The following is a 128,845-nucleotide window of genomic DNA, read 5'->3' as shown; positions in this document are numbered from 1 at the left end:
AGCCATTTTGTGGTCTTTACAGATGTAAACAGGAAATGAAACGTACGGTGATATCCGCGCGTTTTTTCTTCTTCTTCCGGGGGCGGGTGAAGCGCTTCCTGTTCTATGGGGGCGGGTGAAGCGCTTCCTGTTCTATGGGGGCGGGTGCTTTCCTTGGCGGTTGCTTGCGTAGAAGAAGAAGCGCTTCCTGTTCTACCGGGAAAAAAGATGGCGGCTGTTTACCGAAGTTGCGAGACCGAAACTTTATGAAAATGAATCGTAATAAAGCGCACCGGGTTATTAGGCGCACTGTCAGCTTTTGAGAAAAATTGTGGTTTTTAGGTGCGCCTTATAGTGCGGAAAATACGGTAATCAATGTCGGGTTCTGACATTGATTTGACCGTTGAAATTTTGGTAATTTCCCAACCAATATTCTACAACACAAATACAACGTTGAAACAACATGCTTTTTGACAACGTTTAATCAATGTTGGGTTCTGACCTTGCTTTGACCATTGAAATTTTGGTACATTCCCAACCAATATTCTACAACACAAATACAATGTTGAAACAACATGCTTTTTGACAACGTTTATTTAATGTCGGCTTGTGACGTTGATTTGACCATTGAAATTTGGTCATTCACCAACCAATATTCTACAACACAAATAAAACGTTGAAACTGCATGCTTTTTGACAATGTTTAATCAATGTTGGGTTGTGACGTTGATTTGACCATTGAGTTTTGGTCATTTACCAACCAAACTTCTACAACACAAATACAACGTTGAAACAACCTTGCTTTTTGACAACATTTAATCTATGTTCGATTGTAACGTTGATTTGACCATTGAAATTTGGTCATTTCCCAACTAATATTCTTTAACACAAATACAACGTTGAAACAACATGTTTTTTGACGACGTTTAATCAATGTTGGGTTGTGACGTTGTTTTGACCATTGAATTTTGGTCATTTCCCAACCAAAATTCTACAACACAAATACAACATTGAAACAACATACTTTTTGACAACGTTTATTCAATGTCAGGTTTTGACGTTGATTTGACCATTGAATTTTGATAATTTCCCAACAAACAACGTGGATCCAACATTAGACATCAATGTTGTCTCAATTTACAAATACAACTATTTCGCAACTTTATTTCAAAGTCAGTTTTAAAGCACATGTATGTATAATCAACGTTGTATCAATGTCTTGTGCCTGCTGGGTTACCTTTTAAGAATGATAATTGTTTTCAGTGTTTCCACAAAAGTATTTTTGGCAATTGAAAATACTTTTTTTTTTATGTTTACAAAAAAAGACATTGGTTTAATAAAGACAAGTCAGTCTTGTGTGTATACTGCCTGCAGTGAAGTCTAAAAGATTACAATAATAATAACACAAAATCATTCTTAGTATATGTACATTTAAGTTTGCTTTAAATGGATTTCCTGTGTGTTTGTAATAATTTCCAACATTTTCCAAGTACAAATTGCTGAACTTGAAAGAAAGAAACTTGAGAAGAGGCTGCGACAAGCCGAGTCTACCCTCTGATTGAATTCTTCATGAATTGCGTCTCTGTTTGTCAGCATGTTTAATTGTCTGAATATTTGCCATCGTTAGTCTTGCTGATCGGACAATAAACTGCGAAGAAATGTCTAGAGTGAGGCGCACGGTACTCTGGCTCACTGTGAAACTGCTGCCATCGTTCTACAGAGAGGTAAAAAGCAACTTAAAGAAAAACACCACAGTAACAGAGCTTTTCATGAAGAAGGATAGTGTCGTGTTCGTAATACATAGACTGCATCAGTCCAACTGTGTTTTTTTTTTCACAACAAATCATTCCCTTCGCCCCTCAGTGAAGTCATCACGTTTCCTGTCGTTCTTCCTTAAGTTACACAGTTTAACACAGACTTTGTATAGTATGCAGACAGACACTTTGTTCTCTTTACCCTCACAAAAGGTACCAAAAAAGAAGCAAAACCATGGCCCTAAAACCAGGTATGGACCGTAGCGTGGGTTACATGTACTGTTGCACCTCTAGTAAATACAAATATAGATATGATCAAAATGACAGTTGTTAGCTGTTAGCATGTCAAATATGGTGGAAATGTCTGTTTCAAGATACTGCAGTAGTAAAGTAGGGATGCAACGGTACTCGCTATAATCCTGCACAAGACAATCCGACTTTTATTTAAAAAATAAATGGTGATATTAATCAAGATCGGATGATATGAAAAAATGAATCGTGATCATTTGTTTTTCCATATCGCGCAGCCCTACTTTGTATACAGGTAAGGTTAAAACCATTGATTGTTTTCACTGCATGTCACTGAGATAGGCTCCAGCAACAGATGAACAGATGATAGAAAAGGATTCAATGAATGATGCCAATAGAAAATGTGTTAAAGACCCCAGGATGTCAGTAGGTCTGCATTCATCTAGGATATGCTGCAGCTCCCCCATGATGCTAAACAAAAACAAAAAGTCCAACTCATTTGCTTGTCTCCATGCCCTTGCCCCCATTATTTATCCATCCTGTTATTTCTGCTGTCTCCGGGTGAAGGTTGCCCGATATACTTCCAATCCCAAGATGTGTAAGCTGACAGATGGAGGCGATCACAGACAGCCAGAAAGTTGTCACGACGGCGGTTGGTGGAAAGTGTGAAGAATAACTCAGCAGGGATGCTGAGGAAGGTTATTTAAAGCTGGGACTAGTGCTGTCGAGTCTTACTTGAGTGGGCCTCAGGCTGTCAACATGACTTGTCTTTAATTACATAGGCTAAGATGTATGCCAGTCCCAGTTTGCGGTTGCTTTGAGCTGGCAAGGAGACGTCATGTTTGGAAAAGAGCTGGGAATAACTACAAAGTGGGAATAGCGAGGTAACAGCAGCGAGTGGGCTGGTGAGAACAGACGGGCAAGCATGTGTGCACCAGGACGCTATGTCTGTGTGGGCTCCTACATCACGGCCATCCCTCCCTATACGCAGCTACTGTGCATTTCGTGTGAAAATAAAATGTTAATTAATGAAAAGGCGCTACATGTGAAATGTCACCGCAATTGCATTCCCAGCCCCTTCCTGCTTGTCACTGATAGGAATAGATGGCAAATTTGCCCAGCGCTGTTATTTGTTCACACACTAAAATGTTGGGTTATTTTGGTAACCCAATTTATGGGTTGAGTTAAATTTTGGAGTTATTTTTATGAAGAGCAACCCATTGTTTGGGTTATAAGAGTATTATTTTAACTAATTTTCTGTTTTTTCTAAATTATGAACCATTTTTGGGTTGTTTCACAACGATTTTTAGATAAAGGCTTTTTTTAATTAAAAAAGTAATTTTTTTCTTGAAGGGAATTTTCCATCCATCCATTTTCTACCGCTCGTCCCTTTTGGGGTCGCGGGGGGGGGTGCTAGAGCCTATCTCAGCTGCATTCGGGCGGAAGGCGGGGTACACCCTGAATTTTATTATGGATTAATCTCATTTACATTATTTACACATCCTATGTACATGAAATGCGTCCTTTACCTTTTAAAGAGGTACTAAATATTTGAGCATGCTGTATAGCACTGGTCCCCGACCTTTTTTGCACTACGGACCGGTTTAATGTAGACATTATTTTCCGGGACCGGCTTACCACTTGTGCCAGATAAATACAGCAAAAGTAAGTGCATGAAAAATACAAGTCACTGTAACGCTGAATTAGTGGGATCTTGTTTCTTTGCAATGAGATGCAGATGGAAATCAGTTTTTGGCTACAGTCTGTAACATTTGATATGTTCATGAATGTGCATTGTACCATGTTACACAGTTATAACAACTATAACAACTTCCTATGAAGAGTTGTATTGTACATCCATAAACCAGATTATTGGCGTGTCTAGTGGGACAGGCCAAAGTTAAGTTGGAGAACACACACACACATATACACACACCTTGTAGCGTGTGCATGTCTAAGCCGTACATATTATGTAACTAACCCAGCACTTATTGGATTGGGCGTAAAGGAGACGTTACAATTCTCGAGAAGGGCACTGAAATTTGCGAGTCTCCTGGGAGATTTGGCAAGTATGAGAATTAGCGGGGTACCGTTAATTTTATATTACCTCACAGGCCAAGTGACGTTACACGGCAGGCCAAATTTGGCCCGCGGGCCAGAGTTTGACACCCATGCCATAGGTGTTGAAAAGAAAGAAAGGAAAAGAAAGGAAACAAACGTAGTCAGAAAGAGCTTCGCCAGTCTCTTTATAAATGGACGGGAGCTAAAAGAAGGAAAAAAAGTTCACCGATTTACATGTGCAGTTCATGATTATTGATTTGATCAAATCTGATCCAGGATTCTATTCCATTCACGTTGACAGCATCTGGAACCTCAAACACTCTCACGCTCACTTAGAGCTGACCTCAGTTCAATCAGTGAGTGTTTAGGTCTTGAGTCTTTAGGGTGTGGATTGGAATTGGGCTTTTGATTTTTATTGGTTGTTTGTTTTCTGAATTTGGCAAATGAATAGAGTTAAAAAACAACAGGCTTTAATAATTTACAAGTAAAGTCCTGGTATATGTGACATTATTGATACGGAAAAGGTTTAACACTGTTATGCCTTGGCGAGAATGAGGACTCAGGTGCAGATGGGGGACGATTGACACAGGATTTATTTTAGCAGTTTTTAGAACTCTCTTTAGACAGAGTGATTAGACAAATGGCTACAAACTCTATACTTGATACACTAGAGTAAAAAAAGAAACGTAGCACAGGGCATAAAACAATAAACGGAAAATCACTGCAGAGGGAGGAAAAAGGCAATAGCAAAATTCTACACTGATCTAATAACAAAAAACTATCTACAATTAGCTATACAAAAGGAAAATCGCTCATGAAGAGGAGGAGACAAGAAGCTATAAATGATTTCCGGGTGCAGCCACCGCTGCTAGCCACTGCTCCTCTCACCTCCCAGGGGGTAAACAAGGGGATGGGTCAAATGCAGAGGACAAATTTCACCACACCTAGCGTTTGTGTGACAATCATTGGTACTTTAACTTTAAACAGAAAGTACGCTATAAAGAGCTAAGAAAACTACAAATTAAAGCGCTCCAAGAGGAGGGAAAAAAGGAAGGCAAAGCAGTATGAAATTAGCTAAAAGAAACTGACCAAAAAACTTTAGCAAATCAAAGTCACTCTTCTTCAGAGGGTACAAACAAAGAAATCAAGGAATAAGGCGAGGCAATACTTAACAACTTGGGATAAGACTGTGGAAGACAGCTGGCGGTACACGACGAGATAATGTACTCTGGCAACAAGACAGGGGAATACGAGGGCTATATACACACATGAGGGAGGGTGACACAGTTGGGCACAATCAGGCAATCAGGAAAGACATCAGACCAGTGACACAGGAGGAAGAGCAAGTGGCCTGAAACGAGAGGAAGATTAGACTTTCAACATAAAACAGGAAGTTCGCCAGACAACCCCAAAACAGGACTTCCCTCACCGCAGTGTGACAAACACCATCGTTCCAACTGGATACGGGAAAATAACTCAAAGAATGTCTATGAGGTACTTGCAGGGTACCCTCACCTCATCAGTCTAGGCATGGCATGGGCCCACTGGAACATGTTGCACACAATGCTCTGAGAGAGCGTTTTTTGTTTTTCAAATTGCGCAGGCGAGGCTTGACCAAAAAGGACAGAAAACTGCCTTCATTTGCTGATAACATGACACCGGGTAAGTTCAAACCAACGTGTTTGTTGTATTGCAAGAACCTGTGTTTCCTTTTCTTTTGATCAGATGTGTATGTCAAGACATAAATGATATCTGTCAATTTACTATACAGTAATTGTATGTTTCTGTTTTCCAGGTGTCGAAAAGGTCTGAAGTTATTAGGCAAGTCAAGCTTATATAGTCTATTTTCTTTACTACAAACTAAAACCAAACCAAAGGGCTATTCATAGCATCATAACAACATTTTCTTCCCATAGACTGGAGGGGCAAACATACAATTGCAGTTGCTTGCAGATAAGAACACATCAATTGTTTGCAACATGGAAAATGGAAGAAATAATGTTTCAATTAAAGAACAACTGATTGAGACAGCTTCTGATGGGTGAGCTGGGAGTAATACAGGGAAGAGTTGGAGAGTAATGGGAGTACTGGTGGACAGACTTGTAGGGTTAGTGGTAGAGGGATAGAGCTCTGGAGAAGTCTGTGAAGAATACAGAGTTCATTTTGGGATGAGTCTTTATTTTAAATACATGAAATACCACCCACACAATATTGATACCCTAAACATTGCTGCCCTCCAGATGCCAAAGGGGAACTATCCCAGAGACTCTTGCTTGATATGGTGCCATGGAGCAGTGTTTTTCAACCTTTTTTGAGCCGAGGCACATTTTTTGCGTTGAAAAAATGCGGAGGCACACCACCAGCAGAAATCATTAAAAAACGAAACTCAGTTGACAGTAAAAAGTCGTTGTCGCAATTGTTGGATATGACTTTAAAGCATAACCAAGCATGCATCAATATAGCTCTTGTCTCAAAGTAGGTGTACTGTCACCACTTGTCACATCACACCCTGACTTATTTGGACTTTTTTGCTGTTTTCCTGTGTGTATTGTTTTAGTTCTTGTCTTGCGCTCTTATTTTGGGGACTTTTTCTCTTTTTTTGGTATTTTCCTGTAGCAGTTTCATGTCTTCTTTTGAGTGATATTTCCCGCATCTACTTTGTTTTAGTAGTCAACAATATTTCAGTTGTTTTTATCTTTCTTTGTGGGGACATTGTCGATTGTCATGTCATGTTTGGATGTACTTTGTGGACACCGTCTTTGCTCCTTACTTACTTACTTATTTTGTAGCCAGTTCAGTTTTAGTTTCGTTCTGCATAGCCTTCCCTAAGCTTCCCTAAGCTGTTGCCATACTACAATTTTTATTATTTATTTTTTTAACGGTATTTAAAAGGTTAATTTTCTAAATTAGTGGTTCTGAACTGGTCTATCCTTGGGACTTTTTTCTGTCATGCACACACCTACGCCACACTCAAAATGTGGCCACCAGTCAAGAACTGCTCAAACTACATTTATTTTTACTTTGTCATATAGTTTACCACTGTTAACTTGCTGAGGATTCACTTTCACTTCATTTTTTCTATCTTTATTTGTGTTTGTCTTAGGTTGGAACAAATATGGTGGAGTATCTCCAGCAGGCCAAGCTCTACCCGCCTGTCCTAGCCCTGGGAGAGCCTTTGTGTATAGCACCCCAACAGATATTTGACTGTTTTTTTGTAAAATAAATACATATTATTGTAAAAAAATTGTATTATCATATCTTGCTTTTGAGTATATTTTAATGGAATAAAAATAGTTCTGATCAGTATTTGGGAAGGAGTAGGACAAACTAGCAGTAAAATGTATAATTTTTACCCAACTATTGGGTCAAGGAGTGCTGAATTGCGCAACCCAATAGTTGGGGTTGGAATAACCCAACATTGTAGTGAGCATAACTCAACTTTTGTGTTAAATAAATTAAACCCAATAGTTGGGTTATGTATAACCAACATTAAGATACCAGTACTCAACGTTTGGGTTAAATAATTCAACCCAATAGTTTGTTTGGGAATAATCCAACATTGAGTTATCATAACTCAACTTTTTGCTTAATAATTCAACCCAAAAGTTGGGTTGAAAAAAATAACTCAAAATGTTGAGTTAAAATACTTCAAATAATGGTTATTTTCTGAACGAGCAGTTGGGGTAACATTGGGTTATTTTTTAACCCAACATTTTTTTGTGTGTGGCGGGCATGTAGTGCATGTAAATAATCGTGCTCAGTTCAAATTATGTCCCGAGATTGATCAGGAATTAAAGCAAATATATGGTGCCCACCCACGGCTATTCCAAAAAAATCGAAATTGAAATTAAATGCACACCTTTGTTATCAGATTTTTTTACTTAACATTTTAAACTCTTTTAATGTTCTTAATTTGTATTCTGTTAATTTATATTGTATTTATTTATATTATTGTTACTATTATTCTTACAATTCAAGTGTTTAATAATATGTTAGTTATATTTTATTTCATTTATATATATATATATATATATATATTTGTAAAATATTTTGAAAGTATTTTATATTTTTTTAAATATACTTTTTTTAAATTTGCGTAAAAAACTAACTATCAAACAATTTATTTATCATTTTGTTTTAATACAAAACATGCATCCAATAAAATTGAAAGTTTGATTAAAAAAGTACAAAAATCCTTGCAGGTGGAAAAAAAGTGTGAAAATGTTTTGAAATGGCTGGGGCCTGAAAATAAAATTCTGCTTAGGTCCCAAATTTAGACAGAGGCCCTGCAACAAAAACCCTGCTGCAAAAAGAGACGGTGATATTTGTTGGTTTTATCAGATGTCCTCCGCGCTCTGGCTGAGCTGTCACTCCGCGCAAGAAAAATGTCATTGTTATCCTCCCTCAGCTTTAGAACGCAATCTAATCATGGCCGCTCCAGCTTGTCCTGTATTGTCCAGGTGGCCTCCGTCTGAGAGAAGGACCGGAGAGACTCTCACTAATAGCAGGTGATGTAACCCAGATCCACACACACACACACACACACACACACTTGCTTGAATGATTACACTAAGTGCAAACCACATCCATTTCCTTTTATAAAAACACTGATCAGGTTTTTTTTGTTGTCCTCCGCAGAGTCTGTACAGTTGAGATTAAGCCTGGAGTGCAGGCCTGCAAATTGGATCAGGTCTGTCACAAATGCAGTGCGTGGACTTTGCTAACAGGCTTATATACGTTTTGCACAAAACCAAATCAAATGAGCTGCACCACACACGGCCTGAAAATAGGTGAGCTCACCATACGAGGATGGCATGGATTTTGTTAACCTCTTAAAACCCGGACTGACGAGAGGCTGTTCAACTTTTTACACCACTCCAAAAATATTTAGTGCCACAGTACTGCTTGCCTTCACAGCTTAGCTTCAAACATGTGGCTTGTGCTCATGGGTGATGTGTCAAGTGAGCAACATATTCCGTATTTCCTCCATACATCCGTTTACTAGAGTCACAAGTTGAGCTGGAGCCTATCCCCCAGGGCAAGAGGCGAGTTACACCTCTGTAAACCACAGGACCGACACTGAAGTCCGCCCCAGACAATTACAGTAGGAAGGGGATTCATATGGCCCCATTTGTCACGGTTTACCTGACACATGAAATGTGACCAGTTGGGGGGTGAAGGGTGCACTATCCACTGTAGCCACCAGATGGCAGTAGAGTGTTGAATATCTTAAAATGTGTTTTGTGGCAATTCCAACTTTGACCGCACCGTCAGTTGCTGTGTAAAGTGGGGCTTTCCATCATTTTCAGCAGACTGCATCGCAAAATGATTAACCCCCAACTAGGGTTGTCCCGATACCAATACTTTGGTGCCGGTACAAAAATAGAGTTTGATACTTTTCAAAATAAAGGGTACCAAAAAACGTCATATTGTTATCAATCTAAGTCAAAGACTAGATCTGACCAGTCTAAGACTAAATCTGACCAATCTAAGTCTAAGACTAGATCTGACCAATCTAAATCTAAGCTAAATCTGACCAATCTAAGTCTAAGACTGGATGTGACCAATCTAAGTCTAAGATTAGATCTGACCAATCTAAGTGTAAGACTAGATCTGACCAATCAAATTTTAAGACTAGATCTGACCAATCGATGTCTAAGACTAGATGTGACCAATCTAAGTCTAAGACTAGATGTGACCAATCTAAGTCTAAGACTGGATGTGACCAATCTAAGACTAGATGTGACCAATCTAAGTCCAAGACGAGATCTGACCAATCTAAGTCTATGATCATGAACTGATGAAGTCTACTCAGATGAGAGGTGAAACGTCTTCTCAGACAATCCAAACAGTCCAGTTGTGATGATTGAACGCCTTGAGATGACAATGACCTGATGAATGACAACATTCATAGACATGTAATAATCAGTTATGTTGGTGAAGGAAAAAGTGAACGTTGTGATGTGAGTGAAATTAATGTGCCGCTACATGCTACAAATGAGCAAAAATAGGTCAATATGACATGTTATAATAAATGTGCATGTCACTAGATGACATACACTATTTACTTACAGCATGTGTAAAACCTTGATCGAAGTGTTCGGATGTTATTTAAGCGTTTTAATATACCAACTCTCTTAGGCTCGATTGTAAGCGGACTTTTGCTGGCATTTATTTACTAGTTAGAATGCATAGAAAAAGTGCCCTAGACTGATCACTTGTCTAACACTGAAGGAAATCACCAGTCAGGACATACATCACAGTAATCCTAACATGGATGTTTTTGGTATGGACTATCAGCATCTTTTAAGGGCAAACATGCAAACCTCCATTTTTGCTTCCTCTGCTTGCATCACTGTTTGGCTTGGGATACATGACTTGTACTCATAGGAAGTGAGTGAAACATTAATATTCATGCATCCATCCATTTACTATGGTGAAATGGAGCCTATCCCAGCTGACTCTGTGTGAGAGGCAGGATGCACTAGTCAATTACACAAAAACATATTTTTTGACTCTGATTAAGTTCTTGCTAAAAGTTGTATAATGTGGCTCTGGTTTATTTTATTGTAGCTTAGTTTTTACTTGTCCAGTGTCAAAAATGCATGCACACTGTCACACACTGTACATCTCATTAATGTTTTCATACCTTGTTTTTTTTGGATGACTATATGATGTATATTCCTCATGTGGGGAAAAAACACAGAAAGTAGTTTTTTCCCCCGGGAGACGGTGAAACAGAGTCTGACAGTACTCATTTGAGATTACTCGGTGTAATCCCCTTATCTGCCTAACTACCTGTCCCAGAAAATGATCCAAGCATACCCCTACGAGCCTTGTTGTTTTTTTTTTGCCATTTTGACAGGAGAAAATCCTCAACGCCTATAATGTGGCAGCCCGGGCAGCTTTACGACTGGCAAGTCAATTTTTATCTGCTGAGCACCTTGCTTTATCCCCACTAAAGCGCCACAACAGGTGAAAAGGCCTCCAATATCCACACCTTGGCATTAACCGTTTATATATAAATGTGTATATATATATATATATATATATATATATATATATATATATATATATATATATATATATATATATATATATATATATATATACACATTGTCTTGTCCTCCTCTTGAACCCACAATTTTCCCTACTGTTTTTTTTAAATTTTCTATCGCCTCCTGCTCTGGTCTGGCTGGGCCAAACACTAGATGCATATAAACATTTTATAAAGTCAAACAAGGCAATAAGAGAAGTATTTCCCACCTCTCTTTTGTAAAGCAAATGCAGAAGCTATGAGTCTATAATATGATTTTCTTGAAAATAGCTGGACAGGTGAGATTTGAAGAAATGTTTATTTATTTATTTTTAACTTGAGCCTTTCCGCGGACCGAATTGTGGACGCCAGGGTACCAGGTTCGGCTCGTGTACTGTAGTTTGGGAACAGTTATAGTAATACAGGGTGTGTAAAGCACATATATAAACATGCATTATTGTTATTATTATTGATGTTAAAAGTAGTAATAATATATTAACTATTAATAAACCAAAAACAACAGCAATCTTAGACGCCACAACCAATTACTATAGTAAAATATATATGTCACGTTCACGTAACACATTTTTGAAGTACTATTTTTCTTGTATACATACATATACATATATATATATATATATATATATATATATATGTATATATATATATATATATATGTATGTACATATATATATATATATATATATATATATATATATATATATATATGTATGTACATGTGTATATATATATATATATATATATATATATATATATATATATATATATATATATATATATATATATATGTATGTACATGTATATATATATATATATATATATATATATATATATATATATATATATATATATATATATATATATATATATATATATATATACACATAAATTGCAAACATATTTATGTAATTTTGAATGTATTATTTTTTTACAGCATAGTGAAGTTGTAGCGGATGTGATGTAGAGTAATTTCCGGTTTTCTCTATCACAAGCTAACGAGCATAGATCTTGAACATGTATCCGCCATAAAATGAAGAAGAAGAAGAAGACGAATCTTGAACATGATTAGCGGGATTTTACGACAGGTAATTGGGCCAAACTCAACTTTTAAAAAGTTAAAACCACGATAGTACATTTTGATATTGATGTTTTTCTGTCTTGTGGAATACTTGGAAGGACGTCGAAGATGTTTTTGAACTACGTTATCTGCCAAACGTTCACAAGAGGAGAAGACAATTGAGATGAGGGAGGAGAGCCCCAAGCATCAAGACATTACACGTCTCTGCACTGCTCAGAATACTGTGCATGGTAAATTTAAAAAAAATATTTTAAACGCAGGGTTTTATTGCTTATTTGTTATTTTAGCGCGCAACAGTTGACCTGTACTAAAATATGTGAAGAAAAAGACGTGGGTTATGTGTACGACACAGCACTGACCTCTAGTGTTGTCTTGGTAGAATAGCATCTTTGATGTTAGTGGCAGAGCTAATCTGTGACGTCACCGCAATGATTTCACGCAAATAATTGCTTTTTGTTACTGTGAATGTGGGCGATTAGACAAATAAATGGCCAATAGTTAATTATTAATTACTATTACGTGTTTTACATGTTTGTAGCAGCATAGGGAGAACACGTTCGAGTTTAACCAACTGGGTTGTGGTTGCCAACCCACAATGCATGGCGGTTTGGTCACAAGATGAGGCGGAAGTGTAAATGTATCTACAGTATTACATGCCAACAATACATCTATGTAATAACATGCAAATGCTTTGTATCTTTGTGGTACGGTAGCCATCCAGATATGTATGCATGTCGATACAAATACAATTACATGCGTATAAAAGACGTGTTTGGCTTATAGACCTTAAGATAAGAATACACTGTATTGTTCGTGTCATTCTTTTGTCCATTTGGCTCAAAGTTGCAGTCATCATACTGGTAAATCATCCAGAATTCCCAAAAATAGTTTAACATGTTGTAAATGTAAACGTATGTAGAGCATGGAAGTTGAAACGGTCGTATGAAAGCTGCTTGAAACCCGCACGCATGCGTGGTGTTGACTGCCGGGTACAAGCTTTTTGTATTTAGCTGTTTTGTCACCTCTGTATTTTATGTATTTTAACACGGACACGGCGCTTTATGATTTATATTTTACAATAAGTAAACCCGATTGATATATCAATATTAAGCATTACATCAATCCTTAGTGGGTGAGTACTTTGTATGATGGGCTCCCATCATGCATTGCGGTGCTCAGTTGTTTTATAAATATATTTTAGCTTAATACGAGTGAAACACACATTTTTATATTAGACAGCGGTGGTGTAAGACGATTCGGAAAATTTTATATTTTGACTCATGAAATGATCTTACTGTGTACCGTCGCTGTGGACGTTGTGCTGGATAATGACCTCCCCGAAGTGAACTTTTTAACGGTAGCTTTGCGCAGTGGCAGTATCGTAGCCTATGAGGTTTATCCGAGGCGCGATTATTGCTAGTTGAAAACTTTACCCAATACCCCGCCTTGACGACCTGAAATATGGTCGGCTATGGCAATTTTTGACGGTCTCTACGGAGACTATTTAACGTGTTAAAAACAATATAATACAATCAAAACACTACGGACGGTTTCCGTGAAACTTTGGAAATTTAAGCATGTTATCTGAGAACGTTTCGTGGGCACAATTATTTCGATAGATTATTTGGAGGTCCGTTCTGAGCCCTTCTAAAAAAAATCTCAGATTTTACACACGTTAATTTTAAGTATATAGTCTACATCAAGTATGTAGTCACTCGTATCATTATAAAAAAAAAGTATGGACAATAAAAGCAACATGTACACACCACTAGTGATGGGATCGGCAGTTCTTTTGACTGTACTGAATCACTAGAATCAGTTCCTTAAATTGATTCGTTCAAAAGATTCGTTCACCGAATCACCCCCCCCCCCCAAAAAAAAGGAGGAGGGGGGGGGGGCGTGCGTAGTACAGCAGAGCCGGCCCAAGGTATAAGCCTACTAAGCGCTTGCTTAGGGCCCCGCGGCCACCAGGGGGCCCCCAAAAGCAATTAACAAAAAATTATTATTTTTTGCATGTACGAGTCTGACTGATGATTTCTAAATGATCAAAGATATATTATTGTACAAAAACACAATTTTAGGTCAACATTTTTGCACATTGCTGTTTCAGGTTTTTGTTACCAAAAATAATAAAGTGAATCAGAATCAGCTTTATTGTCCAGTTATGTTTAACACACATGGAATTTAACTTCAGTAGACTGCGCTCTCTTTGTACAAAGTAAACATTAAATATGAACAATTAACTAAAAATATAAACTAGTAATTAAAGACTAATATGTACAGAGGGGTTAGTGCATCTGCCTCACAATACGAAGGTCCTGAGTAGTCTTGGGTTCAATCCCGGGCTCGGGATCTTTCTGTGTGGAGTTTGCATGTCCTCCCCGTGACTGCGTGGGTTCCCTCCGGGTACTCCGGCTTCCTCCCACCTCCAAAGACATGCACCTGGGGATAAGTTGATTGGCAACACTAAATTGGCCCTAGTGTGTGGATGTGAGTGTGAATGTTGTCTGTCTATCTGTGTTGGCCCTGCGATGAGGTGGCGACTTGTCCAGGGTGTACCCCGCCTTCCGCCCGATTGTAGCTGAGATAGGCTCCAGCGCCCCCCGCGACCCCAAAGGGAATAAGCGGTAGAAAATGGATGGACTGATGAGACAAGATGACACTTTTACTGTAAATACAAAGCTTTATCACTCTTGTAGCTGAATGTTTTCTACATTTTAAGATTAGGAACCATATGTGGCACTCTGGACATCATTCGTTCATTCATTGGTATTATTTATGTTCTTAACTGGGCCACCCCCATATCTTTCTAAATGACATGTCATTTGTAAAGACATGCCAGGCTGACAATAGGATAATGTAAACAACACTGCCAGAGCCGCAATGAGTTTATATATTATTTATATATTATTGGCAGAAATAGAGGGCCCCAAAATCAAATTTTGCTTAGGGCCCCATGGAGGCTTGGGCCGGCACTGCAGTACAGTGTGCGCAGGTCGGCGAATCACCGAATCACTTCTGCAGCAGCAGTTCTGTGTGCAGGTCAGCGAATCACCGAATCACTTCTGCAGCAGCAGTTCTGTGCGCAGGTCGGCGAATCACCGAATCACTTCTGCAGCAGCAGTTCTGTGCGCAGGTCGGCGAATCACCGAATCACTTCTGCAGTTCCAGTTCTGTGCGCAGGTCGGCGAATCACCGAATCACTTCTGCAGTTCCAGTTCTGTGCGCAGGTCGGCGAATCACCGAATCACTTCTGCAGTTCCAGTTCTGTGCGCAGGTCGGCGAATCACCGAATCACTTCTGCAGTTCCAGTTCTGTGCGCAGGTCGGCGAATCACCGAATCACTTCTGCAGTTCCAGTTCTGTGCGCAGGTCGGCGAATCACTGAATCACTTCTGCAGTTCCAGTTCTGTGCGCAGGTCGGCGAATCACCGAATCACTTCTGCAGTTCCAGTTCTGTGCGCAGGTCGGCGAATCACCGAATCACTTCAGCAGCAGCAGTTCTGTGTGCAGGTCGGCGAATCATCGAATCACTTCTGCAGCAGCAGTTCTGTAAATATGCAAACAAAAAGAAAATAAATACCTTCAAAATAAAACAAATAAATTAAGAGCCAGAAATGCCAACATAAAAACTAAATGTTCTGTAGCCTATGTTTAAAAATATAACAAAGAAAATAAATAGATAAATGTGCAAACAAAAAGAAAAGAAATAGGCTACGTTAAATAAAACTAAACAAATATTAAACCAAGTGCCAGAAAAGCCAACATTAAAACTAAAATTTCTGTAGCTTACATTTAAAAATATAAAAATGGAAATATCAACTTAAATATGCAATAAAAAAGAAAATAAATAGCTTAAATAATATAAAAATCAAGATAAATAATAGCCTATGTATATGTACATACATTAGTTATTATTTTTTATTTTAAATCTTCTCAAACAGCCTGCCCTACACTTTACGCCCCGCCCCTCCCCCTCGCGTCGCTGCTGCTCAGCCTTGCCCTGCACTGACTTTATTTCTGTCTCCTCTACTCTCATAACTTTATGTGTTGAGATAATGTGTGTGTTTGTTTTCATGTCAACATTAGCCGTTAGCTTGGAGAATGAATGGAGAACGGATGCCAATGGCATGAAACATATCCCCGCGACGGGAGGAGAATCACTCGCGGCATTGGGGCAAGCAGAGCAGAGAGCGAGAGCGTTGTCGTTCACAGAGTGATTCATGTCGTTAATCCGCGGTGAACGAATCGTTCGCTCAGTCCCTCCCCCCGCCCCCATGATGAGTAGCTGGCTGCGTCGTTCGCCGACGTCACAGAATGCGCCAGTTCCACTCATACCGGCATGGTCGCGGCGGAGCTCAACTGAACTGAGAAAGGAACGAATCAGTTCATGAAGTGATTCGGTTCAGTACGTTCACTCAAAAGATTCGTTCGTTCGAACGAATCGTTCGCGAACGACACAACATTACACACCACACACACAACTGGTGAAAATTCATTAGAAAAATTTATAATAATCTGATTTGGTTTCTGTTATCTCAAACATTCCACAAGATGGTGCCATTTCCCCGTTCTTTATCTCTTTCTAATTCTAAACAGAGCGGTCAAAAAGCTCTGGTACTTCAATGCTTACTAACATGCAAATTAGTAACACATTGACTCTTAATTAGTCATTATTAAGTACTTATTAATGCCTTATTATACAACCAGTAAGCCGGTAACACTTTAGTATGGGGAACATATTCACCATTACTAACCCTAACCCTAACCCTAACCAAATAACTCTAAATTAAGTCTTTGTTACTAAGAATATGTTCCCCTAGTGTCCAAATTAGGGTTGTCCCGATCCGATATTTGGATTGGATCGGCCGCCGATATTTGCCAAACATGCGTATCGGCAAGGCATGGGAAAATACCGATCCAGATCCAGTTTAAAAAAAAAAATTGGACCGTGTTTTCCAATGCACCGATTTAAAGAATACATTCCACTTTTCTGCTGCTCCCTAATTTCCGTTCTGCATTTTCCAGCACACCTTCAACACATCCACAGGTCTGTGTCCTAACCGTTAAGACGGCCATGTGAATTAAAAGTTACAGGTAAAAATGTCAGCTGTCTCTGTGCGATATAGAAAATGACTATATGGTGATATCGGAGTATACGTTCTCACGCAGTTGCTTTTAGCTGCTGGCATTACACTACAGGCTCTTCTCACTCTTTCTAGTCTCTCCTTCTCAGACAGCAAGCACACCTTCTTACACACGTCACATACTGTCACGACATACGTCACATATGTTTACGCCCTCTCCCAGCAGAGAGGTAGCAGCATGGCTAACGTTAGCTGTGATGCTAGCGCAGCCGTGTGAGTGGTAATACGAATGAAGGAAGAATTACTTAATTCCCCCAAAAAACAGCTGCGGGTCCATTGTCTGGCGGTGGTTTGACTTCAAGTGGGAATATGTCGAACAGACAACCGTAATTTGTCAAGTGTGGAGCAAAAGCGTTGCTATAAAAAGTAACATTACTGCTAATATGTAGCATCATTTGAAAAGTCACCTGCTAGAGCAGTTTTCCCCTTACCACCGGGCCACGGCCCGGTACAGGTCCGTGGACCGATTGGTACCGGGCCGCACAAGAAATTAAAATTTAAAAAAATTAAAAATTAAATCAACATAAAAAACACAATATATACATTATATAGATCAATACAGTCTGCAGGGATACAGTCCGTAAGCACACATTATTGTATTTCTTTATGACAAAAAAAAATATTAAAAACACCATCTCTCGTTTTGAGCCCTTCAAAAAATCCCTTAATTTTACACACGTTATTTTTAACATCTAGTTTTCATCAAGTATGCATACATACTCGTGTCAGTATGAAAACAAAAGTATGGACAATAAAAGCAACATGTACACACCAATATAAACACAACTGGTGAGAATTATTTTGAAAAATTGATAATAATCCAATTTGGTTTTTGTTATCTCAAACATTCCACAAGATGGTCCCATTTATCTCTTTCTAATTCTAAACAGAGCGGGCAAAAAGCTCTGGTACTTCAATGCTTGTGTCGCCAGGCAGAATTCAAACTGTACAACCCCCCCCCCCCCCTCTCCTACTCCACTCTGCGCACATGCGCACCTCGCTGATAGTTTTTCCCAGTCCCCTCCTCCCTGGAAGTGCATGACGTTGCCGATGAGAGTTGTAGATGCACACTCTGAGGTTGTTGACCCCCGAGTCCAGATTTTGTGGCAGACTATCGTAACACACATAGCCACACAAAAGGATACACACAAAAAATAGGGGAATGGAACATTAAATGACCTGTCTAGAAGGAAAACAGCCACTTGCGTGTCCAATGTTAGTCCAACATTGCCCAACAACTGCCAGCCTAAATTATCATTTGATAAAATTTGATGTTAACATGAAGGTTACTCTCCGTGGAGCGTATCAAAAAGTACCATAGCTGACTATGTTTCAAGTCATTAAGGCGGAGTGCAGGGTAAAGTTTTCAATTAGCAATAATCAGGATTAAGTCAAACCCAGCCTACATTTCACAGTTACGGTACTACAGCACAGACTGACATCTGTTATTGTTTCTATCTTAATTGCACTGCAAATTGATGCTCCATTAAAAACTTAAATTGATTCAGACCAAGTTTAGCTGGCGGCTTTTGGCTAAAATAATAGTTCGATCTTTTTCACACAACTTGGTCTCACACTTGTTAGCTAAAAAGCTAACGATTTTACAGAGTTGAGACTGCATCCTCCAGATGTCCACCAACAAGACATCAAACCTGACTATTTAGAAGATGTAAAAGTTGAAACAAAGTTTCTGTACGTGACCCTGCAGAAAAAGTAATACCTCCACTAGTAAAACCAGCAATACCTTTGAGGTATGGTGGGGTGAGTGCCACCCTGTCCAATTTCCACTGAGGCTACTATCAAATCAGGCTGTTGGTTAAGATTATCTTGATGTTACCGGGAAAATCAGTCTCCGTAGAGCCAGGGTCTCTTAACTGGTAGCTCACGAACTACGGGTAACATGCCAGGTGATTTTGAGTAGCTCACCAAGGGGTCAAACTCACATTTGCTCAAACTGTCAGTACTTGTATGATAACTGTTCAATCCTAGAATAGTAATCACAAATGACCACAAAATAGCACAAGGACAATGACTGCACTGTTTTGAGTGGAGATCTGCTCCCTAATTAAAGAACATTTAAATGTTGGCAGTTATATAAATAAAACACAACATCCTTTATTTTGTCAATGTAGCTCTAATAGTTTATAAAAAAAAGTAACTAGTGAGAAATGCATAGTGAAATACAGGATGTACAAAATTGATGAACACATTTTCTGTTATTGATTTCCCTTTATACAAAATGAGTGAGTAAGGTTCGGATACAAGCATTGCGTTAATGTTCTGGCAAAAAAAGCTTATTTGTTTTGCTTGAATTGATATAAGCGTAGAAATAAATGTTAAAAACATTATTGATTTTAATTTTGTAGATCTTAGATGGAAAAACAAAGGGTGGAGATCACTGCTGTCGAGACTATCAAAATCTCATAGCTGATTATATTTCAAATTATCAAGGCAAAGTATTGGGTAAATTTTCAACTAGCATTGCTCATTCCTCAGATTAACCTCATGAGCTATGATACTGCCACCGCACAAAGATACCAAAAGAATGTTCAAGAGGATTAAGTCATTAGCAAGCCTACATTTCACAGTTATCGTACTTAGTACAGACCGCTCATTCATGAAAATTCTCGGGCTAGCACAAAAACGTTATCAATATCTATTAGTTTTATCCTTCTAACACGGATGCGCTGAACATTATATTTATTTGTTATCATTCGGTCAACATTTTCTTCTGACTAGTATAAAATTACTGTCTCGGGCACAGGTGTCAAACTCAAGGCCCTAGGGCCAGATCTGGCCCGCCACATCGTTTTAGAAGAAATATTGTGAGTCAGTCACTTAATTTTTCTTACTAAACATATTATTTTGACATAAACGTTGCATATAGGCATCAATTGCATGTATGTTGACTGTAATGATACCTGATCATGCAACAAACCTAATATTAACATGGATTGAAAAGTAAATGTTTTAAAATAAAATACTGTTTTAGCTTGTCACTCTGTTTTATCAATTTGCATCAAAAATATGACACATGTATAGGCAACTATAGGTTCAATCCCCACCTAGTACCAACCTCGTCATGTCCGTTGTGTCCTGAGCAAGACACTTCACCCTTGCTCCTGATGGGTGCTGGTTAGCGCCTTGCATGGCAGCTCCCTCCATCAGTGTGTGAATGTGTGTGTGAATGGGTAAATGTGGAAGTAGTGTCAAAGCGCTTTGAGTACCTTGAAGGTAGAAAAGCGCTATACAAGTACAACCCATTTATCATTTATTATAACTGTGTAATAATTAGCACTGTCAAATGTATTGTTTTTTTAAATCAAACTAAGCACAGATTTTAATTTGGTTTAATCTGGGTTAATTACAAATTTGAATTTGGATTAATCCTGATTAATCCCAGGTTATTACTAGATTGCATATTTTCAATTATGTTAAAAAAGCCCAATATTCCAACGTCCTGTATGACATTCTGACATCAAAGTTATTTACTTTGATGTCAGAATGTCATACAGGACATTTTTGGAAATGTTTTACTTGAAATGCCTGAGTTCATTTGCTCAAAACTTGGTAAGACTTTTATCTTGAGTCCAGTCAGGAGTCGCCTCACTCACTCATCTTTGCACTGCGTATACATTCACCTGATCACTGACCGTATCAGGTAACCATCCGTGGTTGAGGTAAAGCAGCATGTACGGTGTGATAAAGGTGTATTACCATGATTTATGCAAAATTTTTTGTGATTATTCACATGAGTTGACACATTATTTTAGGCAACCATAGAGTATAATTACTATTAGGGCTGGGTCGATGAAATGACATCAATATATATCGTGACAGACACATAATTGATTGATATGTTGGATAAAACATTCGACATATAGTTATATTTTTGGGTCGGAAGAAACCAGGAATTATGAAACAAGATTCGTTGCATGAAGTCACTCGCGCTCTGGGGACCCAGCTAAACAAAAAACAGGAAGTGTCACTGAGCAATGGGAGGGACATGCTAACAGCCAATCAGGTAACAGTATCCACCGAGTTTGGCTGCGCCGTCTGCATGGAGTAAGAAGAGAAAGTGTCATATTTTGATATATCAACTCAATAACATAAACTTGTCTTTAATTTCGTTGGTTTTAATGCAGACGGTGCGGCAACATCCTGACACTTCCAATGTGTCCGTTTAATGAGTAGCTTGTCAAATTATTTTGTGTAGTGTTCAATAGCTTATACACTACTGCCATCTAGTGTCTCAAATCTGCAACTACCTTCAAATTTACTGCATATATTTTACCACCTGGCTACCAGACACTAACCTGACTCTCGCCAGACCCTTGTAGTTCGCTGAGCTCCACACAAGGGTCTGGGCTCGAAGGCATTGCAAACTCCTTCCAGATAGCAAAAAATAATGAACCAATCAGGATCGCCGGGCGGGATTTCATAGATGTGATGTAGCGCCGAAGCGACTGTTTCATTTAAACAACAATGGCGGCACGCAGCTGCGTCGTGTGCTGACATTGATTCTGCTATTGCAACTGTTTTATCGAATCTATCGAATATTCGTTCTTTAAAAGATGAACAGAGAACAGTGAGGTGGGGGAGCAGTGAGCAGCAGGGGTGGCCGCACCCGGGAATCATTTTTGGTGATTTAACCCCCAATTCCAACCCTTGATGCCGAGTATCAAGCAGGGAGGTAATGGGTCCCATTTTTATAGTCTGTGGTCTGACTCGGCCAGGGGTTAGAACTCACGACCTACCGATCTCAGGGCGGACACTCTAACCACTAGGGGCCAATACAACTGTAGTATTGATATTTGTAATTAATTTGGCATTATTTAATGCTTGAACATTTTTAATTTAGGCCATCAAAGAGCCATATGTCCCAACAGACAAAGTGTATGCTGTTAGTGTTCTGATAGCTAATAGAGACGTGATGTTCACGAACGAGTCAAGTCTTTTGAACGGCTCTTTCAAGTTAACTGATTCGCAGTTGTAATTTGTTTGTTTGAGAGACATTTTTTATGCAAATTGCCCACGCTGCCCTCTCAGAATCAAAATCAGCTTTATTCGCTTTTGATATTGAAGGAGTAATGACGTCACAGAGTTGGAGTCATCCACATTTGTGTCTTAATCACGTGAAGTAGACGGTTAACTTAGTGGAGGAGTTTTACCTAAGTTATATTCTTTAACTAAATAAAAATCATATAAGCATCATAATGTATATTGTAACAGTAATCACTTCTGGAAAAAAACGTACGTGTGTGCTGTCTGTACCTTATAATTAGGTATTTTAGTAAATAAAACCCCGGAAGACAAAATACCCGTCAACCCCTCCAGATCCAACCACAGGATTTAGAAAAAGGAGGGGTGAGCAGAGCCCACGAAGGAGCCTCCTCATTGGTTTACGCCAATGTTTTTAGTAAAACACGGCTGCCAAACACCCACCTAGAAAGATCGCAATACCTGTGCTTGCTTAAAACACCCAAAAAGAGGAAATCAGAGGAAGAAAAGACGCTGAAAAAAACAAAGAAGAGCCAAAATTCAGATAAATATTGGTTTGACGTATTCAAGATGGAGGGCATTGCGGCCTCTGTGACCGTTGTGGAACTTCTATGCAACCATGCCCACTCCACCCTTGAGGTCTTTTACGACGAGGGAGACGCGCAGACTCCAACATCACTTCTTCGCTGTGGGGAGCTGTATCCGATGTCTAGGGAAACCCAGGACGACTGGAACCTCCTCACAGCTGCAGGAGGCTGCCGGAGTTCCGGTCTGTCGGAGGACAGCCTATGGTGTGCCTACCAGCACTTGCTTTTCTCTCAGGGTGGGCTCCCCTAGCCTTTTGTCTTCCCAGACTAACCCACAAGGCAGCGGGGCAGTGGTTGGGTGATGCCAGGGCTTATCCACAATGCGGGCCTGCGCATCACTGATGCCTCTGGGGACCACTGCAGCTCCAAGTTCCTCTGCCACTTCTGCCTTGGGCCACGTGGAGGTCTGACAGGAGTCATGGTGAAAGAGAGGCTGTGTACTGGCAGAAGAAAACTGACGCACAAGGCTGCTTCTCCGTTCACCACAAGGCCTAGCCAGTGGCAGTGTCTGTAAGCGAGAGGTTAGCAAGCAGGTGGGAAGTAGACATGCAACCTTCCCTCCACTGTAGTAGAAGCATCACAACACCCTGAAGGCTGGGCCCACACACACACACAGCAGTGGCAGTATCATAGCCTATGAGGTTTTCCGCGTGATTATTGCTAGTTGAAAATTTTACCCAATATCCCGCCTTGATGACTTTAAATATAGTCAGCTATGGCAGTTTTTGACAGTCTCCTTTGAATCTTATTTTTCTGTTAACATCAAGATCTCATTAATGACAACCTCTGCATGACAGGTGCCGGTCTGTCAATGAAACTACATTCTAAACTCTTTCCTTGAAAATGTATCGATAGGACACCTTACATAACTCAACTGTATGTAAAGCACAATAGAATGTGTTTCTAGTACAAGTTCAAACAAATGTTGGTCAAATAAATATGCTATTTCACACAATAGTCTTACAAGACAAATAATAATAGAGTTTGCCAATTATGTTATGCGAGTCCGTTAAATATAAATACAGTCAGCTATGGCAATTTTTGATAGTCTCCATTGAGTCTCATCTTTCTGTTAACATCAAGATCTCATTAATGAAAACAAACCTTGGTCAACAATTAAATATGCTATGTCGAACAACAGTCTTACAAGACAAAAAAAAAAGAGTTTTCCAACTTTTTTATGCGAATCCATTCATTTAATGAATTAATGTTCTGTGCTGAAGTACCGTAACTGTGAAATGTAGACTGGGTAGTGACTGAATGCCCTTAAACATTCACTTGAAATCTTTGTGCAGTGGTAGTATCATCGCCTGTGAGATTTATCTGAGGTGTGATTATTGCTGTTGAAAACTTTACCCAATACCCCGCCTTGATGTCTTGAAATATAGTTAGCTATGGCAATTTAATATAGTCTCTATTGAGACTCATCTTTCTGTTAACATTAAGATCTCATTAATAAAAACCTCTGCATGACAGGTGCTGGTCTGTCAAAGAAGCTACATCCTAAACTCTTTACTTGAAAATATATCGATAGGACACCTTACATAACTCAACTGTACACAAAGCACAATCGAATGTGTTTTAAGTTTCAAACAAACGTTGGTCAAACGATAAGAAATAAATATGCTATTTCGAACAACAGTCTTACAAGACAAAGAATAAAAGAGTTTGCCAATCATGTTATGCGAGTCCATTAATTTAATGAATGAATGTTCTGTGCTGAAGTACCGTAACTGTGAAATGTAGGCTGGGTAATGACTGAATGGCCTTGAACATTCACTTGACATCTTTGTGCATCCATGAGGATTATCTGAGGTGCAATTCTTGCTAGTTGAAAACTTTAACCAATACCCTGCCTTGATGACTTGAAAAATAGCCAGCTATGGCAATTTTTGATAGTCTCCATTGAGACTCATCTTACTGATAACATCAAGATCTCATTGATGAAAACTTTTGCAAGACAGGTGCTGGTCCGTCAAAGAATCTACATCCTAAACTCTTTTCTTGAGAATGTATTGATAAGACACTGTACAAACCTATACGGTACACAAAGCACAATAAAATGTGTTTGTAGTACAAGTTCAAACAAACCTTGGTCAACAAATAAATATGCTATTTCGAACAACAGTCTTACAAAACAAAAAATAAAAGTGTTTGCCAACTTTTTTATGCGAGTCCATTAATTCAATGAATGAATGTTCTGTGCTGAAGTACCGTAACTGTGAAATGTAGGCTGGGTAATGACTGAATGGCCTTGAACATTCACTTGACATCTTTGTGCTGTGGCAGTATCATTGCCCATGAGGATTATCTCAGGTGCAATTATTGCTAGTTGAAAACTTTACCCAATACCCTGCCTTGATGACTTGTAATATAGTCAGCTATGGCAATTTTTGATAGTCTCCATTGAGACTCATCTTACTGACGACATCCATATCTCAATTATGAAAACTTTTGCGTGATAGGTGCTGGTCTGTCAAAGAAACTACAACCTAAACTCTTTTCTTGAAAATGTATTGATAAGACACCGTACAGAACTATAATGTACACAAAGCACAATAGAATGTGTTTCTAGTACAAGTTCAAACAAACCTTGGTCAACAAATAAATATGCTATTTCAAACAACAGTCTTACAAGACAAAGAATAAAAGAGTTTGCCAATTATGTTCTGCAAGTCCATTAATTTAATGAATGAATGTTCTGTGCTGAAGTACCGTAACTGTGAAATGTAGGCTGGGTAATGACTGCATGGCCTTGAACATTCACTTGACATCTTTGTGCAGTGGCAGTATCATAGCCCATGAGGATTATCTGAGGTGCAGTTATTGCTAGTTGAAAACTTAACCCAATACCCCGCCTTGATGACTTGAAATATAGTCAGCTATTGCAATTTTTGATAGTCTCCATTGAGACTCATCTTACTGATAACATCCATATCTCATTGATAAAAACTTTTGCATGACAGGTGCTGGTCTGTCAAAGAAACTACAACCTAAACTGTAAAATGTATTGATAAGACACCGTCCAGAACTATAATGTACACAAAGCACAATATAATGTGTTTCTAGTACTAGTTCAAACAAACCTTTGTCAACAAATAAATATGCTATTTCGAACAACAATCTTACAAGACAAAGAATAAAAGAGTTTGCCAATTATGAGAGTCCATTAATTTAATTAATGAATGTGCTGTGCTGAAGTACCGTAACTGTGAATTGTAGGCTGGGTGATGACTGAATGGCCTTGAACATTCACTTGACATATTTGTGCAGTGGCAGTATCATTGACCATGAGAATTATCTGAGGTGCAATTATTGCTAGTTGAAGACTTTACCCAATACCTTGCCTTGATGACTTGAAATATAGTCAGCTATGGCAATTTTTGATAGTTTCCTATGAGACTCATCTTACTGTTAATATCAAGATCTCATTAATGAAAACTTTTGCATGACCCGTGCTGGTCTGTCAAAGACTTTACATCCTAAACTCTTGTCTTGAAGATATATTGATAAGACACTGTACAAAACTATACTGTACACAAAGCACAATCGAATGTGTTTCTTGTACAAGTTCAAACAAACGTTGGTCAAATGATAAGAAATAGATATGCTATTTTGAACAAAAGAGTTTGCCAACTTTGTTATGCTAGTCCATTAATTTAATGAATGAATGTTCTGTGCTGAAGTACCGTAACTGTGAAATGTAGGCTGAATAATGACTGAATGGCCTTGAACATTCACTTGACATCTTTGTGCAGTGGCAGTATCATAGCCTATGAGGTTTATCCGAGGCGTGATTATTGCTACTTGAAAACTTTACCCAATACCCCGCCTTGATGACTTGAAATATAGTCAGCTATGGCAATTTTTGATAGTCTCCATTGAGACTCATCTTTCTGTTAACATCAAGGTCTCATTGATGCTAACATTGACATGACAGATGCTGGTCTGTCAAAGAAGCGACATCCTAAACTATTTTCTTGAAAATGTATTGATAATACACTGTACAGAACTATACTGTAGACGAAGCACAATAGAATGTGTTTCTAGTGCAAGTTCAAACAAACCTTGGTCAACAAATAAATATGCTATTTCGAACAACAGTCTTACAAGACAAAGAATAAAAGAGTTTGCAAATTATGTTATGCAAGTCCATTAATTTAATGAATGAATGTTCCGTGCTGAAGTACCGTAACTGTGAAATGTAGGCTGGGTAATGATTGCATGGCTTTGAACCTTCACTTGACATCTTTGTGCAGTGGCAGTATCATAGCCCATTAGGATTATCTGAGGTGCAATTATTGCTAGTTGAAAATGTTACCCAATACCCCGCCTTGATGACTTGAAATATAGTCAGCTATTGCAATTTTTGATAGTCTCCATTGAGACTCATTTTACTGATAACATCCAAAGCTCATTGATAAAAACTTTTGCATGACAGGTGCTGGTCTGTCAAAGAAACTACAACCTAAACTCTTTACTTGAAAATGTATTGATAAGACACCGTACAGAACTATAATGTACACAAAGCACAATAGAATGTGTTTCTAGTACTAGTTCAAACAAACCTTTGTCAACAAATAAATATGCTATTTCGAACAACAGTCTTACAAGACAAAGAATAAAAGAGTTTGCCAATCATGTTATGCGAGTCCATTAATTTAATGAATGAATGTTCTCTGCTGAAGTACCGTAACTGTGAAATGTAGGCTGGGTAATGACTGAATGGCCTTGAACATTCACTTGACATCTTTGTGCAGTGGTAGTATCATAGCCCATGAGGATTATCTGAGGTGCAATTATTGCTAGTTGAAAACTTTAACCAATACCCTGCCTTGATGACTTGAAAAATAGCCAGCTATGGCAATTTTTGATTGTCTCCATTGAGACTCATCTTACTGATAACATCAAGATCTCATTGATGAAAACTTTTGCAAGGCAGGTGCTGGTCCTTCAAATAATCTACATCCTAAACTCTTTTCTTGAGAATGTATTGATAAGACACTGTACAGACCTATACTGTACACAAAGCACAATAAAATGTGTTTGTAGTACAAGTTCAAACAAACCTTGGTCAACAAGTAAATATGCTATTTCGAACAACAGTCTTACAAAACAAAAAATAAAAGAGTTTGCCAACTTTTTTATGCGAGTCCATTAATTCAATGAATGAATGTTCTGTGCTGAAGTACCGTAACTGTGAAATGTAGGCTGGGTAATGACTGAATGGCCTTGAACATTCACTTGACATCTTTGTGCAGTGGCAGTATCATAGCCCATGAGGATTATCTGAGGTGCAATTATTGCTAGTTGAAAACTTTACCCAATACCCTGCCTTGATGACTTGTAATATAGTCAGCTATGGCAATTTTTGATAGTCTCCATTGAGACTCATCTTACTGACGACATCCATATCTCAATTATGAAAACTTTTGCGTGACAGGTGCTGGTCTGTCAAAGAAACTACAACCTAAACTCTTTTCTTGAAAATTTATTGATAAGACACTGTACAGAACTATAATGTACACAAAGCACAATAGAATGTGTTTCTAGTACAAGTTCAAACAAACCTTGGTCAACAAATAAATATGCTATTTCAAACAGTCTTACAAGACAAAGAATAAAAGAGTTTGCCAATTATGTTATGCAAGTCCATTAATTTAATGAATGAATGTTCCGTGCTGAAGTACCGTAACTGTGAAATGTAGGCTGGGTAATGACTGCATGGCCTTGAACATTCACTTGACATCTTTGTGCAGTGGCAGTATCAAAGCCCATGAGGGTTATCTGAGGTGCAGTTATTGCTAGTTGAAAACTTAACCCAATACCCCGCCTTGATGACTTGAAATATAGTCAGCTATTGCAATTTTTGATAGTCTCCATTGAGACTCATCTTACTGATAACATCCATATCTCATTGATAAAAACTTTTGCATGACAGGTGCTGGTCTGTCAAAGAAACTACAACCTAAACTCTTTACTTGAAAATGTATTGATAAGACACCGTACAGAACTATAATGTACACAAAGCACAATAGAATGTGTTTCTAGTACTAGCTCAAACAAACCTTTGTCAACAAATAAATATGCTATTTCGAACAACAGTCTTACAAGACAAAGAATAAAAGAGTTTGCCAATCATGTTGTGCGAGTCCATTAATTTAATGAATGAATGTTCTCTGCTGAAGTACCGTAACTGTGAAATGTAGGCTGGGTAATGACTGAATGGCCTTGAACATTCACTTGACATCTTTGTGCAGTGGTAGTATCATAGCCCATGAGGATTATCTGAGGTGCAATTATTGCTAGTTGAAAACTTTAACCAATACCCTGCCTTGATGACTTGAAAAATAGCCAGCTGTGGCAATTTTTGATAGTCTCCATTGAGAGTCATCTTACTGATAACATCAAGATCTCATTGATGAAAACTTTTGCAAGGCAGGTGCTGGTCCGTCAAAGAATCTACATCCTAAACTCTTTTCTTGAGAATGTATTGATAAGACACTGTACAGACCTATACTGTACACAAAGCACAATAAAATGTGTTTGTAGTACAAGTTCAAACAAACCTTGATCAACAAATAAATATGCTATTTCGAACAACAGTCTTACAAAACAAAAAATAAAAGAGTTTGCCAACTTTTTTATGCGAGTCCATTAATTCAATGAATGAATGTTCTGTGCTGAAGTACCGTAACTGTGAAATGTAGGCTGGGTAATGACTGAATGGCCTTGAACATTCACTTGACATCTTTGTGCAGTGGCAGTATCATAGCCCATGAGGATTATCTGAGGTGCAATTATTGCTAGTTGAAAACTTTACCCAATACCCTGCCTTGATGACTTGTAATATAGTCAGCTATGGCAATTTTTGATAGTCTCCATTGAGACTCATCTTACTGACGACATCCATATCTCAATTATGAAAACTTTTGCGTGACAGGTGCTGGTCTGTCAAAGAAACTACAACCTAAACTCTTTTCTTGAAAATGTATTGATAAGACACCGTACAGAACTATAATGTACACAAAGCACAATAGAATGTGTTTCTAGTACAAGTTCAAACAAACCTTGGTCAACAAATAAATATGCTATTTCGAACAACAGTCTTACAAGACAAAGAATAAAAGAGTTTGCCAATCATGTTATGCGAGTCCATTAATTTAATGAATGAATGTTCTCTGCTGAAGTACCGTAACTGTGAAATGTAGGCTGGGTAATGACTGAATGGCCTTGAACATTCACTTGACATCTTTGTGCAGTGGTAGTATCATAGCCCATGAGGATTATCTGAGGTGCAATTATTGCTAGTTGAAAACTTTAACCAATACCCTGCCTTGATGACTTGAAAAATAGCCAGCTGTGGCAATTTTTGATAGTCTCCATTGAGACTCATCTTACTGACGACATCCATATCTCAATTATGAAAACTTTTGCGTGACAGGTGCTGGTCTGTCAAAGAAACTACAACCTAAACTCTTTTCTTGAAAATGTATTGATAAGACACCGTACAGAACTATAATGTACACAAAGCACAATAGAATGTGTTTCTAGTACAAGTTCAAACAAACCTTGGTCAACAAATAAATATGCTATTTCAAACAACAGTCTTACAAGACAAATAATAAAAGAGTTTGCCAATTATGTTATGCGAGTCCATTAATTTAATGAATGAATGTTCTCTGCTGAAGTACCGTAACTGTGAAATGTAGGCTGGGTAATGACTGAATGGCCTTGAACATTCACTTGACATATTTGTGCAGTGGCAGTATCATTGACCATGAGGATTATCTGAGGTGCAATTATTGCTAGTTGAAGACTTTACCCAATACCTTGCCTTGATGACTTGAAATATAGTCAGCTATGGCAATTTTTGATAGTTTCCTATGAGACTCATCTTACTGTTAATATCAAGATCTCATTAATGAAAACTTTTGCATGACCCGTGCTGGTCTGTCAAAGACTTTACATCCTAAACTCTTGTCTTGAAGATATATTGATAAGACACTGTACAAAACTATACTGTACACAAAGCACAATCGAATGTGTTTCTTGTACAAGTTCAAACAAACGTTGGTCAAATGATAAGAAATAGATATGCTATTTTGAACAAAAGAGTTTGCCAACTTTGTTATGCTAGTCCATTAATTTAATGAATGAATGTTCTGTGCTGAAGTACCGTAACTGTGAAATGTAGGCTGAATAATGACTGAATGGCCTTGAACATTCACTTGACATCTTTGTGCAGTGGCAGTATCATAGCCTATGAGGTTTATCCGAGGCGTGATTATTGCTAGTTGAAAACTTTACCCAATACCCCGCCTTGATGACTTGAAATATAGTCAGCTATGGCAATTTTTGATAGTCTCCATTGAGACTCATCTTTCTGTTAACATCAAGGTCTCATTGATGCTAACATTGACATGACAGATGCTGGTCTGTCAAAGAAGCGACATCCTAAACTATTTTCTTGAAAATGTATTGATAATACACTGTACAGAACTATACTGTAGACGAAGCACAATAGAATGTGTTTCTAGTGCAAGTTCAAACAAACCTTGGTCAACAAATAAATATGCTATTTCGAACAACAGTCTTACAAGACAAAGAATAAAAGATTTTGCAAATTATGTTATGCAAGTCCATTAATTTAATGAATTAATGTTTCGTGCTGAAGTACCGTAACTGTGAAATGTAGGCTGGGTAATGATTGCATGGCCTTGAACCTTCACTTGACATCTTTGTGCAGTGGCAGTATCATAGCCCATTAGGATTATCTGAGGTGCAATTATTGCTAGTTGAAAACGTTACCCAATACCCTGCCTTGATGACTTGAAATATAGTCAGCTATTGCAATTTTTGATAGTCTCCATTGAGACTCATTTTACTGATAACATCCAAAGCTCATTGATAAAAACTTTTGCATGACAGGTGCTGGTCTGTCAAAGAAACTACAACCTAAACTCTTTACTTGAAAATGTATTGATAAGACACCGTACAGAACTATAATGTACACAAAGCACAATAGAATGTGTTTCTAGTACTAGTTCAAACAAACCTTTGTCAACAAATAAATATGCTATTTCGAACAACAGTCTTACAAGACAAAGAATAAAAGAGTTTGCCAATCATGTTATGCGAGTCCATTAATTTAATGAATGAATGTTCTCTGCTGAAGTACCGTAACTGTGAAATGTAGGCTGGGTAATGACTGAATGGCCTTGAACATTCACTTGACATCTTTGTGCAGTGGTAGTATCATAGCCCATGAGGATTATCTGAGGTGCAATTATTGCTAGTTGAAAACTTTAACCAATACCCTGCCTTGATGACTTGAAAAATAGCCAGCTATGGCAATTTTTGATTGTCTCCATTGAGACTCATCTTACTGATAACATCAAGATCTCATTGATGAAAACTTTTGCAAGGCAGGTGCTGGTCCGTCAAATAATCTACATCCTAAACTCTTTTCTTGAGAATGTATTGATAAGACACTGTACAGACCTATACTGTACACAAAGCACAATAAATTGTGTTTGTAGTACAAGTTCAAACAAACCTTGGTCAACAAATAAATATGCTATTTCGAACAACAGTCTTACAAAACAAAAAATAAAAGAGTTTGCCAACTTTTTTATGCGAGTCCATTAATTCAATGAATGAATGTTCTGTGCTGAAGTACCGTAACTGTGAAATGTAGGCTGGGTAATGACTGAATGGCCTTGAACATTCACTTGACATCTTTGTGCAGTGGCAGTATCATAGCCCATGAGGATTATCTGAGGTGCAATTATTACTAGTTGAAAACTTTACCCAATACCCTGCCTTGATGACTTGTAATATAGTCAGCTATGGCAATTTTTGATAGTCTCCATTGAGACTCATCTTACTGACGACATCCATATCTCAATTATGAAAACTTTTGCGTGACAGGTGCTGGTCTGTCAAAGAAACTACAACCTAAACTCTTTTCTTGAAAATGTATTGATAAGACACCGTACAGAACTATAATGTACACAAAGCACAATAGAATGTGTTTCTAGTACAAGTTCAAACAAACCTTGGTCAACAAATAAATATGCTATTTCAAACAGTCTTACAAGACAAAGAATAAAAGAGTTTGCCAATTATGTTATGCAAGTCCATTAATTTAATGAATGAATGTTCCGTGCTGAAGTACCGTAACTGTGAAATGTAGGCTGGGTAATGACTGCATGGCCTTGAACATTCACTTGACATCTTTGTGCAGTGGCAGTATCATAGCCCATGAGGGTTATCTGAGGTGCAGTTATTGCTAGTTGAAAACTTAACCCAATACCCCGCCTTGATGACTTGAAATATAGTCAGCTATTGCAATTTTTGATAGTCTCCATTGAGACTCATCTTACTGATAACATCCATATCTCATTGATAAAAACTTTTGCATGACAGGTGCTGGTCTGTCAAAGAAACTACAACCTAAACTCTTTACTTGAAAATGTATTGATAAGACACCGTACAGAACTATAATGTACACAAAGCACAATAGAATGTGTTTCTAGTACTAGTTCAAACAAACCTTTGTCAACAAATAAATATGCTATTTCGAACAACAGTCTTACAAGACAAAGAATAAAAGAGTTTGCCAATCATGTTATGCGAGTCCATTAATTTAATGAATGAATGTTCTCTGCTGAAGTACCGTAACTGTGAAATGTAGGCTGGGTAATGACTGAATGGCCTTGAACATTCACTTGACATCTTTGTGCAGTGGTAGTATCATAGCCCATGAGGATTATCTGAGGTGCAATTATTGCTAGTTGAAAACTTTAACCAATACCCTGCCTTGATGATTTGAAAAATAGCCAGCTTTGGCAATTTTTGATAGTCTCCATTGAGACTCATCTTACTGATGACATCCATATCTCAATTATGAAAACTTTTGCGTGACAGGTGCTGGTCTGTCAAAGAAACTACAACCTAAACTCTTTTCTTGAAAATGTATTGATAAGACACCGTACAGAACTATAATGTACACAAAGCACAATAGAATGTGTTTCTAGTACAAGTTCAAACAAACCTTGGTCAACAAATAAATATGCTATTTCGAACAACAGTCTTACAAGACAAAGAATAAAAGAGTTTGCCAATCATGTTATGCGAGTCCATTAATTTAATGAATGAATGTTCTCTGCTGAAGTACCGTAACTGTGAAATGTAGGCTGGGTAATGACTGAATGGCCTTGAACATTCACTTGACATCTTTGTGCAGTGGTAGTATCATAGCCCATGAGGATTATCTGAGGTGCAATTATTGCTAGTTGAAAACTTTAACCAATACCCTGCCTTGATGACTTGAAAAATAGCCAGCTATGGCAATTTTTGATTGTCTCCATTGAGACTCATCTTACTGATAACATCAAGATCTCATTGATGAAAACTTTTGCAAGGCAGGTGCTGGTTCGTCAAATAATCTACATCCTAAACTCTTTTCTTGAGAATGTATTGATAAGACACTGTACAGACCTATACTGTACACAAAGCACAATAAAATGTGTTTGTAGTACAAGTTCAAACAAACCTTGGTCAACAAATAAATATGCTATTTCGAACAACAGTCTTACAAAACAAAAAATAAAAGAGTTTGCCAACTTTTTTATGCGAGTCCATTAATTCAATGAATGAATGTTCTGTGCTGAAGTACCGTAACTGTGAAATGTAGGCTGGGTAATGACTGAATGGCCTTGAACATTCACTTGACATCTTTGTGCAGTGGCAGTATCATAGCCCATGAGGATTATCTGAGGTGCAATTATTGCTAGTTGAAAACTTTACCCAATACCTTGCCTTGATGACTTGTAATATAGTCAGCTATGGCAATTTTTGATAGTCTCCATTGAGACTCATCTTACTGACGACATCCATATCTCAATTATGAAAACTTTTGCGTGACAGGTGCTGGTCTGTCAAAGAAACTACATCCTAAACTCTTTTCTTGAAAATTTATTGATAAGACACCGTACAGAACTATAATGTACACAAAGCACAATAGAATGTGTTTCTAGTACAAGTTCAAACAAACCTTGGTCAACAAATAAATATGCTATCTCAAACAACAGTCTTACAAGACAAAGAATAAAAGAGTTTGCCAATTATGTTATGCAAGTCCATTAATTTAATGAATGAATGTTCCGTGCTGAAGTACCGTAACTGTGAAATGTAGGCTGGGTAATGACTGCATGGCCTTGAACATTCCCTTGACATCTTTGTGCAGTGGCAGTATCATAGCCCATGAGGGTTATCTGAGGTGCAGTTATTGCTAGTTGAAAACTTAACCCAATACCCCGCCTTGATGACTTGAAAAATAGCCAGCTGTGGCAATTTTTGATAGTCTCCATTGAGACTCATCTTACTGATAACATCCATATCTCATTGATAAAAACTTTTGCATGACAGGTGCTGGTCTGTCAAAGAAACTACAACCTAAACTCTTTACTTGAAAATGTATTGATAAGACACCGTACAGAACTATAATGTACACAAAGCACAATAGAATGTGTTTCTAGTACTAGCTCAAACAAACCTTTGTCAACAAATAAATATGCTATTTCGAACAACAGTCTTACAAGACAAAGAATAAAAGAGTTTGCCAATCATGTTGTGCGAGTCCATTAATTTAATGAATGAATGTTCTCTGCTGAAGTACCGTAACTGTGAACTGTAGGCTGGGTAATGACTGAATGGCCTTGAACATTCACTTGACATCTTCGTGCAGTGGTAGTATCATAGCCCATGAGGAATATCTGAGGTGCAATTATTGCTAGTTGAAAACTTTAACCAATACCCTGCCTTGATGACTTGAAAAATAGCCAGCTGTGGCAATTTTTGATAGTCTCCATTGAGACTCATCTTACTGATAACATCAAGATCTCATTGATGAAAACTTTTGCAAGGCAGGTGCTGGTCCGTCAAAGAATCTACATCCTAAACTCTTTTCTTGAGAATGTATTGATAAGACACTGTACAGACCTATACTGTACACAAAGCACAATAGAATGTGTTTCTAGTACAAGTTCAAACAAACCTTGGTCAACAAATAAATATGCTATTTCAAACAACAGTCTTACAAGACAAAGAATAAAAGAGTTTGCCAATTATGTTATGCAAGTCCATTAATTTAATGAATGAATGTTCCGTGCTGAAGTACCGTAACTGTGAAATGTAGGCTGGGTAATGACTGCATGGCCTTGAACATTCCCTTGACATCTTTGTGCAGTGGCAGTATCATAGCCCATGAGGGTTATCTGAGGTGCAGTTATTGCTAGTTGAAAACTTAACCCAATACCCCGCCTTGATGACTTGAAATATAGTCAGCTATGGCAATTTTTGATAGTCTCCATTGAGACTCATCTTACTGACGACATCCATATCTCAATTATAAAAACTTTTGCGTGACAGGTGCTGGTCTGTCAAAGAAACAACAACCTAAACTCTTTTCTTGAAAATTTATTGATAAGACACCGTCCAAAACTATAATGTACACAAAGCACAATAGAATGTGTTTCTAGTACAAGTTCAAACAAACCTTGGTCAACAAATAAATATGCTATTTCAAACAACAGTCTTACAAGACAAAGAATAAAAGATTTTGCCAATTATGTTATGCAAGTCCATTAATTTAATGAATGAATGTTCCGTGCTGAAGTACCGTAACTGTGAAATGTAGGCTGGGTAATGACTGCATGGCCTTGAACATTCACTTGACATATTTGTGCAGTGGCAGTATCATAGCACATGAGGGTTATCTGAGGTGCAGTTATTGCTCGTTGAAAACTTAACCCAATACCCCGCCTTGATGACTTGAAATATAGTCAGCTATTGCAATTTTTGATAGTCTCCATTGAGACTCATCTTACTGATAACATCCATATCTCATTGATAAAAACTTTTGCATGACAGGTGCTGGTCTGTCAAAGAAACTACAACCTAAACTCTTTACTTGAAAATGTATTGATAAGACACCGTACAGAACTATAATGTACACAAAGCACAATAGAATGTGTTTCTAGTACTAGTTCAAACAAACCTTTGTCAACAAATAAATATGCTATTTCGAACAACAGTCTTACAAGACAAAGAATAAAAGAGTTTGCCAATCATGTTATGCGAGTCCATTAATTTAATGAATGAATGTTCTCTGCTGAAGTACCGTAACTGTGAAATGTAGGCTGGGTAATGACTGAATGGCCTTGAACATTCACTTGACATCTTTGTGCAGTGGTAGTATCATAGCCCATGAGGATTATCTGAGGTGCAATTATTGCTAGTTGAAAACTTTAACCAATACCCTGCCTTGATGACTTGAAAAATAGCCAGCTATGGCAATTTTTGATTGTCTCCATTGAGACTCATCTTACTGATAACATCAAGATCTCATTGATGAAAACTTTTGCAAGGCAGGTGCTGGTTCGTCAAATAATCTACATCCTAAACTCTTTTCTTGAGAATGTATTGATAAGACACTGTACAGACCTATACTGTACACAAAGCACAATAAAATGTGTTTGTAGTACAAGTTCAAACAAACCTTGGTCAACAAATAAATATGCTATTTCGAACAACAGTCTTACAAAACAAAAAATAAAAGAGTTTGCCAACTTTTTTATGCGAGTCCATTAATTCAATGAATGAATGTTCTGTGCTGAAGTACCGTAACTGTGAAATGTAGGCTGGGTAATGACTGAATGGCCTTGAACATTCACTTGACATCTTTGTGCAGTGGCAGTATCATAGCCCATGAGGATTATCTGAGGTGCAATTATTGCTAGTTGAAAACTTTACCCAATACCTTGCCTTGATGACTTGTAATATAGTCAGCTATGGCAATTTTTGATAGTCTCCATTGAGACTCATCTTACTGACGACATCCATATCTCAATTATGAAAACTTTTGCGTGACAGGTGCTGGTCTGTCAAAGAAACTACATCCTAAACTCTTTTCTTGAAAATTTATTGATAAGACACCGTACAGAACTATAATGTACACAAAGCACAATAGAATGTGTTTCTAGTACAAGTTCAAACAAACCTTGGTCAACAAATAAATATGCTATCTCAAACAACAGTCTTACAAGACAAAGAATAAAAGAGTTTGCCAATTATGTTATGCAAGTCCATTAATTTAATGAATGAATGTTCCGTGCTGAAGTACCGTAACTGTGAAATGTAGGCTGGGTAATGACTGCATGGCCTTGAACATTCCCTTGACATCTTTGTGCAGTGGCAGTATCATAGCCCATGAGGGTTATCTGAGGTGCAGTTATTGCTAGTTGAAAACTTAACCCAATACCCCGCCTTGATGACTTGAAAAATAGCCAGCTGTGGCAATTTTTGATAGTCTCCATTGAGACTCATCTTACTGATAACATCCATATCTCATTGATAAAAACTTTTGCATGACAGGTGCTGGTCTGTCAAAGAAACTACAACCTAAACTCTTTACTTGAAAATGTATTGATAAGACACCGTACAGAACTATAATGTACACAAAGCACAATAGAATGTGTTTCTAGTACTAGCTCAAACAAACCTTTGTCAACAAATAAATATGCTATTTCGAACAACAGTCTTACAAGACAAAGAATAAAAGAGTTTGCCAATCATGTTGTGCGAGTCCATTAATTTAATGAATGAATGTTCTCTGCTGAAGTACCGTAACTGTGAACTGTAGGCTGGGTAATGACTGAATGGCCTTGAACATTCACTTGACATCTTTGTGCAGTGGCAGTATCATAGCCCATGAGGATTATCTGAGGTGCAATTATTGCTAGTTGAAAACTTTAACCAATACCCTGCCTTGATGACTTGAAAAATAGCCAGCTTTGGCAATTTTTGATAGTCTCCATTGAGATTCATCTTACTGACGACATCCATATCTCAATTATGAAAACTTTTGCGTGACAGGTGCTGGTCTGTCAAAGAAACTACAACCTAAACTCTTTTCTTGAAAATGTATTGATAAGACACCGTACAGAACTATAATGTACACAAAGCACAATAGAATGTGTTTCTAGTACAAGTTCAAACAAACCTTGGTCAACAAATAAATATGCTATTTCGAACAACAGTCTTACAAGACAAAGAATAAAAGAGTTTGCCAATCATGTTATGCGAGTCCATTAATTTAATGAATGAATGTTCTCTGCTGAAGTACCGTAACTGTGAAATGTAGGCTGGGTAATGACTGAATGGCCTTGAACATTCACTTGACATATTTGTGCAGTGGCAGTATCATTGACCATGAGGATTATCTGAGGTGCAATTATTGCTAGTTGAAGACTTTACCCAATACCTTGCCTTGATGACTTGAAATATAGTCAGCTATGGCAATTTTTGATAGTTTCCTATGAGACTCATCTTACTGTTAATATCAAGATCTCATTAATGAAAACTTTTGCATGACCCGTGCTGGTCTGTCAAAGACTTTACATACTAAACTCTTGTCTTGAAGATATATTGATAAGACACTGTACAAAACTATACTGTACACAAAGCACAATCGAATGTGTTTCTTGTACAAGTTCAAACAAACGTTGGTCAAATGATAAGAAATAGATATGCTATTTTGAACAAAAGAGTTTGCCAACTTTGTTATGCTAGTCCATTAATTTAATGAATGAATGTTCTGTGCTGAAGTACCGTAACTGTGAAACGTAGGCTGAATAATGACTGAATGGCCTTGAACATTCACTTGACATCTTTGTGCAGTGGCAGTATCATAGCCTATGAGGTTTATCCGAGGCGTGATTATTGCTACTTGAAAACTTTACCCAATACCCCGCCTTGATGACTTGAAATATAGTCAGCTATGGCAATTTTTGATAGTCTCCATTGAGACTCATCTTTCTGTTAACATCAAGGTCTCATTGATGCTAACATTGACATGACAGATGCTGGTCTGTCAAAGAAGCGACATCCTAAACTATTTTCTTGAAAATGTATTGATAATACACTGTACAGAACTATACTGTAGACGAAGCACAATAGAATGTGTTTCTAGTGCAAGTTCAAACAAACCTTGGTCAACAAATAAATATGCTATTTCGAACAACAGTCTTACAAGACAAAGAATAAAAGAGTTTGCAAATTATGTTATGCAAGTCCATTAATTTAATGAATGAATGTTCCGTGCTGAAGTACCGTAACTGTGAAATGTAGGCTGGGTAATGATTGCATGGCTTTGAACCTTCACTTGACATCTTTGTGCAGTGGCAGTATCATAGCCCATTAGGATTATCTGAGGTGCAATTATTGCTAGTTGAAAACGTTACCCAATACCCCGCCTTGATGACTTGAAATATAGTCAGCTATTGCAATTTTTGATAGTCTCCATTGAGACTCATTTTACTGATAACATCCAAAGCTCATTGATAAAAACTTTTGCATGACAGGTGCTGGTCTGTCAAAGAAACTACAACCTAAACTCTTTACTTGAAAATGTATTGATAAGACACCGTACAGAACTATAATGTACACAAAGCACAATAGAATGTGTTTCTAGTACTAGTTCAAACAAACCTTTGTCAACAAATAAATATGCTATTTCGAACAACAGTCTTACAAGACAAAGAATAAAAGAGTTTGCCAATCATGTTATGCGAGTCCATTAATTTAATGAATGAATGTTCTCTGCTGAAGTACCGTAACTGTGAAATGTAGGCTGGGTAATGACTGAATGGCCTTGAACATTCACTTGACATCTTTGTGCAGTGGTAGTATCATAGCCCATGAGGATTATCTGAGGTGCAATTATTGCTAGTTGAAAACTTTAACCAATACCCTGCCTTGATGACTTGAAAAATAGCCAGCTATGGCAATTTTTGATTGTCTCCATTGAGACTCATCTTACTGATAACATCAAGATCTCATTGATGAAAACTTTTGCAAGGCAGGTGCTGGTCCGTCAAATAATCTACATCCTAAACTCTTTTCTTGAGAATGTATTGATAAGACACTGTACAGACCTATACTGTACACAAAGCACAATAAAATGTGTTTGTAGTACAAGTTCAAACAAACCTTGGTCAACAAATAAATATGCTATTTCGAACAACAGTCTTACAAAACAAAAAATAAAAGAGTTTGCCAACTTTTTTATGCGAGTCCATTAATTCAATGAATGAATGTTCTGTGCTGAAGTACCGTAACTGTGAAATGTAGGCTGGGTAATGACTGAATGGCCTTGAACATTCACTTGACATCTTTGTGCAGTGGCAGTATCATAGCCCATGAGGATTATCTGAGGTGCAATTATTGCTAGTTGAAAACTTTACCCAATACCCTGCCTTGATGACTTGTAATATAGTCAGCTATGGCAATTTTTGATAGTCTCCATTGAGACTCATCTTACTGACGACATCCATATCTCAATTATGAAAACTTTTGCGTGACAGGTGCTGGTCTGTCAAAGAAACTACAACCTAAACTCTTTTCTTGAAAATTTATTGATAAGACACCGTACAGAACTATAATGTACACAAAGCACAATAGAATGTGTTTCTAGTACAAGTTCAAACCGACCTTGGTCAACAAATAAATATGCTATTTCAAACAGTCTTACAAGACAAAGAATAAAAGAGTTTGCCAATTATGTTATGCAAGTCCATTAATTTAATGAATGAATGTTCCGTGCTGAAGTACCGTAACTGTGAAATGTAGGCTGGGTAATGACTGCATGGCCTTGAACATTCACTTGACATCTTTGTGCAGTGGCAGTATCATAGCCCATGAGGGTTATCTGAGGTGCAGTTATTGCTAGTTGAAAACTTAACCCAATACCACGCCTTGATGACTTGAAATATAGTCAGCTATTGCAATTTTTGATAGTCTCCATTGAGACTCATCTTACTGATAACATCCATATCTCATTGATAAAAACTTTTGCATGACAGGTGCTGGTCTGTCAAAGAAACTACAACCTAAACTCTTTACTTGAAAATGTATTGATAAGACACCGTACAGAACTATAATGTACACAAAGCACAATAGAATGTGTTTCTAGTACTAGCTCAAACAAACCTTTGTCAACAAATAAATATGCTATTTCGAACAACAGTCTTACAAGACAAAGAATAAAAGAGTTTGCCAATCATGTTGTGCGAGTCCATTAATTTAATGAATGAATGTTCTGTGCTGAAGTACCGTAACTGTGAAATGTAGGCTGAATAATGACTGAATGGCCTTGAACATTCACTTGACATCTTTGTGCAGTGGCAGTATCATAGCCTATGAGGTTTATCCGAGGCGTGATTATTGCTAGTTGAAAACTTTACCCAATACCCCGCCTTGATGACTTGAAATATAGTCAGCTATGGCAATTTTTGATAGTCTCCATTGAGACTCATCTTTCTGTTAACATCAAGGTCTCATTGATGCTAACATTGACATGACAGATGCTGGTCTGTCAAAGAAGCGACATCCTAAACTATTTTCTTGAAAATGTATTGATAATACACTGTACAGAACTATACTGTAGACGAAGCACAATAGAATGTGTTTCTAGTGCAAGTTCAAACAAACCTTGGTCAACAAATAAATATGCTATTTCGAACAACAGTCTTACAAGACAAAGAATAAAAGATTTTGCAAATTATGTTATGCAAGTCCATTAATTTAATGAATTAATGTTCCGTGCTGAAGTACCGTAACTGTGAAATGTAGGCTGGGTAATGATTGCATGGCCTTGAACCTTCACTTGACATCTTTGTGCAGTGGCAGTATCATAGCCCATTAGGATTATCTGAGGTGCAATTATTGCTAGTTGAAAACTTTAACCAATACCCTGCCTTGATGACTTGAAAAATAGCCAGCTATGGCAATTTTTGATTGTCTCCATTGAGACTCATCTTACTGATAACATCAAGATCTCATTGATGAAAACTTTTGCAAGGCAGGTGCTGGTTCGTCAAATAATCTACATCCTAAACTCTTTTCTTGAGAATGTATTGATAAGACACTGTACAGACCTATACTGTACACAAAGCACAATAAAATGTGTTTGTAGTACAAGTTCAAACAAACCTTGGTCAACAAATAAATATGCTATTTCGAACAACAGTCTTACAAAACAAAAAATAAAAGAGTTTGCCAACTTTTTTATGCGAGTCCATTAATTCAATGAATGAATGTTCTGTGCTGAAGTACCGTAACTGTGAAATGTAGGCTGGGTAATGACTGAATGGCCTTGAACATTCACTTGACATCTTTGTGCAGTGGCAGTATCATAGCCCATGAGGATTATCTGAGGTGCAATTATTGCTAGTTGAAAACTTTACCCAATACCTTGCCTTGATGACTTGTAATATAGTCAGCTATGGCAATTTTTGATAGTCTCCATTGAGACTCATCTTACTGACGACATCCATATCTCAATTATGAAAACTTTTGCGTGACAGGTGCTGGTCTGTCAAAGAAACAACAACCTAAACTCTTTTCTTGAAAATTTATTGATAAGACACCGTCCAGAACTATAATGTACACAAAGCACAATAGAATGTGTTTCTAGTACAAGTTCAAACAAACCTTGGTCAACAAATAAATATGCTATTTCAAACAACAGTCTTACAAGACAAAGAATAAAAGAGTTTGCCAATCATGTTATGCGAGTCCATTAATTTAATGAATGAATGTTCTCTGCTGAAGTACCGTAACTGTGAAATGTAGGCTGGGTAATGACTGAATGGCCTTGAACATTCACTTGACATCTTTGTGCAGTGGTAGTATCATAGCCCATGAGGATTATCTGAGGTGCAATTATTGCTAGTTGAAAACTTTAACCAATACCCTGCCTTGATGACTTGAAAAATAGCCAGCTATGGCAATTTTTGATTGTCTCCATTGAGACTCATCTTACTGATAACATCAAGATCTCATTGATGAAAACTTTTGCAAGGCAGGTGCTGGTTCGTCAAATAATCTACATCCTAAACTCTTTTCTTGAGAATGTATTGATAAGACACTGTACAGACCTATACTGTACACAAAGCACAATAAAATGTGTTTGTAGTACAAGTTCAAACAAACCTTGGTCAACAAATAAATATGCTATTTCGAACAACAGTCTTACAAAACAAAAAATAAAAGAGTTTGCCAACTTTTTTATGCGAGTCCATTAATTCAATGAATGAATGTTCTGTGCTGAAGTACCGTAACTGTGAAATGTAGGCTGGGTAATGACTGAATGGCCTTGAACATTCACTTGACATCTTTGTGCAGTGGCAGTATCATAGCCCATGAGGATTATCTGAGGTGCAATTATTGCTAGTTGAAAACTTTACCCAATACCTTGCCTTGATGACTTGTAATATAGTAAGCTATGGCAATTTTTGATAGTCTCCATTGAGACTCATCTTACTGACGACATCCATATCTCAATTATGAAAACTTTTGCGTGACAGGTGCTGGTCTGTCAAAGAAACTACAACCTAAACTCTTTTCTTGAAAATTTATTGATAAGACACCGTACAGAACTATAATGTACACAAAGCACAATAGAATGTGTTTCTAGTACAAGTTCAAACAAACCTTGGTCAACAAATAAATATGCTATCTCAAACAACAGTCTTACAAGACAAAGAATAAAAGAGTTTGCCAATTATGTTATGCAAGTCCATTAATTTAATGAATGAATGTTCCGTGCTGAAGTACCGTAACTGTGAAATGTAGGCTGGGTAATGACTGCATGGCCTTGAACATTCCCTTGACATCTTTGTGCAGTGGCAGTATCATAGCCCATGAGGGTTATCTGAGGTGCAGTTATTGCTAGTTGAAAACTTAACCCAATACCCCGCCTTGATGACTTGAAATATAGTCAGCTATTGCAATTTTTGATAGTCTCCATTGAGACTCATCTTACTGATAACATCCATATCTCATTGATAAAAACTTTTGCATGACAGGTGCTGGTCTGTCAAAGAAACTACAACCTAAACTCTTTACTTGAAAATGTATTGATAAGACACCGTACAGAACTATAATGTACACAAAGCACAATAGAATGTGTTTCTAGTACTAGCTCAAACAAACCTTTGTCAACAAATAAATATGCTATTTCGAACAACAGTCTTACAAGACAAAGAATAAAAGAGTTTGCCAATCATGTTGTGCGAGTCCATTAATTTAATGAATGAATGTTCTCTGCTGAAGTACCGTAACTGTGAACTGTAGGCTGGGTAATGACTGAATGGCCTTGAACATTCACTTGACATCTTCGTGCAGTGGTAGTATCATAGCCCATGAGGAATATCTGAGGTGCAATTATTGCTAGTTGAAAACTTTAACCAATACCCTGCCTTGATGACTTGAAAAATAGCCAGCTGTGGCAATTTTTGATAGTCTCCATTGAGACTCATCTTACTGATAACATCAAGATCTCATTGATGAAAACTTTTGCAAGGCAGGTGCTGGTCCGTCAAAGAATCTACATCCTAAACTCTTTTCTTGAGAATGTATTGATAAGACACTGTACAGACCTATACTGTACACAAAGCACAATAGAATGTGTTTCTAGTACAAGTTCAAACAAACCTTGGTCAACAAATAAATATGCTATTTCAAACAACAGTCTTACAAGACAAAGAATAAAAGAGTTTGCCAATTATGTTATGCAAGTCCATTAATTTAATGAATGAATGTTCCGTGCTGAAGTACCGTAACTGTGAAATGTAGGCTGGGTAATGACTGCATGGCCTTGAACATTCCCTTGACATCTTTGTGCAGTGGCAGTATCATAGCCCATGAGGGTTATCTGAGGTGCAGTTATTGCTAGTTGAAAACTTAACCCAATACCCCGCCTTGATGACTTGAAATATAGTCAGCTATTGCAATTTTAGATAGTCTCCATTGAGACTCATCTTACTGATAACATCCATATCTCATTGATAAAAACTTTTGCATGACAGGTGCTGGTCTGTCAAAGAAACTACAACCTAAACTCTTTACTTGAAAATGTATTGATAAGACACCGTACAGAACTATAATGTACACAAAGCACAATAGAATGTGTTTCTAGTACTAGTTCAAACAAACCTTTGTCAACAAATAAATATGCTATTTCGAACAACAGTCTTACAAGACAAAGAATAAAAGAGTTTGCCAATCATGTTATGCGAGTCCATTAATTTAATGAATGAATGTTCTCTGCTGAAGTACCGTAACTGTGAAATGTAGGCTGGGTAATGACTGAATGGCCTTGAACATTCACTTGACATCTTTGTGCAGTGGTAGTATCATAGCCCATGAGGATTATCTGAGGTGCAATTATTGCTAGTTGAAAACTTTAACCAATACCCTGCCTTGATGACTTGAAAAATAGCCAGCTTTGGCAATTTTTGATAGTCTCCATTGAGATTCATCTTACTGACGACATCCATATCTCAATTATGAAAACTTTTGCGTGACAGGTGCTGGTCTGTCAAAGAAACTACAACCTAAACTCTTTTCTTGAAAATGTATTGATAAGACACCGTACAGAACTATAATGTACACAAAGCACAATAGAATGTGTTTCTAGTACAAGTTCAAACAAACCTTGGTCAACAAATAAATATGCTATTTCGAACAACAGTCTTACAAGACAAAGAATAAAAGAGTTTGCCAATCATGTTATGCGAGTCCATTAATTTAATGAATGAATGTTCTCTGCTGAAGTACCGTAACTGTGAAATGTAGGCTGGGTAATGACTGAATGGCCTTGAACATTCACTTGACATATTTGTGCAGTGGCAGTATCATTGACCATGAGGATTATCTGAGGTGCAATTATTGCTAGTTGAAGACTTTACCCAATACCTTGCCTTGATGACTTGAAATATAGTCAGCTATGGCAATTTTTGATAGTTTCCTATGAGACTCATCTTACTGTTAATATCAAGATCTCATTAATGAAAACTTTTGCATGACCCGTGCTGGTCTGTCAAAGACTTTACATACTAAACTCTTGTCTTGAAGATATATTGATAAGACACTGTACAAAACTATACTGTACACAAAGCACAATCGAATGTGTTTCTTGTACAAGTTCAAACAAACGTTGGTCAAATGATAAGAAATAGATATGCTATTTTGAACAAAAGAGTTTGCCAACTTTGTTATGCTAGTCCATTAATTTAATGAATGAATGTTCTGTGCTGAAGTACCGTAACTGTGAAACGTAGGCTGAATAATGACTGAATGGCCTTGAACATTCACTTGACATCTTTGTGCAGTGGCAGTATCATAGCCTATGAGGTTTATCCGAGGCGTGATTATTGCTACTTGAAAACTTTACCCAATACCCCGCCTTGATGACTTGAAATATAGTCAGCTATGGCAATTTTTGATAGTCTCCATTGAGACTCATCTTTCTGTTAACATCAAGGTCTCATTGATGCTAACATTGACATGACAGATGCTGGTCTGTCAAAGAAGCGACATCCTAAACTATTTTCTTGAAAATGTATTGATAATACACTGTACAGAACTATACTGTAGACGAAGCACAATAGAATGTGTTTCTAGTGCAAGTTCAAACAAACCTTGGTCAACAAATAAATATGCTATTTCGAACAACAGTCTTACAAGACAAAGAATAAAAGAGTTTGCAAATTATGTTATGCAAGTCCATTAATTTAATGAATGAATGTTCCGTGCTGAAGTACCGTAACTGTGAAATGTAGGCTGGGTAATGATTGCATGGCTTTGAACCTTCACTTGACATCTTTGTGCAGTGGCAGTATCATAGCCCATTAGGATTATCTGAGGTGCAATTATTGCTAGTTGAAAACGTTGCCCAATACCCCGCCTTGATGACTTGAAATATAGTCAGCTATTGCAATTTTTGATAGTCTCCATTGAGACTCATTTTACTGATAACATCCAAAGCTCATTGATAAAAACTTTTGCATGACAGGTGCTGGTCTGTCAAAGAAACTACAACCTAAACTCTTTACTTGAAAATGTATTGATAAGACACCGTACAGAACTATAATGTACACAAAGCACAATAGAATGTGTTTCTAGTACTAGTTCAAACAAACCTTTGTCAACAAATAAATATGCTATTTCGAACAACAGTCTTACAAGACAAAGAATAAAAGAGTTTGCCAATCATGTTATGCGAGTCCATTAATTTAATGAATGAATGTTCTCTGCTGAAGTACCGTAACTGTGAAATGTAGGCTGGGTAATGACTGAATGGCCTTGAACATTCACTTGACATCTTTGTGCAGTGGTAGTATCATAGCCCATGAGGATTATCTGAGGTGCAATTATTGCTAGTTGAAAACTTTAACCAATACCCTGCCTTGATGACTTGAAAAATAGCCAGCTATGGCAATTTTTGATTGTCTCCATTGAGACTCATCTTACTGATAACATCAAGATCTCATTGATGAAAACTTTTGCAAGGCAGGTGCTGGTCCGTCAAATAATCTACATCCTAAACTCTTTTCTTGAGAATGTATTGATAAGACACTGTACAGACCTATACTGTACACAAAGCACAATAAAATGTGTTTGTAGTACAAGTTCAAACAAACCTTGGTCAACAAATAAATATGCTATTTCGAACAACAGTCTTACAAAACAAAAAATAAAAGAGTTTGCCAACTTTTTTATGCGAGTCCATTAATTCAATGAATGAATGTTCTGCGCTGAAGTACCGTAACTGTGAAATGTAGGCTGGGTAATGACTGAATGGCCTTGAACATTCACTTGACATCTTTGTGCAGTGGCAGTATCATAGCCCATGAGGATTATCTGAGGTGCAATTATTGCTAGTTGAAAACTTTACCCAATACCCTGCCTTGATGACTTGTAATATAGTCAGCTATGGCAATTTTTGATAGTCTCCATTGAGACTCATCTTACTGACGACATCCATATCTCAATTATGAAAACTTTTGCGTGACAGGTGCTGGTCTGTCAAAGAAACTACAACCTAAACTCTTTTCTTGAAAATTTATTGATAAGACACCGTACAGAACTATAATGTACACAAAGCACAATAGAATGTGTTTCTAGTACAAGTTCAAACCGACCTTGGTCAACAAATAAATATGCTATTTCAAACAGTCTTACAAGACAAAGAATAAAAGAGTTTGCCAATTATGTTATGCAAGTCCATTAATTTAATGAATGAATGTTCCGTGCTGAAGTACCGTAACTGTGAAATGTAGGCTGGGTAATGACTGCATGGCCTTGAACATTCACTTGACATCTTTGTGCAGTGGCAGTATCATAGCCCATGAGGGTTATCTGAGGTGCAGTTATTGCTAGTTGAAAACTTAACCCAATACCACGCCTTGATGACTTGAAATATAGTCAGCTATTGCAATTTTTGATAGTCTCCATTGAGACTCATCTTACTGATAACATCCATATCTCATTGATAAAAACTTTTGCATGACAGGTGCTGGTCTGTCAAAGAAACTACAACCTAAACTCTTTACTTGAAAATGTATTGATAAGACACCGTACAGAACTATAATGTACACAAAGCACAATAGAATGTGTTTCTAGTACTAGCTCAAACAAACCTTTGTCAACAAATAAATATGCTATTTCGAACAACAGTCTTACAAGACAAAGAATAAAAGAGTTTGCCAATCATGTTGTGCGAGTCCATTAATTTAATGAATGAATGTTCTGTGCTGAAGTACCGTAACTGTGAAATGTAGGCTGAATAATGACTGAATGGCCTTGAACATTCACTTGACATCTTTGTGCAGTGGCAGTATCATAGCCTATGAGGTTTATCCGAGGCGTGATTATTGCTAGTTGAAAACTTTACCCAATACCCCGCCTTGATGACTTGAAATATAGTCAGCTATGGCAATTTTTGATAGTCTCCATTGAGACTCATCTTTCTGTTAACATCAAGGTCTCATTGATGCTAACATTGACATGACAGATGCTGGTCTGTCAAAGAAGCGACATCCTAAACTATTTTCTTGAAAATGTATTGATTATTATCAATACATCTGGATTATTATCAATACATCTGGACAGAACTATACTGTAGACGAAGCACAATAGAATGTGTTTCTAGTGCAAGTTCAAACAAACCTTGGTCAACAAATAAATATGCTATTTCGAACAACAGTCTTACAAGACAAAGAATAAAAGATTTTGCAAATTATGTTATGCAAGTCCATTAATTTAATGAATTAATGTTCCGTGCTGAAGTACCGTAACTGTGAAATGTAGGCTGGGTAATTATTGCATGGCCTTGAACCTTCACTTGACATCTTTGTGCAGTGGCAGTATCATAGCCCATTAGGATTATCTGAGGTGCAATTATTGCTAGTTGAAAACTTTAACCAATACCCTGCCTTGATGACTTGAAAAATAGCCAGCTATGGCAATTTTTGATTGTCTCCATTGAGACTCATCTTACTGATAACATCAAGATCTCATTGATGAAAACTTTTGCAAGGCAGGTGCTGGTTCGTCAAATAATCTACATCCTAAACTCTTTTCTTGAGAATGTATTGATAAAACACTGTACAGACCTATACTGTACACAAAGCACAATAAAATGTGTTTGTAGTACAAGTTCAAACAAGCCTTGGTCAACAAATAAATATGCTATTTCGAACAACAGTCTTACAAAACAAAAAATAAAAGAGTTTGCCAACTTTTTTATGCGAGTCCATTAATTCAATGAATGAATGTTCTGTGCTGAAGTACCGTAACTGTGAAATGTAGGCTGGGTAATGACTGAATGGCCTTGAACATTCCCTTGACATCTTTGTGCAGTGGCAGTATCATAGCCCATGAGGATTATCTGAGGTGCAATTATTGCTAGTTGAAAACTTTACCCAATACCCTGCCTTGATGACTTGTAATATAGTCAGCTATTGCAATTTTTGATAGTCTCCATTGAGACTCATCTTACTGATAACATCCATATCTCATTGATAAAAACTTTTGCATGACAGGTGCTGGTCTGTCAAAGAAACTACAACCTAAACTATTTTCTTGAAAATGTATTGATAATACACTGTACAGAACTATACTGTAGACGAAGCACAATAGAATGTGTTTCTAGTGCAAGTTCAAACAAACCTTGGTCAACAAATAAATATGCTATTTCGAACAACAGTCTTACAAGACAAAGAATAAAAGATTTTGCAAATTATGTTATGCAAGTCCATTAATTTAATGAATTAATGTTCCGTGCTGAAGTACCGTAACTGTGAAATGTAGGCTGGGTAATGATTGCATGGCCTTGAACCTTCACTTGACATCTTTGTGCAGTGGCAGTATCATAGCCCATTAGGATTATCTGAGGTGCAATTATTGCTAGTTGAAAACTTTAACCAATACCCTGCCTTGATGACTTGAAAAATAGCCAGCTATGACAATTTTTGATTGTCTCCATTGAGACTCATCTTACTGATAACATCAAGATCTCATTGATGAAAACTTTTGCAAGGCAGGTGCTGGTTCGTCAAATAATCTACATCCTAAACTCTTTTCTTGAGAATGTATTGATAAGACACTGTACAGACCTATACTGTACACAAAGCACAATAAAATGTGTTTGTAGTACAAGTTCAAACAAGCCTTGGTCAACAAATAAATATGCTATTTCGAACAACAGTCTTACAAAACAAAAAATAAAAGAGTTTGCCAACTTTTTTATGCGAGTCCATTAATTCAATGAATGAATGTTCTGTGCTGAAGTACCGTAACTGTGAAATGTAGGCTGGGTAATGACTGAATGGCCTTGAACATTCACTTGACATCTTTGTGCAGTGGCAGTATCATAGCCCATGAGGATTATCTGAGGTGCAATTATTGCTAGTTGAAAACTTTACCCAATACCCTGCCTTGATGACTTGTAATATAGTCAGCTATGGCAATTTTTGATAGTCTCCTTTGAGACTCATCTTACTGACGACATCCATATCTCAATTATGAAAACTTTTGCGTGACAGGTGCTGGTCTGTCAAAGAAACTACAACCTAAACTCTTTTCTTGAAAATTTATTGATAAGACACCGTACAGAACTATAATGTACACAAAGCACAATAGAATGTGTTTCTAGTACAAGTTCAAACAAACCTTGGTCAACAAATAAATATGCTATTTCAAACAACAGTCTTACAAGACAAAGAATAAAAGAGTTTGCCAATTATGTTATGCAAGTCCATTAATTTAATGAATGAATGTTCCGTGCTGAAGTACCGTAGCTGTGAAATGTAGGCTGGGTAATGACTGCATGGCCTTGAACATTCACTTGACATCTTTGTGCAGTGGCAGTATCATAGCCCATGAGGGTTATCTGAGGTGCAGTTATTGCTAGTTGAAAGCTTAACCCAATACCCCGCCTTGATGACTTGAAATATAGTCAGCTATTGCAATTTTTGATAGTCTCCATTGAGACTCATCTTACTGATAACATCCATATCTCATTGATAAAAACTTTTGCATGACAGGTGCTGGTCTGTCAAAGAACCTACAACCTAAACTCTTTACTTGAAAATGTATTGATAAGACACCGTACAGAACTATAATGTACACAAAGCACAATAGAATGTGTTTCTAGTACTAGTTCAAACAAACCTTTGTCAACAAATAAATATGCTATTTCGAACAACAGTCTTACAAGACAAAGAATAAAAGAGTTTGCCAATCATGTTGTGCGAGTCCATTAATTTAATGAATGAATGTTCTCTGCTGAAGTACCGTAACTGTGAAATGTAGGCTGGGTAATGACTGAATGGCCTTGAACATTCACTTGACATCTTTGTGCAGTGGTAGTATCATAGCCCATGAGGATTATCTGAGGTGCAATTATTGCTAGTTGAAAACTTTAACCAATACCCTGCCTTGATGACTTGAAAAATAGCCAGCTGTGGCAATTTTTGATAGTCTCCATTGAGACTCATCTTACTGTTAATATCAAGATCTCATTAATGAAAACTTTTGCATGACCCGTGCTGGTCTGTCAAAGACTTTACATCCTAAACTCTTGTCTTGAAGATATATTGATAAGACACTGTGCAAAACTATACTGTACACAAAGCACAATCGAATGTGTTTCTTGTACAAGTTCAAACAAACGTTGGTCAAATGATAAGAAATAGATATGCTATTTTGAACAAAAGAGTTTGCCAACTTTGTTATGCTAGTCCATTAACTTAATGAATGAATGTTCTGTGCTGAAGTACCGTAACTGTGAAATGTAGGCTGAATAATGACTGAATGGCCTTGAACATTCACTTGACATCTTTGTGCAGTGGCAGTATCATAGCCTATGAGGTTTATTCGAGGCGTGATTATTGCTAGTTGAAAACTTTACCCAATACCCCGCCTTGATGACTTGAAATATAGTCAGCTATGGCAATTTTTGATAGTCTCCATTGAGACTCATCTTTCTGTTAACATCAAGGTCTCATTGATGCTAACATTGACATGACAGATGCTGGTCTGTCAAAGAAGCGACATCCTAAACTATTTTCTTGAAAATGTATTGTAATACACTGTACAGAACTATACTGTAGACGAAGCACAATAGAATGTGTTTCTAGTGCAAGTTCAAACAAACCTTGGTCAACAAATAAATATGCTATTTCGAACAACAGTCTTACAAGACAAAGAATAAAAGATTTTGCAAATTATGTTATGCAAGTCCATTAATTTAATGAATGAATGTTCCGTGCTGATGTACCGTAACTGTGAAATGTAGGCTGGGTAATGATTGCATGGCCTTGAACCTTCACTTGACATCTTTGTGCAGTGGCAGTATCATAGCCCATGAGGGTTATCTGAGGTGCAGTTATTGCTAGTTGAAAACTTAACCCAATACCCCGCCTTGATGACTTGAAATATAGTCAGCTATTGCAATTTTTGATAGTCTCCATTGAGAGTCATCTTACTGATAACATCCATATCTCATTGATAAAAACTTTTGCATGACAGGTGCTGGTCTGTCAAAGAAACTACAACCTAAACCCTTTACTTGAAAATGTATTGATAAGACACCGTACAGAACTATAATGTACACAAAGCACAATAGAATGTGTTTGTAGTACAAGTTCAAACAAACCTTGGTCAACAAATAAATATGTTATTTCGAACAACAGTCTTACAAAACAAAAAATAAAAGAGTTTGCCAACTTTTTTATGCGAGTCCATTAATTCAATGAATGAATGTTCTGTGCTGAAGTACCGTAACTGTGAAATGTAGGCTGGGTAATGACTGAATGGCCTTGAACATTCACTTGACATCTTTGTGCAGTGGCAGTATCATAGCCCATGAGGATTATCTGAGGTGCAATTATTGCTAGTTGAAAACTTTACCCAATACCCTGCCTTGATGGCTTGTAATATAGTCAGCTATGGCAATTTTTGATAGTCTCCATTGAGACTCATCTTACTGACGACATCCATATCTCAATTATGAAAACTTTTGCGTGACAGGTGCTGGTCTGTCAAAGAAACTACAACCTAAACTCTTTTCTTGAAAATGTATTGATAAGACACCGTACAGAACTATAATGTACACAAAGCACAATAGAAAGTGTTTCTAGTACAAGTTCAAACAAACCTTGGTCAACAAATAAATATGCTATTTCAAACAGTCTTACAAGACAAAGAATAAAAGAGTTTGCCAATTATGTTATGCAAGTCCATTAATTTAATGAATGAATGTTCCGTGCTGAAGTACCGTAACTGTGAAATGTAGGCTGGGTAATGACTGCATGGCCTTGAACATTCACTTGACATCTTTGTGCAGTGGCAGTATCATAGTCCATGAGGGTTATCTGAGGTGCAGTTATTGCTAGTTGAAAACTTAACCCAATACCCCGCCTTGTTGACTTGAAATATAGTCAGCTATTGCAATTTTTGATAGTCTCCATTGAGACTCATCTTACTGATAACATCCATATCTCATTGATAAAAACTTTTGCATGACAGGTGCTGGTCTGTCAAAGAAACTACAACCTAAACTCTTTACTTGAAAATGTATTGATAAGACACCGTACAGAACTATAATGTACACAAAGCACAATAGAATGTGTTTCTAGTACTAGCTCAAACAAACCTTTGTCAACAAATAAATATGCTATTTCGAACAACAGTCTTACAAGACAAAGAATAAAAGAGTTTGCCAATCATGTTGTGCGAGTCCATTAATTTAATGAATGAATGTTCTCTGCTGAAGTACGGTAACTGTGAAATGTAGGCTGGGTAATGACTGAATGGCCTTGAACATTCACTTGACATCTTTGTGCAGTGGTAGTATCATAGCCCATGAGGATTATCTGAGGTGCAATTATTGCTAGTTGAAAACTTTAACCAATACCCTGCCTTGATGACTTGAAAAATAGCCAGCTGTGGCAATTTTTGATAGTCTCCATTGAGACTCATCTTACTGATAACATCAAGATCTCATTGATGAAAACTTTTGCAAGGCAGGTGCTGGTCCGTCAAAGAATCTACATCCTAAACTCTTTTCTTAAGAATGTATTGATAAGACACTGTACAGACCTATACTGTACACAAAGCACAATAGAATGTGTTTGTAGTACAAGTTCAAACAAACCTTGGTCAACAAATAAATATGCTATTTCGAACAACAGTCTTACAAAACAAAAAATAAAAGAGTTTGCCAACTTTTTTATGCGAGTCCATTAATTCAATGAATGAATGTTCTGTGCTGAAGTACCGTAACTGTGAAATGTAGGCTGGGTAATGACTGAATGGCCTTGAACATTCACTTGACATCTTTGTGCAGTGGCAGTATCATAGCCCATGAGGATTATCTGAGGTGCAATTATTGCTAGTTGAAAACTTTACCCAATACCCTGCCTTGATGACTTGTAATATAGTCAGCTATGGCAATTTTTGATAGTCTCCATTGAGACTCATCTTACTGACGACGTCCATATATCAATTATGAAAACTTCTGCGTGACAGGTGCTGGTCTGTCAAAGAAACTACAACCTAAACTCTTTTCTTGAAAATGTATTGATAAGACACCGTACAGCACTATAGTGTACACAAAGCACAATAGAATGTGTTTCTAGTACAAGTTCAAACAAACTTTGGTCAACAAATAAATATGCTATTTCAAACAACAGTCTTACAAGACAAAGAATAAAAGAGTTTGCCAATTATGTTATGCGAGTCCATTAATTTAATGAATGAATGTTCTCTGCTGAAGTACCGTACCTGTGAAATGTAGGCCTTGAACATTCACTTGACATCTTTGTGCAGTGGTAGTATCATAGCCCATGAGGATTATCTGAGGTGCAATTATTGCTAGTTGAAAACTTTAACCAATACCCTGCCTTGATGACTTGAAAAATAGCCAGCTTTGGCAATTTTTGATAGTCTCCATTGAGACTCATCTTACTGACGACATCCATATCTCAATTATGAAAACTTTTGCGTGACAGGTGCTGGTCTGTCAAAGAAACTACAACCTAAACTCTTTTCTTGAAAATGTATTGATAAGACACCGTACAGAACTATAATGTACACAAAGCACAATAGAATGTGTTTCTAGTACAAGTTCAAACAAACCTTGGTCAACAAATAAATATGCTATTTCAAACAACAGTCTTACAAGACAAAGAATAAAAGAGTTTGCCAATTATGTTATGCAAGTCCATTAATTTAATGAATGAATGTTCCGTGCTGAAGTACCGTAACTGTGAAATGTAGGCTGGGTAATGACTGCATGGCCTTGAACATTCACTTGACATCTTTGTGCAGTGGTAGTATCATAGCCCATGAGGGTTATCTGAGGTGCAGTTATTGCTAGTTGAAAACTTAACCCAATACCCCGCCTTGATGACTTGAAATATAGTCAGCTATTGCAAATTTTGATAGTCTCCATTGAGACTCATCTTACTGATAACATCCATATCTCATTGATAAAAACTTTTGCATGACAGGTGCTGGTCTGTCAAAGAAACTACAACCTAAACTCTTTACTTGAAAATGTATTGATAAGACACCGTACAGAACTATAATGTACACAAAGCACAATAGAATGTGTTTCTAGTACTAGTTCAAACAAACCTTTGTCAACAAATAAATATGCTATTTCGAACAACAGTCTTACAAGACAAAGAATAAAAGAGTTTGCCAATCATGTTATGCGAGTCCATTAATTTAATGAATGAATGTTCTCTGCTGAAGTACCGTAACTGTGAAATGTAGGCTGGGTAATGACTGAATGGCCTTGAACATTCACTTGACATCTTTGTGCAGTGGTAGTATCATAGCCCATGAGGATTATCTGAGGTGCAATTATTGCTAGTTGAAAACTTTAACCAATACCCTGCCTTGATGACTTGAAAAATAGCCAGCTGTGGCAATTTTTGATAGTCTCCATTGAGACTCATCTTACTGTTAATATCAAGATCTCATTAATGAAAACTTTTGCATGACCCGTGCTGGTCTGTCAAAGACTTTACATCCTAAACTCTTGTCTTGAAGATATATTGATAAGACACTGTGCAAAACTATACTGTACACAAAGCACAATCGAATGTGTTTCTTGTACAAGTTCAAACAAACGTTGGTCAAATGATAAGAAATAGATATGCTATTTTGAACAAAAGAGTTTGCCAACTTTGTTATGCTAGTCCATTAATTTAATGAATGAATGTTCTGTGCTGAAGTACCGTAACTGTGAAATGTAGGCTGAATAATGACTGAATGGCCTTGAACATTCACTTGACATCTTTGTGCAGTGGCAGTATCATAGCCCATGAGGATTATTCGAGGCGTGATTATTGCTAGTTGAAAACTTTACCCAATACCCCGCCTTGATGACTTGAAATATAGTCAGCTATGGCAATTTTTGATAGTTTCCATTGAGACTCATCTTTCTGTTAACATCAAGGTCTCATTGATGCTAACATTGACATGACAGATGCTGGTCTGTCAAAGAAGCGTCATCCTAAACTATTTTCTTGAAAATGTATTGATAATACACTGTACAGAACTATACTGTAGACGAAGCACAATAGAATGTGTTTCTAGTGCAAGTTCAAACAAACCTTGGTCAACAAATAAATATGCTATTTCGAACAACAGTCTTACAAGACAAAGAATAAAAGATTTTGCAAATTATGTTATGCAAGTCCATTAATTTAATGAATGAATGTTCCGTGCTGATGTACCGTAACTGTGAAATGTAGGCTGGGTAATGATTGCATGGCCTTGAACCTTCCCTTGACATCTTTGTGCAGTGGCAGTATCATAGCCCATTAGGATTATCTGAGGTGCAATTATTGCTAGTTGAAAATGTTACCCAATACCCTGCCTTGATGACTTGAAATATAGTCAGCTATTGCAATTTTTGATAGTCTCCATTGAGACTCATTTTACTGATAACATCCAAAGCTCATTGATAAAAACTTTTGCATGACAGGTGCTGGTCTGTCAAAGAAACTACAACCTAAACTCTTTACTTGAAAATGTATTGATAAGACACCGTACAGAACTATAATGTACACAAAGCACAATAGAATGTGTTTCTAGTACTAGTTCAAACAAACCTTTGTCAACAAATAAATATGCTATTTCGAACAACAGTCTTACAAGACAAAGAATAAAAGAGTTTGCCAATCATGTTATGCGAGTCCATTAATTTAATGAATGAATGTTCTCTGCTGAAGTACCGTAACTGTGAAATGTAGGCTGGGTAATGACTGAATGGCCTTGAACATTCACTTGACATCTTTGTGCAGTGGTAGTATCATAGCCCATGAGGATTATCTGAGGTGCAATTATTACTAGTTGAAAACTTTAACCAATACCTTGCCTCGATGACTTGAAAAATAGCCAGCTATGGCAATTTTTGATTGTCTCCATTGAGACTCATCTTACTGATAACATCAAGATCTCATTGATGAAAACTTTTGCAAGGCAGGTGCTGGTCCGTCAAATAATCTACATCCTAAACTCTTTTCTTGAGAATGTATTGATAAGACACTGTACAGACCTATACTGTACACAAAGCACAATAAATTGTGTTTGTAGTACAAGTTCAAACAAACCTTGGTCAACAAATAAATATGCTATTTCGAACAACAGTCTTACAAAACAAAAAATAAAAGAGTTTGCCAACTTTTTTATGCGAGTCCATTAATTCAATGAATGAATGTTCTGTGCTGAAGTACCATAACTGTGAAATGTAGGCTGGGTAATGACTGAATGGCCTTGAACATTCACTTGACATCTTTGTGCAGTGGCAGTATCATAGCCCATGAGGATTATCTGAGGTGCAATTATTGCTAGTTGAAAACTTTACCCAATACCCTGCCTTGATGGCTTGTAATATAGTCAGCTATGGCAATTTTTGATAGTCTCCATTGAGACTCATCTTACTGACGACATCCATATCTCAATTATGAAAACTTTTGCGTGACAGGTGCTGGTCTGTCAAAGAAACTACAACCTAAACTCTTTTCTTGAAAATTTATTGATAAGACACCGTACAGAACTATAATGTACACAAAGCACAATAGAATGTGTTTCTAGTACAAGTTCAAACAAACCTTGGTCAACAAATAAATATGCTATTTCAAACAGTCTTACAAGACAAAGAATAAAAGAGTTTGCCAATTATGTTATGCAAGTCCATTAATTTAATGAATGAATGTTCCGTGCTGAAGTACCGTAACTGTGAAATGTAGGCTGGGTAATGACTGCATGGCCTTGAACATTCACTTGACATCTTTGTGCAGTGGCAGTATCATAGCCCATTAGGATTATCTGAGGTGCAATTATTGCTAGTTGAAAACGTTACCCAATACCCTGCCTTGATGACTTGAAATATAGTCAGCTATTGCAATTTTTGATAGTCTCCATTGAGACTCATTTTACTGATAACATCCAAAGCTCATTGATAAAAACTTTTGCATGACAGGTGCTGGTCTGTCAAAGAAACTACAACCTAAACTCTTTACTTGAAAATGTATTGATAAGACACCATACAGAACTATAATGTACACAAAGCACAATAGAATGTGTTTCTAGTACTAGTTCAAACAAACCTTTGTCAACAAATAAATATGCTATTTCGAACAACAGTCTTACAAGACAAAGAATAAAAGAGTTTGCCAATCATGTTATGCGAGTCCATTAATTTAATGAATGAATGTTCTCTGCTGAAGTACCGTAACTGTGAAATGTAGGCTGGGTAATGACTGAATGGCCTTGAACATTCACTTGACATCTTTGTGCAGTGGTAGTATCATAGCCCATGAGGATTATCTGAGGTGCAATTATTACTAGTTGAAAACTTTAACCAATACCTTGCCTTGATGACTTGAAAAATAGCCAGCTATGGCAATTTTTGATTGTCTCCATTGAGACTCATCTTACTGATAACATCAAGATCTCATTGATGAAAACTTTTGCAAGGCAGGTGCTGGTCCGTCAAATAATCTACATCCTAAACTCTTTTCTTGAGAATGTATTGATAAGACACTGTACAGACCTATACTGTACACAAAGCACAATAAATTGTGTTTGTAGTACAAGTTCAAACAAACCTTGGTCAACAAATAAATATGCTATTTCGAACAACAGTCTTACAAAACAAAAAATAAAAGAGTTTGCCAACTTTTTTATGCGAGTCCATTAATTCAATGAATGAATGTTCTGTGCTGAAGTACCGTAACTGTGAAATGTAGGCTGGGTAATGACTGAATGGCCTTGAACATTCACTTGACATCTTTGTGCAGTGGCAGTATCATAGCCCATGAGGATTATCTGAGGTGCAATTATTGCTAGTTGAAAACTTTACCCAATACCCTGCCTTGATGGCTTGTAATATAGTCAGCTATGGCAATTTTTGATAGTCTCCATTGAGACTCATCTTACTGACGACATCCATATCTCAATTATGAAAACTTTTGCGTGACAGGTGCTGGTCTGTCAAAGAAACTACAACCTAAACTCTTTTCTTGAAAATTTATTGATAAGACACCGTACAGAACTATAATGTACACAAAGCACAATAGAATGTGTTTCTAGTACAAGTTCAAACAAACCTTGGTCAACAAATAAATATGCTATTTCAAACAGTCTTACAAGACAAAGAATAAAAGAGTTTGCCAATTATGTTATGCAAGTCCATTAATTTAATGAATGAATGTTCCGTGCTGAAGTACCGTAACTGTGAAATGTAGGCTGGGTAATGACTGCATGGCCTTGAACATTCACTTGACATCTTTGTGCAGTGGCAGTATCATAGTCCATGAGGGTTATCTGAGGTGCAGTTATTGCTAGTTGAAAACTTAACCCAATACCCCGCCTTGATGACTTGAAATATAGTCAGCTATTGCAATTTTTGATAGTTTTCGTTGAGACTCATCTTACTGATAACATCCATATCTCATTGATAAAAACTTTTGCATGACAGGTGCTGGTCTGTCAAAGAAACTACAACCTAAACTCGTTACTTGAAAATGTATTGATAAGACACCGTACATAACTATAATGTACACAAAGCACAATAGAATGTGTTTGTAGTACTAGCTCAAACAAACCTTTGTCAACAAATAAATATGCTATTTCGAACAACAGTCTTACAAGACAAAGAATAAAAGAGTTTGCCAATCATGTTGTGCGAGTCCATTAATTTAATGAATGAATGTTCTCTGCTGAAGTACGGTAACTGTGAAATGTAGGCTGGGTAATGACTGAATGGCCTTGAACATTCACTTGACATCTTTGTGCAGTGGTAGTATCATAGCCCATGAGGATTATCTGAGGTGCAATTATTGCTGGTTGAAAACTTTAACCAATACCCTGCCTTGATGACTTGAAAAATAGCCAGCTGTGGCAATTTTTGATAGTCTCCATTGAGACTCATCTTACTGATAACATCAAGATCTCATTGATGAAAACTTTTGCAAGGCAGGTGCTGGTCCGTCAAAGAATCTACATCCTAAACTCTTTTCTTAAGAATGTATTGATAAGACACTGTACAGACCTATACTGTACACAAAGCACAATAAAATGTGTTTGTAGTACAAGTTCAAACAAACCTTGGTCAACAAATAAATATGCTATTTCGAACAACAGTCTTACAAAACAAAAAATAAAAGAGTTTGCCAACTTTTTTATGCGAGTCCATTAATTCAATGAATGAATGTTCTGTGCTGAAGTACCGTAACTGTGAAATGTAGGCTGGGTAATGACTGAATGGCCTTGAACATTCACTTGACATCTTTGTGCAGTGGTAGTATCATAGCCCATGAGGATTATCTGAGGTGCAATTATTGCTAGTTGAAAACTTTAACCAATACCCTGCCTTGATGACTTGAAAAATAGCCAGCTGTGGCAATTTTTGATAGTCTCCATTGAGACTCATCTTACTGACGACATCCATATCTCAATTATGAAAACTTTTGCGTGACAGGTGCTGGTCTGTCAAAAAAACTACAACCTAAACTCTTTTCTTGAAAATGTATTGATAAGACACCGTACAGAACTATAATGTACACAAAGCACAATAGAATGTGTTTCTAGTACAAGTTCAAACAAACCTCGGTCAACAAATAAATATGCTATTTCAAACAACAGTCTTACAAGACAAAGAATAAAGGAGTTTGCCAATTATGTTATGCGAGTCCATTAATTTAATGAATGAATGTTCTCTGCTGAAGTACCGTAACTGTGAAATGTAGGCTGGGTAATGACTGAATGGCCTTGAACATTCACTTGACATATTTGTGCAGTGGCAGTATCATTGACCATGAGGATTATCTGAGGTGCAATTATTGCTAGTTGAAGACTTTACCCAATACCTTGCCTTGATGACTTGAAATATAGACAGCTATGGCAATTTTTGATAGTTTCCTATGAGACTCATCTTACTGTTAATATCAAGATCTCATTAATGAAAACTTTTGCATGACCCGTGCTGGTCTGTCAAAGACTTTACATCCTAAACTCTTGTCTTGAAGATATATTGATAAGACACTGTACAAAACTATACTGTACACAAAGCACAATCGAATGTGTTTCTTGTACAAGTTCAAACAAACGTTGGTCAAATGATAAGAAATAGATATGCTATTTTGAACAAAAGAGTTTGCCAACTTTGTTATGCTAGTCCATTAATTTAATGAATGAATGTTCTGTGCTGAAGTACCGTAACTGTGAAATGTAGGCTGAATAATGACTGAATGGCCTTGAACATTCACTTGACATCTTTGTGCAGTGGCAGTATCATAGCCTATGAGGTTTATCCGAGGCGTGATTATTGCTAGTTGAAAACTTTACCCAATACCCCGCCTTGATGACTTGAAATATAGTCAGCTATGGCAATTTTTGATAGTCTCCATTGAGACTCATCTTTCTGTTAACATCAAGGTCTCATTGATGCTAACATTGACATGACAGATGCTGGTCTGTCAAAGAAGCGACATCCTAAACTATTTTCTTGAAAATGTATTGATAATACACTGTACAGAACTATACTGTAGACGAAGCACAATAGAATGTGTTTCTAGTGCAAGTTCAAACAAACCTTGGTCAACAAATAAATATGCTATTTCGAACAACAGTCTTACAAGACAAAGAATAAAAGAGTTTGCAAATTATGTTATGCAAGTCCATTAATTTAATGAATGAATGTTCCGTGCTGAAGTACCGTAACTGTGAAATGTAGGCTGGGTAATGATTGCATGGCCTTGAACCTTCACTTGACATCTTTGTGCAGTGGCAGTATCATAGCCCATTATGATTATCTGAGGTGCAGTTATTGCTAGTTGAAAACTTAACCCAATACCCCGCCTTGATGACTTGAAATATAGTCAGCTATGGCAATTTTTGATAGTCTCCATTGAGACTCATCTTACTGACGACATCCATATCTCAATTATGAAAACTTTTGCGTGACAGGTGCTGGTCTGTCAAAGAAACTACAACCTAAACTCTTTTCTTGAAAATGTATTGATAAGACACCGTCCAGAACTATAATGTACACAAAGCACAATAGAATGTGTTTCTAGTACAAGTTCAAACAAACCTTGGTCAACAAATAAATATGCTATTTCAAACAACAGTCTTACAAGACAAAGAATAAAAGAGTTTGCCAATTATGTTATGCAAGTCCATTAATTTAATGAATGAATGTTCCGTGCTGAAGTACCGTAACTGTGAAATGTAGGCTGGGTAATGACTGCATGGCCTTGAACATTCACTTGACATCTTTGTGCAGTGGCAGTATCATAGCCCATGAGGATTATCTGAGGTGCAGTTATTGCTAGTTGAAAACTTAACCCAATACCCCGCCTTGATGACTTGAAATATAGTCAGCTATTGCAATTTTTGATAGTCTCCATTGCGACTCATCTTACTGATAACATCCATATCTCATTGATAAAAACTTTTGCATGACAGGTGCTGGTCTGTCAAAGAAACTACAACCTAAACCCTTTACTTGAAAATGTATTGATAAGACACCGTACAGAACTATAATGTACATAAAGCACAATAGAATGTGTTTCTAGTACTAGTTCAAACAAACCTTTGTCAACAAATAAATATGCTATTTTGAACAACAGTCTTACAACACAAAGAATAAAAGAGTTTGCCAATCATGTTATGCGAGTCCATTAATTTAATGAATGAATGTTCTCTGCTGAAGTACCGTAACTGTGAAATGTAGGCTGTGTAATGACTGAATGGCCTTGAACATTCACTTGACATCTTTGTGCAGTGGTAGTATCATAGCCCATGAGGATTATCTGAGGTGCAATTATTGCTAGTTGAAAACTTTAACCAATACCCTGCCTTGATGACTTGAAAAATAGCTAGCTTTGGCAATTTTTGATAGTCTCCATTGAGACTCATCTTACTGACGACATCCATATCTCAAATATGAAAACTTTTGCGTGACAGGTGCTGGTCCGTCAAAGAAACTACAACCTAAACTCTTTTCTTGAAAATGTATTGATAAGACACCGTACAGAACTATAATGTACACAAAGCACAATAGAATGTGTTTCTAGTACAAGTTCAAACAAACCTTGGTCAACAAATAAATATGCTATTTCGAACAACAGTCTTACAAGACAAAGAATAAAAGAGTTTGCCAATCATGTTATGCGAGTCCATTAATTTAATGAATGAATGTTCTCTGCTGAAGTACCGTAACTGTGAAATGTAGGCTGGGTAATGACTGAATGGCCTTGAACATTCACTTGACATCTTTGTGCAGTGGTAGTATCATAGCCCATGAGGATTATCTGAGGTGCAATTATTGCTAGTTGAAAACTTTAACCAATACCCTGCCTTGATGACTTGAAAAATAGCCAGCTGTGGCAATTTTTGATAGTCTCCATTGAGACTCATCTTACTGACGACATCCATATCTCAATTATGAAAACTTTTGCGTGACAGGTGCTGGTCTGTCAAAGAATCTACAACCTAAACTCTTTTCTTGAAAATGTATTGATAAGACACCGTACAGAACTATAATGTACACAAAGCACAATAGAATGTGTATCTAGTACAAGTTCAAACAAACCTTGGTCAACAAATAAATATGCTATTTCAAACAACAGTCTTACAAGACAAAGAATAAAAGAGTTTGCCAATTATGTTATGCGAGTCCATTAATTTAATGAATGAATGTTCTCTGCTGAAGTACCGTAACTGTGAAATGTAGGCTGGGTAATGACTGAATGGCCTTGAACATTCACTTGACATATTTGTGCAGTGGCAGTATCATTGACCATGAGGATTATCTGAGGTGCAATTATTGCTAGTTGAAGACTTTACCCAATACCTTGCCTTGATGACTTGAAATATAGACAGCTATGGCAATTTTTGATAGTTTCCTATGAGACTCATCTTACTGTTAATATCAAGATCTCATTAATGAAAACTTTTGCATGACCCGTGCTGGTCTGTCAAAGACTTTACATCCTAAACTCTTGTCTTGAAGATATATTGATAAGACACTGTACAAAACTATACTGTACACAAAGCACAATCGAATGTGTTTCTTGTACAAGTTCAAACAAACGTTGGTCAAATGATAAGAAATAGATATGCTATTTTGAACAAAAGAGTTTGCCAACTTTGTTATGCTAGTCCATTAATTTAATGAATGAATGTTCTGTGCTGAAGTACCGTAACTGTGAAATGTAGGCTGAATAATGACTGAATGGCCTTGAACATTCACTTGACATCTTTGTGCAGTGGCAGTATCATAGCCTATGAGGTTTATCCGAGGCGTGATTATTGCTAGTTGAAAACTTTACCCAATACCCCGCCTTGATGACTTGAAATATAGTCAGCTATGGCAATTTTTGATAGTCTCCATTGAGACTCATCTTTCTGTTAACATCAAGGTCTCATTGATGCTAACATTGACATGACAGATGCTGGTCTGTCAAAGAAGCGACATCCTAAACTATTTTCTTGAAAATGTATTGATAATACACTGTACAGAACTATACTGTAGACGAAGCACAATAGAATGTGTTTCTAGTGCAAGTTCAAACAAACCTTGGTCAACAAATAAATATGCTATTTCGAACAACAGTCTTACAAGACAAAGAATAAAAGAGTTTGCAAATTATGTTATGCAAGTCCATTAATTTAATGAATGAATGTTCCGTGCTGAAGTACCGTAACTGTGAAATGTAGGCTGGGTAATGATTGCATGGCCTTGAACCTTCACTTGACATCTTTGTGCAGTGGCAGTATCATAGCCCATTATGATTATCTGAGGTGCAGTTATTGCTAGTTGAAAACTTAACCCAATACCCCGCCTTGATGACTTGAAATATAGTCAGCTATTGCAATTTTTGATAGTCTCCATTGCGACTCATCTTACTGATAACATCCATATCTCATTGATAAAAACTTTTGCATGACAGGTGCTGGTCTGTCAAAGAAACTACAACCTAAACCCTTTACTTGAAAATGTATTGATAAGACACCGTACAGAACTATAATGTACATAAAGCACAATAGAATGTGTTTCTAGTACTAGTTCAAACAAACCTTTGTCAACAAATAAATATGCTATTTTGAACAACAGTCTTACAACACAAAGAATAAAAGAGTTTGCCAATCATGTTATGCGAGTCCATTAATTTAATGAATGAATGTTCTCTGCTGAAGTACCGTAACTGTGAAATGTAGGCTGTGTAATGACTGAATGGCCTTGAACATTCACTTGACATCTTTGTGCAGTGGTAGTATCATAGCCCATGAGGATTATCTGAGGTGCAATTATTGCTAGTTGAAAACTTTAACCAATACCCTGCCTTGATGACTTGAAAAATAGCTAGCTTTGGCAATTTTTGATAGTCTCCATTGAGACTCATCTTACTGACGACATCCATATCTCAAATATGAAAACTTTTGCGTGACAGGTGCTGGTCCGTCAAAGAAACTACAACCTAAACTCTTTTCTTGAAAATGTATTGATAAGACACCGTACAGAACTATAATGTACACAAAGCACAATAGAATGTGTTTCTAGTACAAGTTCAAACAAACCTTGGTCAACAAATAAATATGCTATTTCGAACAACAGTCTTACAAGACAAAGAATAAAAGAGTTTGCCAATCATGTTATGCGAGTCCATTAATTTAATGAATGAATGTTCTCTGCTGAAGTACCGTAACTGTGAAATGTAGGCTGGGTAATGACTGAATGGCCTTGAACATTCACTTGACATCTTTGTGCAGTGGTAGTATCATAGCCCATGAGGATTATCTGAGGTGCAATTATTGCTAGTTGAAAACTTTAACCAATACCCTGCCTTGATGACTTGAAAAATAGCCAGCTGTGGCAATTTTTGATAGTCTCCATTGAGACTCATCTTACTGACGACATCCATATCTCAATTATGAAAACTTTTGCGTGACAGGTGCTGGTCTGTCAAAGAATCTACAACCTAAACTCTTTTCTTGAAAATGTATTGATAAGACACCGTACAGAACTATAATGTACACAAAGCACAATAGAATGTGTATCTAGTACAAGTTCAAACAAACCTTGGTCAACAAATAAATATGCTATTTCAAACAACAGTCTTACAAGACAAAGAATAAAAGAGTTTGCCAATTATGTTATGCGAGTCCATTAATTTAATGAATGAATGTTCTCTGCTGAAGTACCGTAACTGTGAAATGTAGGCTGGGTAATGACTGAATGGCCTTGAACATTCACTTGACATATTTGTGCAGTGGCAGTATCATTGACCATGAGGATTATCTGAGGTGCAATTATTGCTAGTTGAAGACTTTACCCAATACCTTGCCTTGATGACTTGAAATATAGACAGCTATGGCAATTTTTGATAGTTTCCTATGAGACTCATCTTACTGTTAATATCAAGATCTCATTAATGAAAACTTTTGCATGACCCGTGCTGGTCTGTCAAAGACTTTACATCCTAAACTCTTGTCTTGAAGATATATTGATAAGACACTGTACAAAACTATACTGTACACAAAGCACAATCGAATGTGTTTCTTGTACAAGTTCAAACAAACGTTGGTCAAATGATAAGAAATAGATATGCTATTTTGAACAAAAGAGTTTGCCAACTTTGTTATGCTAGTCCATTAATTTAATGAATGAATGTTCTGTGCTGAAGTACCGTAACTGTGAAATGTAGGCTGAATAATGACTGAATGGCCTTGAACATTCACTTGACATCTTTGTGCAGTGGCAGTATCATAGCCTATGAGGTTTATCCGAGGCGTGATTATTGCTAGTTGAAAACTTTACCCAATACCCCGCCTTGATGACTTGAAATATAGTCAGCTATGGCAATTTTTGATAGTCTCCATTGAGACTCATCTTTCTGTTAACATCAAGGTCTCATTGATGCTAACATTGACATGACAGATGCTGGTCTGTCAAAGAAGCGACATCCTAAACTATTTTCTTGAAAATGTATTGATAATACACTGTACAGAACTATACTGTAGACGAAGCACAATAGAATGTGTTTCTAGTGCAAGTTCAAACAAACCTTGGTCAACAAATAAATATGCTATTTCGAACAACAGTCTTACAAGACAAAGAATAAAAGAGTTTGCAAATTATGTTATGCAAGTCCATTAATTTAATGAATGAATGTTCCGTGCTGAAGTACCGTAACTGTGAAATGTAGGCTGGGTAATGATTGCATGGCCTTGAACCTTCACTTGACATCTTTGTGCAGTGGCAGTATCATAGCCCATTATGATTATCTGAGGTGCAGTTATTGCTAGTTGAAAACTTAACCCAATACCCCGCCTTGATGACTTGAAATATAGTCAGCTATTGCAATTTTTGATAGTCTCCATTGCGACTCATCTTACTGATAACATCCATATCTCATTGATAAAAACTTTTGCATGACAGGTGCTGGTCTGTCAAAGAAACTACAACCTAAACCCTTTACTTGAAAATGTATTGATAAGACACCGTACAGAACTATAATGTACATAAAGCACAATAGAATGTGTTTCTAGTACTAGTTCAAACAAACCTTTGTCAACAAATAAATATGCTATTTTGAACAACAGTCTTACAACACAAAGAATAAAAGAGTTTGCCAATCATGTTATGCGAGTCCATTAATTTAATGAATGAATGTTCTCTGCTGAAGTACCGTAACTGTGAAATGTAGGCTGTGTAATGACTGAATGGCCTTGAACATTCACTTGACATCTTTGTGCAGTGGTAGTATCATAGCCCATGAGGATTATCTGAGGTGCAATTATTGCTAGTTGAAAACTTTAACCAATACCCTGCCTTGATGACTTGAAAAATAGCTAGCTTTGGCAATTTTTGATAGTCTCCATTGAGACTCATCTTACTGACGACATCCATATCTCAAATATGAAAACTTTTGCGTGACAGGTGCTGGTCTGTCAAAGAAACTACAACCTAAACTCTTTTCTTGAAAATGTATTGATAAGACACCGTACAGAACTATAATGTACACAAAGCACAATAGAATGTGTTTCTAGTACAAGTTCAAACAAACCTTGGTCAACAAATAAATATGCTATTTCGAACAACAGTCTTACAAGACAAAGAATAAAAGAGTTTGCCAATCATGTTATGCGAGTCCATTAATTTAATGAATGAATGTTCTCTGCTGAAGTACCGTAACTGTGAAATGTAGGCTGGGTAATGACTGAATGGCCTTGAACATTCACTTGACATCTTTGTGCAGTGGTAGTATCATAGCCCATGAGGATTATCTGAGGTGCAATTATTGCTAGTTGAAAACTTTAACCAATACCCTGCCTTGATGACTTGAAAAATAGCCAGCTGTGGCAATTTTTGATAGTCTCCATTGAGACTCATCTTACTGACGACATCCATATCTCAATTATGAAAACTTTTGCGTGACAGGTGCTGGTCTGTCAAAGAATCTACAACCTAAACTCTTTTCTTGAAAATGTATTGATAAGACACCGTACAGAACTATAATGTACACAAAGCACAATAGAATGTGTATCTAGTACAAGTTCAAACAAACCTTGGTCAACAAATAAATATGCTATTTCAAACAACAGTCTTACAAGACAAAGAATAAAAGAGTTTGCCAATTATGTTATGCGAGTCCATTAATTTAATGAATGAATGTTCTCTGCTGAAGTACCGTAACTGTGAAATGTAGGCTGGGTAATGACTGAATGGCCTTGAACATTCACTTGACATATTTGTGCAGTGGCAGTATCATTGACCATGAGGATTATCTGAGGTGCAATTATTGCTAGTTGAAGACTTTACCCAATACCTTGCCTTGATGACTTGAAATATAGACAGCTATGGCAATTTTTGATAGTTTCCTATGAGACTCATCTTACTGTTAATATCAAGATCTCATTAATGAAAACTTTTGCATGACCCGTGCTGGTCTGTCAAAGACTTTACATCCTAAACTCTTGTCTTGAAGATATATTGATAAGACACTGTACAAAACTATACTGTACACAAAGCACAATCGAATGTGTTTCTTGTACAAGTTCAAACAAACGTTGGTCAAATGATAAGAAATAGATATGCTATTTTGAACAAAAGAGTTTGCCAACTTTGTTATGCTAGTCCATTAATTTAATGAATGAATGTTCTGTGCTGAAGTACCGTAACTGTGAAATGTAGGCTGAATAATGACTGAATGGCCTTGAACATTCACTTGACATCTTTGTGCAGTGGCAGTATCATAGCCTATGAGGTTTATCCGAGGCGTGATTATTGCTAGTTGAAAACTTTACCCAATACCCCGCCTTGATGACTTGAAATATAGTCAGCTATGGCAATTTTTGATAGTCTCCATTGAGACTCATCTTTCTGTTAACATCAAGGTCTCATTGATGCTAACATTGACATGACAGATGCTGGTCTGTCAAAGAAGCGACATCCTAAACTATTTTCTTGAAAATGTATTGATAATACACTGTACAGAACTATACTGTAGACGAAGCACAATAGAATGTGTTTCTAGTGCAAGTTCAAACAAACCTTGGTCAACAAATAAATATGCTATTTCGAACAACAGTCTTACAAGACAAAGAATAAAAGAGTTTGCAAATTATGTTATGCAAGTCCATTAATTTAATGAATGAATGTTCCGTGCTGAAGTACCGTAACTGTGAAATGTAGGCTGGGTAATGATTGCATGGCCTTGAACCTTCACTTGACATCTTTGTGCAGTGGCAGTATCATAGCCCATTATGATTATCTGAGGTGCAGTTATTGCTAGTTGAAAACTTAACCCAATACCCCGCCTTGATGACTTGAAATATAGTCAGCTATGGCAATTTTTGATAGTCTCCATTGAGACTCATCTTACTGACGACATCCATATCTCAATTATGAAAACTTTTGCGTGACAGGTGCTGGTCTGTCAAAGAAACTACAACCTAAACTCTTTTCTTGAAAATGTATTGATAAGACACCGTCCAGAACTATAATGTACACAAAGCACAATAGAATGTGTTTCTAGTACAAGTTCAAACAAACCTTGGTCAACAAATAAATATGCTATTTCAAACAACAGTCTTACAAGACAAAGAATAAAAGAGTTTGCCAATTATGTTATGCAAGTCCATTAATTTAATGAATGAATGTTCCGTGCTGAAGTACCGTAACTGTGAAATGTAGGCTGGGTAATGACTGCATGGCCTTGAACATTCACTTGACATGTTTGTGCAGTGGCAGTATCATAGCCCATGAGGATTATCTGAGGTGCAGTTATTGCTAGTTGAAAACTTAACCCAATACCCCGCCTTGATGACTTGAAATATAGTCAGCTATTGCAATTTTTGATAGTCTCCATTGAGACTCATCTTACTGATAACATCCATATCTCATTGATAAAAACTTTTGCATGACAGGTGCTGGTCTGTCAAAGAAACTACAACCTAAACCCTTTACTTGAAAATGTATTGATAAGACACCGTACAGAACTATAATGTACATAAAGCACAATAGAATGTGTTTCTAGTACTAGTTCAAACAAACCTTTGTCAACAAATAAATATGCTATTTTGAACAACAGTCTTACAACACAAAGAATAAAAGAGTTTGCCAATCATGTTATGCGAGTCCATTAATTTAATGAATGAATGTTCTCTGCTGAAGTACCGTAACTGTGAAATGTAGGCTGTGTAATGACTGAATGGCCTTGAACATTCACTTGACATCTTTGTGCAGTGGTAGTATCATAGCCCATGAGGATTATCTGAGGTGCAATTATTGCTAGTTGAAAACTTTAACCAATACCCTGCCTTGATGACTTGAAAAATAGCTAGCTTTGGCAATTTTTGATAGTCTCCATTGAGACTCATCTTACTGACGACATCCATATCTCAAATATGAAAACTTTTGCGTGACAGGTGCTGGTCTGTCAAAGAAACTACAACCTAAACTCTTTTCTTGAAAATGTATTGATAAGACACCGTACAGAACTATAATGTACACAAAGCACAATAGAATGTGTTTCTAGTACAAGTTCAAACAAACCTTGGTCAACAAATAAATATGCTATTTCGAACAACAGTCTTACAAGACAAAGAATAAAAGAGTTTGCCAATCATGTTATGCGAGTCCATTAATTTAATGAATGAATGTTCTCTGCTGAAGTACCGTAACTGTGAAATGTAGGCTGGGTAATGACTGAATGGCCTTGAACATTCACTTGACATCTTTGTGCAGTGGTAGTATTATAGCCCATGAGGATTATCTGAGGTGCAATTATTGCTAGTTGAAAACTTTAACCAATACCCTGCCTTGATGACTTGAAAAATAGCCAGCTGTGGCAATTTTTGATAGTCTCCATTGAGACTCATCTTACTGACGACATCCATATCTCAATTATGAAAACTTTTGCGTGACAGGTGCTGGTCTGTCAAAGAATCTACAATCTAAACTCTTTTCTTGAAAATGTATTGATAAGACACCGTACAGAACTATAATGTACACAAAGCACAATAGAATGTGTATCTAGTACAAGTTCAAACAAACCTTGGTCAACAAATAAATATGCTATTTCAAACAACAGTCTTACAAGACAAAGAATAAAAGAGTTTGCCAATTATGTTATGCGAGTCCATTAATTTAATGAATGAATGTTCTCTGCTGAAGTACCGTAACTGTGAAATGTAGGCTGGGTAATGACTGAATGGCCTTGAACATTCACTTGACATATTTGTGCAGTGGCAGTATCATTGACCATGAGGATTATCTGAGGTGCAATTATTGCTAGTTGAAGACTTTACCCAATACCTTGCCTTGATGACTTGAAATATAGACAGCTATGGCAATTTTTGATAGTTTCCTATGAGACTCATCTTACTGTTAATATCAAGATCTCATTAATGAAAACTTTTGCATGACCCGTGCTGGTCTGTCAAAGACTTTACATCCTAAACTCTTGTCTTGAAGATATATTGATAAGACACTGTACAAAACTATACTGTACACAAAGCACAATCGAATGTGTTTCTTGTACAAGTTCAAACAAACGTTGGTCAAATGATAAGAAATAGATATGCTATTTTGAACAAAAGAGTTTGCCAACTTTGTTATGCTAGTCCATTAATTTAATGAATGAATGTTCTGTGCTGAAGTACCGTAACTGTGAAATGTAGGCTGAATAATGACTGAATGGCCTTGAACATTCACTTGACATCTTTGTGCAGTGGCAGTATCATAGCCTATGAGGTTTATCCGAGGCGTGATTATTGCTAGTTGAAAACTTTACCCAATACCCCGCCTTGATGACTTGAAATATAGTCAGCTATGGCAATTTTTGATAGTCTCCATTGAGACTCATCTTTCTGTTAACATCAAGGTCTCATTGATGCTAACATTGACATGACAGATGCTGGTCTGTCAAAGAAGCGACATCCTAAACTATTTTCTTGAAAATGTATTGATAATACACTGTACAGAACTATACTGTAGACGAAGCACAATAGAATGTGTTTCTAGTGCAAGTTCAAACAAACCTTGGTCAACAAATAAATATGCTATTTCGAACAACAGTCTTACAAGACAAAGAATAAAAGAGTTTGCAAATTATGTTATGCAAGTCCATTAATTTAATGAATGAATGTTCCGTGCTGAAGTACCGTAACTGTGAAATGTAGGCTGGGTAATGATTGCATGGCCTTGAACCTTCACTTGACATCTTTGTGCAGTGGCAGTATCATAGCCCATTAGGATTATCTGAGGTGCAATTATTGCTAGTTGAAAACGTTACCCAATACCCCGCCTTGATGACTTGAAATATAGTCAGCTATTGCAATTTTTGATAGTCTCCATTGACACTCATTTTACTGATAACATCCAAAGCTCATTGATAAAAACTTTTGCATGACAGGTGCTGGTCTGTCAAAGAAACTACAACCTAAACTCTTTACTTGAAAATGTATTGATAAGACACCGTACAGAACTATAATGTACACAAAGCACAATAGAATGTGTTTCTAGTACTAGTTCAAACAAACCTTTGTCAACAAATAAATATGCTATTTCGAACAACAGTCTTACAAGACAAAGAATAAAAGAGTTTGCCAATCATGTTGTGCGAGTCCATTAATTTAATGAATGAATGTTCTCTGCTGAAGTACCGTAACTGTGAAATGTAGGCTGGGTAATGACTGAATGGCCTTGAACATTCACTTAACATCTTTGTGCAGTGGTAGTATCATAGCCCATGAGGATTATCTGAGGTGCAATTATTGCTAGTTGAAAACTTTAACCAATACCCTGCCTTGATGACTTGAAAAATAGCCAGCTGTGGCAATTTTTGATAGTCTCCATTGAGACTCATCTTACTGATAACATCAAGATCTCATTGATGAAAACTTTTGCAAGGCAGGTGCTGGTCCGTCAAATAATCTACATCCTAAACTCTTTTCTTGAGAATGTATTGATAAGACACTGTACAGACCTATACTGTACACAAAGCACAATAAAATGTGTTTGTAGTACAAGTTCAAACAAACCTTGGTCAACAAATAAATATGCTATTTCGAACAACAGTCTTACAAAACAAAAAATAAAAGAGTTTGCCAACTTTTTTATGCGAGTCCGTTAATTCAATGAATGAATGTTCTGTGCTGAAGTACCGTAACTGTGAAATGTAGGCTGGGTAATGACTGAATGGCCTTGAACATTCACTTGACATCTTTGTGCAGTGGTAGTATCATAGCCCATGAGGATTATCTGAGGTGCAATTATTGCTAGTTGAAAACTTTACCCAATACCCTGCCTTGATGACTTGTAATATAGTCAGCTATGGCAATTTTTGATAGTCTCCATTGAGACTCATCTTACTGACGACATCCATATCTCAATTATGAAAACTTTTGCGTGACAGGTGCTGGTCTGTCAAAGAAACTACAACCTAAACTCTTTTCTTGAAAATGTATTGATAAGACACCGTACAGAACTATAGTGTACACAAAGCACAATAGAATGTGTTTCTAGTACAAGTTCAAACAAACCTTGGTCAACAAATAAATATGCTATTTCAAACAACAGTCTTACAAGACAAAGAATAAAAGAGTTTGCCAATTATGTTATGCAAGTCCATTAATTTAATGAATGAATGTTCCGTGCTGAAGTACCGTAACTGTGAAATGTAGGCTGGGTAATGACTGCATGGCCTTGAACATTCACTTGACATCTTTGTGCAGTGGCAGTATCATAGCCCATGAGGGTTATCTGAGGTGCAGTTATTGCTAGTTGAAAACTTAACCCAATACCCCGCCTTGATGACTTGAAATATAGTCAGCTATGGCAATTTTTGATAGTCTCCATTGAGACTCATCTTACTGACGACATCCATATCTCAATTATGAAAACTTTTGCGTGACAGGTGCTGGTCTGTCAAAGAAACTACAACCTAAACTCTTTTCTTGAAAATTTATTGATAAGACACCGTACAGAACTATAATGTACACAAAGCACAATAGAATGTGTTTCTAGTACAAGTTCAAACAAACCTTGGTCAACAAATAAATATGCTATTTCAAACAACAGTCTTACAAGACAAAGAATAAAAGAGTTTGCCAATTATGTTATGCAAGTCCATTAATTTAATGAATGAATGTTCCGTGCTGAAGTACCGTAACTGTGAAATGTAGGCTGGGTAATGACTGAATGGCCTTGAACATTCACTTGACATCTTTGTGCAGTGGTAGTGTCATAGCCCATGAGGATTATCTGAGGTGCAATTATTGCTAGTTGAAAACTTTAACCAATACCCTGCCTTGATGACTTGAAAAATAGCCAGCTATGGCAATTTTTGATTGTCTCCATTGAGACTCATCTTACTGATAACATCAAGATCTCATTGATGAAAACTTTTGCAAGGCAGGTGCTGGTCCGTCAAATAATCTACATCCTAAACTCTTTTCTTGAGAATGTATTGATAAGACACTGTACAGACCTATACTGTACACAAAGCACAATAAAATGTGTTTGTAGTACAAGTTCAAACAAACCTTGGTCAACAAATAAATATGCTATTTCGAACAACAGTCTTACAAAACAAAAAATAAAAGAGTTTGCCAACTTTTTTATGCGAGTCCATTAATTCAATGAATGAATGTTCTGTGCTGAAGTACCGTAACTGTGAAATGTAGGCTGGGTAATGACTGAATGGCCTTGAACATTCACTTGACATCTTTGTGCAGTGGTAGTATCATAGCCCATGAGGATTATCTGAGGTGCAATTATTGCTAGTTGAAAACTTTACCCAATACCCTGCCTTGATGACTTGTAATATAGTCAGCTATGGCAATTTTTGATAGTCTCCATTGAGACTCATCTTACTGATGACATCCATATCTCAATTATAAAAACTTTTGCGTGACAGGTGCTGGTCTGTCAAAGAAACTACAACCTAAACTCTTTCCTTGAAAATTTATTGATAAGACACCGTACAGAACTATAATGTACACAAAGCACAATAGAATGTGTTTCTAGTACAAGTTCAAACAAACCTTGGTCAACAAATAAATATGCTATTTCAAACAACAGTCTTACAAGACAAAGAATTAAAGAGTTTGCCAATTATGTTATGCAAGTCCATTAATTTAATGAATGAATGTTCCGTGCTGAAGTACCGTAACTGTGAAATGTAGGCTGGGTAATGACTGCATGGCCTTGAACATTCCCTTGACATCTTTGTGCAGTGGCAGTATCATAGCCCATGAGGGTTATCTGAGGTGCAGTTATTGCTAGTTGAAAACTTAACCCAATACCCCGCCTTGATGACTTGAAATATAGTCAGCTATTGCAATTTTTGATAGTCTCCATTGAGACTCATCTTACTGATAACATCCATATCTCATTGATAAAAACTTTTGCATGACAGGTGCTGGTCTGTCAAAGAAACTACAACCTAAACTCTTTACTTGAAAATGTATTGATAAGACACCGTACAGAACTATAATGTACACAAAGCACAATAGAATGTGTTTCTAGTACTAGTTCAAACAAACCTTTGTCAACAAATAAATATGCTATTTCGAACAACAGTCTTACAAGACAAAGAATAAAAGAGTTTGCCAATCATGTTGTGCGAGTCCATTAATTTAATGAATGAATGTTCTCTGCTGAAGTACCGTAACTGTGAAATGTAGGCTGGGTAATGACTGAATGGCCTTGAACATTCACTTGACATCTTTGTGCAGTGGTAGTATCATAGCCCATGAGGATTATCTGAGGTGCAATTATTGCTAGTTGAAAACATTAACCAATACCCTGCCTTGATGACTTGAAAAATAGCCAGCTGTGGCAATTTTTGATAGTCTCCATTGAGACTCATCTTACTGATAACATCAAGATCTCATTGATGAAAACTTTTGCAAGGCAGGTGCTGGTCCGTCAAAGAATCTACATCCTAAACTCTTTTCTTGAGAATGTATTGATAAGACACTGTACAGACCTATACTGTACACAAAGCACAATAAAATGTGTTTGTAGTACAAGTTCAAACAAACCTTGGTCAACAAATAAATATGCTATTTTGAACAACAGTCTTACAAAACAAAAAATAAAAGAGTTTGCCAACTTTTTTATGCGAGTCCATTAATTCAATGAATGAATGTTCTGTGCTGAAGTACCGTAACTGTGAAATGTAGGCTGGGTAATGACTGAATGGCCTTGAACATTCACTTGACATCTTTGTGCAGTGGCAGTATCATAGCCCATGAGGATTATCTGAGGTGCAATTATTGCTAGTTGAAAACTTTAACCAATACCCTGCCTTGATGACTTGTAATATAGTCAGCTATGGCAATTTTTGATAGTCTCCATTGAGACTCATCTTACTGACGACATCCATATCTCAATTATGAAAACTTTTGCGTGACAGGTGCTGGTCTGTCAAAGAAACTACAACCTAAACTCTTTTCTTGAAAATGTATTGATAAGACACCGTACAGAACTATAGTGTACACAAAGCACAATAGAATGTGTTTCTAGTACAAGTTCAAACAAACCTTGGTCAACAAATAAATATGCTATTTCAAACAACAGTCTTACAAGACAAAGAATAAAAGAGTTTGCCAATTATGTTATGCAAGTCCATTAATTTAATGAATGAATGTTCCGTGCTGAAGTACCGTAACTGTGAAATGTAGGCTGGGTAATGACTGAATGGCCTTGAACATTCACTTGACATCTTTGTGCAGTGGCAGTATCATAGCCCATGAGGATTATCTGAGGTGCAATTATTGCTAGTTGAAAACTTTACCCAATACCCTGCCTTGATGACTTGTAATATAGTCAGCTATGGCAATTTTTGATAGTCTCCATTGAGACTCATCTTACTGATGACATCCATATCTCAATTATAAAAACTTTTGCGTGACAGGTGCTGGTCTGTCAAAGAAACTACAACCTAAACTCTTTCCTTGAAAATTTATTGATAAGACACCGTACAGAACTATAATGTACACAAAGCACAATAGAATGTGTTTCTAGTACAAGTTCAAACAAACCTTGGTCAACAAATAAATATGCTATTTCAAACAACAGTCTTACAAGACAAAGAATTAAAGAGTTTGCCAATTATGTTATGCAAGTCCATTAATTTAATGAATGAATGTTCCGTGCTGAAGTACCGTAACTGTGAAATGTAGGCTGGGTAATGACTGCATGGCCTTGAACATTCCCTTGACATCTTTGTGCAGTGGCAGTATCATAGCCCATGAGGGTTATCTGAGGTGCAGTTATTGCTAGTTGAAAACTTAACCCAATACCCTGCCTTGATGACTTGAAATATAGTCAGCTATTGCAATTTTTGATAGTCTCCATTGAGACTCATCTTACTGATAACATCCATATCTCATTGATAAAAGCTTTTGCATGACAGGTGCTGGTCTGTCAAAGAAACTACAACCTAAACTCTTTACTTGAAAATGTATTGATAAGACACCGTACAGAACTATAATGTACACAAAGCACAATAGAATGTGTTTCTAGTACTAGTTCAAACAAACCTTTGTCAACAAATAAATATGCTATTTCGAACAACAGTCTTACAAGACAAAGAATAAAAGAGTTTGCCAATCATGTTGTGCGAGTCCATTAATTTAATGAATGAATGTTCTCTGCTGAAGTACCGTAACTGTGAAATGTAGGCTGGGTAATGACTGAATGGCCTTGAACATTCACTTGACATCTTTGTGCAGTGGTAGTATCATAGCCCATGAGGATTATCTGAGGTGCAATTATTGCTAGTTGAAAACATTAACCAATACCCTGCCTTGATGACTTGAAAAATAGCCAGCTGTGGCAATTTTTGATAGTCTCCATTGAGACTCATCTTACTGATAACATCAAGATCTCATTGATGAAAACTTTTGCAAGGCAGGTGCTGGTCCGTCAAAGAATCTACATCCTAAACTCTTCTTGAGAATGTATTGATAAGACACTGTACAGACCTATACTGTACACAAAGCACAATAAAATGTGTTTGTAGTACAAGTTCAAACAAACCTTGGTCAACAAATAAATATGCTATTTTGAACAACAGTCTTACAAAACAAAAAATAAAAGAGTTTGCCAACTTTTTTATGCGAGTCCATTAATTCAATGAATGAATGTTCTGTGCTGAAGTACCGTAACTGTGAAATGTAGGCTGGGTAATGACTGAATGGCCTTGAACATTCACTTGACATCTTTGTGCAGTGGCAGTATCATAGCCCATGAGGATTATCTGAGGTGCAATTATTGCTAGTTGAAAACTTTAACCAATACCCTGCCTTGATGACTTGTAATATAGTCAGCTATGGCAATTTTTGATAGTCTCCATTGAGACTCATCTTACTGACGACATCCATATCTCAATTATGAAAACTTTTGCGTGACAGGTGCTGGTCTGTCAAAGAAACTACAACCTAAACTCTTTTCTTGAAAATGTATTGATAAGACACCGTACAGAACTATAGTGTACACAAAGCACAATAGAATGTGTTTCTAGTACAAGTTCAAACAAACCTTGGTCAACAAATAAATATGCTATTTCAAACAACAGTCTTACAAGACAAAGAATAAAAGAGTTTGCCAATTATGTTATGCAAGTCCATTAATTTAATGAATGAATGTTCCGTGCTGAAGTACCGTAACTGTGAAATGTAGGCTGGGTAATGACTGCATGGCCTTGAACATTCACTTGACATCTTTGTGCAGTGGCAGTATCAAAGCCCATGAGGGTTATCTGAGGTGCAGTTATTGCTAGTTGAAAACTTAACCCAATACCCCGCCTTGATGACTTGAAATATAGTCAGCTATTGCAATTTTTGATAGTCTCCATTGAGACTCATCTTACTGATAACATCCATATCTCATTGATAAAAACTTTTGCATGACAGGTGCTGGTCTGTCAAAGAAACTACAACCTAAACTCTTTACTTGAAAATGTATTGATAAGACACCGTACAGAACTATAATGTACACAAAGCACAATAGAATGTGTTTCTAGTACTAGCTCAAACAAACCTTTGTCAACAAATAAATATGCTATTTCGAACAACAGTCTTACAAGACAAAGAATAAAAGAGTTTGCCAATCATGTTGTGCGAGTCCATTAATTTAATGAATGAATGTTCTCTGCTGAAGTACCGTAACTGTGAAATGTAGGCTGGGTAATGACTGAATGGCCTTGAACATTCACTTGACATCTTTGTGCAGTGGTAGTATCATAGCCCATGAGGATTATCTGAGGTGCAATTATTGCAAGTTGAAAACTTTAACCAATACCCTGCCTTGATGACTTGAAAAATAGCCAGCTGTGGCAATTTTTGATAGTCTCCATTGAGAGTCATCTTACTGATAACATCAAGATCTCATTGATGAAAACTTTTGCAAGGCAGGTGCTGGTCCGTCAAAGAATCTACATCCTAAACTCTTTTCTTGAGAATGTATTGATAAGACACTGTACAGACCTATACTGTACACAAAGCACAATAAAATGTGTTTGTAGTACAAGTTCAAACAAACCTTGATCAACAAATAAATATGCTATTTCGAACAACAGTCTTACAAAACAAAAAATAAAAGAGTTTGCCAACTTTTTTATGCGAGTCCATTAATTCAATGAATGAATGTTCTGTGCTGAAGTACCGTAACTGTGAAATGTAGGCTGGGTAATGACTGAATGGCCTTGAACATTCACTTGACATCTTTGTGCAGTGGCAGTATCATAGCCCATGAGGATTATCTGAGGTGCAATTATTGCTAGTTGAAAACTTTACCCAATACCCTGCCTTGATGACTTGTAATATAGTCAGCTATGGCAATTTTTGATAGTCTCCATTGAGACTCATCTTACTGACGACATCCATATCTCAATTATGAAAACTTTTGCGTGACAGGTGCTGGTCTGTCAAAGAAACTACAACCTAAACTCTTTTCTTGAAAATTTATTGATAAGACACCGTACAGAACTATAATGTACACAAAGCACAATAGAATGTGTTTCTAGTACAAGTTCAAACAAACCTTGGTCAACAAATAAATATGCTATTTCAAACAACAGTCTTACAAGACAAAGAATAAAAGAGTTTGCCAATTATGTTATGCGAGTCCATTAATTTAATGAATGAATGTTCTCTGCTGAAGTACCGTAACTGTGAAATGTAGGCTGGGTAATGACTGAATGGCCTTGAACATTCACTTGACATCTTTGTGCAGTGGTAGTATCATAGCCCATGAGCATTATCTGAGGTGCAATTATTGCTTGTTGAAAACTTTAACCAATACCCTGCCTTGATGACTTGAAAAATAGCCAGCTTTGGCAATTTTTGATAGTCTCCATTGAGACTCATCTTACTGACGACATCCGTATCTCAATTATGAAAACTTTTGCGTGACAGGTGCTGGTCTGTCAAAGAAACTACAACCTAAACTCTTTTCTTGAAAATGTATTGATAAGACACCGTACAGAACTATAATGTACACAAAGCACAATAGAATGTGTTTCTAGTACAAGTTCAAACAAACCTTGGTCAACAAATAAATATGCTATTTCGAACAACAGTCTTACAAGACAAAGAATAAAAGAGTTTGCCAATCATGTTATGCGAGTCCATTAATTTAATGAATGAATGTTCTCTGCTGAAGTACTGTACCTGTGAAATGTAGGCTGGGTAATGACTGAATGGCCTTGAACATTCACTTGACATCTTTGTGCAGTGGTAGTATCATAGCCCATGAGGATTATCTGAGGTGCAATTATTGCTAGTTGAAAACTTTAACCAATACCCTGCCTTGATGACTTGAAAAATAGCCAGCTTTGGCAATTTTTGATAGTCTCCATTGAGACTCATCTTACTGACGACATCCATATCTCAATTATGAAAACTTTTGCGTGACAGGTGCTGGTCTGTCAAAGAAACTACAACCTAAACTCTTTTCTTGAAAATGTATTGATAAGACACCGTACAGAACTATAATGTACACAAAGCACAATAGAATGTGTTTCTAGTACAAGTTCAAACAAACCTTGGTCAACGAATAAATATGCTATTTCGAACAACAGTCTTACAAGACAAAGAATTAAAGAGTTTGCCAATTATGTTATGCAAGTCCATTAATTTAATGAATGAATGTTCCGTGCTGAAGTACCGTAACTGTGAAATGTAGGCTGGGTAATGACTGCATGGCCTTGAACATTCCCTTGACATCTTTGTGCAGTGGCAGTATCATAGCCCATGAGGGTTATCTGAGGTGCAGTTATTGCTAGTTGAAAACTTAACCCAATACCCCGCCTTGATGACTTGAAATATAGTCAGCTATTGCAATTTTTGATAGTCTCCATTGAGACTCATCTTACTGATAACATCCATATCTCATTGATAAAAACTTTTGCATGACAGGTGCTGGTCTGTCAAAGAAACTACAACCTAAACTCTTTACTTGAAAATGTATTGATAAGACACCGTACAGAACTATAATGTACACAAAGCACAATAGAATGTGTTTCTAGTACTAGTTCAAACAAACCTTTGTCAACAAATAAATATGCTATTTCGAACAACAGTCTTACAAGACAAAGAATAAAAGAGTTTGCCAATCATGTTGTGCGAGTCCATTAATTTAATGAATGAATGTTCTCTGCTGAAGTACCGTAACTGTGAAATGTAGGCTGGGTAATGACTGAATGGCCTTGAACATTCACTTGACATCTTTGTGCAGTGGTAGTATCATAGCCCATGAGGATTATCTGAGGTGCAATTATTGCTAGTTGAAAACATTAACCAATACCCTGCCTTGATGACTTGAAAAATAGCCAGCTGTGGCAATTTTTGATAGTCTCCATTGAGACTCATCTTACTGATAACATCAAGATCTCATTGATGAAAACTTTTGCAAGGCAGGTGCTGGTCCGTCAAAGAATCTACATCCTAAACTCTTTTCTTGAGAATGTATTGATAAGACACTGTACAGACCTATACTGTACACAAAGCACAATAAAATGTGTTTGTAGTACAAGTTCAAACAAACCTTGGTCAACAAATAAATATGCTATTTTGAACAACAGTCTTACAAAACAAAAAATAAAAGAGTTTGCCAACTTTTTTATGCGAGTCCATTAATTCAATGAATGAATGTTCTGTGCTGAAGTACCGTAACTGTGAAATGTAGGCTGGGTAATGACTGAATGGCCTTGAACATTCACTTGACATCTTTGTGCAGTGGCAGTATCATAGCCCATGAGGATTATCTGAGGTGCAATTATTGCTAGTTGAAAACTTTAACCAATACCCTGCCTTGATGACTTGTAATATAGTCAGCTATGGCAATTTTTGATAGTCTCCATTGAGACTCATCTTACTGACGACATCCATATCTCAATTATGAAAACTTTTGCGTGACAGGTGCTGGTCTGTCAAAGAAACTACAACCTAAACTCTTTTCTTGAAAATGTATTGATAAGACACCGTACAGAACTATAGTGTACACAAAGCACAATAGAATGTGTTTCTAGTACAAGTTCAAACAAACCTTGGTCAACAAATAAATATGCTATTTCAAACAACAGTCTTACAAGACAAAGAATAAAAGAGTTTGCCAATTATGTTATGCAAGTCCATTAATTTAATGAATGAATGTTCCGTGCTGAAGTACCGTAACTGTGAAATGTAGGCTGGGTAATGACTGCATGGCCTTGAACATTCACTTGACATCTTTGTGCAGTGGCAGTATCAAAGCCCATGAGGGTTATCTGAGGTGCAGTTATTGCTAGTTGAAAACTTAACCCAATACCCCGCCTTGATGACTTGAAATATAGTCAGCTATTGCAATTTTTGATAGTCTCCATTGAGACTCATCTTACTGATAACATCCATATCTCATTGATAAAAACTTTTGCATGACAGGTGCTGGTCTGTCAAAGAAACTACAACCTAAACTCTTTACTTGAAAATGTATTGATAAGACACCGTACAGAACTATAATGTACACAAAGCACAATAGAATGTGTTTCTAGTACTAGCTCAAACAAACCTTTGTCAACAAATAAATATGCTATTTCGAACAACAGTCTTACAAGACAAAGAATAAAAGAGTTTGCCAATCATGTTGTGCGAGTCCATTAATTTAATGAATGAATGTTCTCTGCTGAAGTACCGTAACTGTGAAATGTAGGCTGGGTAATGACTGAATGGCCTTGAACATTCACTTGACATCTTTGTGCAGTGGTAGTATCATAGCCCATGAGGATTATCTGAGGTGCAATTATTGCTAGTTGAAAACTTTAACCAATACCCTGCCTTGATGACTTGAAAAATAGCCAGCTGTGGCAATTTTTGATAGTCTCCATTGAGAGTCATCTTACTGATAACATCAAGATCTCATTGATGAAAACTTTTGCAAGGCAGGTGCTGGTCCGTCAAAGAATCTACATCCTAAACTCTTTTCTTGAGAATGTATTGATAAGACACTGTACAGACCTATACTGTACACAAAGCACAATAAAATGTGTTTGTAGTACAAGTTCAAACAAACCTTGATCAACAAATAAATATGCTATTTCGAACAACAGTCTTACAAAACAAAAAATAAAAGAGTTTGCCAACTTTTTTATGCGAGTCCATTAATTCAATGAATGAATGTTCTGTGCTGAAGTACCGTAACTGTGAAATGTAGGCTGGGTAATGACTGAATGGCCTTGAACATTCACTTGACATCTTTGTGCAGTGGCAGTATCATAGCCCATGAGGATTATCTGAGGTGCAATTATTGCTAGTTGAAAACTTTACCCAATACCCTGCCTTGATGACTTGTAATATAGTCAGCTATGGCAATTTTTGATAGTCTCCATTGAGACTCATCTTACTGACGACATCCATATCTCAATTATGAAAACTTTTGCGTGACAGGTGCTGGTCTGTCAAAGAAACTACAACCTAAACTCTTTTCTTGAAAATTTATTGATAAGACACCGTACAGAACTATAATGTACACAAAGCACAATAGAATGTGTTTCTAGTACAAGTTCAAACAAACCTTGGTCAACAAATAAATATGCTATTTCAAACAACAGTCTTACAAGACAAAGAATAAAAGAGTTTGCCAATTATGTTATGCGAGTCCATTAATTTAATGAATGAATGTTCTCTGCTGAAGTACCGTAACTGTGAAATGTAGGCTGGGTAATGACTGAATGGCCTTGAACATTCACTTGACATCTTTGTGCAGTGGTAGTATCATAGCCCATGAGCATTATCTGAGGTGCAATTATTGCTTGTTGAAAACTTTAATCAATACCCTGCCTTGATGACTTGAAAAATAGCCAGCTTTGGCAATTTTTGATAGTCTCCATTGAGACTCATCTTACTGACGACATCCGTATCTCAATTATGAAAACTTTTGCGTGACAGGTGCTGGTCCGTCAAAGAAACTACAACCTAAACTCTTTTCTTGAAAATGTATTGATAAGACACCGTACAGAACTATAATGTACACAAAGCACAATAGAATGTGTTTCTAGTACAAGTTCAAACAAACCTTGGTCAACAAATAAATATGCTATTTCGAACAACAGTCTTACAAGACAAAGAATAAAAGAGTTTGCCAATCATGTTATGCGAGTCCATTAATTTAATGAATGAATGTTCTCTGCTGAAGTACTGTACCTGTGAAATGTAGGCTGGGTAATGACTGAATGGCCTTGAACATTCACTTGACATCTTTGTGCAGTGGTAGTATCATAGCCCATGAGGATTATCTGAGGTGCAATTATTGCTAGTTGAAAACTTTAACCAATACCCTGCCTTGATGACTTGAAAAATAGCCAGCTTTGGCAATTTTTGATAGTCTCCATTGAGACTCATCTTACTGACGACATCCATATCTCAATTATGAAAACTTTTGCGTGACAGGTGCTGGTCTGTCAAAGAAACTACAACCTAAACTCTTTTCTTGAAAATGTATTGATAAGACACCGTACAGAACTATAATGTACACAAAGCACAATAGAATGTGTTTCTAGTACAAGTTCAAACAAACCTTGGTCAACAAATAAATATGCTATTTCGAACAACAGTCTTACAAGACAAAGAATAAAAGAGTTTGCCAATCATGTTATGCGAGTCCATTAATTTAATGAATGAATGTTCTCTGCTGAAGTACCGTAACTGTGAAATGTAGGCTGGGTAATGACTGAATGGCCTTGAACATTCACTTGACATCTTTGTGCAGTGGTAGTATCATAGCCCATGAGGATTATCTGAGGTGCAATTATTGCTAGTTGAAAACTTTAACCAATACCCTGCCTTGATGACTTGAAAAATAGCCAGCTGTGGCAATTTTTGATAGTCTCCATTGAGACTCATCTTACTGACGACATCCATATCTCAATTATGAAAACTTTTGCGTGACAGGTGCTGGTCTGTCAAAGAAACTACAACCTAAACTCTTTTCTTGAAAATGTATTGATAAGACACCGTACAGAACTATAATGTACACAAAGCACAATAGAATGTGTTTCTAGTACAAGTTCAAACAAACCTTGGTCAACAAATAAATATGCTATTTCAAACAACAGTCTTACAAGACAAAGAATAAAAGAGTTTGCCAATTATGTTATGCGAGTCCATTAATTTAATGAATGAATGTTCTCTGCTGAAGTACCGTAACTGTGAAATGTAGGCTGGGTAATGACTGAATGGCCTTGAACATTCACTTGACATATTTGTGCAGTGGCAGTATCATTGACCATGAGGATTATCTGAGGTGCAATTATTGCTAGTTGAAGACTTTACCCAATACCTTGCCTTGATGACTTGAAATATAGTCAGCTATGGCAATTTTTGATAGTTTCCTATGAGACTCATCTTACTGTTAATATCAAGATCTCATAAATGAAAACTTTTGCATGACCCGTGCTGGTCTGTCAAAGACTTTACATCCTAAACTCTTGTCTTGAAGATATATTGATAAGACACTGTACAAAACTATACTGTACACAAAGCACAATCGAATGTGTTTCTTGTACAAGTTCAAACAAACGTTGGTCAAATGATAAGAAATAGATATGCTATTTTGAACAAAAGAGTTTGCCAACTTTGTTATGCTAGTCCATTAATTTAATGAATGAATGTTCTGTGCTGAAGTACCGTAACTGTGAAATGTAGGCTGAATAATGACTGAATGGCCTTGAACATTCACTTGACATCTTTGTGCAGTGGCAGTATCATAGCCTATGAGGTTTATCCGAGGCGTGATTTTTGCTAGTTGAAAACTTTACCCAATACCCCGCCTTGATGACTTGAAATATAGTCAGCTATGGCAATTTTTGATAGTCTCCATTGAGACTCATCTTTCTGTTAACATCAAGGTCTCATTGATGCTAACATTGACATGACAGATGCTGGTCTGTCAAAGAAGCGACATCCTAAACTATTTTCTTGAAAATGTATTGATAATACACTGTACAGAACTATACTGTAGACGAAGCACAATAGAATGTGTTTCTAGTGCAAGTTCAAACAAACCTTGGTCAACAAATAAATATGCTATTTCGAACAACAGTCTTACAAGACAAAGAATAAAAGAGTTTGCAAATTATGTTATGCAAGTCCATTAATTCAATGAATGAATGTTCTGTGCTGAAGTACCGTAACTGTGAAATGTAGGCTGGGTAATGACTGAATGGCCTTGAACATTCACTTGACATCTTTGTGCAGTGGCAGTATCATAGCCCATGAGGATTATCTGAGGTGCAATTATTGCTAGTTGAAAACTTTACCCAATACCCTGCCTTGATGACTTGTAATATAGTCAGCTATGGCAATTTTTGATAGTCTCCATTGAGACTCATCTTACTGACGACATCCATATCTCAATTATGAAAACTTTTGCGTGACAGGTGCTGGTCTGTCAAAGAAACTACAACCTAAACTCTTTTCTTGAAAATGTATTGATAAGACACCGTACAGAACTATAGTGTACACAAAGCACAATAGAATGTGTTTCTAGTACAAGTTCAAACAAACCTTGGTCAACAAATAAATATGCTATTTCAAACAACAGTCTTACAAGACAAAGAATAAAAGAGTTTGCCAATTATGTTATGCAAGTCCATTAATTTAATGAATGAATGTTCCGTGCTGAAGTACCGTAACTGTGAAATGTAGGCTGGGTAATGACTGCATGGCCTTGAACATTCACTTGACATCTTTGTGCAGTGGCAGTATCATAGCCCGTGAGGGTTATCTGAGGTGCAGTTATTGCTAGTTTAAAACTTAACCCAATACCCCGCCTTGATGACTTGAAATATAGTCAGCTATGGCAATTTTTGAGTCTCCATTGAGACTCATCTTACTGACGACATCCATATCTCAATTATGAAAACTTTTGCGTGACAAGTGCTGGTCTGTCAAAGAAACTACAACCTAAACTCTTTTCTTGAAAATTTATTGATAAGACACCGTACAGAACTATAATGTACACAAAGCACAATAGAATGTGTTTCTAGTGCAAGTTCAAACAAACCTTGGTCAACAAATAAATATGCTATTTCAAACAACAGTCTTACAAGACAAAGAATAAAAGAGTTTGCCAATTATGTTATGCAAGTCCATTAATTTAATGAATGAATGTTCCGTGCTGAAGTACCGTAACTGTGAAATGTAGGCTGGGTAATGACTGCATGGCCTTGAACATTCACTTGACATCTTTGTGCAGTGGCAGTATCATAGCCCATGAGGGTTATCTGAGGTGCAGTTATTGCTAGTTGAAAACTTAACCCAATACCCCGCCTTGATGACTTGAAATATAGTCAGCTATTGCAATTTTTGATAGTCTCCATTGAGACTCATCTTACTGATAACATCCATATCTCATTGATAAAAACTTTTGCATGACAGGTGCTGGTCTGTCAAAGAAACTACAACCTAAACTCTTTACTTGAAAATGTATTGATAAGACACCGTCCAGAACTATAATGTACACAAAGCACAATATAATGTGTTTTTAGTACTAGTTCAAACAAACCTTTGTCAACAAATAAATATTTCGAACAACAGTCTTACAAGACAAAGAATAAAAGAGTTTGCCATTTAAGAGAGTCCATTAATTTAATTAATGAATGTTCTGTGCTGAAGTACCGTAACTGTGAATTGTAGGCTGGGTGATGACTGAATGGCATTGAACATTCACTTGACATCTTTGTACAGTGGCAGTATCATTGACCATGAGGATTATCTGAGGTGCAATTATTGCTAGTTGAAGACTTTACCCAATACCTTGCCTTGATGACTTGAAATATAGTCAGCTATGGCAATTTTTGATAGTTTCCTATGAGACTCATCTTACTGTTAACATCAAGATCTCATTAATGAAAACTTTTGCATGACCCGTGCCGGTCTGTCAAAGACTCTACATCCTAAACTCTTGTCTTGAAGATATAATCATAAGACACTGTACAAAACTATACTGTACACAAAGCACAATCGAATGTGTTTCTTGTACAAGTTCAAACAAACGTTGGTCAAATGATAAGAAATAGATATGCTATTTTGAACAAAAGAGTTTGCCAACTTTGTTATGCTAGTCCATTAATTTAATGAATTAATGTTCTGTGCTGAAGTACTGTAACTGTGAAATGTAGGCTGGGTAATGACTGAATGGCCTTGAACATTCACTTGACATCTTTGTGCAATGGCAGTATCATAGCCTATGAGGTTTATCCGAGGCGTGATTATTGCTAGTTGAAAACTTTACCCAATACCCCGCCTTGATGACTTGAAATATAGTCAGCTATGGCAATTTTTGATAGTCTCCATTGAGACTCATCTTTCTGTTAACATCAAGATCTCATTGATGCTAACATTGACATGACAGATGCTGGTCTGTCAAAGAAGCGACATCCTAAACTATTTTCTTGAAAATGTATTGATAATACACTGTACAGAACTATACTGTAGACGAAGCACAATAGAATGTGTTTCTAGTGCAAGTTCAAACAAACCTTGGTCAACAAATAAATATGCTATTTCGAACAACAGTCTTACAAGACAAAGAATAAAAGAGTTTGCCAATTATGTTATGCAAGTCCATTCATTTAATGAATGAATGTTCCGTGCTGAAGTACCGTAACTGTGAAATGTAGGCTGGGTAATGACTGCATGGCCTTGAACATTCACTTGATATCTTTGTGCAGTGGCAGTATCATATAGCCCATGAGGATTATCTGAGATGCAGTTATTGCTAGTTGAAAACTTAACCCAATACCCCGCCTTGATGACTTGAAATATAGTCAGCTATTGCAATTTTTGATAGTCTCCATTGAGACTCATCTTACTGATAACATCCATATCTCATTCATAAAAACTTTTGCATGACAGGTGCTGGTCTGTCAAAGAAACTACAACCTAAACTCTTTACTTGAAAATGTATTGATAAGACACCGTCCAGAACTATAATGTACACAAAGCACAATAGAATGTGTTTCTAGTACTAGTTCAAACAAACCTTTGTCAACAAATAAATATGCTATTTGGAACAACAGTCTTACAAGACAAAGAATAAAAGAGTTTGCCAATTATGTTATGCGAGTCCATTAATTTAATGAATGAATGTTCTGTGCTGAAGTCATCTTTGTGCAGTGGCAGTATCATAGCCCAAGAGGTTAATCCGAGGCGTGAATATTGCTAAACTTTACCCAATACCCTACCTTGATGACTTAAAATATAGTCAGCTCTGGCAATTCATGATAGTCTCTATTGAGACTCATCTATCTGTTAACATCAAGATCTCATTAATGAAAACTTTTGCATGACCTGTGCTGGTCTGTCAAAGACTCTACATCCTAAACTCTTGTCTTGAAGATATATTGATAAGACACTGTACAAAACTATACTGTACACAAAGCACAATCGAATGTGTTTCTTGTACAAGTTCAAACAAACGTTGGTCAAATGATAAGAAATAGATACGCTATTTTGAACAAAAGTCTACAAGACAAAGAATAAAAGAGTTTTTCAACTTTGTTATGCTAGTCCATTAATTTAATGAATGAATGTTCTGTGCTGAAGTACTGTAACTGTGAAATGTAGGCTGGGTAATGACTGAATGGCCTTGAACATTCACTTGACATCTTTGTGCAGTGGCAGTATCATAGCCTATGAGGTTTATCCGAGGCGTGATTATTGCTAGTTGAAAACTTTACCCAATACCCCGCCTTGATGACTTGAAATACAGTCAGCTATGGCAATTTTTGATAGTCTCCAGTGAGACTCATCTTTCTGTTAACATCAAGATCTCATTGATGATAACATTTATATGACAGGTGCTGGTCTGTCAAAGAAGCGACATCCTAAACTATTTTCTTGAAAATGTATTGATAATACACTGTACAGAACTATACTGTAGACGAAGCACAATAGAATGTGTTTCTAGTGCAAGTTCAAACAAACCTTGGTCAACAAATAAATATGCTATTTGGAACAACAGTCTTACAAGACAAAGAATAAAAGAGTTTGCCAATTATGTTATGCGAGTCCATTAATTTAATGAATGAATGTTCTGTGCTGAAGTACCGTTACTGTGAAATGTAGGCTGGGTAATGACGAATGGCCTTGAACATTCTCTTGACATCTTTGTGCAGTGGCAGTATCATAGCCCAAGATGTTAATCCGAGGCGTGAATATTGCTAATTGAAAACTTTACCCAATACCCTACCTTGATGACTTGAAATATAGTCAGCTCTGGCAATTCATGATAGTCTCTATTGAGACTCATCTATCGGTTAACATCAAGATCTCATTAATGAAAACTTTTGCATGACCTGTGCTGGTCTGTCAAAGACTCTACATCCTAAACTCTTGGCTTGAAGATATATTGATAAGACACTGTACAAAACTATACTGTACACAAAGCACAATCGAATGTGTTTCTTGTACAAGTTCAAACAAACGTTGGTCAAATGATAAGAAATAGATACGCTATTTTGAACAAAAGTCTTACAAGACAAAGAATAAAAGAGTTTGCCAACTTTGTTATGCTAGTCCATTAATTTAATGAATGAATGTTCTGTGCTGAAGTACCGTAACTGTGAAATGTAGGCTGGGTAATGACTGAATGGCCTTGAACATTCACTTGACATCTTTGTGCAGTGGCAGTATCATAGCCTATGAGGTTTATCCGAGGCGTGATTATTGCTAGTTGAAAACTTTACCCAATACCCCGCCTTGATGACTTGAAATACAGTCAGCTATGGCAATTTTTGATAGTCTCCAGTGAGACTCATCTTTCTGTTAACATCAAGATCTCATTTATGATTACATGTATATGACAGGTGCTGGTCTGTCAAAGAAGCGACATCCTAAACTATTTTCTTGAAAATGTATTGATAATACACTGTACAGAACTATACTGTAGACGAAGCACAATAGAATGTGTTTCTAGTGCAAGTTCAAACAAACCTTGGTCAACAAATAAATATGCTATTTCGAACAACAGTCTTACAAGACAAAGAATAAAAGAGTTTGCCAATTATGTTATGCGAGTCCATTAATTTAATGAATGAATGTTCTGTGCTGAAGTGCCGTAACGGTGAAATGTAGGTTGGGGTAATGACTGAATGGCCTTGAACATTCACTTGATATCTTTGTGCAGTGGTAGTATCATCTCTTGTTAGGTTTATCCGAGGTGTGATTATTGCTAGTTGAAAACTTAACCCAATATCCCGCCTTCATGACTTGAAATATAGTCAGCTATGGCAATTTAGGATAGTCTCCATTGAAACTCATCTTTCTGTTAACATCAAGTTCTCATTGATGAAAACTTTTGCATGACAGATGCTGGTTTGTCAAAGAAACTACTGATTATTGGTAGTTGAAAACTTTACCTATACCCTGCCTTGAAGACTTGAAATATATGGCAATTGTTGATAGAGACCATTGAGACTAATATTCCTGTTAACATCAAGAACTCATAAATGAAAAAAATTGCAAAGCTGTTGCTGGTGTATCTGTCAACAAAACAGAAGTGGGGACTGAATGTGTTATTACACCCTGAAATGTTTCTTTAAATACAAAGCAAAGGTTGTAAGGTTTTGTCTTTCATAATGTTAAATATATCAAATAGCACAACACCAAAGGACACCTTATTCACAAATATCAATTGTAGACAAAGCACAATAGAATGTATTTCTAGTACAAGTTCAAACCAATGCTGGTCAAATGATAACAAATGCATATGCTATTCCACAAAACAGTCTTAAAAGATGAATAATGATAGATTTTGCCAAATATTTCATGCTAGTCCATGAATTTAATGACTGAACGATCTGCCTCGAATCTGTGAAATGCAGGCTGGGTAATGACCTTATCCCCTTTAACAATTATTCATTTTCCTTTATTTACCAGGTAAAAACTTGTTGTGATTAAGATCAAGATCTCTTTTAAAAAAGTGATCTGGCCAAGAGGGCAGCAAAAAACAGGTTTCATAATGACATATAAAAACAACCAGTAGCATTTACACATAGTGATGGTCAGTTGAAGCCTATTTGAACCACTTGAGCCAAATGGTTCGAGAATTTCTCGAGGCTGCAATGCATGCTTCGGCACAAGACACCACCTGCTGGTCAAATGTATCATTACAAACAGCTGTATTTTAACCACAAAACGTGTGATGCATTGAATTGTTGCGTCTGTCCTGGATCTTGGAAATGACAATGAATCCCAATAAATGTTTGACCAAATTGTTTTGCCAGTTAAATCAACACTGGTATAATAACATATGTTTTATGTGTTATATATTGTGTGATTTTATTTTGCCAACATGGTGGAATCTTATGATGGGGCAGGTTGTATAATGTTTTTCTGTCACCTTGAGCAAATGGCATAAAGAGGAAGATGACAATGTAATGTAACTGGGACAGTGACGTAGAGATCAGAGGAGATTTATTTCATTATTATTTGTTGTGTTAAGTGATTCTTTATTTTTTTTTTCTTGACAAAACCTCTCCATCATTCCGCAATTGAATTCTGGCAGCTGGTTAAAAGACAATAAATACAGCATGTGTTTACACAGCTTGGAATAAGTTTGCCGTCAAATTTATTATCAAGCAGCGATATTCTTTGATTCTATTGGCATTTCAAAACTATTTGTGTTCTCTATCCAGGTTCCAAAGTGACCACAACTCTCAAAAGCTTGGTTTTTGTGTTGAATATTCCGCCAAAATCTGAACTGCGTCCCGATTCGCAGTCACGTTGTACGGCCTGGCAGCGAGGCTTCACACGTCATAATTTCCAGCTCCTCTCGTACATGGCCCGCGCCTCGTGGAAAAAAACCCTCCATTACCCGACACACGCCTTGAAGCCACCTCTGTTTCATAATCCTGAAGCACTCATGCTAAGAGAGCACCGCTTGTTGGTTCAATGTGTGCAGTTGAATATCTTAGTTGACCAGACAGTAATGTGTTTACATAAGTTTAGATTGGGGTATGTTGTTTAATGGGGAAAGACATTAATGCCTCTTGTTTTCATGTCAGAGTTTAAGCTAGCCAGCTGGCGCCGATCAGTCCGTGAGTTTATTAAAGTGCAGTTATCGATCATAGTTTTGTATGATCAAAATATCAGAAGCATTTATTCAGGTAGAAATATCACAGATTACATAACCAACCATATTTGACAATAAGCATGATCGCAACAATCCACATTTTGTGTTATTAATGGGTGAAACTGGTACTTAAACATCAAAGTGCAGCTCCTTCTCTAAGTGCAAGAGCTCCTAAAGTAGGAATACAAATTCTGTATTTCTACAAAATCTGGCAAGATGCCAAAACACTGCAGGTATTTTTTTTATTGTCCTTAAAAGCCTGTTTGTTGTTTTTGTGTTGAGCTGTTTAAAAAAGCATAATGTTTAAAACAAATTTCATCAAAGCAAATCAATTGCCCATTAATGTTGTTAAAACTTGAACATTGGCTATCCAGGCTACACTTATTAATGATGCCAAATTATATCTATCTGCTGATTCATTTTGAGTTAAGTATGAAAATGTGATTAATTGCGATTCAATATTTAAATCGTTTGTCAGCCCTAATGTGTATGTACATATATATATATATATATATATATATATATATATATATATATATATATATATATATATATATATATATATATATATATATATATATAAATATATATATGTATGTATATACAATATATATTGTTTCTTTACATGCAATCTGCTTTTTTTTTAGCCCAATGTGGCCCCTCAGTCAAAAAATTTGGAAACCTCTGTCCTACTGCCGTTTTTAGAGTGTTAGGTACTAATTACTGAACACTAGAGGGCAGTCTTCATCATCCTTCTAACTACACACTTTCCAAACAAAAGTATGTCCGTGGTGTGAACATTTTGTACCAGAATACTTTTTATTATGTTTAAAGTAACATATATACAAAAAAAGTTAAATTTCATAATAATATATTTGTTTTGATCTTGTTATTATGATTTTGTATACTGAAACATTTGATTTCTTATTTAGCACAACTTAAAATGCACTTGATGTTGCAATGTTGTAGCCTCATCAGTCATGTTCTTTCTAGCCCCGGCTAGTGTTTTCAATTCACAGAAGATGCCATTTTGGCATCTTAACAGAGATATGCACAGGTCACACTTCAGCTCTCACAAACCCAACCTTGCCTATCAGTGATAGAAGTTTGACTGTTTGAAATGAATTGGCAACGTGTGGCTTTGTCCGTCTTAAGCTTTGCCAAACATAAACAAAACACACAGGATCCCAGGATTAGTTCCTTGGTAACCATGTGACGGTGCAGGCGATTGCTATGGAAACCGGTCTATCCAGACAGTCTCTCAGTTCCTTGAGGAAATCTATTACAACATTTCGTGTGTTTCGGTTCAATTTCCATTTCTGGCAGTTGTAGCGCAACATTAAATATTCATCAATGTAGTTTGTCCTCCTTCAATGCCTCCCCCACATAATCAGTCGGAGGTGTGTTTGTGTGGTAACTCTGCCGGGAAAACCCTTGTTCTGAGTAAAAGTCGTAGTGTTGCATTGACGTCACATGGAGCAGGAGAGCAATCACCATTTGTCAAACAACAATGTAATTTACATACGATAGCTTCCTCCAAGAGTTGTAAACAAACTTTGATGTGTAAAAGCTGGAGGAGTACGCCAGTCGGGTGGTGTCTTCCGCAAAGGGTGCTGTATTTTCTGCCGTGCGATGGAAAATACACTCAGTGGAAGCACAACATTGCAGTTTCGCTTGCTGTAGAGCTGTCAGGTATGAAATGAAGCTGCCGACAGCTTCCGTCAGGGCTCAGCTGGGAAATTCTACCAATGAACATAATTTTTGAGGGCGCAATGTCAGGAGGGATTTTTTTTCCCTTTGACCCTGTTGTGTCATGACCCCACTGTTTTTGTTACTTGTTCGCAAGTGGTTTTCCTCCCTGCTGCTGCTAGTTTGTTTGTAGCTTCCTGTCTCATGATAGGCAGAGATCAGAAAAATAATGATGGCGGTGGTGAAAGATGGCCAAAATTAAGCCGTATCAGTAAAGCACTTTATCCATATACAAACACTGCATTGTGATACACAAATTAAGCCTTCAGGGTTGGAAAGGTCATGGTGCAGTTATCCCAAATGCTTTCATTTGTCTCAGGAGTTTGATGCACTTTGTGCCAACAATTGCTCGAAATATTTGTGTTATTAACCCTTGTGCAACCCTAGGGTCCAAAACGGACATTACACGTGTTCCTTATGTGATGTAATTGTTCAGTTTAAAAGATAGCGATCTGACATTTCTTCCTGGTCCTGATGTATTGCTATGCTTTTTCTATGAAAATCAAATGAATCTCATTATTGCAGATTGAAAAACAAGAAAATGTTGTTTTGGTGCAATTGCGCCCCTTAACCACCAGAAGACACCAAAAATCATGATGCATAATGTTTAGAGCTTTGATGAGACGGCGTGGCGCAGTGGAAGAGTGGCCGTGCGCAACCCGAGGGTCCCTGGTTCAATCCCCACCTAGTACCAACCTCGTCATGTCCGTTACGTCCTGAGCAAGACACTTCACCCTTGCTCCTGATGGGTGCTGGTTAGCGCCTTGCATGGCAGCTCCCTCCATCAGTGTGTGAATGTGTGTGTGAATGGGTAAATGTGGAAGTAGTGTCAAAGCGCTTTGAGTACCTTGAAGGTAGAAAAGCGCTATACAAGTACAACCCATTTATCATTTATTATGAGTATAAAAGAAAAAAACTTCAATTAAACCGCTGAAATGCAATGAAAAGGATATTGGGAAGTCATATATAAGGCCAAAAGACTTGTGTAACAATTCCTCTCCCGTGGGTTCCCCTGACACCGACAGACTCGCACTGGAGCACAGTCTTGTTTTAACAATCTTTTTAATCTTTTAAACAGCACTCCGCTCCGCGACTTTTCAGTCTCTCCCGTGTGTCTTCCAGCGTGTCTCTCCAGCGTGTGTCTCCAGCGTGTGTGTTGTCTCATGACAGGTGATTAGAGGATCAGCCATAGCTGGGGCAATCCAATCACCTGCCAGCTGTACTTCGAAGCCGATCCCCCCCTCCCCCAGCTGGAAGTTGGAAGCAACACAAGCGCTTTATCTCCTGGTGAAAATTGTCTCAGTTGCATTCCTCTATTGTACAGGCGCTGCTGACGTTCCTGGGCACGGAGCAGATTCTCACGTGATAAGTGACCAAGTGTGTTGAGTTTTGCTCTCAGGTCCAGGACGTATTGAATTAAATTTTTACTGGGGCTCGGACCTTCCTCCCAGCTTTCCTTAACTAGGTCCAGAACCCCGCGTGGCTTCCTGTCGGAACAATAATTCAAAGGGGGAAACCCCCGTGGAGGCCTGGGGAACCTCTCGCACTGCAAACAACAGAGGATCTAACCATTTGTCCCAATTAGGCTTATCTTTGTGCGCGAACTTACGGATGTCATGGATTTCAGAGTCTTATTCAGCCGCTCCACCAGCCAGTCGGTCTGCGAGTGGTACACGCTGGTCCGAAAAGACTTGATACCCAATAATCCGTACAGCTCTTTCACCGTATGTGACATAAATGAAGTGCCCTGGTCAGTCAGAATCTCTTTCGGGATTCTGACTCGGGAGATGACCCGAAACAGCGCCTGCGCCACACTCTTTGCAGAGATGGACCGCAGCGGCACTGCTTCGGGATATCGAGTTGCGTAATCCACCAGAACTAACGCAAAACGATATCCCCGGGTACTCGGGTGAAATGGTCCGACGAGGTCCATGCAAATCCATTCAAACGGGACCTCTATGAGTGGTATTGGGTGCAAAGGCGCTCTGCCCGGATACCTGGCCAATAGAATCGGACCATTACCCGGTTTAGTGTTTTATCGTACCCCATATTTCCTGCCCTTGGGTTTAGGGCTGCAGCTAACGATTATTTTTCTATCGATTAATCTATAGATTATTTTTTCGATTAATCGGTTAATCTATAGATTATTTTTTTCGATTAATCTATAGATTATTTTTCCTTTTACCGATTATTAAAAAAAAAAAAAATGTAGGCCAGTTTTTTCAAAAGGCATGGCTTTTATTTACAAAAAAAAAAAGTATGGCCACTCAGTCAACATTGACAACAACATGACAAAATATTCTGTAACAATGTAAACATTTAAAACTTTTAACATTTAACAAAATTAAAAGTAGCTTATTTGCTTTTTAATGTGCAAATATAAAAGTAAACATCCAGTGCAAATCTTAATATTCTGCAATAGTATAAGCATTTCAAAATTAAAAGTATTGCTTATTTTGCTTTAAAATGTGCAAAAATAAAGATAAACATCCAATACAAAAAAGTACAAAACGGAAATATTCTGTAACAGTGTAAACATTTCAACAAAAGTAAAAGTATTGCTTATTTGCTAAAATGTGCAAAAATAAAGCTAAACATCCAATACAAAAAAAGTGTACAGTGTAAACATTTCAACAAAAGTAAAAGTATTGCTTATTTTGCTTAATAACACAACAATGATAGTATGATTAAAGTGAAAGTTAATTGTTCGTTTGTACATAGTATATGTAACTGTTAATGTTGTAAAAGGTATTTGCACAACTAATTAACGTTAGCGTTTGTGACACGTCTTTGTGCCGTGGGGTTCTTTCAGGACCGACAGACTGAACGCCAGACGGCTTTGTCAGGTTTACAATCTTTTAATTTTACACAAAGTCTTTTCTCTTCCAACTCTTTTCTCTTTCTTTCCTCGCTTTTCGGCTCCTCTTCCTCGCTCGCTCGTCGTCCCCTGTCTCTGTCTCTCCTCCTCTCTCGCTCCACGTCAGCTTCACTCTGGCTCCTTCCAGTCTCTCTTCCCTCTCTCTCTGCTGCTCCCCTTTTCTTCAGCGAGAGGAGATTGGATGATCGTGCCCAGGTGCGCGGATCGCGCACCTGGGCACGTCCCCACCTCGCCGCTCGCTCGCCGGCCCCGCCTCTCCACAGCGTTAAAGAGGAGCGAGTCTTTGTAAACACTGAACAGGCACGCCAAACGCGCCTCTCAGAGCGAAACGGTGCTTTAGTTTATGAATTCACAACGCAGATACAAATGACACATTCATGTTTTTGTGTAATGATGACAACGTATACGCACGCGGACGATTGACTAGTTGATGGTGATGGCAAGAACGCTGTCGGTTTTCTTTTCAAATGTTCCTTCATAGCCGTTATGCTGCTATGATAGGCCATTTCCGCTCGACACAGTGTGCATACAACATTATTAGGCCGTTTATTGAAATACTCCCACACTTTTGACGACTTTTGGCGTGCTTTTTCCCCTCGCTCGCATCGTCTGCTTTGCGCTCCGCCATGACAGTAGTGTGACGTAAATATACGACGCGCCGACGCACAAAAACGGCGTCGACGTATTTACGTAACCGATGACGTCAACTACGTCGACGCGTCGTTTCAGCCTTACTTGGGTTACAATGAGCCGCTTGGAAAATCATTTCCCGAGGGCTTTTTGGCACCAACAACTGGGTGATTTCCTCTCCTGTCTGCGTGTCACGACTCACTCTGTATAATCTCTCCCTGATTAATGCAAAGTGGGGAAATACCCGCACTATTCCAGGGCGCACCAACTGACCATCAATGGATATCACTTGGTACAAGGCTGAGCGTAGAGTATCATCATAAGACTGCTCAAGTGGAAAATCTTCCATGGGGAGCCATTGGGAAGCCGGGGGGACTTCCTGCGAAGTCCCCGCCGGTTCCCCCTCCCCCTCGGCAGTGTCAGATGACCTTGCGTCACCACTGAGAAAACAGCACAGATATCCCATTTCCCTACCGGTCGTGAACACACCCCCGCGCACTGCCCCAGTAAATCATTAAACCCTGCCCAATTGGTTCCCAAGATTAAGGGGTGCGTCAGGTGTGAATTTACAGCAACCTTAATACTATATATTTTTTTCTTGAACCAAATTTCCACCGGCACTACAGGGTACTCGTGAATATCCCCATGCACACATTTAATCCTCACCAGTTTAACCTCCCTCAAAGCACCGGGTCGAACCTGGTTCTGGTGGATCGGAGACTGCTCACAGCCCGAATCCACCAGTGCCAGGTGTGTACCCCCTCAAATCCTTACCGGAACATAGTACGTCTCTTCCGGCCCGGGGGACGGTCCCGGAGAGCTGACAGCTGGAGTGGACACTCCCGACGCACGTGACCGGGCTGCCCACACCTCCAGCACGCCTGCCCAGGCGTTCGAGGAGCCGTCTGCGGGGGAAGCACAGCATCTGTAGCGGTCGGGGCCTGTGAGGCAGAAGAAAACGATGGATCATTAATCCGGTGCCGTGGAACCGGCGGACCCGCCTCAGCCTGTGGCCCGCACAGCCTGCACGGCACCGGTACTGGATGCTTGGCCGCATCCAGTCCTCTCCCCCTTCTGCGCCTCGCGGTGCACCGCCAGGTGGCCCTCGGCCAAAACCACCGCTGCTGCCAGGTCTTTGGGGCGGTGGTGATTCAGGCCCATGTCCGCACCGGGATCGCCTCCAGGAACTGCTCCAGCATGACCAGCTCCACCACTCGGCCGTCGGGTTCCCCCGGCTGCAGCCAGCGCGTCGCCGCGTCCCGCAGCTGCTGCCTCAGTATGAACGGCCGATCCTCCGGCCCCAGACGTAGTGCCCTGAACCGGAGTCTGTGGTCCTTGCTTGAACAGCCTGTCCGGTCCAGCACAGCCCGCCTCAGATCCGCTCGCTGCGCCTCTCTGGCCAGCAGTAGCAACAGCCGCACTCCCCACTCTGCCTCCGGCCAAGCGCATGCCACCGCCGTGGCCTGAAACATGGCCAGAAACGCCTAAGGCTCCTCCGTTTCTGCCATCCGGTGGACGAACACGGCTGCTGATGTTGGCGCCATCGCCCCAACCCGGTCCACCAGCGACTGCAAAATCTGGCTTTGCTGGGCCACCTGGAGTCGGAATACCTCCATCTGCTGCTGGCTTGCAGCCGTCACCTCCGCCAAAACCTGCCCCAACGCTGCCAGTGGGTTAGGCGCCGTCATCCTTGGTGTCAGGGAAGTTGGGCGCCAGATGTAACAGTTCCTCTCCCGTGGGTTCCCCTGACACCGACAGACTCTCACTGGAGCACAGGAAGTTTTGTTTTAACAATCTTTCTAATTTGCTCACACACAGCGACAGCACTCCGCTCTGCGACTTTTCAGTCTCTCCCGTGTGTCTTTCCCTCGTGTGTCTCTCCGGCGTGTCTTTCCAGCGTGTCTCTCCAGCGCATACTTGCCAACCCTCCCGATTTTCCCGGGAGACTCCCGAATTTCAGTGCCCCTCCCGAAAATCACCCGGGGAAACCATTCTCCCGAATTTCTCCCGATTTGCCACCTGGACAACAATATTGGGGGCGTGCCTTAAAGGCACTGTTTTAAGGGTCTTCTACAACCTGTCGTCACGTCTGCTTTTCCTCCATACAAACAGCGTGCCGGCCCAGTCACATAACATATGCGGCTTTTCCACACACACACACAAGTGAATGCAAGGCATACTTGATCAACAGCCATACAGGTCACACTCAGGGTGGCCATATAAACAACTTTAACACTGTTACAAATATGCGCCACACTGTGAACCCACACCAAACAAGAATGACAAACACATTTCGGGAGAACATCCGCACTGTAACACAACATAAACACAACAGAACAAATACCCAGAACCCCTTGCAGCACTAACTCTTCTGGGATGCTACAATATACACCCCCGCTACCACCAAACCCCGCCCAACCCCCCATCTCCCGAATTCGGAGGTCTCAAGGTTTTTAAGTATGCTCCAGTGTGTCTTTCCAGCGTGTCTCTCCAGCGTGTGTCTCCAGCGTGTGTGTTTTCTCATGGCCCCGACCGCTACTGGTAAAAATGATGGTGATTAGATGATCAACCTCAACTGGGGCAATCCAATCATCTGCCAGCTGTACTTCGAAGCCGATCCACCCCTCACCCAACCTCAAATACTAAACTCTGCAACTTATTTTTGGAAATATTGCCCATTATAAGAGACAGGAAATAGTTATTCTAATTTTGGATCAAAGCTTTTGGATCATAAGAGTACTACCACTACTTTGAGTAAGTGTAGATATTCTATCCTAATATTGCACAAGTCTGAAAAATCAATGCAATACACAGTAGGCAACAACAAGCTGGGACTATTTATCGAATATCTGTCAAAAACATCAACCTCAGGATCGGTGGTGTGTAATTTTCTGAGGACAGAGTCAGAAACACGCTGTGACCTGTGCAAGTGACCCAGCATCAGTGCTTGGTAAATAAACTACAGTACATCTGGAAAGTATGTACAGCGCTTCACTTTTTCCACATTTTTTATTATTTATATTACAGCTCGGACTGGGCCGATAAAACAATATCAATATTATGTAGTCATGTAGTCATATCGATATAAAATGCGTTCAATAAAACTTTGGATAAATATATAAAGACTAAAGCTTGGTTGGTTGCATGAACAAATGCACTTGTGGTCTGGTAAGCTAGCCAAACAGGAAGTGGTCTTGAAATGGGAGGGACACGGTTACCAGCCATTCGCGTAAGACAGGCCTGGGCAATATTTACTCGGGGGGCCAAATTTTGAAAATAAAATGTATCTGGGGGCAGGTATATCCACCTATCTATCTATCTATCTATCTATCTATCTATCTATCTATCTATCTATCTATCTATCTAACTATCTATCTATCTATCTATCTATCTAATCTATGTATGTATGTATGTATATATATATATATATATATATGAGTGTGAATGTTGTCTGTCTATCTGGGTTGGCCCTGCGATGAGGTGGCGACTGTCCAGGGTGTACCCCGCTTTCCGCCCGAATGCAGCTGAGGTAGGCTCCAGCACCCCCCGCGACCCCAAAAGGGACAAGTGGTAGAAAATGGATGGATATATATATATATATATATATATATATATATATATATATATATATATATATATATATATATATATATATATATATATATATATATATATATATATATATATTATGTTGTCATGTAGTCATATCGATATAAAATGCGTTCAATAAAACTTTGGATAAATATATAAAGACTAAAGCTTGGTTGGTTGCATGAATAAATGCACTTGTGGTCTGGTAAGCTAGCCAAACAGGAAGTGGTCTTGAAATGGGAGGGACACGGTTACCAGCCATTCGCGTAAGACAGGCCTGGACAATATTTACTCGGGGGGCCAAATTTTGAAAATAAAATGTATCTGGGGGTGGGTATATCCATCTATCTATCTATCTATCTATGTATGTATGTATGTATGTATGTATGTATGTATGTATGTATGTATGTATGTATGTATATATATATATATGTATATATATATATATGTATATATATATATATATATATATATATATATATATATATATATATATATATATATATATATCTATATATATATATATATATATATATATATATATATATATATATATATATGAGTGTGAATGTTGTCTGTCTATCTGGGTTGGCCCTGCGATGAGGTGGCGACTGTCCAGGGTGTACCCCGCTTTCCGCCCGAATGCAGCTGAGATAGGCTCCAGCACCCCCTGCGACCCCAAAAGGGACAAGTGGTAGAAAATGGATGGATATATATATATATATATATATATATATATATATATATATATATATATATATATATATATATATATATATATATATATATATATATATATATATATATATATATATATATATATACATATACATATATATATGTATGTATATATATAGATGTATATGTAAGCTGTGAAAATCTGCTGTACAGTATGCATGCTAGGGTCCTATTTTTAGGAACACTAATACAAAACCTCACAGTCTGATTGAAAGCTAAAAACGTTACAACTGACCACATTAAAAAACGGAATGAAATTTTTAATTTTTTTTTACTGAATGAGACACCCAGAATGTAGATGGAAATAAAGAATGTGGGATTTACAATATTAACTATGAACCATGAATCATCACAAGCTTGCTTTGGAACTTTCAGCAGGAAGCATCATGAAGGTCTTTATATACATATAAATACACTGAATATTGACAACATATGAAAGTCCCACCCCCTCTCGATTGACATATTTTACAATCAAGCGAAACGCAACAAAAATGCAACAAACACAGCGAAATATGAACGCGAAGGGTAAAAAAAACCCCACCTACAATTAGATATATCTGATATATCACTAAGCTTTAGAACTTTGTTGTAACACCCGCATTTCAGGCTGGCCGCTCCGGAAACACTCTGTGGAAACGCACCCCACCCACACTGCTTGGTGCCTCGTCTGAGCTGCTGTGACTTAGATTACCATAGTAACTAGTATGTCATGCAAAAGTGCACATTCCAACCATTGAAATACTTTGTGTAGTTCAAGACTGTGTAGTTCAACACTGCACATAATAATGGCAGCTACAGTTTCCATCTTAAAGATGTAAAAAAAATATTTGGGAATGTCCGGCGGGCCAGATTGAAAAGCTAAAGGGCCGCATGCGGCCTCTGGGCCTTAATTTGCCCAGGTCTGGCGTAACACCATCAACCATCACTTTTGGTTGCACCACCATTACATGAAGTTGTAGCATTTTTAAAGCCAGCTGGAGTACCTGAAAATTATTAGAATCAATGGAAATCAATATTAAAACCAGTGCCTGTGAGGTTGGAGAAATACAAAGTGTGAAGCAGCAAGTCTGTTTTCACCGTAGAACTACACCGCCAGTAGATCTTTTCAGAAATGTTTGTTGTGATACGCGTGAAATGTTATTGTGGGGTAAGTTTAATGTTGGTGATTCCCTTAGCTGAAAATCATACGGATAGTACGAGAGATGTCCGATAATATCGGCCTGCCGATATTATCGGCCAATAACTGCTTTAAAATATAATATCGGAAATTATCGGTATCGTTTTTTTTTTATTGGTATCGTTTTTTCTTTTTTAATTAAAAAAAAAAAAAAGTTATTAAATCAACATAAAAAGCACAAGATACACTTACAATTAGTGCACCAACCCAAAAAACCTCCCTCTCCCACTTACACTCATTCACACAAAAGGGTTGTTTCTTTCTGTTATTAATATTCTGGTTCCTACATTATATATCAATATATATCAATACAGTCTGCAAGGGATACAGTCCGTAAGCACACATGATTGTGCGTGCTGCTGGTCCACTAATAGTACTAACCTTTAACAGTTAATTTTACTCATTTTCATTAATTACTAGTTTCTATGTAATTGTTTTTATATTGTTTTACTTTCTTTTTTATTCAAGAAAATGTTTTTAATTTATTATCTTATTTTATTTTATGATTTTTTTTAAAAAGGACCTTATCTTCACCATACCTGGTTGTCCAAATTAGGCATAATAATGTGTTAATTCCATGACTGTATATATCGGTATCGGTTGATATCGGTATCGGTAATTAAGAGTTGGACAATATCGGAATATCGGATATGGGCAAAAAAGCCATTATCGGACATCCCTAGATAGTACACATTTCATCAAAAATAGTGGAAGTTGTTATTGTCGGGTACTGTTGAGAATTTGTTTGGTTTCACCGTCTTCATCTCTTTGGTCATGGAAATAGCTTCAATGCTCAACAGCCTTCTACATTCTCAACTTCCCTCCTGTTAGTCTTGGCGATCATCCACAAAGCCATCTGAGCCACATACTCATTGAGTAAGATGACCATGACGGACTCTCATAGTCTGTTGCCTGGGGCGTATGCCTGCTCTTCATGCTGTTGTGCACAGTTCAGGCCAGCTCTCAAGGGTGGATTAACAATGGACATGCCTGGTCCTGAGATGTATTCATCTCCCCAACTCTTGTGTCTTATCTCCATATTGCTAGTGATTTGTTACCAGAGACAACATAAAACAATACCTTTTTTGAACTACACAACATGCACTTGTACAAAGGACAATCACGTGTCAGGGTTTCAGAAATCTTATAAGCAACCCATCAACAGAAAGAGAAAAACAATCTGTTGTGTTAACAAAAAATTTGCTCATTGCAGTTGCTAAGAAACCGCTTAGGTGTTGGTGTTGGACAGTGATAATTATACTACAAAAATGTGCGAAGAATTCATACAGTGTGTGATGTAGAGACAAGCTTCCTGAGTATGTAACTGTTTGAGACAACCAAAGTAAACAAAATGAAGCCTCGTCTGCTTGAGTAGGCCTACTAAATGTTAACCTTACGAGCCCGCGTAAAAGGAAGCAGCTCACTTATTTCAGAGACTGTCTCTGTGGATTTATCAGTTGGCCAATGAAGGTCAGCTGCTGCCTGGTTATTGGACCGCATTAATCTAGACAAATGCCAGCCCACAATTTGAGGGGCTCACAAAATTCCATATTTATGACAGGCTAATAGGCTTGGAGGCAGTGGGTGCCTGTCTCAAAGTCAAAATGTCTGTGAAGGGTTGCTTGTATGACAATGTTTTCTGATAATGAACTGTGATGTCTGTAACAAGTGTTCGCGATCACTCAGATGGCAAAATGGCAAACTCATACATCTATGCAATAGATAATTGTTATTGAATTATAGATTATCTCAGCAGGAAGTACATATAAAGAACTCGTCCCTGGGCGAACTCAGACCACCAACCTTTCAGTCTACGGCTGAGAAGTTGGTGCGCTACGGATACATGGAATTCATGGAATGTGACAACACATCTGTTTTGCAAGTTAGAATGTAATAAAATAAAGTAAATACATTTACTCTCCTCTGAGATGTAAGTTTCTAAGTGTGTCCTGTCAAAATTTGTGAAAATGTCGATGATCCACTGCAGTCAAAATTTCTTTGGGTTTTGCGTTTGTAACTTGTAACTGATTGACTTGAACGTATCTCAAACATATTTTATCTCAACCTTTGGAGATAGTTAAATTGACTTGTGGACTTTATAGACACAGCCAGACTGAACACAGTCGATGGCACAACTCACGCATTATGGACTGCACACTTAGTTAATTGGTATGAAGTGATTAACGGTTCAACCTCAGTAAAACTCCCAAACGTTACTGGTATATTAAATTCAAATCATCGTAAAACCGTGATCGAGGAAATGTATGTCTGTTCACATACCAACACATCCCCCCGCTGTTTTTCTCCCAGCCAGAAAATACGAAAGTTGACTGGCACATAACACCTCAGGTAATCAATATAGTGATAGAATAGAATAGAATAGAAAGTACTTTATTGATCCCTGGGGGAAATTCAGCACCACAGTTCGCTCACAATAGACAAGAATAATAATAAATAATATAATATATATAATATATTATATATAAAATATATAAATTATATGAATATATTCTACATATACTCTACATTTAAGTACAGTCAAGAAGGAACATATGCATTATGCAGTGTGATGGCTGTCGGTATGAAGGACCTCCTGTGTCGTTCCGTGTTGCATTTTGGGAGTCTGAGCCTTCCACTGAACATGCTCATTCTCCCCGCAAGGTCCGAGTGTAGTGGGTGGGAGGTGTTGTCCATAATGGCTAGGAGCTTTGCTAGACTTCTCCTCTCTGACACCACCGCCAGAGAGTCTAGCTCCACTCCCACCACGTTACTGGTCTTCTCTACCAACTTGTCCAGTCTGTTTGCGTCCCGTGCAATGACGTGTATATCATCTTCAACATCAGCACAGAGTGGATTATTGGGATATATGGTATTCTGGGGTATTAAAACGAACAACAATGTACACCAAACTAAACTGAAAACTGTGACCACAAAACCATGATACAAACCGTTTATGTTATAACTGCAGAAATGAAATAAAACAAAAACATTCTGCAACAATTTAAATACAGCATAATATATAAGAAAAAGCACATACTAATTAGATAAATCATCTCTTTCTCGTGAACCCAATATTGTGTATCGTCTCGTCTCGTGACCAATGTGTATTGTCACACCCCGAGTACAAACCTTTTAGTGACATGTGAACAGCAAAACTATGATCATAATTTTTTTCAGAAATCATTTGGACCTTCACTTTAACCTGCTTTTATTGATTTCAGAATTACAACACCTGTGCTTGCAACTTAATTTTGTCACGCCATGGACACACACCATATATTTACAGTGGTTTTTCTCTAGATTGAGGCACCCAGTGACCCTGCTATTTTCATCTTCACAAAATACCAATCTCTGACGTTTCACTCTTTCAGTGCCTCCATCAAACATCATCAGGGCTTCTGTGGTGACGCTATATTTAATGAAGTGGTTACAAGGCAGTATTTTTGGCAGTTGTAGGTTTTGTAAAGCTCTTGTAAGGATCCTTTAAAAGAGACTCTCATCCCTGGGTGGGCTTGAACCACCAACCTTTCGGTTAACAGCCGAACGCGCTAACCGATCGCGCTACAGAGACATGTAAACTTATTGCTGACGTGCTAGATGGCACTGCAGTAGTCACAGTCATAACATTTCTTGAATGCAAGCGTTAATAACATAATTTTGCATTATACATTTCATTTGCCTCATTGACGTAAACCTTTGGGGCAAAAGTATACATCAGTGAGTTCCTGGCTAGTGAAAAGCATCGCAAAGTAACCAAAATTAGGGGAGAGATGATTACAAAGCCAAATGTAGTGGGAATATTTCGGCTTCTAGACCTCATCAACACGGACAATATCAACCCTGACTCTTTGGAGGTGAGTGAAAAGTTTTGTTTTGGAGGGCGTGGGCTTAGTGTTTGTTCAGAGTTGGGCTGAGCGATATGTAACTAAAGAGTAATTCCGTTAGTAATTCAACAGTTGTTTTGGTAAAGTAATGAGCAACTATAATTATGCATCCATCCATCTTCTTCCGCTTATCCAAGGTCGGGTCGCTGGGGTAGCAGCATAAGCAGGAAAGCCCAGACTTTCCTCTCCCCAGCCACTTCGTCCAGCTCTTCCCGGGGAATCCCGAGGCCTTCCCTGGCCAGCCAGGAGACATAGTCTTCCCAACGTGTCCTAGGTCTTCCCCGTGGCCTTCTACCGGTCGGACGTGCCCTAAACACCTCCCTAGGGAGGCGTTCGGGTAGCATCCTGACCAGATGCCCGAACCACCCCATCTGGCTCCTCTCGATGTGGAGGAGCAGTGGCTTTACTTTGAGCTCCCCCCGGATGGCAGAGCTTCTCAACCTATCTCTAAGGGAGAGCCCTGCCACCCGGCGGAGGAAACTCATTTCGGCCGCTTGTACCCGTGATCTTGTCCTTTCGGTCATAACCCAAAGCTCATGACCATAGGTGAGGATGGGAACATAGATCGACCGGTAAATTGAGATCTTTGCCTTCCGGCTCAGCTCCTTCTTCACCACAACGGATTGATACAGCGTCCGCATTACTGAAGACGCCGCACCGATCCGCCTGTCGATCTCACGATCCACTCTTCCCTCACTCGTGAACAAGACTCCGAGGTACTTGAACTCCTCCACTTGGGGCAGGGTCTCCTCCCCAACCCGGAGATGGCACTCCACCCTTTTCCGAGCAAGAACCATGGACTCGGACTTGAAGGTGCTGATTCTCATCCCAGTCGCTTCACACTCTGCTGCGAACCGATCCAGTGAAAGCTGAAGAGCCTGGCCAGATGAAGCCATCAGGACCACATCATCTGCAAAAAGCAGAGACCTAATCCTGCAGCCACCAAACCGGATCCCCTCAACGCCTTGACTGCGCCTAAAAATTCTGTCCATAAAAGTTATGAACAGAATCGGAGACAAACGGCAGCCTTGGTTGGAGTCCAACCCTCACTGGAAACAAGTCCACAAAGCACATGTAGACTGGTTGGGCAAACTCCCATGCACCCTCAAGGACCCTGCCGAGAGTATAGAGCTGGTCCACAGTTCCACGACCAGGACGAAAACCACATTGTTCCTCCTGAATCCGAGGTTCGACTATCCGGTGTAGCCTCTTCTCCAGTACACCTGAATAGACCTTACCCGGAAGGCTGAGGAGTGTGATCCCACGATAGTTGGAACACACCCTCCGGTTTCCCTTCTTAAAGAGAGGAACCACTACCCCAGTCTGCCAATCCAGAGGTACCTCCCCCGAAGTCCACGCAATGCTGCAGGGTCTTGTCAACCAAGACAGCCCCACAGCATCCAGAGCCTTAAGGAACTCTGGGGGTGGATGATATCCGCCCGGAGTTCCTTAAAGGCCTACTGAAATGCGATTTTCTTATTTAAACGGGGATAGCAGGTCCATTCTATGTGTCATACGTGATCATTTCGCGATATGGCCATATTTTTGCTGAAAGGATTTAGTAGAGAACATCGACGATAAAGTTCGCAACTTTTGGTCGCTGATAAAAAAGCCTTGCCTGTACCGGAATTAGCAGATGAGTAGCGTGACGTCACAGGTTGTGGAGCTCCTCACATTTGCACATTGTTTGCAATCATGGCCATCAGCAGCGAGAGCGATTCGGACCGAGAAAGCGACGATTTCCCCATTAATTTGAGCGAGGATGAAAGATTCGTGGATGAGGAAAGTGAGAGTGAAGGACTAGAGGGCAGTGGGAGCGATTCAGATAGGGAAGATGCTGTGAGAGGCGGGTGGGACCTGATATTCAGCTGGGAATGACTAAAACAGTAAATAAACACAAGACATATATATATATATATACTCTATTAGCCACAACACAACCAGGCTTATATTTAATATGCCACAAATGAATACTGCATAACAAACACCTCCCCCCTCCCGTCCATACAACCCGCCAATACAACTCAAACACCTGCACAACACACTCAATCCCACAGCCCAAAGTACCGTTCACCTCCCCAAAGTTCATACAGCACATATATTTCCCCAAAGTCCCCAAAGTTACGTACGTGACATGCACATAGCGGCACGCACGTACGGGCAAGCGATCAAATGTTTGGAAGCCACAGCTGCATGCATACTCACGGTACCGCGTCTGTGCATCCAACTCAAAAACCTCCTGGTAAGAGTCTCTGTTGTCCCAGTTCTCCACAGGCCAATGGTAAAGCTTGACTGTCATCTTCCGGGAATGTAAACAATGAAAGACCGGCTGTGTTTGTGTTGCTGCAGTCGGCCGCAATACACCGCTTCCCACCTACAGCTTTCTTCTTTGCTGTCTCCATTGTTCATTGAACAAATTGCAAAAGATTCACCAACACAGATGTCCAGAATACTGTGGAATTTTGCGATGAAAACAGACGACTTAATAGCTGGCCACCATGTTGTCCCAAAATGTCCTCTACAATCCGTGACGCTATGCGCTGACGTCATCATACCGAGACGTTTTCAGCAGGATATTTCGCGCAAAATTTAAAATTGCACTTTAGTAAGCTAACCCGGCCGTATTGGCATGTGTTGCAATGTTAAGATTTCATCATTGATATACAAACTATCAGACTGCGTGGTCGGTAGTAGTGGGTTTCAGTAGGCCTTTAAGGCTCTGGATGCTGTCCACGCAATGCTTGCCTTGCCACCGAGGAGCTTTTTAACTACCTCAGCAACCTCAGCCCCAGAAATAGGAGAGCCCACCACAGATTTCCCAGGCACTGCATCCTTATAGGAAGATGTGTTGGTGGGATTGAGTAGGTCTTCGAAGTATTCCCTCCACCGATCCACAACATCCGCAATCGAGGTCAGCAGAACACCATCCTCATCATACACAGTGTTGACAGAGCCCTTGCTGTGTGTCGAAGTGAGTCCGGCTATATCCAGCCGGAACTTCTCCACCTCGCGCACTACCTCAGGCTCCTTCCCCCCCAGCGAGGTGACATTCTACGTTCCAAGAGCTAACTTATGTAGCTGAGATTCGGACCGCCAAGTGCCCTGCCTTTGGCTGCCGCCCAGCTCACAACACACCCGACCTCTATGGCCCCTCCCATGAGTGGTGAGCCCATTGAAGGGGGGACCCACTTTGCCTCTTCGGGCTGTGCCCGGTCGGTCCCATGGGGACAGGCGCTCGCCATCATGTCCCAACTCCGGGCCTGGCTCCAGAGGGGAGCCGGGGAGGGAAATCGGAGTCTCGGTTTTTGCATTTCCATAGAAGTCTTCGAGTTGCTCTTCGTCTAATCCCTCACCTAGGACCTGTTTGTCTTGGGAGACCCTACCAGGGGGCATGGAAGCCCCCGGACAACATAGCTCGTAGGATCATTGGGACACGCAAACTCCTCAACCACGATAAGGTGGCAGCTCAGAGAGGAGTAACTATAATTAATTACTTTAACAATTGCCTTCTTTTCTATGTTGTCTTTACATGAATGTGTCCTGAATTGGTAAGTAGCAAGTGCACCCTACAGTGTAGCCATTACCAAAGCTTTGGCCATTTCAATTGTCATAGTTGGTCTGGGCTGTACTTGTCTTGAGCCAACGTCCTGACGAGCCTCGTTCCCCCTGAGTTGTTTCTTCTCTTTTTGGAGAAGTGTTTAATGTGGATGCCCAAACGATGTTAGTGTCATTATAATCAGTTGGTGTAACCCTGCCACGAAGACTGAAGATTGCACCAGTAACAAATTAAGGCTGGTTTCATGAGCCACAGATGCTTAAATAGACCAAAGTTAAGGACCTCTACAATCCTCTAAATCAGGGGTGTCCAACTCATTTTAGCTCAGGGGCCACATGGAGGAAAACCTATTCCCAAGTGGGCCGGACTGGTAAAATCATGGCATGATGATTACAAAATTAAGAGAAATTCAGATTGTTTTTTTTTTGTTTGAAAATAGTCTCAGCACATTCTGAAAATGTACAAATCATAATGTTTTTTTTACACTTACCGTATTTTCCGCACTATAAAGCGCACCGGATTATTAGCCGCACCTTCTATGAATTACATATTTCATAATTTTGTCCACCAATAAGCCGCCCCGGACTATAAGCCGCGCCTACGCTGCGCTAAAGTGAATGTCAAAAAAACGCTGCGCTAAAGTGAATGTCAAAAAAACAGTCAGATAGTTCAGTCAAACTTTAATAATATATTGAAAACCAGCGTTCTAACAACTCTGTCCCAAAATGTACAAATGTGCAATCACAAACATAGTAAAATTCAAAATGGTGTAGAGCAATAGCAACATACCGGTAATGTTGCTCGAACGTTAATGTCACAACACACAAAATAAACATAGCGCTCACTTTCTGAAGTTATTCTTCATTCGTACCGGTAAATCCTTCGAATTCTTCGTCTTCGGTGTCCGAATTGAAAAGTTGCGCAAGCGTGGGTTCCAAAATGGCCGGCTCCGTCTCTTCGAAGTCATCGGATTCAGTGTCGCTGTTGTTGTGCAGCAGTTCTGTGAATCCTGCCTTCCGGAAAGCTCGGACCACAGTTGTGACAGAAATATCTGCCCAGGCATTTACAATCCACTGGCAGATGTTGGCGTATGTCGTCCGGCGCTGTCTGCCCGTTTTAGTGAAGGTGTGTTCGCCTTCGGTCATCCATTTTTCCCACGCCGTTCGCACTCGTGATTTGAATGCCCTGTTGACACCAATATCCAGCGGTTGGAGTTCTTTGGTTAATCCACCCGGAATGACGGCGAGTGTTGTATTTGTGTGCTTCACTTGTTTTTTGACACCATCTGTGATGTGGGCGCGCATAGAGTCGTATATCAACATGGACGGAGCAGCGTGAAAAAAGCCACCCGGCCTCTTCGCGTAAACTTCCCTTAACCACTCGCTCATCTTTTCTTCATCCATCCATCCCTTCGAGTTAGCTTTTATGATGACGCCGGCTGGAAAGGTCTCTTTTGGCAAGGTCTTCCTTTTGAATATCACCATGGGAGGAAGTTTCTGGCCATTAGCATGGCAAGCTAGAACCACAGTGAAGGATGACTTCTCATTCCCTGTGGTGCGAATATTCACCGTACGTGCTCCCGTTCCACAGTGCAGTTCACAGGAATATCAGTTGCTGTGAAATACGGTAGTAATCCGTGTGCGGATGGAGAGATTGCGTCTTTTTATGAACCGGATCCTTGTCCTTTGTAGGAGCCATTTTGTGGTCTTTACAGATGTAAACAGGAAATGAAACGTACGGTGATATCCGCGCGTTTTTTCTTCTTCTTCCGGGGGCGGGTGGTTGCTTAAAGCGCTTCCTGTTCTATGGGGGCGGGTGCTTTCCTTGGCGGTTGCTTGCGTAGAAGAAGAAGCGCTTCCTGTTCTACCGGGAAAAAAGATGGCGGCTGTTTACCGAAGTTGCGAGATCGAAACTTTATGAAAATTAATCGTAATAAAGCGCACCGGGTTATAAGGCGCACTGTTAGCTTTTGAGAAAATTTGTTGTTTTTAGGTGCGCCTTATAGTGCGGAAAATACGGTACATGTTGCGGTTAAAAGTATTCTATCTTAATTTCTTGTTATTTATACTTTCTGAATAAATTAATCAGTCAAATAAGTGGAATTGAGTCTGGCAGAGTTTTCAAAAGCTCACATTGGTGTTAATTCTTAATTTACCTGAAGAGGAAATTAATAATAATATAAAAATCTAATTACAAGATGTTATTGATGTAATCTAGTCATTTCCCTCAACTGATGTACTAACATCCTGGGGTTTATTCTGTACATATGTAGCATTATCTACAGCCAAACTTGTGAATTTTGAATCATTTCATGAATCACACATGAAGTTAGATGGGGATACATATTATTTCAGCATATGTAAGCCCTGAAAATGTGTCCCCAGTCATATGTAGAACACGAAATGTAGAAATTATGAAGAGCATTTATGTAGGTAGAAATGTCACAAGTTACATTACCAATAAAATATTTAACAGTTAAGGCATGAACGTAACAATCCATGTTTTGTATCATTACTATCACTAATAAGCAGCTTAGGTACGTAGTGTCCAAATACAGAAGTGTTGCCTCTCCCTTAACATAGCATACACTGTAGCTCCGCCCCCTATGGAGTCATGTATGCACTCACGCCAGGGCATAAAAAGAATTGCTATTTTGACATCCACCGGACACATTTAGAACAGCAGTTTCTTTCATTCAAAAATGTTAGGTCATTTTTATACTCAGCCAACTCATCTCGTGGGCCGGATAAACCTGTTCACGCGCCTGATCCGCCCCGCGGGCCGTACGTTTGAATCAAATTATTATGAATCGAATTAAATCCTCTTGACTTATCACCGAAGGCCAAGGCTAATGCTAATGCTAATGATGATATTAACAATGTGCGGTCCATTTAAATATGCCTGGTGGATAACTTAATTCCTCACCAGTTAAAGGTCAGCCACACAGCAACTTGTCTGGCAACATGAAACCCACAGAATACCAAATAGAGTCTGTAATGGAAGCTTCCTGAAACCTGTAAAATATGACTGACTTAACATATGCCTGACTTTTGAAGTGCTGTGCTAATTGAAAAAGTACTATTTTTTGGATGATGATGATAGCTGTCATGCAACATTCAGCCTATTTAAAAATGTCATTTATTGACATGCCTGAGGTACAGTGACTGACATGAGTGGTATTTCCTGACCCCGCGCTTCTATAGAGTCTGAAACAGGAAATACATTTTACATGAGCTGAATCCAATTCACAGTGGGCTGATTAGATGCTAAAAATTGAGTAATTCGCTGGATAATGAATACTGCTCAATAAAAATGCCCTGCAAATGTCACTGATGACGCACAAGCTCTCATTAAATGTGACTTTTTTTCTTCTTCCATTTTTCCCTTTCCTCTAATGCAGTGGTTCTCAACCTTTTTTCAGTGATGTACCCCCTGTGAACATTTTTTTTAATTCAAGTACCCCCTAATCAGAGGAAAGCAGTTTTGGTTGAAAAAAAAATAGATAAAGAAGTAAAATACAGCACTATGTCATCAGTTTCTGATTTATTAAATTGTATAACAGTGCAAAATATTGCTCATTTGTAGTGGTCTTTCTTGAACTATTTGGAAAAAAAGATATAAAAATAACTAAAAACTTGTTGAAAAATAAACAAGTGATTCAATTATAAATAAAGATTTCTACACATAGAAGTAATCATCAACTTAAAGTGCCCTCTTTGGGGATTGTAATAGAGTTCCATCTGGATTCATGAACTTAATTCTAAACATTTATTTTGTTGAAGTATTATTCAATAAATATATTTATAAAGGATTTTTGAATTGTTGCTATTTTTAGAATATTTTAAGAAAATCTCACGTACCCCTTGGCATACCTTCAAGTACCCCAAGGGGTACGCGTACCCTCATTTGAGAACCACTGCTCTAATGGATATGGAGAAACGGGCAGGTAGCATCACTGCAGACCCCTCACACCTAGTATGAACATTTCTTATCGCGGTTATTGTGACTAAAGTTATCATTGTTATCACGGTATTTTTAAATATGTTCAACATTTTCAAAAAGTACTGAAACCCTTTAACCAAGTTGTATTTAAGAAATAAATAGAAAATAACAAAACATTCACAATTATTTCCTTTGCAGAAGAAACATTATTGTAGATTACAACACTGTTTCATGGACCTCAAGGAGAAATTAAATGTGCATATGAAAAGCAACACAAGCATATATAAAAGAGGTAAAAAAATAATAACGGAAATAAGTAAAAATAAATGCGAAAAGATGGCTTTTTATGGACATAAGAGGTACTTGTCATGGCTTGTCACACCACGCCATGCCTTATTTTGAGTTTATAGGTAATTTTCTGGGTGTAGTTTTAGTTCCTGTCTTGCGCTCTTGTTTTTTGGTTTTTCACTTCCTCTTTTCTCTTTTGCAGCAGCGGCTTTACGCCTGCCTTTGAGCACTTTTCCCCTCATCTGTTTTCTTTTTGTAATTAGCACTATATAAGTTGAGCTTGCGACAGCATTTGTTGTCGGGACATTATTCAATGGTCACGGTTGACGATTCTTTCCATGCTGAGCTAAAGTACGGACACACGTACTTTGTAGACGCCGTCTACTCCACATTTCTCGTAAGTGTTTTTGCTGTGTTCCAGCATTTTGTTTTGTTTCCTTCATAGTCTGTCCAGTCAGAGCACTTCCCTGTTGCTCTCGCTTTTTGTTTGTTTAATCAATTAATACCATACCTGCCAACTACTCCGGTTTTCCCGTAATTAGTACGGTTTTCATCAACCTATTCCGGGTTACGGTTGCAGTGATAAAAAATACGGTTTTTCATTAATTAAAAAAAAAAATTTTTTTTAAATGCGCGAGGCTATTTATAGCACCGCTGCCAAGCACGAGGCACCTGTTGCCATTGTTTCCAAACGAGCGAACGATCATGGAATCAGCCGGAGAAGACAAGATTTTTCGATCGGACAAGGAGGAATTAGCGATGTAAAAGACCACGTTGGGACAAAAAACACAAGTCTAATGCCGTTGCTAGCGATACAAGTGGAAAACTTTCAAAGTTTTTCGGATTTTAGCCACAAAAAGGTAATGACACCAATGTTATCTATTGGAATTGTTTAGTACTGTTATACTGTTAAAAGTGTTTATACTATTTATGCTTTCAAGTCCAAGTTGAAGAAATCTTGTTAAATGTTGACAGCATAACTACCAAAATACAGAAGTATGTCCTTAATATTTTTGCAGTGCTATTTCTGTTGAAAAGTTAAAATGATTACATTAGAGATGTGATGTGCCACTTTTCAAGTGTCTGATGGCTTAAATTAATTTTCATAAATTTTTCATATTTTGAATTCTTTTGAAAGGCTTACAAAAAAACTACATTTGAATTGTAATTCCATGCTATTGACAGGACTATTAATGTTAATGAAGTTAGCTTACCATGTTTACAGTATGATAATTGTGATAGAAATGTGAATTTTAGGCACAGAATATTTTATACAATTGAACAAGGCAGTAGATTATACAAGCTTGGACAGAAAGTTAATAATGACACCAATTTTTTTTTTAATGGAATTGTTTAGTACTGTTTTACCATTTGTTTACTGTAAAAAGTGTTTATACTGTTTATACTTTCAATTAACAAATTGAAGTCTTGTGAAAGGTTGACAGGATAACTGGCATTAACTGTCAAAATAATTTCAAACTATTGAAGTTAGCTTACAGAATAAACATGTCAATCAACCCATATGATTTTTGCTGTAATATTTTTGTTTTGAAAAGTCACTGTGACTGATAGAAAAGTAATGGTTTTAGCAACATTTTAAGCTGTCTGAATGTTAATAATCATTTTGCGTCGGGGGGCGAAGCCTGAACCCCCCACCAGGACTTTGTCCTGGACCTACCGGGGCCTGCGGCCCCTGGACCCTGGCTACTAGGTTTTTCTGATTTCAAAAGTTGGCAGGTATGTAATACCCTTTTTTACCCCGTCGTTCGTCTGCATTTTAAAATCACTACAACCTTCTTCGTCTCACACGACACATCCCCTTGACAGTACTGTAACTGCACTTTTTGTCCATGTGGCTAAAAATAGTGTTGATGTATGAGATGTAGTCTTACACACGTCATAAGACACCTAAACTGTTCGAAACTTTGCGAATGATATATAACACCAATGTGATGTATTTCGCCATTTTCTGTTTATCAGCAGCCGGCCTCTGGAAGGCATAAGGTATTGTATGTGTTATCAATCAATCAATCAATCAATGTTTATTTATATAGCCCTAAATCACAAGTGTCTCAAAGGGCTGCACAAGCCACAACGACATCCTCGGTACAGAGCCCACATAAGGGCAAGGAAAAACTCACCCCAGTGGGACGTCGATGTGAATGACTATGAGAAACTTGGAGAGGACAGCATATGTGGGTAACCCCCCCCCCTCTAGGGGAGACCGAATGCAATGGATGTCGAGTGGGTCTGACATAATATTGTGAGAGTCCAGTCCATAGTGGATCCAACATAATAGTAAGAGTCCAGTCCATAGTGGGGCCAGCAGGAAACCATCCCGAGCGGAGACGGGTCAGCAGCGCAGAGATGTCCCCAACCGATGCACAGGCGAGCGGTCCACCCCGGGTCCCGACTCTGGACACCAGCACTTCATCCATGGCCACCGGACCTGTGTGTCTCCCCCTCCACAAGGGAGAGGGGGGGAGCAGAGGAGAAAGAAAAAGAAACGGCAGATCAACTGGTCTAAAAAAGGGGGGCTATTTAAAGGCTAGAGTATACAAATGAGTTTTAAGATGGCACTTAAATGCTTCTACTGAGGTAGCATCTCTAACTGTTACCGGGAGGGCATTCCAGAGTACTGGAGCCCGAATAGAAAACGCTCAACACAATTCCAACAGGTTTTACATCCCGTGAAAACATTATCGTCTCCTTGGGTCTTCGCTTCCCCGTCGGACACACAACAACACTTCCTCATTCTCCACCAATCACTTTTCAGGTTTTACATTCCGTGAAAACATTATCGTCTCCTTGGATCTTCGCTTCCCCGTCGGACACACAACAACACTTCCTCATTCTCCACCAATCACTTTTCGGGCCCGGACGGTGTGTTTGTAAACATGGGAAAAACTGACATGAAATCCAAACCACACCAACATAAAACAATAACATTATCTGGTCGTTACAGTATGAATTGATATATATAGTATTATTTGCGCACTATTGACAAGTGATGTACCGAAAACTTGACCACAAAAAAAAGACTTTGATCACCGAAAACAGTGCTACCAAAACCGGATGTAAATAAAACGTCTGAAGCGTTGTCAGCATGTCTGTGATGTGGAGGCGATTTTTATATACTGTATATTGCAGATATACCCACGCGGGCAGCCAACAACAAAAGGTACAAATATTAAGATGACTGTGGCGACTTTTAGGAAAAGAAACTAGAGCAACAGCGCCAAGCAAGTGTGACGTCATGCTAGCTGCGGCTCTCTTCTCTACTCAGGGACATGGAGAGACAGAAATAGAGTCTCTAAACACGAGTACATTCTACTATAACACCAGAAGAATAGGCTGGATTTATTACTAATTGTTTTTAATTTAGAAAAAGTCATTAAAAGTGAATAAACACCTGAAAAAATCTCAACAAAGTACCAACAAAAAGCAGCAACAATTGAACATATGGCAAAACGATAAAAACATGTTTATACTAATTCATAAAAACAGATTTGTTTTTAATGTATGCATAAATTTTTGAGCCTTTTGAAAGAAAATCATATCATCATAGCAAATTATGCAAATTATTCAACTGCGTCACTTTGACCACGCCCATAACCAAGCCCCCACCGCCACAGGTGTCTTGGCAGTTTCGGGGAAACCCAGCAACCGTCTTGAATTTTACCGCCGTTTATCATTGTACCGTTTGTTGTTACAACCCTACTCACACCCTGGCCACAAACGTGACAAATCACTGTATGAAAATATAAGGCGTCAAAAGAACAGTTTCTACACCCAGGCGACCAATCTAATGAGCACTAATAACAACTAATAACTAATGTGTCTGTACTAACTCACGTCCTCATCTTTTTGCCTTGCTCAATTCACCACTGCAGTCGTATTTATTGCCTTGCACATATAAGTTATTTCAGTACTTGTTTATGTTTTTAGTTCATTGTTAATATGTATTGCTTACATTAAACAAAGAGAGCAGAGTCTGCCAAGTCAAATTCTTGTGTGGTAACTATTTTTTTTATACTTTAGCTATGAAAATATTTGATTTCTAACTTTTATTTACTACTTTGCGTTGTTATTTTTGCAGAAAATGTGTGATGTGTCAGATTGCGTTTTCATTGCTGTTGTATTGACAGTGTTAGGAAAAATCCAAAACAGAGCGTCCCTGGGTGGGCTCGAACCACCAACCTTTCGGTTAACAGCCGAACGCGCTAACCGATTGCGCCACAGAGACATGCAGCGCGGATGCTGTCCCTCCTGTCTTATTTGAACTGCAGCGTCAGGTCCGGTCTGTTCCTTATTCGATGCCCCGCCCCTTCTACAAGTCTCCATGCACACGTCTGCTCACTGCTGGTTGAGCAGACGTGCTGCCTTCTTCTGTTTGCATTTGTGTGTCAGAAAGTTAGCAGTTGAGTGTTAATGCTTGCTTTGCGTTAATTTATGTTTTTTTAGTTTAGCTTTGACATTGGGTTTGTGATCTACCAGAGAAATAGAGTACAATGTGGAGCCCTTCTTCCAGGTTTTACACTGAAGCAGTAAGAAGACAATTGTGTCCAAATCGAAAAGGTAATCGTCCCTGGGTGGACTCGAACCACCAACCTTTCGGTTAACAGCCGAACGCGCTAACCGATTGCGCCACAGAGACATATTGCAAAGAAAAGGAACACGTGTTTTTAACCCTGCAGGCAGGATCCGTGGTGACTGTGACGCTACATCTTCCACAGCACATTCCACCCTCAAAGCTGACAGACAGGATCATAAACTTCGCCATTCTCCTGTCTCTTGCTCTGCGCCTCACTCTCTACAACCCTGCCCCCACACTCCTCATGTGCCTGCAGGCAAACAAGTCCTCCCCCACCCTCTCGACGCAGTTTGGCTGTGATTCGCATTCTTCTGTTTGCATTTATATATCAACGTTTTGTTCAAGGTAATAGTTTCATTATTCTTAGGGTGTTTTTCCTACATAGACTTACAAAAGAATGTATTAAAAACAAGTCGTCCCTGGGTGGGCTTGAACCACCAACCTTTCGGTTAACAGCCGAACGCGCTAACCGATTGCGCCACAGAGACTTGTGCCACCTAGCGAGTGGCAACCTCTTTATAGTAATACTTTCTATTAGCCGCAGCCAAAGGATGCATAATATCGACAGCTAGCAGCAGACAGCTTCTGCATTCATGAGCTAGGATTCTATTGTAGAGTAGACAATGAAAAAAATAATTTTGCAAAAAACAGAAAGGTCATTCGTACGTTAAAATATGAGCGTCCCTGGGTGGGCTCGAACCACCAACCTTTCGGTTAACAGCCGAACGCGCTAACCGATTGCGCCACAGAGACGTGTGTCCGTTTAGAAAGCATTGATGTTTTATTGTTAAACTTTCTTACACTACTTTTGGAATGTACATTCAGACAAATGTTCTCGTTTTTATTCAATATTAGAATCACCACCGCCACTAAATAACGCCGTGGCAGCATAAAGCCTGCTTTTATTTGTATTCAATGATATAACGAGTTTTTTTTCGGTAGTGACGATTCAGAAAAATGCATTTGGAAAGCAAAAACATATTTTTTTTAAAAACCGATTTTAGACAAAAGAAATTACATGCGGTGAAGTTGAAATTGTTTACAAAATAGAGTATTTAATTTCCTGAACATGTTTAACATGTTGGACAAATGTATTCGTTTTCATGATGACGGGTGAGTGAGAGGCTGTACATTTTCCACAAAGAACTGAAAAGCACCAAGGTAAAAAGTAGCTCGTCCCTGGGTGGGCTTGAACCACCAACCTTTCGGTTAACAGCCGAACGCGCTAACCGATTGCGCCACAGAGACATGACCGCATTGAGACTCATAGTAGACCCATGCTGGGATGAAGTAAGTCTTAAAAGTCACACTGACTAGAATATGCACTTTCAGAGAAATAGCGTGTGAATACTGTATGTGCGCAAGCCGGCGGTAAGCGAAAGTCAAACTGCAATGCTAACGTTAGCGTGGCGACATTTACAATGCGACAAGTACCAAGTTATATGACTGCGAGCCTCACAGTCATATAACTTGGTACTTGTCGCATTGTGACAGTGTGAGGCATATGCATGTAAAATTAGCTAAAAAACTAGCATGCTAACAATTAGTATGTGTTAAGTACCAAGTTATCTGAGGTGTACGGTGGGAAAATGGGCAAAAAAGTTATCATGCTAATGTTAATACGCTAACAGCGTGTGTGACTACTAGGTTTAAAGGTGCCACATGTAGTAATGTGGCCAAAAATGGTACTGCAATCACGGTCAAAATTCTGTAGTCCCCTCCCACTCTCCATGACTGAGGTTTTTGTAAGTTTTTATTACGATTCAGGAGCTAGGATTCGATCCAAAACTGATAATTGATGTATCTTTAGATTATGTATATTGATGCAGTTTTATATTTATTTTCGTTTCACTAATTAAGCAATCATTACTTGCACCTTTTAAAAACAGTGTATTTGTAAGAAGAAACAGCTGAATTAATTCCCATTACATGTATTAAATTAATGGAAATGTGTGCAACACTGGAAGATAAGAGCCCTAAAATTAAGGAGCTGGTCGGATCGCTCAGTGAGGTGGCTTGCGGCAGTCAGCCAAATTTAAAACTATCTGCATGACTTTTACAAGGAATGAATAATCGATTATTAACCTTTATTAATCGATTTTACAATCGGCCGTGTCCGAATTGCAATGCACTTAAAAATCGATTATTTCCCCCACCTGTAATATCGTGTTGGAAATATAATAGAGATCGGGAAAAAATTAAAAATAAGTTAGTGAAAGAAAAGGTTAGTATAGCAGTGGAGGATATGTTAAGATTGCATTTGAAACATGTAGGGTACTAAGCAATACATACATTAAATAAAACAGATTATAATTTAGAATAGGATACCATCTAGATTCACACTCCATTTCAGAAGGTGGCGGTAATGCACACCACAAATTTGCTTGACAACCACCATTAAAAGAAGAAGGAAGGCAGTCATGGCGTCTCAAAGTATCTTTCACACACAGCAGCGCTGACATTTAAAACCCACTCAACATTCTCCTGCTTACTAAAATAAGGTAACTACTCAACTTTATTCACTGTTGATTCGCTGTTTCTCCTTGTGTTCCCGACGGAATATGTACTGTTTTACGGCTGCTATAAGTCTATCATTGCTGTATTTGTTGCAAAGATGTGTAACATTTATTTGCCTCTTCTCTTGTCCAGTTCACATTTAAAAAAAAAAGACTGATGTTACACTGTAAAAAAAATAAATCCTATTTTTATGTTTAATTTACTCTAAATTTCTACTGTAAGTTTTCTATTTTTTTTAAATAGCTTATAAAACTGTAGAATTGGAGACATTATCTGTAAATAAACAATCCGCCTGTTATTTTAAGTAATATGCTAGTAATGACAAACTATGTATATTTCTGAATTTTTTACAGAAAAATACCAAATTAATTATACATAGCATTTTCTGTTTTCTTAAATTACTTTCAAATTCAAGTAAAATTACAGTAATTATCTTTCATTAAATATGTAGCTTGTTATATAAAAGTCTATGTCCATACTAACAATCTAACACAGGGGTGTCAAACTCAAATACAGAGTGGGCCAAAATATAAAACTGAACAAAGCCGCGGGCCAAGGTTGAACAAATTAACCTTTTAATAGGGACCCAAACAAGTTTTGCATTGAATATTGAACAAGCAAGGCTTATATAACTTTATAGTGACATGCAAAATCGAGTTTCAAATAATAATAATAATAATTAAAAAATATCAATGGCATATCAAATACAATTTAAATAAAAATTTAATGCCTCTTTTCTGTTTGCAGCCTTCTGAGGTAAATATCAACATTAACTTTTTCCACAGGCTAATACATTTGAAAATAAAATAACAATGAATAAAACAACCATTAAGGACTTTTAACTGCTCAGTTTGCAACATACTGATCTAATCTGATGTGCCCAAGCCAGATACCTGGCATCTTTTCTTGGATGCTAGTTCATTAATGTCGGGGCTCAGGCTTTGAGCTGAGGCAACCTTCATTATCGAACAAAGGTGTTCGTCAGTCATTATATCTCGTCCACCCAGACCACAGTCTTGGGGGCGTGCCTTAAAAGTACTCTACGAGCTATTGTCACGTCCACCTTTCATCCATTCAAACATCGTTCAGACCCAGTCCCAAGATATATGCAGCTTCTGTACGCTCACACGAGCGAATGCAACGCATACTTCATCACCAGCGATACAGGTTACACTGAGGGTGCCGGTATAAAAACCTTTAACACTGTTAGAAATATACACCACACTGTGATTCCACACCAAACAAGAATGACAAACACATTTCGGGAGAACATCCGCACCGTAACACAACATAAACACAACAGAACAAATACCCAGATTCCTTTGCAGCACTAACTCTTCCGGGACGCTACAAAATACACCCCCGCTACCACCAAACCTCCCCCCACACACACACCTTGTAGCGTCCCGGAAGAGTTAGTGCTGCAAAGGGTCCTGGGTATTTGTTCTGTTGTGTGTATGTTGTATTACGGTGCGGATGTTCTGCAAGAAGCCGCACATGTTATGCAACTGGGCCAGCACTCGTTGGACTGGCTGAAAAGCAGACGTGACGATTTTTGGGAGGGGCGCTGAAGTTTGGAAGACTCCCGGGAGGGTTGGCAAGTATTAGAATATGCGGTGTTACTGCGGCACCGCCGCAATATATTATCGGCGGGCCAGCTTTAGTGTTAATTTGACTTTGGGGAAATATATGTGCTGTATGAACTTTGGGGAGGTGAACGGTACTTTGGGCTGTGGGATTGAGTGTGTTGTGCAGGTGTTTGAGTTGTATTGGCGGGTTATATGGACGGGAGGGGAGAGGTGTTTGTTATGCGGGATTAATTTGTGGCATATTAAATATGAGCCTGGTTGTGTTGTGGCTAATAGAGTATATATATGTCTTGTGTTTATTTACTGTTTTAGTCATTCCCAGCTGAATATCAGGTCCCACCCGCCTCTCACAGCATCTTCCCTATCTGAATCGCTCCCACTGCTCTCTAGTCCTTCACTCTCACTTTCCTCATCCACAAATCTTTCATCCTCGCTCAAATTAATGGGGAAATCGTCGCTTTCTCGGTCCGAATCGCTCTCGTTGCTGGTGGCCATGATTGTAAACAATGTGCGGATGTGAGGAGCTCCACAACCTGTGACGTCACGCTACTCGTCTGCTACTTCCAGTACAGGCAAGGCTTTTTTATCAGCGACCAAAAGTTGCGAACTATATCATCGATGTTCTAAATGTTCTAAATCCTTTTAGCAAAAATATGGCAATATCGCGAAATGATCAAGTATGACACATAGAATGGACCTGCTATCCCCGTTTAAATAAGAAAGTCGCATTTCAGTAGGCCTTTAATTGCCGTGCTCGCCATTTCTGACGGCAACAAAGAAGACACTGATCAGTTTTTACCATGTGAATTGTCTATATTTTTTATGGTCACAGATACATATTTTGTTTGTTGCAACCCTCACAACTGCCACTTTTGTCTTTTTAAAGGCTTAATCCAGCGCTGCGGGCACGGAGTGTCTCACAACAATAAACCAAGCAGATACGTTCAGCAAAGGTAGGCTAATAAAGTGTGTGCTTTTTCACTGACCTATTGGTTTTAAGAGTACAGTCACCAAAAATAATAACATTCTACTCTTACCTCTTCTCATAATTAATGATAGCCTTTTGTTGTCTGATTTCTAGTTTTATCATGTTTGAAGTTTTACAACGTTTGTGTTTGTGTTAGTGTTGGGTTAGTTACTGAAAACCATTAACTAGTTACAGTTACTAGTTACTTTCTTTCAAAAGTAACTCAGTTACTAACTCAGTTACTTACACCAAAAAGTAATGCGTTACTGTGAAAAGTAACTATTTAGTTACTTTTTTTTTTCTTCTTTTTTTTTTTTTAAAAGCTCCCATTAATACCCTTTTAGCCTTCATGTCAGTACTGTTATTGCACTGGAGAATAATAATACAATGTGTTGATCAACTTGACATGCATTTGCATCACTGAACTCTGCTAAGCAATGTGGTCTACATACAACACACAAAGACAAAGATATGTTTGAAAGGGCCAATTTATTTCAGGCCAGAACAAATTGACAAAAACTATTTTAAATAGCTGCAACATAACATACATAAGTAACAAACAGCATAATAACAACATAGCTGTAAACCTGGCTTCACCTAAGGAAGGCGCACGTGACATACACAAAGCCTAACCAGGCAGATTTGAATTGTTGTTTTGGGCAGTAGACGGGATCTTTGATCCAAGACACAACTTACATTTAACTAAAATGTTCTTTTCTTTGTGCTCGACAAAAGTAAAGAAGTGAGAATATCTCATACTT

The 128,845-nt window shown here is 38.1% G+C and overlaps 148 non-coding genes and 1 pseudogene across 148 annotated transcripts; 143 read left to right on the top strand and 6 right to left on the bottom strand.

Moving 5' to 3' along the window:
- Positions 1 to 13,537: 13,537 nt before the first annotated feature.
- LOC133612850 (U4 spliceosomal RNA) lies at positions 13,538 to 13,678 on the top strand. Its single transcript, XR_009816190.1, has one exon. It is a non-coding gene; the product is annotated as a U4 spliceosomal RNA (small nuclear RNA).
- A 6,041-nt stretch (positions 13,679 to 19,719) lies between these two features.
- LOC133613045 (U4 spliceosomal RNA) lies at positions 19,720 to 19,860 on the bottom strand. Its single transcript, XR_009816375.2, has one exon. It is a non-coding gene; the product is annotated as a U4 spliceosomal RNA (small nuclear RNA).
- A 3,659-nt stretch (positions 19,861 to 23,519) lies between these two features.
- LOC133613044 (U4 spliceosomal RNA) lies at positions 23,520 to 23,656 on the top strand. The gene has a single exon (XR_009816374.2). It is a non-coding gene; the product is annotated as a U4 spliceosomal RNA (small nuclear RNA).
- A 539-nt stretch (positions 23,657 to 24,195) lies between these two features.
- LOC133613031 (U4 spliceosomal RNA) lies at positions 24,196 to 24,335 on the top strand. Its single transcript, XR_009816361.2, has one exon. It is a non-coding gene; the product is annotated as a U4 spliceosomal RNA (small nuclear RNA).
- A 362-nt stretch (positions 24,336 to 24,697) lies between these two features.
- On the top strand, positions 24,698 to 24,823 carry LOC133613043 (U4 spliceosomal RNA; annotated as a pseudogene).
- Positions 24,824 to 25,183: 360 nt separating this feature from the next.
- On the top strand, positions 25,184 to 25,324 carry LOC133612840 (U4 spliceosomal RNA). Its single transcript, XR_009816181.2, has one exon. It is a non-coding gene; the product is annotated as a U4 spliceosomal RNA (small nuclear RNA).
- A 360-nt stretch (positions 25,325 to 25,684) lies between these two features.
- LOC133612842 (U4 spliceosomal RNA) lies at positions 25,685 to 25,825 on the top strand. The gene has a single exon (XR_009816183.1). It is a non-coding gene; the product is annotated as a U4 spliceosomal RNA (small nuclear RNA).
- A 348-nt stretch (positions 25,826 to 26,173) lies between these two features.
- Positions 26,174 to 26,314, top strand: LOC133612881 (U4 spliceosomal RNA). The gene has a single exon (XR_009816219.2). It is a non-coding gene; the product is annotated as a U4 spliceosomal RNA (small nuclear RNA).
- A 344-nt stretch (positions 26,315 to 26,658) lies between these two features.
- Positions 26,659 to 26,799, top strand: LOC133613003 (U4 spliceosomal RNA). Its single transcript, XR_009816334.2, has one exon. It is a non-coding gene; the product is annotated as a U4 spliceosomal RNA (small nuclear RNA).
- Positions 26,800 to 27,159: 360 nt separating this feature from the next.
- On the top strand, positions 27,160 to 27,300 carry LOC133612982 (U4 spliceosomal RNA). Its single transcript, XR_009816315.2, has one exon. It is a non-coding gene; the product is annotated as a U4 spliceosomal RNA (small nuclear RNA).
- A 360-nt stretch (positions 27,301 to 27,660) lies between these two features.
- On the top strand, positions 27,661 to 27,801 carry LOC133612898 (U4 spliceosomal RNA). The gene has a single exon (XR_009816235.1). It is a non-coding gene; the product is annotated as a U4 spliceosomal RNA (small nuclear RNA).
- Positions 27,802 to 28,161: 360 nt separating this feature from the next.
- On the top strand, positions 28,162 to 28,302 carry LOC133613077 (U4 spliceosomal RNA). Its single transcript, XR_009816406.1, has one exon. It is a non-coding gene; the product is annotated as a U4 spliceosomal RNA (small nuclear RNA).
- A 357-nt stretch (positions 28,303 to 28,659) lies between these two features.
- On the top strand, positions 28,660 to 28,800 carry LOC133612918 (U4 spliceosomal RNA). The gene has a single exon (XR_009816255.2). It is a non-coding gene; the product is annotated as a U4 spliceosomal RNA (small nuclear RNA).
- A 360-nt stretch (positions 28,801 to 29,160) lies between these two features.
- LOC133612882 (U4 spliceosomal RNA) lies at positions 29,161 to 29,301 on the top strand. The gene has a single exon (XR_009816220.1). It is a non-coding gene; the product is annotated as a U4 spliceosomal RNA (small nuclear RNA).
- A 360-nt stretch (positions 29,302 to 29,661) lies between these two features.
- LOC133613073 (U4 spliceosomal RNA) lies at positions 29,662 to 29,802 on the top strand. The gene has a single exon (XR_009816402.1). It is a non-coding gene; the product is annotated as a U4 spliceosomal RNA (small nuclear RNA).
- A 360-nt stretch (positions 29,803 to 30,162) lies between these two features.
- LOC140679070 (U4 spliceosomal RNA) lies at positions 30,163 to 30,303 on the top strand. Its single transcript, XR_012050663.1, has one exon. It is a non-coding gene; the product is annotated as a U4 spliceosomal RNA (small nuclear RNA).
- A 360-nt stretch (positions 30,304 to 30,663) lies between these two features.
- On the top strand, positions 30,664 to 30,804 carry LOC140679089 (U4 spliceosomal RNA). Its single transcript, XR_012050681.1, has one exon. It is a non-coding gene; the product is annotated as a U4 spliceosomal RNA (small nuclear RNA).
- A 344-nt stretch (positions 30,805 to 31,148) lies between these two features.
- Positions 31,149 to 31,289, top strand: LOC133612951 (U4 spliceosomal RNA). The gene has a single exon (XR_009816286.2). It is a non-coding gene; the product is annotated as a U4 spliceosomal RNA (small nuclear RNA).
- Positions 31,290 to 31,649: 360 nt separating this feature from the next.
- On the top strand, positions 31,650 to 31,790 carry LOC140679085 (U4 spliceosomal RNA). The gene has a single exon (XR_012050677.1). It is a non-coding gene; the product is annotated as a U4 spliceosomal RNA (small nuclear RNA).
- Positions 31,791 to 32,150: 360 nt separating this feature from the next.
- On the top strand, positions 32,151 to 32,291 carry LOC133612942 (U4 spliceosomal RNA). The gene has a single exon (XR_009816277.2). It is a non-coding gene; the product is annotated as a U4 spliceosomal RNA (small nuclear RNA).
- A 360-nt stretch (positions 32,292 to 32,651) lies between these two features.
- On the top strand, positions 32,652 to 32,792 carry LOC133612823 (U4 spliceosomal RNA). The gene has a single exon (XR_009816164.2). It is a non-coding gene; the product is annotated as a U4 spliceosomal RNA (small nuclear RNA).
- A 357-nt stretch (positions 32,793 to 33,149) lies between these two features.
- On the top strand, positions 33,150 to 33,290 carry LOC133612923 (U4 spliceosomal RNA). Its single transcript, XR_009816259.1, has one exon. It is a non-coding gene; the product is annotated as a U4 spliceosomal RNA (small nuclear RNA).
- A 360-nt stretch (positions 33,291 to 33,650) lies between these two features.
- LOC133612863 (U4 spliceosomal RNA) lies at positions 33,651 to 33,791 on the top strand. Its single transcript, XR_009816202.2, has one exon. It is a non-coding gene; the product is annotated as a U4 spliceosomal RNA (small nuclear RNA).
- A 360-nt stretch (positions 33,792 to 34,151) lies between these two features.
- On the top strand, positions 34,152 to 34,292 carry LOC133612883 (U4 spliceosomal RNA). Its single transcript, XR_009816221.2, has one exon. It is a non-coding gene; the product is annotated as a U4 spliceosomal RNA (small nuclear RNA).
- A 360-nt stretch (positions 34,293 to 34,652) lies between these two features.
- On the top strand, positions 34,653 to 34,793 carry LOC140679102 (U4 spliceosomal RNA). Its single transcript, XR_012050694.1, has one exon. It is a non-coding gene; the product is annotated as a U4 spliceosomal RNA (small nuclear RNA).
- A 360-nt stretch (positions 34,794 to 35,153) lies between these two features.
- Positions 35,154 to 35,294, top strand: LOC133612972 (U4 spliceosomal RNA). The gene has a single exon (XR_009816305.2). It is a non-coding gene; the product is annotated as a U4 spliceosomal RNA (small nuclear RNA).
- Positions 35,295 to 35,654: 360 nt separating this feature from the next.
- On the top strand, positions 35,655 to 35,795 carry LOC133612941 (U4 spliceosomal RNA). Its single transcript, XR_009816276.2, has one exon. It is a non-coding gene; the product is annotated as a U4 spliceosomal RNA (small nuclear RNA).
- A 360-nt stretch (positions 35,796 to 36,155) lies between these two features.
- On the top strand, positions 36,156 to 36,296 carry LOC133612924 (U4 spliceosomal RNA). Its single transcript, XR_009816260.2, has one exon. It is a non-coding gene; the product is annotated as a U4 spliceosomal RNA (small nuclear RNA).
- Positions 36,297 to 36,656: 360 nt separating this feature from the next.
- LOC140679093 (U4 spliceosomal RNA) lies at positions 36,657 to 36,797 on the top strand. Its single transcript, XR_012050685.1, has one exon. It is a non-coding gene; the product is annotated as a U4 spliceosomal RNA (small nuclear RNA).
- Positions 36,798 to 37,157: 360 nt separating this feature from the next.
- On the top strand, positions 37,158 to 37,298 carry LOC133613081 (U4 spliceosomal RNA). The gene has a single exon (XR_009816409.2). It is a non-coding gene; the product is annotated as a U4 spliceosomal RNA (small nuclear RNA).
- Positions 37,299 to 37,658: 360 nt separating this feature from the next.
- Positions 37,659 to 37,799, top strand: LOC133613039 (U4 spliceosomal RNA). Its single transcript, XR_009816369.2, has one exon. It is a non-coding gene; the product is annotated as a U4 spliceosomal RNA (small nuclear RNA).
- A 360-nt stretch (positions 37,800 to 38,159) lies between these two features.
- LOC140679073 (U4 spliceosomal RNA) lies at positions 38,160 to 38,300 on the top strand. The gene has a single exon (XR_012050666.1). It is a non-coding gene; the product is annotated as a U4 spliceosomal RNA (small nuclear RNA).
- Positions 38,301 to 38,660: 360 nt separating this feature from the next.
- LOC133612864 (U4 spliceosomal RNA) lies at positions 38,661 to 38,801 on the top strand. Its single transcript, XR_009816203.2, has one exon. It is a non-coding gene; the product is annotated as a U4 spliceosomal RNA (small nuclear RNA).
- Positions 38,802 to 39,161: 360 nt separating this feature from the next.
- LOC133613019 (U4 spliceosomal RNA) lies at positions 39,162 to 39,302 on the top strand. Its single transcript, XR_009816350.1, has one exon. It is a non-coding gene; the product is annotated as a U4 spliceosomal RNA (small nuclear RNA).
- A 344-nt stretch (positions 39,303 to 39,646) lies between these two features.
- Positions 39,647 to 39,787, top strand: LOC133612944 (U4 spliceosomal RNA). The gene has a single exon (XR_009816279.1). It is a non-coding gene; the product is annotated as a U4 spliceosomal RNA (small nuclear RNA).
- A 360-nt stretch (positions 39,788 to 40,147) lies between these two features.
- Positions 40,148 to 40,288, top strand: LOC133612988 (U4 spliceosomal RNA). The gene has a single exon (XR_009816321.1). It is a non-coding gene; the product is annotated as a U4 spliceosomal RNA (small nuclear RNA).
- A 360-nt stretch (positions 40,289 to 40,648) lies between these two features.
- On the top strand, positions 40,649 to 40,789 carry LOC133612903 (U4 spliceosomal RNA). Its single transcript, XR_009816240.1, has one exon. It is a non-coding gene; the product is annotated as a U4 spliceosomal RNA (small nuclear RNA).
- Positions 40,790 to 41,149: 360 nt separating this feature from the next.
- LOC133613076 (U4 spliceosomal RNA) lies at positions 41,150 to 41,290 on the top strand. The gene has a single exon (XR_009816405.1). It is a non-coding gene; the product is annotated as a U4 spliceosomal RNA (small nuclear RNA).
- Positions 41,291 to 41,647: 357 nt separating this feature from the next.
- LOC140679078 (U4 spliceosomal RNA) lies at positions 41,648 to 41,788 on the top strand. Its single transcript, XR_012050671.1, has one exon. It is a non-coding gene; the product is annotated as a U4 spliceosomal RNA (small nuclear RNA).
- A 360-nt stretch (positions 41,789 to 42,148) lies between these two features.
- LOC133613032 (U4 spliceosomal RNA) lies at positions 42,149 to 42,289 on the top strand. The gene has a single exon (XR_009816362.1). It is a non-coding gene; the product is annotated as a U4 spliceosomal RNA (small nuclear RNA).
- Positions 42,290 to 42,649: 360 nt separating this feature from the next.
- On the top strand, positions 42,650 to 42,790 carry LOC140679082 (U4 spliceosomal RNA). Its single transcript, XR_012050675.1, has one exon. It is a non-coding gene; the product is annotated as a U4 spliceosomal RNA (small nuclear RNA).
- A 360-nt stretch (positions 42,791 to 43,150) lies between these two features.
- On the top strand, positions 43,151 to 43,291 carry LOC140679101 (U4 spliceosomal RNA). The gene has a single exon (XR_012050693.1). It is a non-coding gene; the product is annotated as a U4 spliceosomal RNA (small nuclear RNA).
- Positions 43,292 to 43,651: 360 nt separating this feature from the next.
- LOC140679067 (U4 spliceosomal RNA) lies at positions 43,652 to 43,792 on the top strand. Its single transcript, XR_012050660.1, has one exon. It is a non-coding gene; the product is annotated as a U4 spliceosomal RNA (small nuclear RNA).
- Positions 43,793 to 44,152: 360 nt separating this feature from the next.
- LOC140679065 (U4 spliceosomal RNA) lies at positions 44,153 to 44,293 on the top strand. The gene has a single exon (XR_012050658.1). It is a non-coding gene; the product is annotated as a U4 spliceosomal RNA (small nuclear RNA).
- Positions 44,294 to 44,653: 360 nt separating this feature from the next.
- On the top strand, positions 44,654 to 44,794 carry LOC133612990 (U4 spliceosomal RNA). The gene has a single exon (XR_009816322.2). It is a non-coding gene; the product is annotated as a U4 spliceosomal RNA (small nuclear RNA).
- A 360-nt stretch (positions 44,795 to 45,154) lies between these two features.
- On the top strand, positions 45,155 to 45,295 carry LOC133612904 (U4 spliceosomal RNA). Its single transcript, XR_009816241.2, has one exon. It is a non-coding gene; the product is annotated as a U4 spliceosomal RNA (small nuclear RNA).
- Positions 45,296 to 45,655: 360 nt separating this feature from the next.
- LOC133612922 (U4 spliceosomal RNA) lies at positions 45,656 to 45,796 on the top strand. The gene has a single exon (XR_009816258.2). It is a non-coding gene; the product is annotated as a U4 spliceosomal RNA (small nuclear RNA).
- A 360-nt stretch (positions 45,797 to 46,156) lies between these two features.
- Positions 46,157 to 46,297, top strand: LOC133612868 (U4 spliceosomal RNA). Its single transcript, XR_009816207.1, has one exon. It is a non-coding gene; the product is annotated as a U4 spliceosomal RNA (small nuclear RNA).
- Positions 46,298 to 46,657: 360 nt separating this feature from the next.
- Positions 46,658 to 46,798, top strand: LOC133613017 (U4 spliceosomal RNA). Its single transcript, XR_009816348.1, has one exon. It is a non-coding gene; the product is annotated as a U4 spliceosomal RNA (small nuclear RNA).
- Positions 46,799 to 47,142: 344 nt separating this feature from the next.
- On the top strand, positions 47,143 to 47,283 carry LOC133612932 (U4 spliceosomal RNA). The gene has a single exon (XR_009816268.1). It is a non-coding gene; the product is annotated as a U4 spliceosomal RNA (small nuclear RNA).
- Positions 47,284 to 47,643: 360 nt separating this feature from the next.
- On the top strand, positions 47,644 to 47,784 carry LOC133612986 (U4 spliceosomal RNA). Its single transcript, XR_009816319.2, has one exon. It is a non-coding gene; the product is annotated as a U4 spliceosomal RNA (small nuclear RNA).
- A 360-nt stretch (positions 47,785 to 48,144) lies between these two features.
- LOC133612901 (U4 spliceosomal RNA) lies at positions 48,145 to 48,285 on the top strand. The gene has a single exon (XR_009816238.1). It is a non-coding gene; the product is annotated as a U4 spliceosomal RNA (small nuclear RNA).
- Positions 48,286 to 48,645: 360 nt separating this feature from the next.
- LOC133613083 (U4 spliceosomal RNA) lies at positions 48,646 to 48,786 on the top strand. The gene has a single exon (XR_009816411.1). It is a non-coding gene; the product is annotated as a U4 spliceosomal RNA (small nuclear RNA).
- A 357-nt stretch (positions 48,787 to 49,143) lies between these two features.
- On the top strand, positions 49,144 to 49,284 carry LOC140679077 (U4 spliceosomal RNA). The gene has a single exon (XR_012050670.1). It is a non-coding gene; the product is annotated as a U4 spliceosomal RNA (small nuclear RNA).
- A 360-nt stretch (positions 49,285 to 49,644) lies between these two features.
- LOC133613079 (U4 spliceosomal RNA) lies at positions 49,645 to 49,785 on the top strand. The gene has a single exon (XR_009816407.1). It is a non-coding gene; the product is annotated as a U4 spliceosomal RNA (small nuclear RNA).
- A 388-nt stretch (positions 49,786 to 50,173) lies between these two features.
- On the top strand, positions 50,174 to 50,314 carry LOC133612958 (U4 spliceosomal RNA). The gene has a single exon (XR_009816292.1). It is a non-coding gene; the product is annotated as a U4 spliceosomal RNA (small nuclear RNA).
- A 360-nt stretch (positions 50,315 to 50,674) lies between these two features.
- LOC140679066 (U4 spliceosomal RNA) lies at positions 50,675 to 50,815 on the top strand. The gene has a single exon (XR_012050659.1). It is a non-coding gene; the product is annotated as a U4 spliceosomal RNA (small nuclear RNA).
- Positions 50,816 to 51,175: 360 nt separating this feature from the next.
- On the top strand, positions 51,176 to 51,316 carry LOC140679086 (U4 spliceosomal RNA). Its single transcript, XR_012050678.1, has one exon. It is a non-coding gene; the product is annotated as a U4 spliceosomal RNA (small nuclear RNA).
- A 360-nt stretch (positions 51,317 to 51,676) lies between these two features.
- LOC133612799 (U4 spliceosomal RNA) lies at positions 51,677 to 51,817 on the top strand. The gene has a single exon (XR_009816141.2). It is a non-coding gene; the product is annotated as a U4 spliceosomal RNA (small nuclear RNA).
- A 360-nt stretch (positions 51,818 to 52,177) lies between these two features.
- Positions 52,178 to 52,318, top strand: LOC133612971 (U4 spliceosomal RNA). The gene has a single exon (XR_009816304.2). It is a non-coding gene; the product is annotated as a U4 spliceosomal RNA (small nuclear RNA).
- A 360-nt stretch (positions 52,319 to 52,678) lies between these two features.
- LOC133612940 (U4 spliceosomal RNA) lies at positions 52,679 to 52,819 on the top strand. Its single transcript, XR_009816275.2, has one exon. It is a non-coding gene; the product is annotated as a U4 spliceosomal RNA (small nuclear RNA).
- Positions 52,820 to 53,163: 344 nt separating this feature from the next.
- Positions 53,164 to 53,304, top strand: LOC140679097 (U4 spliceosomal RNA). Its single transcript, XR_012050689.1, has one exon. It is a non-coding gene; the product is annotated as a U4 spliceosomal RNA (small nuclear RNA).
- A 359-nt stretch (positions 53,305 to 53,663) lies between these two features.
- LOC133612929 (U4 spliceosomal RNA) lies at positions 53,664 to 53,804 on the top strand. The gene has a single exon (XR_009816265.1). It is a non-coding gene; the product is annotated as a U4 spliceosomal RNA (small nuclear RNA).
- A 360-nt stretch (positions 53,805 to 54,164) lies between these two features.
- LOC133613022 (U4 spliceosomal RNA) lies at positions 54,165 to 54,305 on the top strand. The gene has a single exon (XR_009816353.2). It is a non-coding gene; the product is annotated as a U4 spliceosomal RNA (small nuclear RNA).
- Positions 54,306 to 54,662: 357 nt separating this feature from the next.
- LOC133612954 (U4 spliceosomal RNA) lies at positions 54,663 to 54,803 on the top strand. The gene has a single exon (XR_009816288.2). It is a non-coding gene; the product is annotated as a U4 spliceosomal RNA (small nuclear RNA).
- Positions 54,804 to 55,163: 360 nt separating this feature from the next.
- LOC133613029 (U4 spliceosomal RNA) lies at positions 55,164 to 55,304 on the top strand. The gene has a single exon (XR_009816359.2). It is a non-coding gene; the product is annotated as a U4 spliceosomal RNA (small nuclear RNA).
- Positions 55,305 to 55,664: 360 nt separating this feature from the next.
- On the top strand, positions 55,665 to 55,805 carry LOC133613082 (U4 spliceosomal RNA). Its single transcript, XR_009816410.1, has one exon. It is a non-coding gene; the product is annotated as a U4 spliceosomal RNA (small nuclear RNA).
- Positions 55,806 to 56,146: 341 nt separating this feature from the next.
- On the top strand, positions 56,147 to 56,287 carry LOC140679072 (U4 spliceosomal RNA). The gene has a single exon (XR_012050665.1). It is a non-coding gene; the product is annotated as a U4 spliceosomal RNA (small nuclear RNA).
- A 360-nt stretch (positions 56,288 to 56,647) lies between these two features.
- On the top strand, positions 56,648 to 56,788 carry LOC140679083 (U4 spliceosomal RNA). Its single transcript, XR_012050676.1, has one exon. It is a non-coding gene; the product is annotated as a U4 spliceosomal RNA (small nuclear RNA).
- A 360-nt stretch (positions 56,789 to 57,148) lies between these two features.
- Positions 57,149 to 57,289, top strand: LOC133613023 (U4 spliceosomal RNA). The gene has a single exon (XR_009816354.2). It is a non-coding gene; the product is annotated as a U4 spliceosomal RNA (small nuclear RNA).
- A 344-nt stretch (positions 57,290 to 57,633) lies between these two features.
- LOC140679098 (U4 spliceosomal RNA) lies at positions 57,634 to 57,774 on the top strand. Its single transcript, XR_012050690.1, has one exon. It is a non-coding gene; the product is annotated as a U4 spliceosomal RNA (small nuclear RNA).
- Positions 57,775 to 58,134: 360 nt separating this feature from the next.
- LOC133612994 (U4 spliceosomal RNA) lies at positions 58,135 to 58,275 on the top strand. The gene has a single exon (XR_009816326.2). It is a non-coding gene; the product is annotated as a U4 spliceosomal RNA (small nuclear RNA).
- A 360-nt stretch (positions 58,276 to 58,635) lies between these two features.
- Positions 58,636 to 58,776, top strand: LOC133612960 (U4 spliceosomal RNA). Its single transcript, XR_009816294.2, has one exon. It is a non-coding gene; the product is annotated as a U4 spliceosomal RNA (small nuclear RNA).
- Positions 58,777 to 59,136: 360 nt separating this feature from the next.
- Positions 59,137 to 59,277, top strand: LOC133612807 (U4 spliceosomal RNA). The gene has a single exon (XR_009816149.2). It is a non-coding gene; the product is annotated as a U4 spliceosomal RNA (small nuclear RNA).
- A 357-nt stretch (positions 59,278 to 59,634) lies between these two features.
- On the top strand, positions 59,635 to 59,775 carry LOC133612930 (U4 spliceosomal RNA). Its single transcript, XR_009816266.2, has one exon. It is a non-coding gene; the product is annotated as a U4 spliceosomal RNA (small nuclear RNA).
- A 360-nt stretch (positions 59,776 to 60,135) lies between these two features.
- LOC133612964 (U4 spliceosomal RNA) lies at positions 60,136 to 60,276 on the top strand. The gene has a single exon (XR_009816298.2). It is a non-coding gene; the product is annotated as a U4 spliceosomal RNA (small nuclear RNA).
- Positions 60,277 to 60,636: 360 nt separating this feature from the next.
- Positions 60,637 to 60,777, top strand: LOC140679103 (U4 spliceosomal RNA). The gene has a single exon (XR_012050695.1). It is a non-coding gene; the product is annotated as a U4 spliceosomal RNA (small nuclear RNA).
- A 357-nt stretch (positions 60,778 to 61,134) lies between these two features.
- On the top strand, positions 61,135 to 61,275 carry LOC133613011 (U4 spliceosomal RNA). Its single transcript, XR_009816342.2, has one exon. It is a non-coding gene; the product is annotated as a U4 spliceosomal RNA (small nuclear RNA).
- A 360-nt stretch (positions 61,276 to 61,635) lies between these two features.
- On the top strand, positions 61,636 to 61,776 carry LOC140679074 (U4 spliceosomal RNA). Its single transcript, XR_012050667.1, has one exon. It is a non-coding gene; the product is annotated as a U4 spliceosomal RNA (small nuclear RNA).
- A 360-nt stretch (positions 61,777 to 62,136) lies between these two features.
- LOC133613000 (U4 spliceosomal RNA) lies at positions 62,137 to 62,277 on the top strand. Its single transcript, XR_009816331.2, has one exon. It is a non-coding gene; the product is annotated as a U4 spliceosomal RNA (small nuclear RNA).
- Positions 62,278 to 62,637: 360 nt separating this feature from the next.
- On the top strand, positions 62,638 to 62,778 carry LOC140679095 (U4 spliceosomal RNA). The gene has a single exon (XR_012050687.1). It is a non-coding gene; the product is annotated as a U4 spliceosomal RNA (small nuclear RNA).
- Positions 62,779 to 63,122: 344 nt separating this feature from the next.
- LOC140679068 (U4 spliceosomal RNA) lies at positions 63,123 to 63,263 on the top strand. Its single transcript, XR_012050661.1, has one exon. It is a non-coding gene; the product is annotated as a U4 spliceosomal RNA (small nuclear RNA).
- A 360-nt stretch (positions 63,264 to 63,623) lies between these two features.
- Positions 63,624 to 63,764, top strand: LOC133612871 (U4 spliceosomal RNA). Its single transcript, XR_009816210.2, has one exon. It is a non-coding gene; the product is annotated as a U4 spliceosomal RNA (small nuclear RNA).
- Positions 63,765 to 64,124: 360 nt separating this feature from the next.
- LOC133612849 (U4 spliceosomal RNA) lies at positions 64,125 to 64,265 on the top strand. The gene has a single exon (XR_009816189.2). It is a non-coding gene; the product is annotated as a U4 spliceosomal RNA (small nuclear RNA).
- A 360-nt stretch (positions 64,266 to 64,625) lies between these two features.
- Positions 64,626 to 64,766, top strand: LOC133612877 (U4 spliceosomal RNA). The gene has a single exon (XR_009816216.2). It is a non-coding gene; the product is annotated as a U4 spliceosomal RNA (small nuclear RNA).
- A 360-nt stretch (positions 64,767 to 65,126) lies between these two features.
- LOC133612836 (U4 spliceosomal RNA) lies at positions 65,127 to 65,267 on the top strand. The gene has a single exon (XR_009816177.2). It is a non-coding gene; the product is annotated as a U4 spliceosomal RNA (small nuclear RNA).
- A 360-nt stretch (positions 65,268 to 65,627) lies between these two features.
- LOC140679094 (U4 spliceosomal RNA) lies at positions 65,628 to 65,768 on the top strand. Its single transcript, XR_012050686.1, has one exon. It is a non-coding gene; the product is annotated as a U4 spliceosomal RNA (small nuclear RNA).
- A 344-nt stretch (positions 65,769 to 66,112) lies between these two features.
- LOC133612815 (U4 spliceosomal RNA) lies at positions 66,113 to 66,253 on the top strand. The gene has a single exon (XR_009816157.1). It is a non-coding gene; the product is annotated as a U4 spliceosomal RNA (small nuclear RNA).
- A 360-nt stretch (positions 66,254 to 66,613) lies between these two features.
- LOC133612973 (U4 spliceosomal RNA) lies at positions 66,614 to 66,754 on the top strand. Its single transcript, XR_009816306.2, has one exon. It is a non-coding gene; the product is annotated as a U4 spliceosomal RNA (small nuclear RNA).
- Positions 66,755 to 67,114: 360 nt separating this feature from the next.
- On the top strand, positions 67,115 to 67,255 carry LOC140679076 (U4 spliceosomal RNA). Its single transcript, XR_012050669.1, has one exon. It is a non-coding gene; the product is annotated as a U4 spliceosomal RNA (small nuclear RNA).
- Positions 67,256 to 67,615: 360 nt separating this feature from the next.
- Positions 67,616 to 67,756, top strand: LOC140679069 (U4 spliceosomal RNA). Its single transcript, XR_012050662.1, has one exon. It is a non-coding gene; the product is annotated as a U4 spliceosomal RNA (small nuclear RNA).
- A 360-nt stretch (positions 67,757 to 68,116) lies between these two features.
- Positions 68,117 to 68,257, top strand: LOC133613005 (U4 spliceosomal RNA). The gene has a single exon (XR_009816336.2). It is a non-coding gene; the product is annotated as a U4 spliceosomal RNA (small nuclear RNA).
- Positions 68,258 to 68,601: 344 nt separating this feature from the next.
- LOC133612829 (U4 spliceosomal RNA) lies at positions 68,602 to 68,742 on the top strand. Its single transcript, XR_009816170.2, has one exon. It is a non-coding gene; the product is annotated as a U4 spliceosomal RNA (small nuclear RNA).
- A 360-nt stretch (positions 68,743 to 69,102) lies between these two features.
- Positions 69,103 to 69,243, top strand: LOC140679091 (U4 spliceosomal RNA). Its single transcript, XR_012050683.1, has one exon. It is a non-coding gene; the product is annotated as a U4 spliceosomal RNA (small nuclear RNA).
- Positions 69,244 to 69,603: 360 nt separating this feature from the next.
- On the top strand, positions 69,604 to 69,744 carry LOC140679075 (U4 spliceosomal RNA). Its single transcript, XR_012050668.1, has one exon. It is a non-coding gene; the product is annotated as a U4 spliceosomal RNA (small nuclear RNA).
- A 360-nt stretch (positions 69,745 to 70,104) lies between these two features.
- On the top strand, positions 70,105 to 70,245 carry LOC133612875 (U4 spliceosomal RNA). Its single transcript, XR_009816214.2, has one exon. It is a non-coding gene; the product is annotated as a U4 spliceosomal RNA (small nuclear RNA).
- A 360-nt stretch (positions 70,246 to 70,605) lies between these two features.
- LOC133613021 (U4 spliceosomal RNA) lies at positions 70,606 to 70,746 on the top strand. Its single transcript, XR_009816352.2, has one exon. It is a non-coding gene; the product is annotated as a U4 spliceosomal RNA (small nuclear RNA).
- A 344-nt stretch (positions 70,747 to 71,090) lies between these two features.
- LOC133612967 (U4 spliceosomal RNA) lies at positions 71,091 to 71,231 on the top strand. The gene has a single exon (XR_009816301.2). It is a non-coding gene; the product is annotated as a U4 spliceosomal RNA (small nuclear RNA).
- A 360-nt stretch (positions 71,232 to 71,591) lies between these two features.
- LOC133612992 (U4 spliceosomal RNA) lies at positions 71,592 to 71,732 on the top strand. Its single transcript, XR_009816324.2, has one exon. It is a non-coding gene; the product is annotated as a U4 spliceosomal RNA (small nuclear RNA).
- A 360-nt stretch (positions 71,733 to 72,092) lies between these two features.
- LOC133612927 (U4 spliceosomal RNA) lies at positions 72,093 to 72,233 on the top strand. The gene has a single exon (XR_009816263.2). It is a non-coding gene; the product is annotated as a U4 spliceosomal RNA (small nuclear RNA).
- Positions 72,234 to 72,593: 360 nt separating this feature from the next.
- Positions 72,594 to 72,734, top strand: LOC133612856 (U4 spliceosomal RNA). The gene has a single exon (XR_009816196.2). It is a non-coding gene; the product is annotated as a U4 spliceosomal RNA (small nuclear RNA).
- Positions 72,735 to 73,094: 360 nt separating this feature from the next.
- LOC133612817 (U4 spliceosomal RNA) lies at positions 73,095 to 73,235 on the top strand. Its single transcript, XR_009816159.2, has one exon. It is a non-coding gene; the product is annotated as a U4 spliceosomal RNA (small nuclear RNA).
- A 360-nt stretch (positions 73,236 to 73,595) lies between these two features.
- On the top strand, positions 73,596 to 73,736 carry LOC133612839 (U4 spliceosomal RNA). The gene has a single exon (XR_009816180.2). It is a non-coding gene; the product is annotated as a U4 spliceosomal RNA (small nuclear RNA).
- A 344-nt stretch (positions 73,737 to 74,080) lies between these two features.
- LOC133612998 (U4 spliceosomal RNA) lies at positions 74,081 to 74,221 on the top strand. Its single transcript, XR_009816329.2, has one exon. It is a non-coding gene; the product is annotated as a U4 spliceosomal RNA (small nuclear RNA).
- A 360-nt stretch (positions 74,222 to 74,581) lies between these two features.
- LOC133612826 (U4 spliceosomal RNA) lies at positions 74,582 to 74,722 on the top strand. The gene has a single exon (XR_009816167.2). It is a non-coding gene; the product is annotated as a U4 spliceosomal RNA (small nuclear RNA).
- A 360-nt stretch (positions 74,723 to 75,082) lies between these two features.
- LOC133613035 (U4 spliceosomal RNA) lies at positions 75,083 to 75,223 on the top strand. The gene has a single exon (XR_009816365.2). It is a non-coding gene; the product is annotated as a U4 spliceosomal RNA (small nuclear RNA).
- Positions 75,224 to 75,583: 360 nt separating this feature from the next.
- LOC133612803 (U4 spliceosomal RNA) lies at positions 75,584 to 75,724 on the top strand. The gene has a single exon (XR_009816145.2). It is a non-coding gene; the product is annotated as a U4 spliceosomal RNA (small nuclear RNA).
- A 360-nt stretch (positions 75,725 to 76,084) lies between these two features.
- On the top strand, positions 76,085 to 76,225 carry LOC133613040 (U4 spliceosomal RNA). Its single transcript, XR_009816370.2, has one exon. It is a non-coding gene; the product is annotated as a U4 spliceosomal RNA (small nuclear RNA).
- Positions 76,226 to 76,585: 360 nt separating this feature from the next.
- On the top strand, positions 76,586 to 76,726 carry LOC140679079 (U4 spliceosomal RNA). Its single transcript, XR_012050672.1, has one exon. It is a non-coding gene; the product is annotated as a U4 spliceosomal RNA (small nuclear RNA).
- Positions 76,727 to 77,086: 360 nt separating this feature from the next.
- LOC133612876 (U4 spliceosomal RNA) lies at positions 77,087 to 77,227 on the top strand. The gene has a single exon (XR_009816215.2). It is a non-coding gene; the product is annotated as a U4 spliceosomal RNA (small nuclear RNA).
- Positions 77,228 to 77,587: 360 nt separating this feature from the next.
- LOC133612953 (U4 spliceosomal RNA) lies at positions 77,588 to 77,728 on the top strand. Its single transcript, XR_009816287.2, has one exon. It is a non-coding gene; the product is annotated as a U4 spliceosomal RNA (small nuclear RNA).
- Positions 77,729 to 78,088: 360 nt separating this feature from the next.
- Positions 78,089 to 78,229, top strand: LOC140679081 (U4 spliceosomal RNA). Its single transcript, XR_012050674.1, has one exon. It is a non-coding gene; the product is annotated as a U4 spliceosomal RNA (small nuclear RNA).
- Positions 78,230 to 78,589: 360 nt separating this feature from the next.
- Positions 78,590 to 78,730, top strand: LOC133612822 (U4 spliceosomal RNA). Its single transcript, XR_009816163.2, has one exon. It is a non-coding gene; the product is annotated as a U4 spliceosomal RNA (small nuclear RNA).
- A 360-nt stretch (positions 78,731 to 79,090) lies between these two features.
- LOC140679099 (U4 spliceosomal RNA) lies at positions 79,091 to 79,231 on the top strand. Its single transcript, XR_012050691.1, has one exon. It is a non-coding gene; the product is annotated as a U4 spliceosomal RNA (small nuclear RNA).
- Positions 79,232 to 79,591: 360 nt separating this feature from the next.
- On the top strand, positions 79,592 to 79,732 carry LOC133612845 (U4 spliceosomal RNA). Its single transcript, XR_009816186.2, has one exon. It is a non-coding gene; the product is annotated as a U4 spliceosomal RNA (small nuclear RNA).
- A 360-nt stretch (positions 79,733 to 80,092) lies between these two features.
- On the top strand, positions 80,093 to 80,233 carry LOC140679080 (U4 spliceosomal RNA). The gene has a single exon (XR_012050673.1). It is a non-coding gene; the product is annotated as a U4 spliceosomal RNA (small nuclear RNA).
- A 358-nt stretch (positions 80,234 to 80,591) lies between these two features.
- Positions 80,592 to 80,732, top strand: LOC133612831 (U4 spliceosomal RNA). The gene has a single exon (XR_009816172.2). It is a non-coding gene; the product is annotated as a U4 spliceosomal RNA (small nuclear RNA).
- A 360-nt stretch (positions 80,733 to 81,092) lies between these two features.
- Positions 81,093 to 81,233, top strand: LOC133613013 (U4 spliceosomal RNA). Its single transcript, XR_009816344.2, has one exon. It is a non-coding gene; the product is annotated as a U4 spliceosomal RNA (small nuclear RNA).
- A 360-nt stretch (positions 81,234 to 81,593) lies between these two features.
- LOC133612888 (U4 spliceosomal RNA) lies at positions 81,594 to 81,734 on the top strand. Its single transcript, XR_009816226.2, has one exon. It is a non-coding gene; the product is annotated as a U4 spliceosomal RNA (small nuclear RNA).
- A 360-nt stretch (positions 81,735 to 82,094) lies between these two features.
- On the top strand, positions 82,095 to 82,235 carry LOC133612806 (U4 spliceosomal RNA). The gene has a single exon (XR_009816148.1). It is a non-coding gene; the product is annotated as a U4 spliceosomal RNA (small nuclear RNA).
- Positions 82,236 to 82,595: 360 nt separating this feature from the next.
- On the top strand, positions 82,596 to 82,736 carry LOC140679088 (U4 spliceosomal RNA). The gene has a single exon (XR_012050680.1). It is a non-coding gene; the product is annotated as a U4 spliceosomal RNA (small nuclear RNA).
- Positions 82,737 to 83,096: 360 nt separating this feature from the next.
- Positions 83,097 to 83,237, top strand: LOC140679071 (U4 spliceosomal RNA). Its single transcript, XR_012050664.1, has one exon. It is a non-coding gene; the product is annotated as a U4 spliceosomal RNA (small nuclear RNA).
- A 360-nt stretch (positions 83,238 to 83,597) lies between these two features.
- LOC133612935 (U4 spliceosomal RNA) lies at positions 83,598 to 83,738 on the top strand. Its single transcript, XR_009816271.1, has one exon. It is a non-coding gene; the product is annotated as a U4 spliceosomal RNA (small nuclear RNA).
- A 360-nt stretch (positions 83,739 to 84,098) lies between these two features.
- Positions 84,099 to 84,239, top strand: LOC133612889 (U4 spliceosomal RNA). Its single transcript, XR_009816227.2, has one exon. It is a non-coding gene; the product is annotated as a U4 spliceosomal RNA (small nuclear RNA).
- A 360-nt stretch (positions 84,240 to 84,599) lies between these two features.
- On the top strand, positions 84,600 to 84,740 carry LOC140679100 (U4 spliceosomal RNA). Its single transcript, XR_012050692.1, has one exon. It is a non-coding gene; the product is annotated as a U4 spliceosomal RNA (small nuclear RNA).
- A 360-nt stretch (positions 84,741 to 85,100) lies between these two features.
- Positions 85,101 to 85,241, top strand: LOC133613012 (U4 spliceosomal RNA). Its single transcript, XR_009816343.2, has one exon. It is a non-coding gene; the product is annotated as a U4 spliceosomal RNA (small nuclear RNA).
- Positions 85,242 to 85,601: 360 nt separating this feature from the next.
- LOC133612887 (U4 spliceosomal RNA) lies at positions 85,602 to 85,742 on the top strand. The gene has a single exon (XR_009816225.1). It is a non-coding gene; the product is annotated as a U4 spliceosomal RNA (small nuclear RNA).
- A 360-nt stretch (positions 85,743 to 86,102) lies between these two features.
- On the top strand, positions 86,103 to 86,243 carry LOC133612853 (U4 spliceosomal RNA). The gene has a single exon (XR_009816193.2). It is a non-coding gene; the product is annotated as a U4 spliceosomal RNA (small nuclear RNA).
- Positions 86,244 to 86,603: 360 nt separating this feature from the next.
- Positions 86,604 to 86,744, top strand: LOC133612915 (U4 spliceosomal RNA). The gene has a single exon (XR_009816252.2). It is a non-coding gene; the product is annotated as a U4 spliceosomal RNA (small nuclear RNA).
- A 360-nt stretch (positions 86,745 to 87,104) lies between these two features.
- Positions 87,105 to 87,245, top strand: LOC133612999 (U4 spliceosomal RNA). Its single transcript, XR_009816330.2, has one exon. It is a non-coding gene; the product is annotated as a U4 spliceosomal RNA (small nuclear RNA).
- Positions 87,246 to 87,605: 360 nt separating this feature from the next.
- On the top strand, positions 87,606 to 87,746 carry LOC133612830 (U4 spliceosomal RNA). Its single transcript, XR_009816171.2, has one exon. It is a non-coding gene; the product is annotated as a U4 spliceosomal RNA (small nuclear RNA).
- A 360-nt stretch (positions 87,747 to 88,106) lies between these two features.
- Positions 88,107 to 88,247, top strand: LOC133613020 (U4 spliceosomal RNA). Its single transcript, XR_009816351.1, has one exon. It is a non-coding gene; the product is annotated as a U4 spliceosomal RNA (small nuclear RNA).
- A 344-nt stretch (positions 88,248 to 88,591) lies between these two features.
- Positions 88,592 to 88,732, top strand: LOC133613014 (U4 spliceosomal RNA). Its single transcript, XR_009816345.2, has one exon. It is a non-coding gene; the product is annotated as a U4 spliceosomal RNA (small nuclear RNA).
- Positions 88,733 to 89,092: 360 nt separating this feature from the next.
- LOC133612816 (U4 spliceosomal RNA) lies at positions 89,093 to 89,233 on the top strand. The gene has a single exon (XR_009816158.1). It is a non-coding gene; the product is annotated as a U4 spliceosomal RNA (small nuclear RNA).
- Positions 89,234 to 89,593: 360 nt separating this feature from the next.
- LOC133612837 (U4 spliceosomal RNA) lies at positions 89,594 to 89,732 on the top strand. The gene has a single exon (XR_009816178.2). It is a non-coding gene; the product is annotated as a U4 spliceosomal RNA (small nuclear RNA).
- A 360-nt stretch (positions 89,733 to 90,092) lies between these two features.
- Positions 90,093 to 90,233, top strand: LOC133612974 (U4 spliceosomal RNA). The gene has a single exon (XR_009816307.2). It is a non-coding gene; the product is annotated as a U4 spliceosomal RNA (small nuclear RNA).
- Positions 90,234 to 90,583: 350 nt separating this feature from the next.
- LOC140679090 (U4 spliceosomal RNA) lies at positions 90,584 to 90,724 on the top strand. The gene has a single exon (XR_012050682.1). It is a non-coding gene; the product is annotated as a U4 spliceosomal RNA (small nuclear RNA).
- A 344-nt stretch (positions 90,725 to 91,068) lies between these two features.
- On the top strand, positions 91,069 to 91,209 carry LOC140679087 (U4 spliceosomal RNA). Its single transcript, XR_012050679.1, has one exon. It is a non-coding gene; the product is annotated as a U4 spliceosomal RNA (small nuclear RNA).
- A 360-nt stretch (positions 91,210 to 91,569) lies between these two features.
- Positions 91,570 to 91,712, top strand: LOC140679092 (U4 spliceosomal RNA). The gene has a single exon (XR_012050684.1). It is a non-coding gene; the product is annotated as a U4 spliceosomal RNA (small nuclear RNA).
- Positions 91,713 to 92,014: 302 nt separating this feature from the next.
- LOC133613042 (U4 spliceosomal RNA) lies at positions 92,015 to 92,149 on the top strand. The gene has a single exon (XR_009816373.2). It is a non-coding gene; the product is annotated as a U4 spliceosomal RNA (small nuclear RNA).
- A 366-nt stretch (positions 92,150 to 92,515) lies between these two features.
- LOC133613061 (U4 spliceosomal RNA) lies at positions 92,516 to 92,656 on the top strand. Its single transcript, XR_009816391.2, has one exon. It is a non-coding gene; the product is annotated as a U4 spliceosomal RNA (small nuclear RNA).
- Positions 92,657 to 93,015: 359 nt separating this feature from the next.
- LOC133613030 (U4 spliceosomal RNA) lies at positions 93,016 to 93,156 on the top strand. The gene has a single exon (XR_009816360.2). It is a non-coding gene; the product is annotated as a U4 spliceosomal RNA (small nuclear RNA).
- A 367-nt stretch (positions 93,157 to 93,523) lies between these two features.
- Positions 93,524 to 93,664, top strand: LOC133612991 (U4 spliceosomal RNA). Its single transcript, XR_009816323.2, has one exon. It is a non-coding gene; the product is annotated as a U4 spliceosomal RNA (small nuclear RNA).
- A 361-nt stretch (positions 93,665 to 94,025) lies between these two features.
- LOC133613038 (U4 spliceosomal RNA) lies at positions 94,026 to 94,166 on the top strand. The gene has a single exon (XR_009816368.2). It is a non-coding gene; the product is annotated as a U4 spliceosomal RNA (small nuclear RNA).
- A 28,423-nt stretch (positions 94,167 to 122,589) lies between these two features.
- Positions 122,590 to 122,663, bottom strand: trnan-guu (transfer RNA asparagine (anticodon GUU)). Its single transcript has one exon. It is a non-coding gene; the product is annotated as a tRNA-Asn (tRNA).
- Positions 122,664 to 123,000: 337 nt separating this feature from the next.
- trnan-guu (transfer RNA asparagine (anticodon GUU)) lies at positions 123,001 to 123,074 on the bottom strand. Its single transcript has one exon. It is a non-coding gene; the product is annotated as a tRNA-Asn (tRNA).
- A 351-nt stretch (positions 123,075 to 123,425) lies between these two features.
- Positions 123,426 to 123,499, bottom strand: trnan-guu (transfer RNA asparagine (anticodon GUU)). The gene has a single exon. It is a non-coding gene; the product is annotated as a tRNA-Asn (tRNA).
- A 191-nt stretch (positions 123,500 to 123,690) lies between these two features.
- trnan-guu (transfer RNA asparagine (anticodon GUU)) lies at positions 123,691 to 123,764 on the bottom strand. The gene has a single exon. It is a non-coding gene; the product is annotated as a tRNA-Asn (tRNA).
- A 421-nt stretch (positions 123,765 to 124,185) lies between these two features.
- trnan-guu (transfer RNA asparagine (anticodon GUU)) lies at positions 124,186 to 124,259 on the bottom strand. Its single transcript has one exon. It is a non-coding gene; the product is annotated as a tRNA-Asn (tRNA).
- Positions 124,260 to 128,845: the final 4,586 nt, after the last annotated feature.

This window comes from Nerophis lumbriciformis, linkage group LG10, assembly GCF_033978685.3.
Source record: "Nerophis lumbriciformis linkage group LG10, RoL_Nlum_v2.1, whole genome shotgun sequence".
Taxonomy (NCBI): domain Eukaryota; kingdom Metazoa; phylum Chordata; class Actinopteri; order Syngnathiformes; family Syngnathidae; genus Nerophis; species Nerophis lumbriciformis.
The sequence above is the reverse complement of the archived record's forward strand: the minus strand, read 5'-3'. Positions and strand labels throughout refer to the sequence as shown.